This window comes from Equus quagga, chromosome 9, assembly GCF_021613505.1.
Source record: "Equus quagga isolate Etosha38 chromosome 9, UCLA_HA_Equagga_1.0, whole genome shotgun sequence".
Taxonomy (NCBI): domain Eukaryota; kingdom Metazoa; phylum Chordata; class Mammalia; order Perissodactyla; family Equidae; genus Equus; species Equus quagga.
Window position 1 is genome coordinate 38,410,286 of NC_060275.1, and position 122,267 is coordinate 38,532,552.

A 122,267-nucleotide genomic window follows, 5' to 3' on the forward strand; every position below is an offset into this window, starting at 1 on the left:
AATGGGAGTAGGCTTATAAACTGGGCTTGGCAGAATGACTAATTAGGCACCTAACATGCCCCAAAACGAACTTTTAATTTCTCCCTGAACATGTTCTTTCACAGTCTTTCTCATCTAATTTTGTCCTTCCGCATGCTCAGGCCAATAGTCCCCCTGTTTCATAGTCCCCCTGCTTCCCTGTTTGCCCTACTTCACTTCTCAATGTAGCAGGCAGATCGTGTAAGTCAGACTATGTCACTGCTCAAAATCCTCTTCCATCATTGCTCTGTTTAAACGTCAAAGGGGCACTGTGTCTACAACTTACTCTTAAACAAATCAGAAAAAACCTATATATCTATATTATCTGGGTAGATAAGCAGATAGAGTAGGTAGATGGAGAATTACAGGCAAATGTGACAAAATGTTAACCTTTGGGGAATCTGGGTGAAGGGAATACAGGAATTCTTTGTATTATTCTTGCAATCTTTCTATAAGTTTGAAATTATATCAAAATTCAAAGTTAAAGAAAACTTAACGGCCCAGAAAGGGAGAGAGTGAATTACTACAGGAAAATCGGGGTAGGTGTGGTTATTGCAAAAACTAGGGGCAGGGAGGGGGAGGAGGGAATATTGAGAAAGCAGTTATAAGCATCCACTACAGCCATAATTTGCAATGGTAATGTAGAGCTGTGTTTACGGACTTGGAAAGTGTTTATGACATAACAATGGGGAAAAATTTAGTTTCCCATTATCAATATTATTTTTAGAAAGAAAGTCCACAAATATATACGAAGAATGGCACACATCAAAATCCTAAGTTTGCTAAGGAGGCTTCTAAAGATAAGTGACTTTAATCTTTATTCTTTTACATATTACCAATTTTTGTTTTACAATAAGATAGCAGCATATTTATAATCAGCAAAAAACATCAATAAACGTTACAAAAGAGAGAGAGAGAGAGAGATAATTCTCATTTAGATCAGGGGTTGGCAAACATTTTCTGTCAAGGACCAGATAGTAAATATTTTCTCTGTGGGCCTACAGTTGCAACTAGTCTGCCACTGAAGCAGAAAGCAGCCTTAGATAACACACAAACAAATAGGCGTGGCTGTGTTTCCATTCAAACTCTGTTTACAAAAACAGGTGGCTGGCTGGCATTCCTTCAGTAATTTGCTGACCCCTGATTTAGATGGATACTTTCTCCAATAGAGTATGGCTTACAGGGAAGGAATGTTCTCATTCTCATGGAGCTTCCAATAGGGCCCACTGGACCAAGTGAGTCTGGGAATTCCACTGGCCCAGTGTAATTAACTATCATTGAGTAAGCAGACTAAATGAAATTCAGTGAAAACATTTAAAACCTATTTATAAACAAATAAACATCTTGTCTAGAGAAGTGTAATGTAAGCGATAAATATGTATTTTATGATGTTGTAGATAGTTAGATACAGTCTGCCAGAGACGTGGATCCCAACTGTTGGAAAGAGATCCCTTTTAATGTGCCCTGGAGGCTCAGCGGCAGCTCTCTGACAGCTGGAGTGACCAAAGGCTTGAAGGGCATCCTAGGGAGGTGTGGAGAGATGAGTGTTCTAAAATCTTTGGGAAAGCAAGGCTCTTCCTGGTCTTGTTCTAGGAAGGAAGTCTTCCTCTGTAAGAAGCAAAATCCACAGTTCCATAAAATTACTTGGGTAGTGCACCGTCTTTTCCTATTACCTTGAAAAGTTTGTGTAAGATTGGTTTATTTCTTCCTTTAATGTCTGGAAGTATTCCCTGAGATAGTTGGCCTGGAATATTCTTTATGGGAAAAATTTTAAATTACAGATAATTTCCTTAATAGACCCAGAACTATTGATATTATATTTCTTCTTGTGTTAATTTTGGTTGTTTTCAAACTTTTTAGATAAAGTTATTAATCATATCCTTTATATTATATCTGTAATGGCTGTAGGATCTGTGCTGAGGGCCACTTTTGCATTCCTTACACTGACAAATCATGCTTCTTTTATTTCTTGATCAGTTTTGCTGGAAGATTATCAATATTATTCTTTTCAAAAAATGAACTTTTCGCTTTCCTTTTTTTAATGTTTATTTTCGATTTCATTAATTCGTGTTCTTCTGTTTCCTACTTTTTTTTTTTAGAAACTTTATTTTCCATTTTCTATTTAAGAGTCCGTGGAAGAGCAGCTTAAGACCACTTGGTGGTAGTTCCTACCCCATTCAGTGGCCTGAGCAGTGGTAGCTGCAGACCAGTCTTCAGTGGCAGGCTGAGCACTTCAGTCTTCATTAGGGAACTGCTGAACAGGCACACAGGGCACCTGCGTGACTTCAGACCAGTCTGTGACCTCAGGTTGAGTAGCAGTAAATTCGGGAGCTGGAGCAGTCCATTCTCCCTGAAATTCCTCCTTCGTCATGGCCTTTTTAGCAACGGCCTGCTCTTCCTCTTCAATCTCTTCAGGATCTCTGTAGAAACAGAGGCCAAGCGTGACTTCCCATGGGTATTCACAGGAGATGGTGCCACATATGTGCAGAACTTCCTGGGCCAACATCCGCTACATCAGACCCCTGAGCAAGCTCTCTTGTTGTTGCACAGGATGGCAATGTCTATATAGTGCAGAGGAGAGTCTGTGTTACACAGAGCAATGGTAGGCAGGTTAACATAAGATGCCTCTGTAAGAGGCGGGTAGTCAGCCATAAGATGAGTAACCACCAGAACTCTTGGCTCCTGGATGACTGCCTGGATCTGGTTAGTGAAGGTTGCAGGAGTGAAGTGGGAAGCAATGAGAGTGGCTCTAGTGGTGGCAGCAAACTTCATCACAACTTGCTGGTCAGTATTTGTAGAGGATGTGACACTGACATCAGCCAGGTTTTCAACAGCAACAATGGCACGAGCTGCCAGCAGAAGATTCTCCCAGGTTCTCTTCAGATTTATGATATAGATGCCATCATTTTTCCTTTTGTAGATGTACTCTTCCATTTGGAAGTCAAGGTTGGTGCTGCCTAAGTGGGAATCCCTCCTCCTCCACTTGCAAGACATCAAGGGCTCTGGACATTGTGAAAGTTTCCCTTTAAGTTATAATGGGAACTCAGAACAATGCTGTATGGACCCCTCTATGGGTAGTACGAAAAGGCTCTACTTTCTTTCTTTAGATTTACTTCCTATTCTTTTCTAACTTCTTGTGAGGGATACTTAGATTGCTGAATTTTAGCCTTTTCTTTACAAATACATGCATTGAATACTATAAATTTCTCTTTAATTAGGGCTCTAGCTGTACCCCACAATTTTCGCTATTATCCAGATAAGAATATATTTTAAGTTCCATTGTGCTTGCTTCTTTTATCCATGGGTGAATTTAAATTGTCTTTCTTAATTTCCAAACATTTGGGAATTTTTTTTTTAGTGTGTGTGTCTTAGTGATTTCTAGCTAATTTCATCGTTGTCTAAAAACATACGCTAAGTCTGTGCTGTCCAATATGGCAGCCACTAAACAGATGTGGCTACTTAAATTAATTATAATTAAATAAAATGTATTCATTAGTCGCACTAGCCACATTTTAAGCACTCAGTAGACACATATGGCTAGTGACTCCTGTAATGGCTACGGTGACTACTGTATTGAACAATACAGATAAAACACAGAAAGTTCTACCGTGACAGCACTATTCTAAATGATTTCAATCTGATGAAATTTGTTGAGGCTTACTTTATAAACTAGCACATGGTCAATTTTGGTAAATGTTCTCTGTGCACTTAAAAAGAATGAGTTTTCTGCCATCGTTGATTGCACTGTTATCTCTATGTCAATTAGATCATTGTGTTAATCCTGTTGTCCACATATACCATATTCTTAGACATTTTTTCTTTTTTCACTCTCAGCTCTCCAAGGTTGGCGTTCTCTTTTACTTCTTCTACCCTGCTTCTCTTTTACTGAGAGAGTTGTGCAGAAGTTTCCCACTAAGATTGTATATTTATCTCCTTCTCATTTTAGTTTGGTCAATTTTAGTATATAATACTTTGAAGCAAAATTATTAGATGTATTCATTTGTATAATGTTTATATTTTCTTGGTAAATTGACTCTTTTATCAATAGAAATATCCCATTTTTATCTCTAGTAAGACTTTTGCTTTAAAGTCTACTTCTTGTCTGATATTGGTACAACTATTAACAGTTTTCTTTTGGTTAGTATTTGAATGGAGTATCTTTTTCCATATTTTTACTTTAAATTTCCTGGGTCCTTGTAGTTATAGTGTGTTTTGAGTAAGTACCATATGATTAATTTTTAAAAATTCTAGTCAAGAATCTTTGTCTCATATTACATGTAATATAATTATTGATATATTCTGGTTTACATTTACCATATTCCTATTTGTTATCTATTTATCTTGCCTGTTTTATGTTCTTTTTCTGTTTTAGATTAATCAATAATTCTTATTACTCCATTTTACCTTCTGTTTAAGTTAATTTTGGAACACAGTATGTGGTAGGGGTCCAACCTCACTCTTTTCCCGTACAGCTATTCAGTTGTCCCAGCACCATTTGTTGAAAAGACTTTTCTTCCCCCATTGATTTGTCTTGGCATCCTTGTTGAAAATCAATTGACCAAAAGTGTAATTTGAAATTGCGAAGTATGAGCTCTCCAACTTTACTCTTTTTTTCCAAAATTGTTTTGGCTCTTCTGATCCCTTACATTTCCATATGAATTTTAGGATTATCTTGTCAATTTCTGAAAAAAATGTCAGCTGGGATTTTATTGGAATTGCATTGAATCTGTAGATCAATTTTGGGAGTATTGCAATCTTAACAATATTACATCTTCCAATCCATATGTCTTTCTATTAATTTATGTCTAATTTCTTTCAACTATGTTGTAGAGTTTTCAGAATATAGGTTTTGAACTTTTTTTGTTAAATTTATTCCCAAGAATTTTCTTCTTTTTGATGCTACAGCAAAAGGAATTGTTTTCTTACTTCATTTTCAGATAGTTCATTGCTTTGAGTAGAAATATGATTGATATTTGTATATTTATCCACATATATTATTTGGCATTTCTCTATAAGGAAGATTTGTCTCTTCTCTCATATTTATTTATATCACTATGGACTCATGTATATTTATTTGCCTTAGGAGCTCTTTCAGGTTGGCTCCTATGTTCCTTTGATATGCCCCCATTGTTTTGTTTTTGGGCTCTTGCTTCCTTCCCGGTACTACAAGATGCTCCAGGCTCACCTTGTATTTTCCTTGCCCTAGTCCTAGAATTGGCCATTTCTCAAAGGAACCCTGGTTCCTTTATTTGTAGAATGGTATTTACAAACCATGATCTGGGTATGATCGTTTATGCTGGATTGTCATTGCTCCTGGGTCTTCTCAGAAAACAGAGGTGGGTAATATATGTATATATACTAACCCATGTACACACGTTCTATAATTGTTTCTGTGTCTATCCTTTTGTGTGTGTGTGTGTGTATGAGTTCATATTGATGTCTATGACTCTAAGGATTCTAGTAACTTTTGATTGAATGTTGGATACTGTCAATGAAAAGTTAGTCTCTGCATAGGTTGTCATCCTCCAGAGAGGATTCACTCTTTTTTCTCTTCTAACTGGCAGCTTGTTTAGAAGCAGATGATTTAATTCACTAAAAGGCTGATCTGACTTGAGATTGCATTCCAGACTTTTTTTAGACTTAGTCCACACAAGTTTCATTCTAACTTCTAGAGTATAGCCTTTTAATGTTTACACTGAGATTGTGGGGTGTTTATAAGAGCACCTCCTACTTGGCATGTTCTGTACTCCAATATTTTTAATGCTTTTTGTTGAGGAAGATTGGCCCTGAGCTAACATATCTTTCCAATCTTTTTTTTCTCCCCAAAGCCCCAGTACATAGTTGTATATCCTAGTCGTATGTCCTTCCAGTTCTTCTATGTGGAGTGCCACCTCAGCATGGCTGGACAAGTGGCGCTAGGTCCCCATCCAGGATCAGAACCAGCGAACTCTGGTCTGCCAAAGCAGCGAATGAACTTAACCATTAGAGCACCGGGCGGGCCCCTGTAGTCTGATTTTTATTCACTATCACAGTGAGTCTGCTGAGAGTTCCACTTAACCTTCCAGTGTCCTTTGTCTAGATTTCTTGGCCTTTTGCCTTGCCAGTTTAAGAATCAGCAATTGCCGGGGAGAATCAACTGGCATAAAACGTCAAGCCCAATTCTCTGCATTTCCCTTCCTTTTTTACTTTGTATACTTCATTATTGTTTGAATTTTTCAGTAAGTAGTGTTATTTTTGTAACTCACTTCTGAGACCTAGTGAGCAAATGCATTTAGAAGACTGGGGGAGAGTGAGGAATGAAGGATGGCAAGGTGTTTAGTAGTGCAGTTCACCAGGAGAGGGAATTCAGGAAGAAGATATCATGAGTGTGTGTGTTAAGTTCATGAATTTGAGTTTACTTGTAGGACACTAGTTAAAAACGTGTAGTAAGCAGTTGGTTCTTAAAATGTATTCTTAGGAGAGATGGCTAAACTTTGGGTATAAATGTGATCATTCCATTTTTCTTCCTCACTTTTTACATTCCCTGACGAATAGTCAGTAACTGATGGTATACTTTTCTCTCCACTAACCTCTCAACCTACCATCATGGTAATGTCTTTCAGCTCCTCTACTTCTGGACCTCATGATTTCATTTCCAGATTTCCAAAATAGTTTTCCTTTCTGCTGCCTCATTCTCCCTTTTAATCTTAGACTCTTCTTAAAGCAGGAAGATGATCATGCCATTCCCTGGCTCAAGGACCTTAGTGGTTTTCCATTACCTTGAGATCAAAATGCAGAAATGCGATATCTACTCCAATAATACCTAATACTTTTGTTTTACAGATAACTAAACCCCAGAAAGTTGAAGTGCCTGCTTGTTTAACATCACACTCCTTAACAGTCTTTTCTCCTACTTTATTTTTATTTCCACCTTATTCTTGTTAAGTACATGTTTCAGTCATTATTTTCATAACATTTGAGCTTGACGGCAGGAACCTTTTTAAATTTTTTCTTCAGCAGCACTCAGTACAGTGCCTGACACTGAATATTTATTGAATAAATTAATAACTAAGCACCATAATCCACATCATTTCTTATACTTCCTTGCTTCTGTGTCTTTGTTGACTATTCCCTCCCTGCCTTCATGCCTCTACTCCTGTCCTTCAAAACTCAAATCTCAGGAGCTCCACAAAGCTTTTTTTTTTTCCAATCAGAATTGAATCCTACCTCCTCTGATCTCTTATAAGCATCTGGTCTACCTTTATGATTACATTGAGCCATGTGTTTTCTGGACACATCAGTGTTCACCATGTTTTGTTGGAACTGTATATTCTGTGTGTATACTGGAAAACCTAAAGAAAAATGCCTTGTACGTTCTATTTAACAGTGTTGGCTAAATTGAAATATTAATTGGATAATTGTGAGGTATAGTCAAAGTAAATGATAGTAGCATAATTTTAGCAAATGGTTAATACCAGAAAGACAATTTGAATTTATTTTTTAAAAATGGTTTCCATTTTTCAGTTGAAAACTTTGCATGTATGTAGCCTATTATCAATATGTATGTCAGAAATCAACAAAACAAAATCTAATGAGTGTTGCCACTTGAAAAAAAGATAATAGGTCCTTTTATTTTAAGACAGATTATACTATACAAATTAGTCATGTAGGTATTACTTCAGCTACCATTTTTGTTCAATCTATAGATGACAAGATAAACAGAGCAGCAGAGAAATCTTCACATTTTGACATATGGATTTGTTTTAAAAATTGTTTCGCATATTTAGAAACTGATTAAATAGCAGAATTGAAGAAGTGATTTCAAACCAGTAAAGATTATGGGCTCTACTATTGACAGCTAAATAGATTCATATTTGCTGTGAACATCACAGGAACTTGCAAACTCATGCTCACTAGGAAAACTAAAACTAGGCCAAAAAAAAAATCCTGAGAAAATGGGGCACTGGAGTTATATAGTGAGTAAGTTTAATACCAGAATAGCATAGCATGTTCACACACAGGGAATTTAATGATAACTAGTATTAGCATAAGGTAGGACTCTCCAGCTGTCAGGAGACAAGTGTGATATCAGAGTGAATGCCAATTAAGATATGAAAGGGATTTCAGTTTTGCCTACATTCCCTAAAATAGTTTCTCTGATATGCAATAGGTAACTTGGGCTCACTAAAGGCTTGAGATTCTAACACTAATGAATCTCCTGCACACCCACCACACTGGTTTTTACAATATCTGGTAAGGCTCTGCATTAATGTTATACATTTCTTACAATGACAAAACTCTCCTCTTGTGGATTGTTTGAATAAAAGACTAGAACTTTTCTTAACATTATAGCAGATAGGAATTTCTTTCCATTGTTGCTGATATTCTGTAAAATTTTTATTCACATTGAAGGTTTTCTCACAACTCACAGGATTCCTCCTCAGAATTTTCCCGAAGTTTAGTAATGTTTGAGCTCTGAGTTAAACTTTCATTATAAAAAACGAATTAATGTGTTTTCTCTCCAGTGTGGGTTTTTGTTTTTAATGTAGCACAAGAGTTGAGCCTTGATTAAAACCTTTTTCATAATCATCAATAGCATTCATAAGATTTTTTTCTGGTATAGCATCTCTGGTACTGAGTAAAGTTGGTGGACACACTAAAGGTTTTCCCACATTCATCTCTTTTACACTGTCTTCCCCAGAACCGACTTTGTCATGACTAATAAGATCAGAGAGTTGGCTAAAACTTCTGCGGCCCTGAACACACCTGTGGGGCTCCTCCCCACTGTGGATTCTCCGGTGTTCAATAATATCAGGGCATGTGTTGAAGGCTTTCCCACATGCATCACATTTATATGGATTTTCACCAGTGTGGACTCTTTGATGGTTAACGAGATCAGAGCGCCGACTAAAGTTTTTGCCACATAGATCACATGGATATGGTTTCTCTCCAGTGTGGATCCTCTGATGTAAGATGAGAGCTGAGCACTGACTGAAAGCCTTCCCACACTCACTACACTTATATGGTTTTTCCCCAGTGTGGATTCTCTGGTGTTTGACAAGGTCTGAGTTCTGGCTGAAACTTTTGCCGCACTGTGTGCATGCATAGGGTTTTTCTCCAGTGTGAATTCTCTGATGAAGAATAAGGTCAGAACTCTGACTGAAGGCTTTCTCACAACTATCACAGTGATAGGGCTTTTCCCCAGAGTGTACTCTCTGATGTTTAGTGAGGTCCGAGCTTTGACTAAAACTTTTATTGCACTGATTACAGGCATATGGTTTCTCTCCAGTGTGTATTCTTTGGTGTTTAACAAGATCTGAACGCCGACTAAAGCTTTTAGTACAGTCACTACATGGATAGGGTTTCTCCCCAGTGTGGATTCTCTGATGTAGGATAAGGTTTGAGCTCTGACTAAAGGTTTTCCCACACTCATCACATTCATAGGGTTTCTCACCTGTATGAATTCTATGATGTTTAACAAGATCTGATCTTCGACTAAACATTTTACTACACTGGTTACATGGGTAAGGCTTCTCTCCAGTGTGGATTCGTTGATGATTAATGAGATCTGAAAGTCTACTGAAGGGTTTGCTACACTGATTACATGGATAGGGTTTCTCTCCAGTGTGAATTCTCTGATGCAGAATAAGGACCGAGCTCTGATTAAAGGCTTTCCCACATTCATTACATTTATAGGGTTTCTCTCCAGTGTGGATCCTTCGATGTTTAATAAGGTCTGAGTTCTGACTGAAACTTTTGCTGCACTGATTACATGGATATGGTTTCTCCCCAGTGTGGATTCTCTGATGCAGAATAAGATCTGAGCTCTGACTGAAGGCTTTTCCACACACGTCACATTTATATGGTTTCTCCCCAGTGTGGATCCTTTGATGTTTTATAACATCAGAACTCTGACTAAAATGTTTGTTACACTGGTTACATGTATAAGGCTTCTCTCCAGTATGGATTCTCTGATGTTTAACTAGGTCTGAGCGCTGGCTAAAACTTTTACTACAATGACTGCACTGATAGGGTTTTTCTCCTGTATGGATTCTCTGATGTATAATAAGATCTGAGCTCTGACTGAAGGCTTTCCCACATTCATGACATTTATAAGGTTTCTCACCAGTGTGGACCCGTTGATGTTTAATAAGGTCTGAACTACGACTGAAACTTTTAATACACCAATTACAAGGATAGGGTTTCTCCCCAGTATGAATTCTCTGATGCAAAACCAGGGCAGAGCTCACACTAAAGGCTTTTCCACACTTATCACATTCATAGGGTTTCTCCCAGTGGGTGCTTCGATGCCTAATAAGGCCTGTACTCCAAGAAAAACTTTGGCCACATTCATCACAGTTATGTTGTCTTCTTTTAAAGAGGTTCTGATCCTTTCCACTTAATTTATCTCCAAATTCACAGAATTCTCTGCATTCAGAATGCTGGAGAACATTATCTCTGAGGTTGCTAGAGTCTTCAGTCAATGGTTCAATTTTTGCTGTCATTTCCTCCTCTGAAGCCACCTCTCCAGTCTTGGTCTTAGTCTCACCATCTGGAACAATAAACAAAATCCAAATGGAATGTATTCTTCATACTGTAAGAAAGTTTCAGGTGAAACAGAACAGTATTTACCTATAAAATGTCATCACATTATGGGAGTGCCCAGAAACACTGAAAACTATCCTCTGAGAAGGAAACCAGGAAGAATTAACAAGTAATGGGTCACGATAACCATTTATTGAAGTGGCTTACCAGATATGTTCTGTGTTTGTCACAGGAGATCTGGGAATACTGAAACCTAATCACAGTGGTTAGGGAAGTTTGACTAAATTAGAGCTAATACATAAACAATTTATTAACATACATAAGGTAAGCAGTGTGAACAAGTACTTGGTCGGGAGGGGAGAAGGAGGGAGTGGAGGAGGAGGCAGTGGCAGCTAGACTGTCACGGGGAAGGTACACCAACCAGGCTGGTCTAGAGGCTCCCAAGAGGGAAAAGAAAGAAGCACCATGCCCATGAATGGTCAGGACAGAATCCCAAATTTTCCAAAATAGGTCTATATAATCCTCTACCTCTTTTGTCCTGATTATTACCAAGGAAGTAGCCAAGAAAACATGATCCCTTTTTGGGAACAGCCATGTTCAGTGACCAAAGTTCCTTACTGAGATGTGTGAACCAGTAAAAGCTTAGGGAGGTAGGATCAGAAATCTTTTTTGAGTTGATTTTTGAGAAGGCCATTCCTATGCTCAACAATACCAGATGCCTGTGATGGTAGAGAGTGTGGGAGCTCCACTGAAATTCTTGACTATCAGCCAATTGTTAAGCGGTGTTTCTATAAAAGACACACCACTGTCAGACTGAACGTGGTCTAGAGAGCTGAAAACATAACACAGATTAATTTCAAAGGCAAAGTCCAAAATCCCAAGCATGCAAGTAGAGGCTTCTTCCCTTTGCCAAAGGCAAAGGACACTGGAAGAAGTATCTGGGTAAACCTAAATGTGTACGGGCCGATTTAAGCAATATGAATGTCTTATTGAGTTTACAATATATACAGTATTAAAATACATAGCAAAAATAGCACAAGAGGAGGGAGGTAAATAGAACTAAAATAGTACAAGGTCTTTGGACTGCCCTAGAAATAGTAAATTAAGATAAACTGTAATAAATCAAATGTGTATGTTGTAATTCCTAAGGCAGCCTTTTTCAACCAAGCTTCCATAAGAGAATAAAACATGAAATTATTTGAACGACTATTTTCTTAATTCTCCTCAAAATGGTACATAGCTAGTACCACAATAGACTATAGGAGAGACATTCATACATTACTTACAATGGATGCCTTAGAGCACTGGGTGTAATTCTCCCAAAGAATCACATTTGAGAAATGCTGCTATGAGGTAACCATTAAATAACAATAAAAGGATGTATAAACAATAAACTAATAGAGAAAAAAGGAAAAACAAAAAACCTGAAAATGTAAAATTAGGCACAAAAAGAGAGAAAGAAAAATGAAAAAGAAACAAAAGATAGGATAAATAAAAACAAATAGGATGATACATTTAAATCCAACCTCAACTAGGTTATATGTAAATTAACTATTCCAATAAAAAGCAAAGAAAAACCAACAACCAACATCATACTTAATGGTTAAACATTGAATGTTTTTCTCCTAGGAAAAAGGGAACAAAACAAGGATGCCTCTCTTACACTTCTATTCAACACTGTACAACTTTTATTCAATATACCTAGCCAACGCAATAAGATGTGAAAAATAACTGTGACATACAAACAAGAAAGAAAAAAGTCAAACTGTCTTTACTTACAGACTATACAATCATGTATACAGAAAATCCTAAACTTTCTTGAAAAAGTTACTGGAACCTGTAAATGAGTTTATTAGAGCAACATACAAAAACTAATTGTGTACTAGCAATGAACAATTAGAACCTAAAATTAAAAACACTTTTTTCAATTGCACCAAAATATGAAATACTTAGAAACAAATTCAACAAAATATGTTTAATATCTGTATAACAAAAACTATACAACATTGCTGAGACAAATTAAAAGAAAACCTAATAAACAGAAATACATATCATCATTTATGAATATTATTAAAATGGTGGAATTCTCCTGAAATTGATCTATAGATCAATGCAACCCCAATCAAAATCTCAGTAGGCTTTTTTTTGGTAGAAATTGATTCTAAACTTTAAGTATAAAGGCACAAAAGAGTCTAAACAATTTTGAAAAAGAAGAACAAAATTGGAGAAGTTACGCTACCTGATTTCAACCTTTACTATAAAGCTACAGTAATCAAGGCAGTGTAGTGCTGGCATAAAGACAGACATATCCATTAATGGAACAGAACAGATGTGCATAAATAGATCCAAACATATATGTAAAACTTATTTTCAACAAAGTTGCTAAGATAATTTAGTGGTAAAAGGACAGTCTCTTGTCAACAAAAAGTGTTAGAATTGGATCTCATAAAGACAAAAATTAACCCTGACTCTTTCCTTATGCTGTAAGTAAAAATTAACTAGAAATTTAATATAAACCTAAATATAAAAGCTAAAACTATAAAACTTCCAGAAGAAAGCAAAGCATAGATGACCAAAATTAATGCACAGAACTGTGAGAAAATAAATTTATGTTGTTTAAGCTACTCAGTCTGTGAAATTTTGTTATGGCAGCCTGGCAGACAAATACAGCATGTTTTTGAACTTTACACCTTTATGAAATTATACCACATGTATTCTGTGACTTGTTTTTGCTCGACATTATGTTTGGAAGATTCACCCATATTCATGTGTGTAGCTGTAGACCATTTATGTTCACTACTATAGTGTGATATATACTACAATTTATTTATCTATTCTCCTTCAATGGACAATAACATTTTACTATTTCAAACAATGCTGATATGAATATGCTAGTACATCTATCTTGGTGCACATATCCAAGTGTTTCTCTAGGTTATATAAACTTAGGATCAGAACAGTTGGGTCTTCGACTAGATATTTCCAAAGTGGTTAAATCAATTCATACTTCCATCAGGGGTGTATAAGAGTTCATGGCTGTACATTCTAACCAACATTAAGTCTATTCTCTTTTTCAGCCATTGCAATCAGGTTTTTATCTCCATAACTCCATCAAAACTACACTTATTAAAGTCCCTAATAAACTCTATCTTGACAAATCTAATGGTCAATTCTTAATCTTATTCTTGATTTATTTGCTATAGTTGATTATTCTCTTCTTAAAACATTTGCTTTCTTCTTGCTATCTTACCTTTCTCCTATTCTCCATACAATCGTCAGAGTGATCATTACAGTTACTATCCTGTGTAAAGAGCACCAATGATTTCCCATTTCACTGGGAATAAATTCCAAGTACTCACTATGGCTTAGAAGGTTCCATGATCTGGTTCCCTTTTCTCTTTCTGCCCTCATTTCATTCCACCACCACTCCTATTACCTGCCTACCCCAGGGTCACTCTGTTCCTGCTACATCTTGGGAACTCTGGCATTTGCTATTCCCTCCGTCTGAACACTCTTTTCTCAGACAGTCACATGCTTGTTCTCTCACTTCACTTATATTTCTAACCAGCTGTTACCACCTCAGAGAGGCGTAATGCTTGGTGGGCCTGCATTTTTGAGGCAACAGATATCACAGTTGAATGTGCTGAAACGACTAATTTGAATAACCTGTAAGGTTGCTACTATTGAGTGAGACTCAGAGTAAAAAAAGGCTCTGCAGTAGGTCCAGGTTGCAATGCAAGCTGTCCTGTCACACGACCTTATTAACCAGGATGACCAATGGCAATGGAAGTGTCTGGAGTAGTCAGAGATGCTGTATGGAGCCTCTTGCACGCCTCTATATGAGAACCACAGTGGGGTAAGGCCATACTCTCTTCTGCCAACAACTATTTTCTATGTGAAAAGCAGATCCTGGCTTGTTTTTGGACACTGAGAGACTTAATGCTTGATCACAGTGTACCAAATGACTATTACAAACTGACCATTGGTAATAGTTGTTATTTAATCCATCAAATCATTAAATTGGACATACAAACCAGCATTCCATTATAAAAGCAAGTCTGGAAGGGAAGTAAATTCCACGTGCGAGCAACTCAGATTCCCATAGTACCTGTTCCTACTGCTACACTATCTTTCCCTCTCAACCTACTTTCAGGACCTCATGGGAATTCCCTATTACCAGTTAACGGAGGAGGAAAAATACAGAACTGGTTTACAGATGGGCCTGCCCAGTGTGTGTGCACTAGCCAAAGTGAAGAGCTTTCACTTACACCCCTATTCAGGGGTGGCCTCAAACACACTGGTAAAGGCAAATCCTCCCATGGGCAGAATTTCAGGTATGGTTATCTACTTTTCACAGAAGGCAATACAGAAGATGCATGTCTATGCTGACTCATGAGTAGTGACTAATGGGTTATCTGATTAGTTAGGTTCCTGGAAAGAACAAGACTGGGAGACTAGAAATAAGGATTCTGGAGGAAAAGTATAAGGATGGACCTCCTAGAATAGGCAAAGAATAAATATATTTGTGTCCCATGTGAATCCTCACCAAAGGGCATCCACTGTGGAGAAGCCTCTCACTCAGATGGACATGATGATCCATGTTATAAGTGTCAATCAGCCTTTTTACCCATGCTTGCCCAATGGACTCATGTACAAAGTGGTCAGGGCAGCAGAGATGGAGACTATGCAAGGGCTTAACAATATAGACCTCTGCTGGTATACCTGTAACAACTGCTATGTGCCTAAGCAGCCAACCACTAAGGCCAACACTGAGCCCCTAATAAGGTACCATTCCCTGGAAAGGAAGCAGCCAGCCACGGGGGCAGGAGGCAGATTCATTATACTTGATTCCTTCTATAATGGAGGGCAGCAATTTGTCTTCAAAGGACTAAATATACAGTCCAGATGCAAATCTGCACTGACTTAAGAGAATGCTGTATTTATTACCATGGTATTTTATATAATTTTGCCTCCAAAGGAGTCATTTTACAGGGAAGGAAGTATAGCAGTGAGTTCACACACATAATTCATGGGTCTACCCATGAATAGGATACCACATGTCCTATCATCCACAAGTAAATAGATTGAGATACTGGTTGAATAATTTGCTAGAGGCTCAGTACCAGCTAGGCAACAACACTCTGATAAGTTTGGGGTGCTATCATACAGGATGCAACATACGTCTTAAACCAGAGGACAGTAAACAGTGCTGTCTTCCCCATGGCCAGAATACATGGATATAGGAGCCAAGGGTGGAAGAATAGTAATAATATCTCCTTGTACTATATACCTAATAATCCACTTATACTATTTTTGCTTCCTACCCCATAATTTTGGGCATTGTGTTTTTGGGGTTCTGGTTCTCAAAGGAGAAATACTTCTACCATGAAACAAAGTCATGATTTTCTTTGAAGCTGAGACTGCCTCCTGGCCATCTTGGGTTCCTTATGCTGCTGAACCAACAGGCAGAGAAGGAGTCACTCTACTGGCCAGGGTGGCTGACACCAATTACCAATGAGGAATTGGTTGCTGCTACATAATAGGGGCAAGAAAGAATATGTCTGGAACTCAAAGGATTCAATGGGGGTGCCTCTGCATTCTCTCATGTCTAATTGGCCCAGTCAATGGTACACTGAAGTAACCTGAAAGAGAGAGGATCATAAAGGGCTCAGATCATCCAAGAAAGAAGGTTTATGTTACTTAACTGGTAAAGAACTCTGTGCCACTGAGATTCTGGCAAAGGGTAAAGGCAATATGGAATGGGTGATGGAAGAAGACAGTTATGATTATCAACGTAGGCTTTGTGAACAGCAAAAACTGTAGCAGTTATTTTATGTTAATTATGTCTTTTCCCCCTTCTCCTCACTACCTCATACGAAGAGCATTGATGGCAGTGAAGTTTTAGGTTTCAGGTGGGAGTATTATTTAATTATATGTCAACCTGCAGTGAAACGGGAGCTTAAGAGACTCTGTTTTTCTGCTGTGTTGGGACCACAACAATCCAAACAAATGACAAAAGTGGATATTGTAGGGGTTGGCCATGTGGCCAAGTGGTTAAGTTCATGCACTCCACTTCGGTGGCCCAGGGTTTTGTCAGTTTAGATCCTGGGCATGGACCTAGCACCGCTCATCAAGCCATGCTGAGGTGGTGTCCCACATGGCAGAACCAGAAGGACCTGTAACTAGAATATACAACTACGTACTAGGGGGTTTTGAGGAGAAGAAAAAGAAAAAGAAAAGTGGATATTATAGGTTAAAAGCGGTGGACTATAATAGATATTCTCCTTTCACCCCTCTAGATCTACTGTTCACCCTGCTCTGTGCCCCAGGAGGCCGAGATCAGGGTATGGACTACATCATTTGGGGTTCCATGCTCTCTGGCCTGCAACTAGATTTGGCCAAAAGTGGGAGGAGAGTTGTAGAGTGACCAACTGTCCTGATTTGCCCAAAACAGAGGAGCTTCTTGAAATGTGGGACCTTTGCCGGTGCTAAATCCCAGGCAAAGTGGGATGAGTTGATCACCCTACATCCTGGCTCCCTCCCTGCTGGGCCAGGAGTTGGACGTAATTGTGTTTCTTGTAACAAGGCCACAGCTCCTATTGGGCGGCTCTGTACTACAACTACACTCTCCAGGATCTGGTAATCAATCTCTTCCCTTGTAACTTAAGGCCTAAAAGTAGTAACTGCTTCTCATTGTTGTTTGCCCCTAGGCTGTTCTCTCTCCCTCGATTTTTGTAATCCTGCCCATCCTCTTCATCAAACTTTGAATTATCCCATTCAAATGAGGAATCATTTTCCTGCTAGAATCCTGACTGATACACCCTGGTTTATGTTCTCCATAACCATTATCACTATCGATATTATATTGTATATTTATTTCCTGTTTTCCCAACTGGAATGTAATCTCCTTGAGGGCAAACGCTTGTCTGTTCAGTTCACTGCTATATCCCTGGCATTTAGGACAGTGCCTGGCACAGAGTAAGCCCTCAATAACTAATAATAATATTATATGGTTAATAATAACTAATAAGTTATGATCTTATTGACTAATAAACATTTATCAACGATAGGTATTTGCTGAATAGTTAATTAAATGATTTGAAGGATACACAATGTTAGCAGTGACTATTGGTGGAGTTGTAGGTTTTAAATTTAAATTTTCTGTTTTGTGCCTTTCTGCATTTTACAAATGCACTTTAGTATAATTATATTACTCTATAATAAAAAATGTTACTTTATACACACTTTAAGAGACACAAACACATGTGATATGTATATCAATTTATGTAAAACTGCGTAGAGGAGGCCCCATTCTGCAGTGATTCTCAGGAAAGATGAGAACTAGATACCTCAGAATAGTTTCTTAAGGAAAAACAAATTCTAAATACAGGAGAGAGAAACTAAATAAAATAAACATGCTCCAAAACTAAAAAGAGGCAGAAGATCTAGAGTAAAAGGAAGGGAGAAATATAAGTTGAATTTCATAGGAAAAACAGCAGCAATGGGAAGATCAAAATCAAAAAGAAGCAAAATTTGATGTGGAATTGAGACCCTGCAGAACATCTGAACAAAGTCAGGATCAAAATTATCTTACTAACGTAACAGTGGCTACCATTTATAATTTACTACCAGCCAGGTCTGTGCTCAGAGCTTTATAGGATCTCATTTAGTGATTGTGATGTTTGTTATAGTAGTAATGGACCCCAATGAATCCTATCTCCCAGTATCTATATCCTTGTGTAGTTCTCTCCCACAGTGACTCTGGAACTGATCATGTGACTTGCTTTGGTCAGTGAGATATCAACAAAAAGGTTATAAAAGTACTTACGGGGCGAGCCCCGGTGGCCTAGTGGTTGAGTTTGGCACAGTCCACTTCCATGGCCCGGGTTCAGTTGCCGGGCCTACACCACTCATCTGCCAGTGGCCATGCTGTGGCAGTGGCTCACATACAGAAAGAGGAAGACTGGCAGTGAATGTTAGCTCAGGGCGAATATTCCTCAGCAAAAAAAAAATAATAATAAAAAGTTAAAAAAAATAAAAGTACTTATGCATCCCAGGGTTTGCCCTCTCTCTGATTTTGGAAACTAGAAGCCCTGTGAAAATGTCTGGGCTAGCCTGCTGGAGATACGTAACCCTAGCCATAGTCAGCACCAAAAGCCAGGCATATATGATTGATACCAACTTAGACCCTGGCCCTAACTAAGCCACTAGATGACTGCAAGAGTGATCTCAGACAAGACCAGGAGGAAAAAACTGCCCAGCTGAACCCTGATTAAGTCGATGGCCTGCAGAACCATAAGAAAATAACATGGCTTAAAAATGTCTGACATTTTAGGTCACTAAGTTTTGGGGTCCTTTATTAGGGAGTAATAGACACAATCCTCAAAATAACCTCCAAAGTATGAATTATTATATACTCATAAAGTGAGGACACAGAATCATAAAAAAAATGTAACTTACTTACTGAAGCTAGTAAATGATAAAGCTAGCATTTGAATCCAGGTTGTTAGACTCCAAAACTTTTAACTATTCCTCTACAGTATATGAAAAAGAGGATATGAAAAGATTTTAAGGGGGAAATACCAACACTGACAGATTGGTGATAAAGTGATTATAATGGGAAAAATGGATGACTTTGGGGACTTAAAAGAGAGGATGGATTCTACGAGAATTTGACTGCCAGAATTCACAATAAACTCAGGTGACTGTGTGGGGCCGGCCTGGTGGTGCAGTGGTTAAGTTCAGATGCTCCACTTTGGTGGCCTGGGGTTCATGGGTTCGGATCTTGGGCACGAACCTACACACCACTCATCAAGCTATGCTGTGCTGGCATCCCACATACAAAATAGAGGAAGACTGGCATAGATGTTAGCTCAGTGACAATCTTCCTCAGGAAAAAATAGGAAGATTGGCAATAGATGTCAGCTCAGGGCCAATCTTCCTCACACACACACAGAAAATAAATAAAATTATTTTTTTTTAAAAAGTCACCTGACTCTGCTTTGAGCGCGAAAGAGATGGAACTGCCTAAGAGAGTCAGGAGCAGGCAATGAAGAATACCGACAGCACCTGAAGACACTAACATAGCAAGGGTAACACTAAGAAAGATATAATACACTGCTTCTCACCCGACAGAAAGTGGTGTTCTTGAGATTCACAATTGAACTGGATCTCCATGGGCTGCAGCTGGACACTTGACACCTCAGGGAGCAACTGGAGAATTACCATTTCCTCAGTAAGCTTTTCTTGTCCAGGTAGGGGTCTGAGACCTGGCGGCAACTGGGCACCACTGGACTTGGAAGGGAATCATTGCAGAGACTGGAGATACAATTTCTGAGACTAGACCACCAGAAACATCCTCTAGATATAAAAGAAGTGAAGGAGAAAACAAAATCTCCTTTAGTTTCCAAGTGCTTTTCTATTCGAACTTATTAAGCCTCGTCCCTCATCATCCAGGAGGCAGGCATTAGCCCTCTTGAACATATATTCTCCACTCCAAGTCTAGAGATCTTCAAAGGTAATTGGGGGTTAATGCTACCAACATAAGGGTATAACTGGAAAGATAAGGCAGGAGAGGGAATGTTAAGAGTTTTGTCCCCGCAGTTAACAATATGTTATGTGCTGCCCTTCCTGTGCCAAAATGACACTACTGATTGATCCATCATCATGATCTTGCCTCCCTTCCTCCCTTCTTCCAACACTCACACATTCAGGTTGCTCTTTCCCGGCACGGTCGGCTGATTCCAACAGCCCCCAAAGTTCCTGGTTCATTCAGCTGTTCATTCAGCTGAACCGGGTACCAACTGCACACTAGGCCAATAACCGGCCAGCGCGGCGGCCCTGGCGGCCTTGACGCTGCATGCACTCAAGAAACCACACACGGCTCCCCGGCGGCGCTGCGAGGCCGCTCGGGAGGCGAGGTCACCTGAGTTCCTCGGCCCTCCTTGGGCCGACATCACCCATACCTGGAAGTGTTGTCCAGGTCGCTATCAAGCCCCACGCGCGGCGAACCAGCCATCACCCCGGCCGCTCTAGGAATCTGGGAGGATTGCTCAGCTCTATGGCGCGTGGCCTCGCACGTGCGCACGCGCGGGGCGGCGGCGCGAGGGGGGCGGAGGTGAGGGTAGGGCTGCCGAGATTTAACCCCCAAACATCCGCGGAGCTGTCCCCGCTCGGCATAGCGAGAAACCTGGTTGACCAGCCGCAGATCCCGTGCTATCCTGTCTGCCGGTTCTTGACGTGAATGTCGGAAAGCAAGCGTCTGGAAAGCTCTCTGGGGTAGGGTAGGTTTTTTGACTACATAATGTGTTCTTCCTTGGTTATCTCTTTTTTTCTACACTCCCTGCTGCATTTCTCAATCAGATTCGCTGGTCTGCTTCCATTCTAACTTTCTTCTTCTCGTCACCGGTTTTTCCCCCAGAAGAGTTTCGTGCCGCCGAATCACCTGGAGGTCTTGTTAAAATACTGCTTGCTGGGCCCCACCCCCAGGGTTTCCGACTCGGTAGATCTAGGGTGGGAGCCCAGGTTCTCAGGTGATCCGGATGCTGCTGGTCCTGGGACCACACTTTGCGAACACCTACCCCAAAAATAAGTAATGCTCGGCAGTTAATCCCTGAATTGCTGGGAAGTTGGATTTTCATCTACTTTGCCATCAAAGAAAGGGCACGGAGTCTCTTTCTGAAAAGTTTGCTTGCCAGTACCATCAATCCTCATTGTGGCTAAAGGATCAGGGTGAGAAGAAGGAACTGAAATGGGGGCGGAGGGTGGGGTGGGGCGCAACAGGGTCGGCAAGGATATTGCTGTGTCCTTGGAAATATCTTGGGAAATAAGGGGGAAGTTAGGAGAAGGATTGAGACAGGTGAGACATGTGACTTGGGTTACGATGTCGGGAAGAAAAGGTACGGGAATGAGAAACTGGTGGCAGGCTGCAGTGATGGTTGAGGTAGAGGAAGACAGCTTCCTGTCCCAGCCCAAGACCCCCTTCCGATATATGAAATCTTAGGGATGCATGAACGAGACCTGATATACCTGTAAGGAATTCGTTCGGGTCCAGCCCTCCCAAGTAGCAAGTGCAGATACTTTTTTTTTTTTTTTTTTTTACAGATGCTTTTTTAAAAACAACTTTACTGAGGTACAACAGACATACAGTAATCAATATTTAAAGTATACAATGCGGTAAGTTTTGTCATATGTATACAACTGTGAAACCATCCCCACAATCGAAATAGTGAACACATCCAGCAACCTCAGAAGTTTCCTCCTCCCCTTGGTAATTCATCCTTCTCCTCCCCCAGCTATCAATCACTGTTCTGCTTTCTGTTACTGTAGATTAGTAACAGTACTATACTAACATTAGTTACTATAGATTAGTAACATTAGTACTAAAGATTAGTTTGCATGTTCTAGAGATTTAGTTAAATGGGATCATATAGAATGCATTCTTTTTTGGTCAGACTTCTTTCACTGAGCATTATTATTTTGAGATTTATCTATATTGCTATATTGTATATACCTATATATATTATGTGTATCAATAGTCTATTTCTTTTTGTTGCTGAATAATATTCCATTGGTTGTATATATCACAGTTTATTCATTCACCCGTTGATGGGCGTTTGAGTTATTTCCATTTTTTACTGTTACAAATAAAGCTTCCATGAACATTTGTGGACAAATCTTTATATGGACATATGCTTTTTTTCTCTTTCACGGTAGGTGTCCGTTTAACATTTTAAGAAACTGTTACCATTTTCAGAGTGGCTAAACCATTTTGCTTTCCCACCAACAGCGTTATGAGCATGCCTTAGCTGAGATACTACTTTTAACAGGTTTCCAGGAAAAGAGAATGAGAAAGTTAGCCAAAGTTACTTCTCACGTACAAAGGTAAAGGGTTTTATTAATCTTTTACCCAGAAGTGATGATGTGAACATAGATTTTCTGGGTGTTTAACCAAGGAAACCAAACTGTTCTTTCAGATTATGCTAGACGTGTTGCTTTGTGGAGTCTTACCAGAGATGTTACATTCTGTGTGTGAGTCTGAGAAGCCAGTTTGGAGTTGAACAGTTTGCTGGATTGCCCAAAACAAACCTAGACCCACCTGTCGTCCACACCAGCCGATGCTGAAGAGGTTTCTCTCAATAAGGTAAAAGGAATTTGGAGGTTTCCAGAGAGATCAAGAGTGATAATACAGGCATGGGAAATGATAGGAGATCCTTAAAAATGAAACTGATAGGCCATCCACCAATATTCTACCTGATTTCTATTTCCTATTCCATTTCCTCTTGGGGGAAGCTAGGCAAAACTAACATCTGTCTGATTTAATCATAGATTCTAGAGCAGTAGTTCTTAATCTTTTTGAGAATATGAAAACTATGGACCTCTTCCTCAGAAAGTGAACATGAAGGCCCTCATGTGAATTTTTGCTTATCATGTGTTATACTGTATTGGAAATAAATTTCCTTTGATACTTAGACTATATAAGCAATCTTCACAAAGAATAAATTTCAATGTAAAAATCAATTTCAAGTTCCAAGTGAAAAGGGGAAATCCATCCAAATTTTGAACCTGCATAAAAAAAATTAACTCTCTGTTTGATCAAATAAATATTAACAAGTAGGTGTCTGCTGTTTGTTTTGAACAAGACATTAAATTACAGACAATATTACATCTTTGACATGTTAATGTGCATGTTCAATTGACTTTTTAAAAACAGAACCAGTGTTGAAACTTAGATTCAGAAAGAGAAATAATAGCCAATATAATGAGAGTTCCCAAGGTTCACTTTGGCAGAGATGGGTAGGCTTGTATCAAGAACTTTGGAGTTTAATTCAGATGAGATCATTTCCTTTACCTTCAGTCAATGAGGTCATTGGCATCAGTTTGAAAAATCTTCAATTCTAAGTAACTGAAAACCAAGTCACAGCAGTTTAAACAACTCTTGGTTTGTAGTTAGTGCATTGTTGTGGGTTAAATTGTGTCCCCCTAGAAGATATGTTCAAGTCCTAACCTCTGGTACCTGCAAATGTAACTGTTTGGAAACAGGGCCTTTGTGGATGTAATCAAGTTAAGATGAGGTCATACTGGATTAAGATGGGCCCTAATCCAGTTACTGATGTCCTTATAAGAAACAGTAAATTCAGACACAGAGGAGACTCACAGAGAGGAGAGGATGCCACGTGACTGTGGAGGCAGAGACTGAAGTGATGCATCTACAAGGCAAACAACATGAAGTGTTGCCAGCAGCCACGAGAAGTTAGGAGACAGGCATGGAACAGATTCTTCCCTAGAACCTTCAGAGGGAGCGTGACCCTGCCAGGACCTTGATTTTGGACTTCTAACCTGCAGAACTGTGAGAGCATAAATTTCTATTGTGTTAAGCCATTCTGTTTGTGGTACCAGAAGTGGGGTGCTGCTGTAATAAATACCTAAAAATGTAGATATGATTTGGAATTGGGTAATGGCTAGAGGCTAGAAGAGTTTAATGCCCATGACAGAAAAAGCCTAGGTTGCCTTGAAGAGATTGTTGGTAGAAATATAGACATTAAAAGTGATTCTGGCAAGGTCTCAGAGGAAGTGAAAAGGACAGTAGAGAAATTTCTGTCAACTTAGAGAATACATATATTGTCATGAACAGAATGTTGCTAGAAATAATGAGCATTATAGATATTTTTGGTGAAGGTCAGAGAGAAATGAGGCAAACGTTATTGGAAACTGGAGAAAATGTGATCCTTGTTATAAAGTAGCAGAAATTGGCTGAATCATGTTCTGCTTTGGGGTAGAAAATAGAACTTGTAAATGATGAACCTGGATATTTAGCTGAGATTTCCAAGCAAAGTGTAGAAGGTATGGCCTGGTTTTTTCTTGCTGATTATAATAAAATTTGAGAGGACAGATAAATTGAGGAAGAAACTCTTAAGCAAAAAGGAATCAGCAGTTCATGATTTGGAAAATTCTCAGCCTATCCAGATAGCATGCTCTGGAGACAAGGCTATGAGTGTAGCTGGACAACCTTTTGATGAACAGATTAGGTGTGTGATTCATGGATCCAATCAACCATCTCAACAGAAATCAGGAATAGACATGGGGTTATCGAGGAAGGATCTATGGAGAACCCCTGCATCTAATTGTGTGGATCCCCTTGATATCCATGGAAGATGAACATGGTTCTTGAGAATGTTATATTACCGGAAACACTGCCAGCTTGGAATGAATTGGAGAGAGACAGGACAAAATGAAACAAGGCTGTTAGACTTGTGGGATTCTACATGTAAAACATGGTGTGCCCAGAGGGCAGGGCCACTACTGAGGGCTGGGAGACCAGGGCCACCTCAGCTGAGAGTGGCTCAAGGTCCAATGGGACCTATGTGGCCCAGAGACTGGGGTTGATGGGGCTTCCACTGGCCCAGAGGGCAGATCAAGCCACAGAGTAATTTGGGAACTCTACAAATATTTGGAAATTAAACAGCATACATCCTAATAACTTATGGTTCAAAGAAGAAATCACAAGAGAAATTATAAAATGTTTTGAACTGAATGAAAATGAAATGCAACATAAAATTTTATAGGATGTAGGTATCACAGTGCTTAGAGGAAAATTTATAGCTTTAAAATGTCTATATTAGAAAAGAAAATCTCATATCAATAATCTAAGCTTCCACCTTAAGAAATTTGAAAAAGGAAAGCAAACTTAACAACTCCAACAAAAATGTAGAAGGAAGGAAGTAATAATGATTTGAGTAGTAATTAATGAAACAGAAAGCAGAAAAACAATAGAGAAATATCAAACCAAAAAAATTTGGTTCTTTGAAAATACCAACAAAAATTGACAAACATTTACTAGACTGACCAAGAGAAAAAAAAAGATTACCAAAAGCAGAGAAGAGGGGTCATCACTATCAACCCTACAGAAATTTAAGAGTATATATAAGGAAATACTATGAACAACTTTATGTCGACATATTACACAACATAAGTGAAATGGACAAATTATTAGAAATATACTAATTACCAAAACTGACTGAAAAAGAAATACAAACTGTGAATAAATGTATGAAAAATAACAAACTTGAGTTAGTAATACAAAATTTTCTAATAAGAAAAGCACAGGCCCAGATGGCTTCACTAGTGTGTTCTATCAAACAGTTTAAGACTAATACCAATCCTTCAGAATCTCTTCCAGAAAATAGAGGGGGCCAGTGATTACTCTGATACCAAAGCCAGATAAAGACATTACAGTAAAAGAAAACTACAGGGCCAGCCCCAGTGACCTAGTGGTTAAGAGTGAGCACTTTGGTGGCTTGGAGTTCATGGGTTTGGATCCTGGGTGTGGATCTAGACCACTCAACAGCCATGCTATGGCAGTGACCCACATACAAAATAGAGGAAGATTGGCACAGATCTTAGCTCCTGGCTAATCTTCTTCACCAAAAAAAAAGAAAAAAGAAAACTACAAACCAATATCTCTAACAATATAGACACAAAAACCCTCAATAAAATATTAGCAAATTAAATTCATTAATACATAAAAAAGGATTATACACCATGACTGAGTGGAATATATCCTAGTAATACAAGGTTGGTTTAACATCCAAAAATAATGTATTTAGGGGCCGGCCCGGTGGCGCAGCGGTTAAGTGTGCACGTTCCGTTTGGCAGCCTGGGGTCCACCAGTTTGGATCCTGGGTGCAGACATGGTACCGCTCATCAAGCCATGCTGTGGCAGGCGTCCCACATATAAAAGTGGAGGAAGATGGGCACAGATGTTAGCTCAGGGCTAGTTTTCCTCAGCAAAAAGAGGAGGATTGGCAGATGTTAGCTCAGGGCTGATCTTCCTCAAAACAACAAGAAAACATAAAAATAATGTATTTAGAGACTTAAATACCTCACTTTCAATAATGTTCACCAATAATAGAATGAATAAATATTTGCATAATCACACAATATAATTAGAAATGAGAATGTACAGTGTACATCTACACAAAATATGAACAGATTTTACAAACAATGTTGAATGAAGCCAGACTTAGAAGATATTGAATTCCGTTTATATAAAGTATGAAAACAGGCAAGACCAACCTATCATGATCAATGTTCAGTGTAGTGGCTACCTTTCAGGGCTAGAGGAGCGTGGCAAATGGAAGACAGCACAGGAGAGCAAAGTCCTCAGAAGTCCTGATAATGTTCTGTTTCTTCATCTGAGTACTAGTAACGTGAGTGTGTCCTGTTTGTGAAATTTCAACAAACTGTATGTGCACTTAGTTACTTGTAAAGTCAGCATTACTAACTGATACTATTTGGCTGTTCTGCATTCAAAGCATCACAACATGGGCCAAAATGCACCATTTTTTATTGTAATGCTTCATCTTATTTTTTGAGACAATTCCGCCTGCCTATCCCACCTCATTCTCTTCCCATCAGCTATTCCTCTTTTTTTCTATCTTCAATTTCTCGCCCAACTCACACTTTACCTTTTTTCTACAAATATAATTAGGTCTTCACTATCCTTAAAAAACAAACACCTTTCAATCCTGTTGTCTGGTCGTCTCTTTTTCCTTCTTGCACTATGACATTTCTCAAAAGGAATAATTACGTATTCTCAGTGCATTACCATATACTTCTTAACCCCTGGCAAGAACAGTCCAGCAGGTAACATTTCTCTCCAACCCTTCTGCCTCTCCCCCTAATGCCAGCGTCACCTTAGTTCTCACCGTCCTCTAGCTCTCTGCCGCATCTGCTAGTCACTTGTTCTTTCTCCTGCAACCCTCTCAGCTTTTATGATGTTGGAACCATCTAGGCTCTCCTTCTCTGAGCAGCATTTCTTCTCTTATCTGCTCTTCCTCTTCCCACCTCCAAACATCGGTATTTCACAATTCCGTTTATTTTCCACTGGATCTCCCTTGGCGATGTCCTCCCCTTCCCCATCTTCAATCTTATTTTTAGATATCAAATCTTGCTTAGTTCACACTTCTAACCGCCTGTCCTCGTTCATCTCTTTTGCCCTTTAATCCACTCTACGCAGTACTGTCAGATATTCCCCTGAAGTACAATTCTGGCTAAGTCACACGTGAATGGCCTGTACTGATTACTAAATGCATTCCTAACTCGGAGCCTGGCATGTGAAACTCTCCAAACCTGACCCCAACCCATCCCTTAGCCTAGGTTCCCACCAAACAAGATGCTGGGCTAATGCCCCAGCATGCCTTGAACTTCCCACTGCTGTGCTCTCGCTCCTGTCGCTCCCTACATGGGAAACACTGAGCCCCTCCAAATCAGCATTCTACTCCTGCTGGGCTCAACCCGAGGAGCGCGTTCTCCGAGAAGGTTATTCTTACCTTCTCCTGCTCCGCTCCGAACCCCACGCCCTTGCACCCTCGTCATTCCAGAGCAGGACCTGTAACCCCATGCTCCTCCCCATAGCTTCTAGGGCTGTCATTGCAGACAGTCAACGTGTTTGTGGTGTGTCGATGTGATCTCGTCCTCCTCTTCCCAAAATCTTGAGACCTATTTTAGGTCTATTTTCATCTCCTTGTTGTTATACCAAGTTCAAGCTCGCGCGCTCTCTCTCGCCCTCTCTCTCTCCATAGTTCTGTTTCCCCCTCTTTCAATCGCCCGTCAACGGTTTTGACTTGGAGTTATGCCCACCGGTCTCACCCGGAGACACGGTCCTTCTCCCCTACCCCTCGCTCCTGCCCCGGAGCCCCCCGGCGCCGCGCGCCCGCTACAGAGCTGCAGTCCTCCCGCCTTCCTAGAGGGGCGCACCCGCCCCACTTCCGGCGCGCGGCGAGAGGCCGTCCTGCTCCCTCTCTGGGGTCGTCCCCGCAGCCCGCGGAGCCAAGGGTGAGTGAGGCGGCCGGGCAGCGCGGCACTGGGTGCTTCCCAAACCGCCCCCGTGCGGCATCAGCCCTCCCCGCCGCCTTGCCTCGGCCTGCCTGTGCCGGGGCAGAGCCTGCGGCTGGACCAGGAGGCCGCCCCTCGTCGGCGCTACGGTCCTCCCGCCCGCCCGCGGTTCCATCCATCCGTTCATGCATTTGCCAGTCCGCGTGCTCATCCCGCCCTTGCGTCCATTGACTCCTCCAGCACTTACCGGGAGCCTCCGGTGTCCAGGCCGCAGGCTGAGCAGGAGGAGATGCATTGATGATGGAATCTTTCCACTTCGCACGGGGCCAAAGCTCGCCCTTGAGCCAGGTCTCAGCCGTCCATCCTGACTACCCCAGTCTGGGTTAGATGCTTGATCAGTCACGCTCAGAGCACTTTCTACTTTCCTTTTTGTAGTTTTCATCACGATTAAATTAGTATGTGTGCTTTCTCTTTAACGTCCACCTCTTACTACTGTTTTTAAGGTCTGGAATGGCAAGGACAAGGTCTTGTTTATAACACTTTGCTCAGCGCCTAGAACAGTGTCTGCACAAAGTAGGCACTCAATAAATATGGTTAGAGAAATGTGTGAAAAACACAGGCCGTCTTCGAAAGGGCCCTTGGTTTAGCGGGAAGGCAGATGTGAAAAGGCAGTTCAGGAGAGTACACATCTAAGACCATAGGACTCCATTTGGTTTCAAAACAGTCCAGACTACATCACTTACAAGCCATGTGACCTGGGACAAATTACATAACTTCCCTGTTTCTTTTTAGTAAAACAGTAGAACCTAGACCATAGAGTGCTGTGAAGACGAAATGAATGAAGCCACTTAAAGCAGGTAGTGCTGGACTCTGTAATAAAAGCTCAGTTAATGTTTTCTGATACAATTACTTAAGCGAACAGTGCAGGTACATTACAGTAACAGCGTGCTGCAGCAAGCAGGATTGTCCAAAAGTGCCTTGGACGTTCTTGGGTTTTTTGGACTAAGAGGTAGCTGGGATCAGGAACTCATCTTCTCTCAGAAGGGCTCTATCTATGCTCAGTGCTTCCAGCCCCGCAACTGGGTTCCCTAGACAACTCCATAAACGACTGACACTTAATCCAAACTTCCGGTCCAAAGCAGTTGGCTTATGCCTCCCACTGACAAGGCTGCTTTCTCACCTTTACAGTAGAAGGTAGAAGGCATTCTCCTCTAAAACACAGCAGCACCTCTCTCCAGAATTCCCTTCTGGGATGATGGAAGAATCAGGGGACCTGTGCTTCCTCTTATGGGCTGGTATGTTTCCCCAGTAGAGCCTATTCTATAACCCGTGCCTTGTGATGTGGAATTTGCCTTTCTCTTGCCCCATATCTACCATGTGTTGAGTACCTACTCTGGGCCAGTGTTTTAAAATGTAAGTTTTATTATTATTCAGGTTTGGTCAGGACAACAGATCAGGATATGATTGCCATTGAAAAGACAGTTTGTTACTCAGTTCCCAAGAGGAGGGGGTGTGCCATACCCCACAGGGCCACGGGGAAGCACCAGGGTTGGTCAGAAGGAAGAGAGAGTGAGGGGAAAGTGGGTAGGAGCCTGTATTGTGGTTTTTGTGGGAAGGAACTGGCTGGGCAGGGTAAACGGGTTTAGGATTGGCTGGTTTGAATACTTCCAGTGGGCTGTGAGGCATAGGGGTTGTCCCTAATTGTCTAGTACCTGGTCTTGGGTGCTTCGGGCAGGGGAATGGTGGCCCTGGATGTGAAAACCCATAGAGGAAGTGGGGAGGGTTTGGGCTCTGGATTGGTTGGTTTCCATGTGAAAGGCATGCTTGCATGTGAGTTTACTGTCTCTAGGAAACAGCTTTCCCTGGGAGGAGCAGTCTCTCCAGTGTCAGCAAGGTCCTAGATGTTAAAGCATCAGAATAAAAAGACATGCTTAATACGCCAAGCACTACTCTAGATGTTTTATTCTATTTCCAGTTCCTATAACAACACTGCAATGAAGACATTATTCATTCCGTTTTTAGGAGATGAAACGGAATCTCAGGAGGGTTCAGTCAGTGAGTAATGTCACACAACTAGTAAGAGGCTGTCCTATGATTCCAGATCAATGGCTCAACTGACCCCAAAGTTGGTGCTCTTCCTATGATCTAGGCCACCTCCCTGCAGTATAAGAAGTTCTGTGGAACATTCTTCAGTCCTTATTAGACAGTGTTGACCCCTGCCTCTCTGAAACTCTCCTTCCTGGACTACAGTGATACTCATTTATATACATATGGCATCTACTATGTACCATGCAAGGGATTGGGTGATGGAAATACCATAGTGAGCAAAAATGTTATGTAGCTTATGGTCTAATCGTGGACAAGACAGGTGTTAACCCAATAGTCCCACTAAAGTGTATATACTGATAAAGTGAGAGAAATGCCCTGAGGGAAAGGAATGCAATTCCCTTTAACTACGTCTCTCTCGTGACTCCCTGACTAGCCCAGGGTTCTCAACCCTGTCTGCACATCAGAATCACTTGCAGGATGTTTCACAAATACAGTTGTTGGGACGCCACTAAGGAGATTCTGACTCAGTGTGTGGTGTGGCCCAGGCATCTTTAAAATGAGATGAGTGCAATCAAAGAGAACCTCACCTTGCAGAAGAATTTTGTTTTGTGTTTGCTTTTCCTTTTTTAAAAACTGGTCAGAGGAACAGGATCAGATTTGCAGTTTGAAAAGATCACTCTGGTTATAACATAGATAACAGACTGTGGGTTATTGTGTCGTGTGGCAGAAAGGATAGTTGCTGGGATGAAGATGGTAGTGGCAGAGATGGGGAAGGGCAGACTCTGGAGATAGGAAATAAAATCAATTGGACTTAATTTCCATTAAATACAGGAAGGAGTACTGGAAAGGATGGTGTTAGGGATGCTTCCAGGTTTATGGCAGTGCAGCCAGATGGATGTTCCTGCTTCCTAAGAGAGGACCACTGGGAGGGGAGCAGGTTTGGGGTGGGAGGAATCTTTAACTGGTCATGGATGTACTGAGTTTGAGGTCCTTTTGAGAAATTCAAGAGGAGTTATGGTGGGAGGGAGGAACAGTGGATCAACAGGGCTGGAGCTCAGATGGGAAGTCTAGACTAGAGATGGATGGTAACCCAAGGTGAGGATGAGATTGCCTAGGAGAGAGTGAAAACACTGGCAGACTTCGGGTTAATTGATGGACCTCTGATATAGAGGAGTATGGACCAGTGAAGGAGATGGAGAAGGAACAGACAATGCTTGATGGTGAAAAACTTCCCTCCAGCCACACACCCATGGGGAGGACAAGTTGGTGAGGCATAGTATTTATAATAAAAATTGAATGCTTTCACAGACATATTGAAATTAAAAGGCAAGATACATAACATAGACTAGTGATTGCTAAGTAAAGGACACGCATCAATGTGATGCAGCCCTTGGTAAGTGCTACATACACATCGATGCACAGATCTGATGATGCCTTGACATGGGATTTCTTACATGTCAATTGTCACCTAATAAGGACTAAAGAAATGTATTTAGAATTTTTGTTCCACTAAAAAATTAATGTAAGAAGAAAATAGCCCCAAGTTTCTCTGTGTTTAGGGTAAGTGTGTATGGAGCATCTCTTAATATCTAACAAAGCACAGTTCAGGAAATGCTGTTTTGTAGGCACCTCAGACCTAACTTTCTTCTTAAATAGCTCAGTAAATGATACCACCATCCTTTCAGCCACCAGAGCCAGCCAGAAACCTGAGTCCTTGACTTCTCTCTCTTCCAAACCCTTATCCAGTGTGTCTCTAAGTCCTGTCAAATCTCCCATCTTTATATCCCTTGGCTACCATAGCCCAGGCCCTCAGCAACTCTTGCATGAATGGTTGCAACCGACTCCTTCCCATCTCCTCCACACCACTCTGTGTGGGCACGCACACCCTCCAACCATCCCTGTGGCCGTGGGGATCCAGTGCAAACTCTGTAATACAACCTCTCAGACCCTTGGTGGCCTGGCTCTTCCTCTATAGGTACCTCTCCTCTCACTATTCCTTACCTGTGCCCGAGGCTCTGGCCCAGAGATTTTTACCCTGGCTGCACATCAGAAGCATTTGTGGCACTTACTGAAGCTGCACCCATGGAGCTTCTGGCTTAATAAGTCTGTCGTGGGGTCCATGCTCCGTGGCTGATGCTGAGGTCAGAGTCAGAGGTGACAGCCACTAATCTGGCCTCCCTAAACCACCTGCAGTGTCTTCAATGGGCTGCATCCTCTCATACCCACTGTTCTCTTTGCCTGAATGACTTTCCTGTATATTTTCACCTGGCTCACTCATGTCAGACTTTGCTGAGATGTCTCTCCCAGGCAGCTCTCCCTGGCTCTTCTCCCCATCTCTCCCTGGTCTTAGTCAGTTGTCTTTCAAGGTAGTCAGAAGCTACCTTGTCTGCTTCCCTCCATCCTTGGATTTATCACACCATGTCTATTTACCTGTTGCCTTCCCATACTAAACCAGGATACCTTGAGGACACACCTTTTTTAAAAAAATTTTTTATTTTTGTTTGTATTTTTTCTTTTTGAGGAAGATTAGCCCCGAGCTAACATCTGCTGCCAATCCTCCTCTTTTTGCTGAGGAAGACTGGCTCTGAGCGAACATCTGTGCCCATCTTCCTCTACTTTATATGTGGGAGGCCTACCACAGCATGGCTTGCCAAGTGGTGCCATGTCTGCACCTGGGATCGGAACCCGTGAACCCCGGGCCGCCGAAGCGGATGTGTGAACTTAACTGCTGTGCCGCCGGGCAGCCCCAAGGACAGACCTTTTTTTGTTTTGTTTGTTTTTTTATTATTTCCCTCCTTGTACTGACTCTGGGCTTTGTTTGTTCTTCTTTTTCTAATTCTGTTAGGTGTCGTTTGAGGTTGCTTATGTGAGATTTTTCTTGTTTATTGAGGTGAGCGTGTATTGCAATGAATTTCCCTCTTAGGACTGCTTTTGCTGTGTCCCAAATGAGTCGGTATGGTGTGTTTTCATTTTTATTTGTCTCCAGATAATATTTGATTTCTTCTTTAATTTCTTCTCCAAGGACAGGCCTTTTAATCCTGACAGTTCTATTCAGTACACCGCCTAGCACATAGCTCAAGTACTTATTGAAATATTAAATGAAGGGATCCATTTCTCTTTCCTTTGTGCTGTCTCAGAACTTTGTGACTTAAGAGTAATTCTTCTTGGTACCTGCACCTTCGCCATTCTCCATGACCCTTCCTAACATGTTCACCATCATTCTTAATTTATAGTGTCAACCAAGATTGTCCTGGGCCTTAACTCATTCTGTAATAAAAAGGGCAAGTGCCTTAGAGTTGGGCAACCCTAGGTTCATGTCTTGACTTTGCTATTTACCAGTTTGGGGCCTTAAGCAAATTACTTAATGTTCAAGAACCTCAGTTTCCTCATCTGTAAGATGGGGATCATAATACTTTCCTCATGGTGTTATTGTCAAGGACCAGTAAATAGTATTTTTAAAGTGCCTTCCACAGTAGGTCTTTCTTAAGTGCAAATTCCCTTCTTTTGGGAGGCCCCATGGCATAATAGAAAGAGCTAAATACTTTGGTTGCACAGCCTAGTTTTGCTGCCTGCTGGCTGTGTATCTCTGGTCAGTTTATGATTCTCAGTAGCCTCGTTTGGAAAATGGCCTGATAGTCTTTATAGAAGTGTTAGGAAAATTATATAAAATTTATGTTAAATATCCAGCTAGTGCTTGGCATCTAGTAGGTGCTTAATAAAATAGTGATTATTATTCCAAGAAGTAATAATTTCTATAGTGTTTTTCTTGCTTTCTACATTCCACAAGCACTATTTATTATCCCTATTGTTGCTCCTAACATTATTACTAAAGGTTAAATTGATTTAGGTGATACTTACATTTTCTCTTTCACATGCTGAAAAAATCCTGAATCATACATCTATAAATGTACCTCACCTACAGAAGCTCTCTTTTAGTCTGTTTTCTTTACAGTGCTACACTCCCTGCCAACTTGTCTTCAAAAACTTGTATTTATATTCTAAGCACGTTTTCCCCGTGTAACATTAGCATTGTCTACCTCAGGAGCTCTCCGAAGAGCTGGAATTCAGAAGGAATCTCTTAGACACAGAACTCCATCCCCTCCCTGTCTCAACAGGGCAGCCTTTTCAGACTCTCTCTGCCCAGAATGTCAGGAAAGTCCACAGTCTTGGCCTCCCATGCCCCTAGAAAACAAGAAGGACTTATAACTGTGAAGGTTGAAGAGGAGAATTATGTTTGGGGACGAGACTTCGGCCTTCAGGGAAACGCCTGTAGCCAGGAGACCCTCCGTCGGCAGTTCCGGCAGTTCGGTTACTCTGACTCTGCTGGGCCCCGGGAGGCTCTGAGCCGGCTCCGGCAGCTTTGCCGTCAGTGGCTGAGGCCAGAGGTGCACACTAAGGAGCAGATCCTGGAGCTGCTGGTGCTGGAGCAGTTCCTGGCCATCCTGCCTGAGGAGCTGCAGGCCTGGCTGCGAGATCACCGACCAGAGGATGGAGAGGAAGCCGTGACTATGCTGGAGGACCTGGAGAAAGAGCTCGATGAACCAAGGCAACAGGTAAGAAGTAGGTGTTTTGTTTGCTTATTTTACCTAATTTAAGTAAACAGGGAAGCCATTATGAGTGGCATTGACTCGGCTATCAGAGAATTATAACATTGTTGTCTTTGGGCTTATTATTTATCCACTGGGATCAAGTCACTAAGGCTTTTAGTCCTGTTGTTTTTTCATCTAATCATTTTAAATATTTTATTTTTCCTTTTTCTCCCCAAAGCCCCCTGGTACATAGTTGTATATTTTTAGTTGTGGGTCCTTCTAGTTGTGGCATGTGGGATGCCGCCTCAGCATGGCTTGATGAGTGGTGCCATGTCCGCTCCCAGGATCTGAACTGGCGAAACCTTGGGCCACTGAAGCAGAGCGCGCAAACTTAACCACTTGGCCACGGGGCCGGCCCCTCATCTAATCGTTTTAAAGAGTTACTGACTCCTCCTGCCCTGCCCGCACTCTCGGGGTTTTCCTCTTATATTTCCTCAGAATCATAGTGCTGGTACTTGATTGCTCCTAGGACACAGCTCATGGCCAAGGAATGATCTGGAACGAAATGACATCCATGGGAGCACTGAAGTCTTTGAGTAGCCAGTTCCAGCCCTCGGAGAACCAGTGCAAGAGTGAGACTCAGGAGCCCCAAGCTTTCCATGAGAGAGGTGAGGAGCCACAGTCCCTTTGGGGATGAGGGTTATAATCTGTGGTGTGGTTCTTTTTTTCTGAGGAAGGTTAGCCCTGAGCTAACATCCACTGCCAATCCTCCTCTTTGTGCTGAGGAAGATTGGCTCTGAGCTAACATTTGTGCTAATCCACCTGTATCTTTTTGTATGTGGGACACCGCCACAGTGTGGCTGGTGAGTAGAGTAGGTCTGCACCCAGGATCTGAACCAGCAAACCCTGGGCTGCCAAAGCGGAGCACACAAACTTAACCGCTATGTCACTAGGCCAGCCCAGGGTTCATTTTTTTAATGACAGTCACTTGTGGCCTTACCTAGAAATATTCTTCCATTGGCTCTGTCTAGAATCTGATGTTCCAAAATAATTTCTAAGTTTGGGTTAAGAATTAAGGTCTCTAATAATATCCACAACATTCAAATACCAATATTCTGGTTTTTAATATTATAGTCCCACTGGCAAGGCAGTCCATAAGATGGAGGTGAATATTGTATCAGTAACAGAAACCAAATAGTAGCTTAAACAGGGAAAGTTTAATATTAAGAATTATCAACTATTGGGGGCGGCCCCACGGCCAAGTGGTTAAGTTAAGTTTGTGCACTCTGATTTGGTGGCCCAGGGTTTCGCCAGTTTGAATCCTGGGTGTGATGTGGCACCGCTCATCAAGCCATGCTGAGGCAGTGTCCCACATGCCACAACTAGAAGGACCTGCAACTAAAAATACACAACTACGTACCAGGGGGCTTTGGGGAGAAAAAGGAAAAGTAAAATCTTTGAAAAAAAAAAAAAAAATTATCAACTATTGGGCCCGGCCCCATGGCTGAGTAGTTAAAGTTTCACATGGTCTGCTTCAGCTGCCTGGGTTCGCATGTTCAAATCCTGGGCACAGACCTACTCCACTCACCAGCCACACTGTGGCGACGTCCCACATACAAAAAAATAGAGGTGGATTGGCAACAGATGTTAGCTCAGGGCACATCTTCCTCAGTGAAAAAAAAGATTTACTGTAACAGGAGATTAATTACTAAGTGGTGAAAAAAACAAACAAAAAAAACCCTAAGGAAACCCCAAAAAGCAAAAAACACCTCTAAAGAATGCAGGAATAACACATATAGGGAGTCTTTAAGCCTGAGGTGGAGCACCCAAGGAGGGAACAGACTGTGAGGGTGCCACATCTTCCCCCTTCTTGCCAGAGCTGAGATCCAGGTCTTGTTGGAGAGGGCGCAGCTGTGACCTGAGTGGAGCAAGGGAGAGGGTGTGTGTGCTGTGGTGCAGAACTCTGAGAAGCCAGCGCTGGGGTGTCAGAAGCCCTCCTGGGGAGGCGCCATGACACAGAACTTGCTGGGAGGCCACCCACAGGGAGGGTGCCTCTGAAGCTAACTGGAGGTGAGCACTGCTGGGTGCTCCACTTGCTACAGGAACAAACAGAGCACACCAGAGCCAGGAAGAAAAGCCCCTTCCTCCCCGAGTACTCCTCCAGCCCCCTCTAGTGTTAAAGCTCACATCATGCCAGCTGGCCAGGGAGAAATGTTCCAGTATCACAGGCAGGCACTGAAGGGTGGATCTGAAGCTGAGAGGCTATTAATTGTTAGCTGGTGCAGATGTCAAGGATTAGAACCAAAAGGACTTTGTTTATGTTATTGGCAAAATCATCCTTATTGGCAGCAGATACATCAGCCTTATTAACTTGTTCTTATTAAATTTTTGTTACATCCAACTACCCTTCTGATTTCATCTTCACCAAGCAATCTTATTAACTTCCCTTGAAGCTTATAATGAGAAAGTGCATCAGTTCAGTCTGGTCGTTGTGATGGATACATTACTAATTAATTCTCATTCTGGTTTTATTGCTCAGTTTCATGAGCTTGGCTAATGAGAATCCACCCTAAGAGGTAAATCTGTTCAGTGTGATGATAAAATTATGTTTATGAGGCCACAAGCCCAAGAGCCAGACCCTGGACCTTGGCAAGTTGCCAAAGGAATCCATACATCTACACTGAGGCCTCCTGGGAAACTCGCTCCCTAATGTGTCATTAGCCAAGTGAGCCCACTTAAATGCCTTCTGTGTCAGGGAGGAGCTACATTACAATGGGTTTGAAAAATCATTTGCTCAAGTCCTCTGCCTTAAAGCAGGTAAATATCTAAATCATTTAGGATAGATTATTTCTACTTCCTTCTTTTAAGGGCTTGAAGAACAGAGACTGCTGTAATTTCTTAAATCTTTCTTGGGCTTTTTGCTCTTGATATTTGTTATGGACTGAATTGTGTCCCCCCAGATTCATATGTTAAAGCCCTAGCCCCTAATACCTCAGAATGTGCTTGTATTTGGAGATAGGGCCTTAAGTAATTAACTTAAAATGAGGTTGTTAGAATTGGCCCTAATCCAATGTGACTGGTGTTCTTATAAGAAGAGGAGCTTAGGACATAACACAGACTGAGAGGAAATCCTACATGAGGACACAGTGAGAAGGTGGCCCTCTGCGAGCCAAGGAGAGATGCCTCAGAAGAAAGCAAACCTGCTGACACCTTGATCTTGGAATTCCAGCCTCCAGAACTGTGAGAAAATAAATTCCTGTTGTTTAAGCCCCCCAGTCTGTGGCATTTTGTTACGGCAGTGCTAGCAAACTAATAAAAGTATTAAAGTTCTTCCCTATGGCCATATGAAATATTTCCAGCTTTAATTTAATTCTGTTTCCTTTTATTTGTTTGGCAGAGTCCTTATAAAACACAACCTGTACTTGAAGGTAATACCTAAACTGCCCTTTGACCTTGTTTTAACTAAGCCTCTCACTGCCTCTGATTCTGTATTCCATCTCTCTGATCATCTTGGCACATTTCTCTGGACATGCTTTAGTTTCTCCAGGTTCATTTGAAATTCAGGGATCAAAACAAAATACTCTAATGAGGATCTGATTAATTTAAAATATAAGTAGATTTGTTTCCCAGCTCTTATCTGATGCACTTTATGTCTTTTTGTTTGTTACTTCACAGAAGCATTATGTTGTTGACTCAGTCACCTTATGGGCAACAGTGATCCAATCTTTCAGCCTTCCTTGGCCTTAGCGAAATTGCCTCATCCTCCATTTATGCCTGATCCCTAAGTGTATGGTGTTGAGTGGCTTGACTGGGTTCCTGATAAATCTCATCATGCTGGACCTTTTAAGTCCTGAGGGTCTTGGTCAGCCCCACTGCTGAAGAATTAATGTGGATCATTTCACATCTGTCACCTAAGTCACGAGGTTTAAATCACTGGAGGGACCCACTTTGATAGGATTGTAAGAGTCACCATGTCATTTTTACAATCTCACAACCTTGGGTTATAATTTTCCTGTAGGTTCTTCACCAGCCTAATAATATGTCTTGTCAGAAGAAGAGCCTGAGATGGAGATATGGACGCAGATGATTTGTTGAGGGCACGGTCTTTGGGAGAAATCTGTAGTAGAGTGAGAGAAACAGGATTAGGAAGGGAAAAGAGCAAACGATGTGGTCCCGGGGAAAACCTAGCTTTAGTCTAATCCATGGTGGTTTGGGGGAGCATTATTGCCCTACTGAGTTGTCCCTTCTTGAGGCAGGAGTTAGGGGGTTGAGGGTGGAAGTAACTTCCCGGGATAGGTGGCTCTCATCAGCCAGGGCAATTCTCCAGAGCAGGGGGCAGCTGTGGGTAGTCAGGAGCCAAGATTCATAGCACTGGGGGAAGGAGGCACCATATTGGTAAAGAGGAACTAGGTGGGCAGTGGAGCATTGTCATCTACACAGTAGTAAGGCTCAAAGCTTATTTGTCAATGTGCAATTAAAGCCCATATCCCTAGTTGAAAGGATTTTAGATACAGGTTACTGAACAGGTGGCAGAATAGCAAGTGGTGTGTTATAGAGAGGAACTCTTCTCCAGAGAAACTTATGGCTTATTTCTCCTCCAGAGTGCCTCCTGTCATCTGTACCCCCACCCTCCAGCCTCTGGACTTTGGGCTTGATTGTGAATTAGCATTCATTCTTGGAAGATAGTAATTGGGTTATTTAGGTTATTTCTGTACCAGTATTTCTAAATACTCAAGTGATCATTTCTTATTCTATTTTTAATCTTTATTTGTCATTCCTGGGAATTACTCCAGTTACTGTTTATTCTTACTTTTTTGGCATAATATAAATATGTATTAAAAAATAAAAATCTTTGTGTTTTCCTGATCTATACATCTAAGGTCAGAGTTTTTCTCTGGTCTCATAATTTGACTTCATGTAGTTACATAATTTGAAGAGGTATTTTAAATCCTATAAGTTACGTGGTTTTTCTAATTTTCACAGCTCCCTACACAATTATTGCCATTTTACACTCTTTATAATTTATACTCTATGCTCTTCATAATTTGACCTATTTACTACTTTCAGAAAATTTCTCATTAGGTCTTCATGTCTCTAACTTTCATCAATCTGGTGCTTATCATTCTTTTGCCTTTATTATTGCTATATGTTTTTTCATAAATCTTCCCTTTTTGAACAAGCACAGCCTTGAATAATTTAAATTTCTATCTAAGACCCAGGGATAGTGTGGATGTTAGTGTTCAGCCCTGATCTAAAAGGCAACACTGTCCACTTCTAATTTCTGCTGAGGAATGAGGAAAGGGGCAAGCAGATAGCCTTGGTCAGGTCACCACTGTGAGGCTTTATGGTTGTGTGTGAAGCACTGTGAACTCAAAGAATATCGGAAAGAACTATTTCATATAAAAATAATATTTTTCCAAAGCCAAATAAAAATGATTTTTAAATTATTTTTTGTTACAGTACACTACAGCCCTGCTTCTTTCCACCAGGGAAGGCTGATGACATAGGGGAAAACCACAAGCTTTGATGTTAAGCATCTTTGTTTGAATCCTGCCTTGGCCAATTATTAATTCTATGGCCTCACATAGGTAGTGTAGCCTCTCTGAGCCTCAGTTTCCTGATCTGTAAAATGCAAATAAGTTTAGAGGACTTTTGGGAGGATGAAAGTAACTTAACAGTTTTTCAGGTTTTCCCACCTCAAAATAATTCAGATCACATCGGCCATCACCTACTAGCCTCCTGTTCAGAGTTAGCAGAAATATATAACTGAGAGGGGCATGTTGTGTGAGAGCTGAAGATTTGGCTCTGGCAGTCACATCGGCCAGTTGTTTCCATCTACCTTCTTTGACCATTTACCTATAAAAAAGTGAACATATAAGACTCCCACCTGACCCCAGAATGAGTTAGGAACCCACAATATTCCTTTTCTCATGCTCTGCATGCCTTATTCTATTTGTTTATAATCATTTGATCAACTTGGAACCTGCCAGAATCTGCAATTACGTTAATGCATTCTAGTTCCTGCCCACCTACCTCTGCCCAAGACCAACCTTAAAAGCATTTCCTAATTGTATCTTCTGCTCTCCTACTTTTCTAGAAGCACCAATGATTCAAGACTGTTAGACAGCTTTCTTTATCCTGATCACTCCTTATCACCTCTTTTCCTTTCCCTCATTACCTAAAAACACACCTTCTCTAACCCAGGATCGTCTCCTAGCTTCCTGGTCTCTCACTGATATTCTGTTTATCCCCGTCTTCTCTAATGTTCACCATCCCTGCTTTCCGATGCTGCCTCTCATTCTTTGTCTACCTTACTTTCTCAGGGTGCCACCTCTCACTATCCCCAGGCCATGTCTCTAAATTCTAGTTGGGAAGCTAGTTTTAAGAGTTTTCCTTCTAATAGGTAACTACCTATTTCATTTGGTTTAGTTTCTTTTCTCTTCCTACTATAATAGATTCCTTTCTTCCAACATGGGAAGTAAATGACACTTGCATTTTCTATCACATTTTTAGATGGTAAACTGGTGGCTGACAAGGTATTGACAGCAAAGCAGGAAATAACTGAATATGTAGCATCAGCAGCCATGATATCCCCAGGAAGACTTGCTGGGAAAACTCCTTCAGGACAGACAGTTGAAGAAGCTCTGGGAGGTCTGGACAACTTTGAGAAGCCAAAAGGAAATGCTGCAAAGAACAAAATGAGTCAGCTTCCTTCCCAGGAAAGATATTTTAGTCTGGCAACCTTCAACAAGAAAATCTCCAAAGAACAGAGTGTCATTGAATATAATGAAAGTGAAGGAAATCTAAGTTTGAACTCAAATGTTATCATGAGACGGAGAATTCACACTGGGGACAAGCTCTATGAGTGTCTTGACTGTGGGAAAGCCTTTTGCCAGAGCTCAAAGCTGATTAGACATCAGAGAATTCATACTGGAGAGAGACCTTATGCATGTAAAGAATGTGGCAAAGCCTTCAGTTTGAGCTCAGACCTTGTTAGACATCAGAGAATTCATAGTGGTGAAAAACCCTATGAATGTTGTGACTGTGGAAAAGCTTTCAGAGGCAGCTCAGAGCTCATTAGGCATCGGAGAATTCACACAGGAGAGAAACCTTACGAATGCAGTGAATGTGGGAAAGCCTTCAGCCGGAGCTCAGCCCTTATTCAGCATAAGAAAATTCACACTGGAGACAAAGGCTATGAATGTCCTGAATGTGGTAAGGCTTTTGGTAGAAGCTCTATTCTTATTGAACATCAAAGAATTCACACTGGAGAGAAACCTTATGAATGCAATGAATGTGGAAAATCCTTCAATCAGAGCTCAGCCCTCACCCAGCACCAGAGAATCCACACTGGGGAGAAGCCTTATGAATGTAGAGAATGTAGGAAAACATTTAGGCATAGGTCAGGCCTTATGCAACATCAGAGAACTCACACCAGAGTTTAACTCTGTGCTAAGAATTGTACAGTTGTGAAATACTAGGAATTCACTTCAGGGGTGAGACTTCACAGAAGATAGAAATTTCCTGAGAGCAGAATTTCTGTCCTTCCAGTCCAGTTCAGTACTGTAAGAGTAGATCCATGCAAAGATTGTTGAAGTGTTGAATGGGCACTTCCACAGTGAGTCCAGGATTGAGGCAGAGATCCTGGAGGAGCTCCTTATAAGATGGACTAAGAGGTGATGCCTCCAATGGCAAAGATCCTGCTCAGAAAGTGCATTTGGCAGTTGGAGGCACATGCTGAGAGTTACTCAGTTGTCTAAAATGTTGAATTGGGAGGTTGTGAAATGTTGAATTATGCCCTGGATCAGTTTAGCAAGATCTGGGGAATGGTAGCTCATTCTGCCCCCTTGCCAGTTCTCTCCTCAGCCCTGACCTTCCTGCTAAGGTCAGCTGAGGTCTTTTTGAGCATCTACTATGTGCCACCCATTGGGAGCAGACATGGCCATTGCCCTCCCAGAGTTAAGGGGTAATGAGATATATGTATTTATTAAGCAGATATTTACAGTAAAGCCTGATAAGTGCTTTGGTAGGATAAATCCAGGATTCTGTCTAAATACAGGGCAGGGGTACCAAACCTGGTCTATGAGTCACTAAAGTCTTCCTGGATGTGATGACATCTCAGTTGTGATGCAAAAGGTAGGTAGAAGTTAGCCAGCTCAAGGGCAAGAGGGAAGAGAACATTATAGGCAGAGGTTACAGCCTGTACAATGACATGAAGATGGAAGGATCTAGAAATGTCCCTTCATCAGGACTCTTCTCTCGGGCAGGAAATGGTTCTCATAGACCCTGGTTCAGAATCCAGGACATGTGTTTATTCCTTTCTTCCTGTTTATAACCACTGAGTTGAACAGCCTATCCCAGACCCAGAAGACTGGTACGTCCTATGGAAAAAGACATGAATGTACACCAAGGAAAGAATACATATTGGAGGCTAAAGGGATGGTGGTGACTGGAGTGTTTGTGTCCCATCACCCTGGGGCCCAGGAAATAGGAAGCCGACAGGAACACTAGCAGGAATGGGAGGTCTGCCTTCCCAGGCCCCACTATTCCTCATTCCCTGTCCCCTCCCCTTATCACCAGGCTTGCAGATGCTATGCTACTTGAGGACAATGAATATTTGTTGAATTACCCCCTCAGAACTCAACTTCTCTGCTAATTTTTATTTTCACAGTTTTAATTAATCCACAATTAATTGACAATTAATACCTAAGAGAAAGTTTGATTCCTCTTCTGAGATGTCTTGATTTCCCTTGTAGGTAGTGTGACTTCTGAAGAAGACTTGATGATCACAGCTGTTGTGGGTAACGGGAGGTGAAATTGGGGGGACAGTCTTTGTGTCCAAAGATTGTGGGATTATCATTGAGTGAGGTTAATTAGAAGTCTAAAGAGAGCCTGCAAATGGATAGAGTTGCCTTTTCCTATAGGTGACAATCAGATGATTTCATATTTTTAATATCATTTAATAGTTTTTTTCCGGACTGTGAATTAATTGTAAATGTTGATAATACAGAAAATGAGGAAGTATAAATCACCCACAATTCTACCACCCTTAGACACATTGTTAACATTTTGGAGTACCTTCTATTAGTGTTTTTCCCCCAATCCTAATATTTTTGGTAAAAACCTTGTTTTGTAAATCATGTTTAGTAACTGATTTTAACATTTATACTTTGAGTATATACTTCAACTGTTTAGTATTAGAATGTAATGTAAGATGTACTGTAATAAAACTTGAGTTTTAAAGTTTTGCTTTGATATTCATTCAGGAATAGGGAGCATGATGACGAGTGGACATGTGCTGGGAGAATCGGGGAAGGAGCTGTGGGAGGAAGTCAGGGAACTGACGTTCTGAGCTTTTATCCCCTGGGGAAAAATGTATCTGGAAACTGATGGCTGGTCCCTGGAGGTGCAGTTCACCAGGTGAAGTCACAAAATTGAGGGGATATCTGGGGCTGCATTGTGGTTCAAAGACCATGGGAATGAGAGCAAACAGCCTCTTTAAAAACATATCCATTCTGTCTACCAGAATGAGGACTCTTGCTCACCTTTGGGAGCAGGAGCCTGAGACTGCCATGGGCTTCTCCTCCTCTCAGTAGAAACACATGCACAGAAAAAGCCATGACCCTTATCTGTGATCATTTGTGCCAGCCAACAAGACAGCTGCAAATGATAGTTACTGAGTAGCAGTGTCTTGTTGCAGCCCATCAGAATGCAGCGGGTGGGTGAGTCTAAGTGGGGTCTGTCCAGGGAGCTCACCCCTCCTCTTGACTTTGCACAAATGCTCTGCAGGTTGGTTTCTCCTGCATGCGAAATTATTCTAATTGGCACTCTCCCTTGCTCTAAGGATTCACTTTATGGAGCAAGCGGAGCAAAGGAGTTTACAGGGAAGCTTGGAGAGACCAAGGTCAGATTTGCTTTAAATTTCCAATCCCAGATGGATGGTGGTAACTCCAGCCTATGGAAATAAGGAAAGAGAAGAGGAGGGGTAGGAAACTGGTATTTATTAAGCACCTTGCCTAAATTACCCATTATTTTAAAATACGTGAATCTGTGCAAAATCCAGTTAAGGCAGACATTGTTTTCCCCTGGACTGCCTCTATACCAAGAGAAAGAGAGCCCTGAGCAGAAGGGCATGAATTACTTTTCCTCCAGCAAGGCTGTGAAGGAGAAAACAATTACCTTTAACATCTACCTTCTATCTGTGCCCCTCCATTTCATAAACACACAGAATGTTGAAGCTTTAACTGTAAGAGATCATCTACTTCGGCTCCTTTAAACTGAGGGTCCAGAGTCATGAGGTGACTTGCTTACGGTTGCGGGATTCATGGAAAAGCACTAACAAGAACAAGTGTCTCCACTTGAAAGCTACTGCTTCTCTTAATTATAAATCTCCTTCGTACTTGCACAGAGATTTATAATTTGCAGAAGACTTTTTTGTATACGAGTGTAAGATGAGTACATCTGCCACTGTCATTCACCAATGGGGAAACTGAGGATCAGAGTTAGCAAGTTAGCTAATCTCTTAGGACTTGGAAGGGGCAGAGATGTTATAGAAAGCATATGTTTTTCTTAATATTTCTTGACTATCCTGGGCTTCCATCCCCCTTTTAACCTTTTCCCTCTAATTTTAGAAGTTTTAGATATTTATTGTAGGAAAATTTGGAAAACAGAGAAAAAAATTAAATCACCTATAATCTTATCAACCCAAGATAACCAGTATAGCACTTTGAAATTATATACTTCCAGTATTTTTTATGCATAAATATATTTTTACATGGAATCATACTGTACGTATCATCTTAAACTTTTACTTAAGATATGAATGCTTTGTCATCTTTTAAATTAATCAATATCGCTTTTAACAGCTTTTAAGACTTTGTATACATTCATGATGGTTTCTGAAGCATACAGTTCCAGGTAGAATTTTAAAGTCAAAAGGCAATGCTTAAGGCTTCTGGTACCGATTGCCAGATAGTATCTATTCACATCTCACCAGCAGCATTAGAGTCCCAATTTCCCTGAATCTTTATTAATTTTATGAGGGAAAAAAAGTGCCATCTCGACTCTTGCTTTAATATACACCTTTAATTCTAGCAAGGCTGAACATTTATTGTCCATTGGCATTTCTTCTTTTGTGATTTGCCTATTTAACTACCATTTTTTCTAGTGGGACTTTTTCATGGGGAGACAGTATAGAGAAGTGGCTCCATAGAGGGCTCTGGATTCCTACTGGGTTCAAAGTCTGACCTCACCACTTCTTAGCTATATGACTTTGAGTAAGCCACGACTCCAAGCCTTCATTTCCTCATCTGAAAAATAATGGGCTGTAGTGAGAAATTACTAACACATATATACAAAGCCCTTAGCAAGTACCTATTACATTGCTCATCCATACATGCAAGAACTCTCTATAAAGAAAGAATCCCTTTTGTAATATATGTTGTACCAATTCCTACTTCATGTCTGTCCTACCCTTTTCAGTTTGTTTGGGTCATGGTGGAAGAGGAAAAGAACAGTTGAACAGCTCTTAACACGTTGTTACACTTTACTATCTTTTCCAAATGACCCTATCCCTTCCTTTTTTCATTCTCTCTAAGCATGGGCATTTAGCCCTTCTGCCATCTTGCTGGTTAGTACATGCCCAACAGGAGCATCACTTTCTTTCTTTCTATCAAGAAAACTCTTCTTTTCCTATGCACAAGATTCTAGATTTTTATATTTTTTGGTAAGGTGTGTCATAACTCCCACCCATTAGGTATTCTGAATAACATGTTTTTCTGTTGCTGACTGACCTATACACATTTCTGCCTTGCACTGAGAAGCGCCAGTCTAAGGACACTTTTCCCAGTGGGTCCTTCGGAAGGTAGTCTCTGGATGGACCATGACTGTTACTTTCTGTTGTCACTTCCGTTTAGCATTATCTTTAGCAAAATTCACAACTGAAATACTGATAGAAAACTGAACATGTGCAAGGTGCCTGGAGAATAACAGTCACAGACCCAGCAACAAGAATTTTTGACCAGCTGAGCCCAAGGGAGTGTACTAGGAACTGTGGGGGGATATACAGCCCCAGAAACAATATGGCAGCCATGGCAACTGCTGACCCAGAACCTTGGGAGTTAGAAGGAATCTGACAGCAGCTCTGATACGCTTCTAAGAACCAAAGGAGTCCTTATATCTGCAACAAGGAGACTTAGAACTCAGACTCTTCATCTCTAGGCTGGGCTCTTTCTCACCAGCTACCCCCGCCCCGATGAAGTTCTAGCCTACCTTGTAGGCTGGGCAAGGAAACATTAGCCCTTTCCCTGGAGTCACACCAGACCAAGACAAAGCTCCTTATATCACACCGTCATCTACAAACTTCAGGTTTTGTCTACTAACAGAAACTTCTCCACTGACTCATATTTTGTTATAGGTACAACTTCAGAGATTCTGGCTTATCCACGCTTCTCTTACAGACATTACTCCACTTCAAAGGAACCCAACCAGAGTGTTCCACACAAAGCAGCCATTTAATTTCCAGATGTGCTAGACTTTCTTGCTAGCCTTTGTCTGTTGTTCCCTCTACTGAGAACATTGTTCCCTGGCCTGCCTACCTCCTTGGTTAACCCCTACTTATCTTTCAGATCATTTTTCTCAGCAGCCTTCCCTGATCCAAGGCTGTGTCTGGTACTCCTCAATGTCACACAGCACTGATCATTCCAGTGTCACTGCCTGTCTGCCTTGCCCATTAAACTGTAGAGATTATGTTCTATTTTCCATTGTATCCCTAGTGCATGGCACAAAGCAGGCACTAGGTACTCAAAAAATAACTTGGATAAATTAATTTGTATTCTTTTTTCTACCTCATTTCTGGCCTGCCCTGGGCTCAACAAATCACTGATAACACCGTTTCCTCATCTGTCTTGCTGCCCTGTCACTGTTCTTAATTGGTCAGTAAAATTTTTGAGTCCCCGGGACAAAATGTCCCTTATACCGTCCATACCATCCCCCAAACCTGGAACACTGACAATGGGACGCAGTGACAGAGCCTAGGTTGCTGTACCTTCTTCATGACATTCTTATGGAAAATGAGGTTTCAATGTTACATTCTCATTTTTCTTATTTCCTGAGTATTCCTAATGGTAAGAGAAAAGCTGGAAGCAATGATTCTCCCATCTGCTGTTCTGAATAGCCACAGGAAAAGCTTTCAAGGGACAATTTGCATTAGCATTAGGAAGTGCTGCACAAAGCAAGTTAGATTGACTCAAGACCTAGTAGTATTATGGAGTCTTGCTCCAAAGTAAACCCTTCTGACTAACAAAGATATAAATCTGACTGAAGTATTTACAATATTCACAAGTCACTTTACACTGTGGACTCTCTGATGGCGCATAAGGACTGATCTGTGCCTGAAAGCCTTTCCACATTCATTACATATATAAGCTTCATCTCCAGAATGGATTCTCTGATGCTGCACAAGGGCTGAGCTCCTTTTGAAGGTTTTACCACATTCATTACACTGATAAGGTTCCTCTCCACTATGAATTCTCTGATGTCTGATGAGGTTTGAGCTCAAACTGAAGGCTTTTCCACACTCATTACATTCATAGGGTTTCTCTCCGCTATGGATTCTCTGATGGGTAATCAGCTCTGAGCTCTGCCTGAAAGCTTTTCCACATTCGTTACATTCATAAGGTCTCTCTCCTGTATGAATTCGCTGGTGTCTAATAAGCTTTGAGCTCTGGCTAAAGGTTTTCCCACACTCATTACACTCATAGGGTTTTTCGCCAGTGTGAATTCTTTGATGTATGATGAGATATGAACTTTGACTGAATGCTTTGCCACATTCATTACATTTACAAGCTTTCTCACCAGTATGAATTTTCCGATGTCTAATGAGGGCTGAGCTCTGATTGAAGGCTTTCCCACATTCACTACATTCATATGCTTTCTCACCACTATGAATTCTCTGATGAATAATAAGATATGACCTCAAACTAAAGGCCTTTCCACACTGGTTACATTTATAGGGCTTTTCTCCGGTATGGATTCTCTGATGTTGCGTTAGAGAGGAATGCTGTTTGAAGCTGTGCCCACATACGTCACATCTATAGGGTCTCTCTTCTGTAGGAACTTTCTGATACGTTATCGAGTTTGTGCTTAAAATCAAGCTTCTCTCAGACTCATCATGGTGGTCTCTCTTTCCCAGAGATTTGTGTGTGAAGGTTACTTGACTAAAACTGCCCCCTTGGAAAGGGGATTTTCTTAATCGCTCCACTGTAGGACTTCCTTGCTGCCACTTTAAATTGCTTTCATGTTCACTAACTGCTCCAAATGAAGGTCCCTGGCGAAGTCCTTGTGATTTTTCTCCCAAATTGTCCTTTGTCACTGATTCATCGTTCTCACAATCTGAAATGATAATAGCAAAAAACAGATTTTCTATTTCTCCAGTCACTCTCAATATTCAGTTTCTAGGTGAGAGAAAATACAAGCTTCTACCCACAAAAGATGTCACTGTCCACATGTATCTTTTCTTTAACTGGTCATAATAGGGTCCCTCCTCCTTTCTAATACTAAGACCTACATCTGCACTTTGAATTTCACCCTTTCCCGCCTCCTCTGAGACTCAGTTATCAATTACCTACGACTCCTTTCCTAGTATTTTCAACCTTTCTCTACTGACTCCTGTTCATCAGCATTTAGATAGGCTCAAGTTTCTCTCATCTGTTTAAATCAAGCTCCTTGCCTACAGGCCTCCCTCATGCAGCCTCACTCACTCTCATTCAGAGCAAACCTTGAAAGGGTTGTCTGTACTCAACCCCATTCTGCAATCTGGTTTCTGCCTTACCCTTGGCACCCACCACGTCCCGTCCCATCCCATCCCCCACATACTAGTCTGATCAAGGTCACCAACTTCATAGCTGCTTAATCCAATGGATACTTTCTAGATCTCACTTAGTTGGCCTCTCTGTAGCACTGATACTGGGGACCACACTTTCCTTATAGAGACATTCTCTTCCAGCTATGTTAGCCTGATTTCTGTGGCTGTTCCTTCTTAGATTCAAGGCTAATCGTGCAAACATGAGTTCCTCCAGATTCTGTTCTGGGCTTTCATGTATCCTCACTTTACAAACTCTCTTCTATCTCCTAGGCTTCAATCACTATAAATGTCACAAGCAGATTTCTCCTCAGATCCCCAGTTCTATCCCAAGTCTATTAAGCTCTAGACGCTCAAATCCAACTGCTAATTGGGCATATTCCTTGTGGATATTTCACAAGCACAAAAATGTCCCAAACTAAACACATCATCAGATATATTTTTTCCCTTATGTTTTCCCTTTTATATGAATAGTCCCACCATTAACCAGGTTGTTCAAGACTGAAACCCCAGTATTATCCTCAACTCCTCTCCCTCATGCTCCATTTTAAAAAATTACCAGCTACCACAATGCAATTTAAGTGCTGATGAGCAGGGGTCAGCTTTGCTCTTCCCTACCGACTATAATACATCTTGATTTATTCACTGCAGCCACTTGGTTTACAACAATCTCTAACAGGACTCTCTGCTTGCCTTCCTCAAATCCATTCTCCACTCTGCACCTAAGTTCTACAGCACAAATCCCATCATGTCACTCCTTTGTCTAAAACCCTTCAACTGGACCCCACTGCACTGTACAAACTAATTAGGAGGACATACAAGCTTTCACAATCTGGGTCCCATTTTCCTCTCTAGTTCATCTCTAACCACCTCTCCCCTATGAATTCTCTATTCAAGTCAAATTGAACTACTTGCAATTCCCAGAATGGGTTGTATTCTCTCACCTTCAGGACTTTGTGGCCTTTGCTTGTGTAATATTGTAATACAGGAAATATATATTTGGTCTTCATCCCTAGTTCCTGGCACATAGCTTATTTTGGGGGGTGGGGGTGCGGTGAGGAAGATTGTCCCTGAGCTAACATCTGTTGCCAATCCTCCTCTCTTTTGTATGTGGGATGCTGCCACAGCATAGCTTGATGTGTGGTGTGTAGGTCCACACTGGAGATCCGAACCTCTGAACCTGGGGCGTTGAAGCAGGGCTCAAGAACTTAACTACCACTTAACCACCAACAGGCTGGCCCCTGGCACACAGCTTTAAAAACCCTTGGAATTTCCTAAGTGGTAGGGGTGAGAGGAGTGTCTTTTCTTATTCATATAGCCCTTAGCAACCGTATCTGAGTTTATGCTAATAAGATGACTCTTGGAGGATGGGGGGTGGTTGCCAAAGGAACTGACCACTGTGATGAGAGAGCTGGAACTTACAGCCCCACTCTCTGACCTCCAGGGACAGGGGCTGGAGACTGAGCTAGTCAATCATGCCTACATAATGAAACCTCCAAAAAACCCTAAACAAAGGGGTTCAGAGAGCGTCTGGGATAGTGAATGCATCCCAGTGCCAAGAGGGTGACACACCCTAAATTCCAGAGGGACAGAAACTCCTGTGTTCGGGACCCTTCTGACTTAGTCCTATGTACCTCTTCATCTAGCTGTTCATTTGCATCCTTTATAATAAAATGGTAATAGTAAGTAAGGTGTTTCCCTGAACTCTGTGAGCTGCTATAGCAAATTATGAAACCTGAGGAGGGGGCTGTGGAACCTCTGATTTACAGCCAAATTGGACAGATGTGTGGATAACCTGGGGACTTACTACTTGCGACTGGTGTCTGAAGTGGGGAGGAGTCTTGTGAATTGAACCCTTAAGCTGTGGGGTCTGTGTTAAATCTGGGTAGTTAGTGAGGAAAAACCCCACACAGCTGGTGTCAGAAGTGTTGTAAGCAGAGAAACAGTTTTTCCCTTTAGCTTAAGACACTCCTCCTTCCACCTATTTACCTGGTTTTCTCCCACTCACAGTTCAAGTCTTAGTTTAGATATCTCTTTCTCTAGGAAGTATTTCTTGAACCTCTAAGCTTGGGTTAGGTACCTTTATATGTGCTCCCAGAATACCCAGTGCCTACTTTTATTCTATAATTTACTCTATACTGCAGTTGCCTTGTTGCTTCTCTACCACGCCATCTAGACCTGAAAGTTCCTTGAAGATAGAGACCCAGTGCCTACTCCAGTACCTGACATGTATTAGTACCTATTATGTAATAAAGGAGTAAGTGAATAAATGACATGGAAACTGACACAAGGAAGACCGGCTGTAATTCATTCAGGGTTGCTAAATACAAAGCTGCTAAAGTGAGCACCTCTGGTCTGGAATAATAAAGGTGAGGCTCACATGTGGCATGTTTGTAAAATGCAATTAATTCTTTATACTCAAAACTAGAGGCCTAAGTGATAACAGTTCCCAGATGAGTTTCTCTCTCTTACCACTTTTCGGGGAAAGGCAAGGTTCCCAGGGTTTCAGCTGCATCTTTAAAGGCTGGAGTTGGATGTCTGTTAAATCTTGGGATGCTGCAAGACATGTCAAATCTTTCCATGGTACTGCTGGTCCCTGTGGACTAGTGGGGACCTGAAATCAGTAAAATATGGTTAGTTTTGCGAGGAAGTCCCTAGGGAAAGAGCTTAGTAAAAATCTCAGAGGTCAACGAAGACATCTCCAGGGATGAGGGACAGGAAAAAAACAACTAAAGGAAAGAGACAGGTATGACCCTAATAGCCACTTCGGGATTATGGCTCAGTAGAGACAAATTTTCTTCCTACTGTTATGATGATGCCACATGCTCTAGTCTCTAAGTTCCTTTTCCCACAACATAAAACAGCTCCCTGTTCCCACCTGCTGCCCTGGATCATCAAATTCCCTCTCCAAATCCTCCAAGAGAGTCACAGCTTCCTCGCCGCTTTTTGGACTATGTTGCTGAACCCAGATCCGCAGCTCCTCAGGCAGGATGCTCAGGAACTGCTCCAGGACCAGCAGCTCCAGGATCTGCTCCTTAGTGTGTACCTCTGGCATGAGCCATTGATAACAAAGCTCCTGGAGTCGGCCCAAAGCCTCCCGGGGCCCAGGTGTCTCCTGGTAGCAAAACTTCCTGAATTGCTGGCGAAACAATTCTTGGCAGGATTGGGTGCTCCCATTCTGTTTAAATTTCTGACCCCAGGAAAGGCTTTCTTCTACTTTCACCAGTATTAGTTCTTGTTCCTGAGGATTCTGAGGTACCAGGGTTGAAATTGCTCTGGATTCCACAGCCATTCTGGGCTGAAACAGCTTAGCAAAAAGCTCACTACAACTGGGTACTGTAGTTCAGAGTTCCTTTAAGTATCTTCTTCTTTCCTGAAGGATATAAAAGCACTGTTAACTTATAACAGTGAAAAAAATCTCTAATAACTTAAAAGATCAGTCATAGCAGTAATATATTTAATGGGAGAGCAGGTTTGAGGCTGTAACTAAATAATCATCAAGTGACAAACTAAACATTACTCACCTTATTCACTGTTTCCCATTCTGAAGAATTCCTACCACTAACACTGTAAGAAGTTATTTTAGAAGCAAAAGAATTCAATATTAACATGAATCACATACTGAGAAATTTCCTTTTCAATTATTTCAATCTTGGGTGCATCAAGGAGAAAAGTCTGTCTTTAATATGTCTGTAAAACTTGTAATAACACTGATTTTAAAAAATTTATTTTTAGTTACTTTCTATGGCAACTGTTTTCATTTAAGGTAGTAATAAAATATTTAAAAAATTCTTATTAATTATGAGTTGATTTAAATAAAAATATTATTGGAGGGGCCGGCCCCAGGTCCAAGTGGTTAAAGTTCCCTGCCCTCCACTCCAGTGGTCTGGAGTTCACAGGTTCAGACGCCTAGTGCAGACATGCTCTGCTCATCAGCCAGGCTATGGAAGCATCCCACAAAGTAGAGGAAGACTGGCACAGATGTTAGCTCAGGGCCAATCTTCCTCAAGCAAAAGAGGAGGACTGGCAACGAATGCCAGCTCGGGGCAAATCTTCCTCACACACACAATACACAATGGATATTTGCCATTTGATCAAATTTGGTATTCACTGAATTTCTTCAACAAACACCGAGGCACTTACTATGGGCTCTGTCATGAGCTGGGTATTAAGAGACAAAGCTTTCTGCTTGTGGATAAATGAGTCTACCGAGGAATTAACCAAGAAGTATTTAGTAAATGCTTACAACGTGCTCAAAAACATGTCAGATATCACGGAGACACAAAAGAAGCAAAGAAGGTCAATCTCAAGTCTCAAAAAGCTTAGGACATGCTGGATCACACATTTTTAAAGGTGAAATATGGTAACAAACAATTACGTATTAGATTTTGTGATATAGATCAAATACGATCTGATTTTAGGATGGGGGAATATCGATAGGAGGGTATGCCCTTGAATTAGCTGAACACATCAGTAAAATTTAACCCTAACACTACAGTTAACTTTAGAGATTAGAACATTTAGGCTACAATTCCGTGGTTTATGAACCAGCCCGGCTGCACTAGCCTTTCTATTTTTACACCCTGGTTAAAGCTAAGCATTTGTCAAGTCACGGAGGCGGGGCAGTAACTACCCTTTCGGCTGGAAAGCAGGGGCTCGAGCACTGGGCTCCTCTGCGTCAGCAGGACGCTCGGAGACGCCACCGGGACAAGAAGCCGCGACTCGGGGATGGGCAGGCCAGGGAGCGGGGCTCCTCCAGCCCGCGCCCGCCGTCCTGGCCGCGCGCCCACCCCGCCCCACCTCCGCCTCGGGGCCCGCGTCGCTCACCCCGAAGCCCAGGAGTGGCCAGGCAGCGAGCCGCCGACCCGGAGCGGCGAGCCACAAAGACCGGAAGAGCGCGCCCGCGGCCTTCCGCTTGCGCGCCCTCCCGAGCCTCCGCCGGCACCCCCCCGTGCTCACAGGCAGCCAATCAGCATGCACCCTGCTCTTCCCACCGCCTTCCGTCTGTAGCCGCCCGCCCCGCGGAGCCTCGAAGCCCGGGACAGGGCGATCGGCGAGGCGGGCGTCGTTCTCAGAGTCGCGTCTCCCGGGAGGGCAGAGCTTCCCGCCTTGGCCGCCTCCTACCCGGACCGTCTCCCTCCGCCACCCAACAAAATTGGTGCCACATCACTCCCCATTCACCTCACTTCCAATTTTCCAGACGAGTATTGAGATTTTCCTGTAATTCCCATGCGTTTCCAGGATCTCTGGCAGTAAACGCGTGGATGAATGGGCTGAACAAAAAGTGTGCTTATATTGCCCTTCCGTATGCATATTATGGAGCTTTTCCACAGCTCTATGCGTAGCTATGTTATGCCCATTTTACAGCCATTGACGCTGTCCGAAGTCTAGAGATGCTAAAGTCCCCGTAGTTCAAGGAGACTCTGGTGTCCCAGACTCTGCCCATCTAATGCGGGGTTTTCCCATTTTTCGCTGGAACCTAGCTGGCCTTAAGTCTTACTATTTACATTTTTCTCTGGCCGCTTAGTAGGTGAAAAATGATGCCTCATTTTGTTTTAACTTGCATTGCTTTTAAATTAGTGAGCTTGATGTTAAGATATTTCCCTCTCGTGTTTGTTGACCATTTTTGGTTCTTCAAAAAAATGGCTTTTCCTGTTTTAAACTGAGGTGTTACTATTTTTCTTTTATATTTGCGAGAGGTTTTTACTTGCTAAGGATATCAACTCTCCTTTGTTGCAAGTATTTCCCCTTTTATTTGTAATTATTTTTAAATGTTAGTACAAGGTGATACATACATAGATACAAGTTCTCCTTTGTGAACTAAGACAAAACATACATATTTGGGAAAAAATATTTCTTGGCACTCAGTTACTTGCTACGTAATTCGTAATCATTGTAAACTGACTCTAGCAATTTTACAAAGCAAGAGAACAAATAATTTTACCTTGTGTTTTAGTTATCTGTTGCTGTATAACAAACCACTCTGAGACTTAGTGACTAAAAACAGCAGGTGTTTTATTGCTTAATTCTGTGGTCAGGAATTCAGTCACAGCTTAGCAGAGATGGCTAGTCCGTGCTTTATGAGGTGTCAGCTAGCATGGCTTGACTGGGACTGGGAACGTGCAAGATGACTTCACTCACTTTGCTGTGGTCTTGGTGCCTTTTGGCTGGTGCTACTTGATTCTCCTCCATAAAGCCTCTCTCGTCGTCGTCCCTCATCATTCAGGAGTTCAGATTAAGTTTACTTACATGATGCCTGGCTTCCAACAGAGTGAAGGAGGAAAGGAAGATGCTAGTTCTCCTAATTAGGAAGGAAAATGCTTAGGTCTGGAACTCGCATTACATTACTTGGCTGTATTCTATTGGCAGAAGGACTAGACTCATGGCAACGGGAAATAGACTCCACCTTTTAATAGGAGGAGCAGCTTGAGCATAGGAGGAAATTTAGGCAATCTTTGCATCCAATCTACCGCACCTTGTTATATTGAGAAGCCTTCTGTTTACGAATGGAACTGTTGAAAGAGAGAGGGAATGCTTGCAACTGCAGGAATAGAAAACCTTACTAAATGTCCTTATGGTTTAAGCCTTTTTGTTATCCCACATAGCTAGATGTGTGGAGGTAAGGCCATTTCCAGCATTGGATAATTCAATGGCTTGGCAATGTTGTCAAGGACCCAAGTCCCTTCCCTCTTTTTGCTCTGCCAACTTTAAGGGTGTTGGCTTGTCCTCCAGTCTGGCTTCCCTTAAGGTCCTAAAATGGCTGTCTCAGTTCCACATTACAGATGATATCCAGAAGCAGAAAAAGGAAACACATTTATCTTCTGCTCCTTTTTAAGACTAAGGAGAACCTCTTCCCCCAGAAGATTTTCCCTCATATCTCATTAGTTAAAATTGCTTCTTCTGTCTATGCCTATCACTGACGAGGATGTCATGATAGGTTTAGGCCCACTGAGAGTCATATCCCAGGACTGGGAGGGGCCAGCCTCTCCTGAAGGACACAATCTGGGGAAGGTGAACAAAATTAGGATTATGTTTAAAAGGCAGAAATGTTAAGGGCAGAGAAGGGGTAGATAGATGAATGTTGAGTGTGCAATAGCAGCATCTACTTCAATAGGTAATCTGATTCCACTAGGTAAGAAAGTGAGACACTAGGAAAAAATCCAAATTCCTATCATTCCTTATAAGATGGTACATATATTTAAAATATAAACCAATTACTTAGTTGCAAGAGATGTAGATTGGAGATTTATAGCTAATTTCTAGGACTTGATTTATTACTTAAAAAAATTTTCTTTTGAGGAAGATTAGCCCTGAGCTAACACCTGTGCCCATCTTCCTCTACTTTATATATGGGACGCCTGCCACAGCATGGCCTGACAAGTGGTGCGTGCCTCTCTTCCTCTACTTTATATTTGGGACGCCTACCACAGCATGGCTTGCCAAGTGGTGCCATGTCCACACCTGGGATCCGAGCTGGTGAACCCTGGGCCACTGAAGCAGAACGTGTGAACTTAACTGCTGCACCACTGGGCTGGCCCTTGACTTATTTTTATTTTTATTTTTATTTTTTATAAATATTGGGCCTGAGCCAATCTGTTGCCAATCTTTTTTTTTTTCTTTTCGCCAAAGCTCCCCAGTACATAGCTGTATATTCTAGTTGTAAGACCTTCTAGTTGTGCTTATGTGGGACACCACCTCAGCATGGCTTGATGAGCAGTGCTAGGTCTGTGCCCGGGATCCAAACCAGCGAAACCCTAGGCTGCCAAAGTGGAGCACATGAACTCAACCTAACCACTCGGCTCCTGGGCTGGTCCCCAGGACTTGATTTAAATTCCCAGTGAGACAGCAACTGATTACCTTCTAAGAGCTTTAGCCAACAGTTTCCACTTACACGGTATCTTATTCTGTTTGGGCTGCTATAACAAAAATACCATAGACTCAGAGGCTTATAAACAACAGAAATTTATTTCTTACAGTTTTGGAGGCTGGGAAGTCCATGATCAAGGTGCCAGCAGCTTCAATGTCTGGTGGGGACCCACTTCCTGATTCGTAAGGTTGGTGAGTAAGGCTGTTCATTCAGTCAAGTCCAACTGCTTGAATTACTGTATCATTTAATAGTGCTCTGCTTCATGGTCTTCATTGGTGAGATAAGCTCGTTGAAATTCTAACTGTAAACCACTGTTCAATGTTTAAGGATAGAGAAAATGTCTTCTGCTGCTTCCTTCATCCAGCAAATATTATTGAAATTCGTATATGTGAAATGCTGGTAAGAAAAGTAAGGGATTCAAATGAAATAAAAGATATGCTTCCTCACTTCACTTACCACTGTCACTCCTAGAGTATAATCCCCATGAGGGCAGAGGTTTTGTGTTTCTGCTGTTGTCTCTCCCGTATGGCCTAGCAGAGATATTTACAAGAGAAAGTATTGTTGCTGTTAAAGTAATTAAATAAGGAGGCCATTAGTCTGAAGTGGGTCTAAAGCCTTGGCAGCCTACCTAAGCCAGAGTTGATTTTTGTAAATGCCTCAAGGTTAAGAAATTGAAACTTAAGGACAACTAATCACAAACAGCCAACTAGGCTTTCTCTAACAAGGCAACCACTTACACTGTAGCCCAGCAGATAATCTCCCTGCTTTGCTTCTGAGTCTGCTCTGTAAGTCTTTCCCTTAGCTCCTGCCAGGGGAGTGCCCCTAGCCATTTCTGTTTAGTGCTGCCTGATTCCAGTGGATGTTCACTCAAATAAAATCTTCAAAATTTTCATGTGCCTCAGTTTATCTTTTAACGGTGCTAAACCTAGTGATAGTAAGTATTTGAAGGATTCAAAGAAGTGGGGTATTCAGAAAGGAAAATTTTGAATAATATGTGTCGACTATATTTAAATAAGAACCCAGGATTTATTTTAATCACGCATAGTAGGATGACAGACACAGAGACAACTGCCTTTGAAAGAGTAGTTTATTGTCCCTAGTTCCTAGAGGATGGGAGGTCCTGCATGCCACACAAGGCCACATGGGGTCACTCACAGGGAGAAGCAGAGAGAGAGAGAACTGGGACTAAAACGTTGTTATTATAGTGGCAGGAAGAAACTAGCTGGGGACGTCCTCTATTGAGCAGGAAGCAAAACACACTTGGAGGCTTATGGTTGGAGGGTTTGTAATAGATTTCTGACTGTCTGATGGTGGGGGTGTTTGTAAAAATCCTTGGGCCATTAGCATAGCCCCATGATTTCAAGATGCCAAATCATCAATTACAGAATATCAAGAATAGTTATTACAATATTATATTCTATTACTGTTACCATGATGTCAGCAATTTAGCTTTGTACTTTTCAGAGGCAGATAATAGAGGTATTAACAGATGAGACAAGGCTTATTTGTGGTATCCAAGACAGTAAACAAAGGCCTTATTTACTAAGTTGTTTCTCTTTGCTTCAATATCAAAGAAAGCCCTTGAGATTGCTCATGAGATGCATTCTTGCCTTAATCATGCCTAGAACAGAGTTAAAGCTAGAGGTAGGCTCTTATTATTGTTTTACTTTTTTCCTACCTTTTCAGATTAACCACAATGACAAATCTCATCCTGACTCTTAATCCTCTCAGCCACTTCAGAAAGATTTTCCACTTGGACTCTGTTCTGCCTTAGGGGTGATTCAACAAGGATACATTCTAAAATTAGGGGGGAAAAGCAATGCCTTTCTAAATGCATGGAGTATGAGTAATTAAAAAAAAACTCAGCTAAAGAAGCTGAGCGAAACATATTCTAATGGTTTTGTGGGTAGGAAATACGAGAGTCTAGAGAGAAAGTTGTTTTTAAAAAAGCTGTAGGACTTGAGCTCTAAAAGACACTCACCTCATTTCATTATAGCTATTATTTGTGGTAAGCTGGATGTGTTTAAAAATCTAATTTGGTTGCCTTGAGTTTGTATTATTTGCCTAAATTCTTTTGTTGTAGCAATCATCACTAGAAGGAGATTTAGGTTTTAACTGAATTTTTTCACAGAACAGTGAACTTAATGAATACTCATTGGGCTTCTGTTTGACAGTGTCTAATGAGAAATTAATTTCTTTCAATCTTGTTAGGTAGCATGGAGGTAAATAACTAATTTATATGCTATCCAATATTACCTTTAGGCCTCCTGAATGCCAAATACAGTTTTATTTTAAAATATTTTTCAGGGTGCAACCTAATTTCCTTACCTTTTCTGGATTTGTGTTACTTTTAAAAATTCATTATTTTATGTTATGTTTTTATGATTGAGATTATACTGCTGCAGGTAATAACACTTTTCTTAAAAATGGCTACTTCTTTTGGTTATATTAAAAAGATCCAATTGAATTCTGTTTTGTGGAACTTCCTTTATTCATATAATCTACCAGTGTGAAATTTGCAATCATGTATACAGAGATTACAGTAATAAGACAAACAATAATAAGAGCCTACAAGTTGACTTTCATTACCAGGAATGGAAATGGGGTACCAAAGGGAACATTTGGGGCCAGCACTTTGGGGAAGATGGAACAAGCGGGTACGGGCAGAATAATGTAATGGTTACAAATTCAGGTTCTGGAGCAAGATTGGGTTCAAATCCTTGTTCTCTCAATTTTTAACTCTGTGCAAGCTTCTTAAATTTTCTATGCCTCAGTTTCCTTTTCTGAAAAATGGTGATAGTTATAGTACCTACCTCAAGGTGGTTGTGAGCATCAAGTGAATGAATACATTTAGAATAGTGCTCAGTGAAGGTGTGTTATTGGTATTTGGGGGAGGAGGGGTTGAATTGGGGAGGAGAGTGTGGAGGCCGGAAGAAGGAACGTTTCTGCAGGTCTGGATTTGCCTGATGGTAAGAATTATGTAGGGTCTTTGTTAAAAACACACATTTCTAGGCCTTCAGTTAGAATACCTACGAAGTATTCTGGGAATTTGGATTTTCTACAAATGCCTCAAATGATTCTTATTATCAAATTAGCTTGGGAAATTGTGATGTGGTAGAGTGTAGACTGAGAGTCCGACAGATGTGGATTCTGACCCATTCTTTAAACAGTTACGTCCAGGTGTCCACATGCACCAGGGACTGTTTTCAGTGCTGGCTATACAGCAGAGATAAAAACTGACAAAAATCTCTCTTGTTTTGTTCTTGTAGACATTATAGTCTCCTGGGATTCCTGCTCCAGGAGGCCAACCAGGGGCTCCCTGAGGACTGGAATGATCTATTTAAACAGTAAAAGCTTTTATTTTCTTGTCACAAAAGCATTATGAGTTCATTAAAGAAAAAAAAATAAATCAGAAACCGGGGAGCTCATGTTGGAGAGGGAAATGCTCAGCTGCCACAGTCCTGATGTTCATATGAACTGAAAGAATTTAGAAGAGAAAGAAAAATAGTGGTGGGGCAAGTGGTTTGGTGATGGTGGAGATGTCCAAGTGGTTTTACCTTTAAATGAGAAATTGAGCCACTTGACCACAGAAAAGCAAATATGACCAGATTTAGTTTCCTTGGCTTTTGGGTTTCTGTATTTACTATCTGATTGGCTAGTGGCCAAGCCTAATAGATTATTTTGACAAATGCCTTCAAAATTGCCCTTTGAAAGGGAAATTATGGCAGCTGAATTTTAGTTTTCTCTTCCCCCGGGAGGATAGGCTCAAACACAGAAATATTTTCACTTTGTTGATGGCTTCTTGTAAGAGGATATATTTGCCTTTGAAAACGATTTTGTTGCTCTCTTGTCAGTGGATACCAAAAAGCATTTGACAGTGGTTGGAATTGTAGTTCAATTTGACATAACTGGTGGCCTGTCTCCTTCTAGGGCCAAAGCAGGAGTGGTAGCTATTTATTTTGTGTTGTTTGTTTTTAGTAAATGAATTAAAGAACACTAGGGTTAAGATTAATATTGGAATGCTATAAATTTAATTCTGTAAAAAAATACATATGAAAGACAAAATACGTTTTCTTTGAAACTCTCGAGTATCTCTGTTTTTATCCTTGATTTTCAGCTTCTGGATTTATTTCACACTGGGCATGGTGGTTTATTTATTGTCACTTTTTGTGTACTTTATGCTTTAAGTACAGTATAAAAAAACAAACATTACAAGCAAAATTCTATTTCGGACGTTGCTGTTGGGGAAATGAGCTGTCCTTTTCAGTGATATTTTAGACAGCTGATGCTCACCTCTTTAAGAGCCAAAGTTATTACATTTTTGCACATTCTAAATGTGCTGCACATTATCATCCCCTTTGAAAGGGAGCATATTGAAAAATTTTAAAGCTATAATTTACTTTTATACTAAAGTATAATTTTTGGAATTTATGGAAGTATAGAGATAAGGATACTTCTTATTTACTAGTCTACCCGATGCAATCCAGTGTCCTCTTACCATTCCACTGAAGTTGAACCATTGAAGATAGTGACCTTGTAACTGCCAAATCCAATGGCCTCTTCTCAATCCTTGTCCATCCTGAAATCTAGCATTTGTCGCTGTTGATAGCCTATCCATTTTTTTTTTTTTAGTGTCTAGGGCACTATTTTTTCTCTACCATTCCATCCACACTTTGCCTAGCTAGCTCCGCTTTACTACCTGCTTCCTTATATAGGCTTCTGTCGAGCCCATCGTCAACATTCTTTTCTTCTCCATATATACTCCTTCTCTCAGGGAGTAATTTCACCCTTCTGCTCATACATAAATGATCCCTAAATTCGTATTTCCCTTCCTGACGTCTCTACTAAAGGAAAAACTGTTTCTCTACTCTGAACACTTTTGACACCAAATGTATGGGTTTTCCACACCAAGCAATTCTCCAGTTCTCTGTGGACACCAACTGAGTATCCTATAGTTTAAATCAGTTCTGACACTAACTCCCCGGAGTTAGCGTAGACCCCACAGGTTAAGGGCTGGGTCTATGCCAGGAACTGGGGATAAATACCAAATATATATTTCTTATTGTATCACAATATGACATCTACCAAGCCCCAAATCTTAATTTCCAATTTGTGTGAACATCTAACCCAGATAGTCCACCAATGCTTCAACATTTACACAGCCAAATACAATTCAATTACCTTCTTCCATTTTTAATCTTATTATTAATAATAAATTATTATTATGGACTTATTATAATAGAATAATTGTTCTACTTTATTACCTTTCCTTTTTTCCCCTCACATTGTTATGACTAAGAAATTTTAGGGGCCAGTGTAAAGGACCAGGAAAAACTGGTCGTTTTAAAACTCTGGTCCTTTTGAATCATCATCTGAAATAGTTCAAATTTGTCTTCTTTTCTTTTCTAGTATTTCAATTCAGGCCTTTTCGTCTTTCTTATAATAGCTTCTTAATTGATCTCCTTGGTTCCTATCTGCTCTCTTATTCTTATGCATCTTCCAGATTCCCGCCAGAGTCTTAACATGAATCTGATGATGTAATCATCCTATTTATAAATCTTTGCTGCCTTGCCGCACCCTCAGAATATCCCCTTACCATGTGTGTACCCTTACCATGCCCTTCAGCATCTGCCTCCTCCTGACCCGTAGCTATTATGCCCCTGTGTACTCAGGCACCAGAGCTGATGGACTATTTCTCTCGTCCTACTCGGTTCAATTTCCTTGTCTTTGCTCTGACCATCATCTTCAATAACCTTTTTGCTTCTGGTTGAAATCTTCAGCATGTTGTTTTCCCTGTGAGAGCTTCCTCAGCCTCCTAGGAAGGGCTCTTTTATGATTTGCTCCTCTTGACTTATTCATGTTAGTACTCCTTGGACCTAGGGAAGTTCTTTGAGCATCTATTAATTTCTTTTTAAAGTTAAAGATACTTAGTTTTAGAAATTATCCTAAAAACACAGTTTTTGTTACCATTTAGTTTTTTAATCTGGTACATTTCCTTTGTTCAGTTTCTTATCAAGCCACACTAATATCATCATCATTGTCATCATCACTTTGACAAACATTTAACACATTTCTGGACTGGCTGTATACAACGGGGGTACAGAAAGATCTAACAATGGGTCCTGCACTCGCCAACTCAGTGAACCGCAGAGCAGACCTGGAGTGATGCTAAGGGATGGTGCTTCTTCCAGTGCTGCGCTGCCAGAGCTGAGACTGTGCAGGAGAAGAGGATGTGCTACCGAAGTCTCCAGGTTCCATTTGAAATTCAAAGTCGTAACCTGATTCATACTTGACACGTTTCTGAGCTCACTGGCTTCTCTCCGATATAATTTTAAACAAGTCTCAAGTCAATTTTGCAGTTAAACGGGTCTAGTCAGTTTAGTTTTGTGTTTAAATAGCAACTGATTTCTCAGTCTCCTAGGAGACTGCATGGAAACTAGGGACTCAAATAATAACCCTTTAAATAGAGAGCATGTCAGGATCTCTTAGAGCTTTAGAATCGAGGAGTCTATTAATTAACAGTGGGTGTAGGTAAGCATGACGATGTGGCAGAATAAAATGAGATTAGGAAAACACACAAGCGAATGCATTCTGCTGTTGACTGAATCTAAACAAACTAAACAAAATAAATTCAAACTCATACTCAAAGTAATTGTTTATCTTTTTTATCTAACTTACGCAACATTTTACCATAATTTTTTTTCCTGCTTTCTTTTTCTCCCCAAATCCCCCCAGTACATAGTTGTATATTTTAGTTGTGGGTCCTTCTAGTTGCAGCATGCGGGACGCCGCCTCAACATGGCCTGATGAGTGGTGCCATGTCCGCGCCCAGGATCTGAACCCTGGGCTGCCAAAGCGGAGCATGTGAACTTAACCATTCGGCCATGGCGCCGGGCCCTACCATAATTTTATTAGTCTATAAGAGGATCACATGCCAGTAAGATCCTACAGGTCTAATAAAATTTATGAAGATGTTGGCTGTCGGTCTAAACAGAAGTAACTATACCATCGAATCAATTCTTCTATTTTTACTGAAGTGTTTACTTGTACAAGGAATGAGTAAATTAATTGAGCTAAAAATCCTCACCAGTTTTTGTAGCTACTTGATTGTATTATTATTGTTAGTATCTATGTTAATAATATGGTTATATATAAAGGGTTAGTATTATAAACAGTAAAAATATATCACGTTAATCATGCTTATTAGGCTCAAAGTCTATCAAATGTGCATATGAGAGGTGTTGCAGACGATACAAGCATTTTTCAGCTTCTTATTCTCCCAAGCTTCCCTTGTTCCTTTACCTCTCTCCTCTCTGGCTTGGCAGGAACCTTTCTAGTTTGCGTTGTGTTATACCTGTTGCGAATTAACAAGCAGGTGATAATAGCAGCAGTGGCAACACTGGATCTACTTGTAAAATGGTTGAAACCATACAACGACCTCTACTGCTTTGGAAATATGGCTTGGCTGGCAGCAGCAGAGGAAATAGATTTTTGTTTACCCTGTATTCCACAGTCCAGCCATTCTGTGGCAGTTCTGAATACTCATGAGGAAAAAGTCACAGGATTTTTGAGTTTCCCTGGGACATGCTGCCACCTGTTGGCCAGATAAAGCAGGGCAGCTTCAGTAGGATCCCAGCCGAGCCCCAGTGTGATTTCTCATTCCCGCTAACGTTTACCACTTTCTGAACACAGAAAATTTGGATTTTCAATATCTAAAGGATTCATCAAATATTTGAATTATAAAGATAAATCATATAACAGCTTAAGGAACCAAATAATCTGGAATACTTTCCACAGAGTTACGTGAAGACATAGATCCTGTAAAAGAGTAAACTCTTATTATAGCTACTTTTGAGTTGTATAAACAGAAAATTAGCCTTGGAGAGTTTTATAGTGAAACTCTTAAAAGTGATGGCATACATGGAAACTAAATAACTTTGGCCTAAATGAAAAGTTGGATATTTTAAATGTCATTAATATATAAAATGTGTGCTATAAAGCCTACATTTTGGGGATATTTAATTAACTCAACAATGTTTATTAATCATCACTGAGCCAAGCACTCTACTAGGTCTGTGACTACTATAGTGACTAAAAGACAGAGGGTCCTCCCTCGGAAACCTGTCTAGAGGGTGACAAGAAGCCATCAACAGAATTCTGGAACAGGATAAAGCACAGTATATGTAGAGTGCTCTGGGAGCACGGAGGAGGGACTTCAAACCCCAGCTTGGATTGTGGAAAATACAAGACAAAGCAGATTAACATAAATATTCTTTAACAGGCATGCTAGTTTACAGAAGACAAACGCAGACTTAAACCTCCACCTCCCATAAGGAAAACTTAGACGCCAGTTTCATAGTCACATTTCTGTCTAAAGTGTCTTATTCATTGTAAATTTTCCTTCTTTTTCTTCTCTCAGGGAAAAATACTTAAATTTAGAAAAATTGTGTTCTCTTTCCATAGTTAAGTTGTAAATCATTTAGTGACTAAAACTTAGACTGAAATGACCGGAGGCTGTGAAAGCGTATGTATTTATAATCTTTTGCTTTTCATGATCACTTAGCAATACTGTAATCATGCTGTCCCTCATTTTATAATTTAGGTACATATTCTGTAAAGAACCACCTCTTGAACTTTAAATAGATTTTTAGCTCTGTAGGTCTGTAAGTTTTGAGAATATAATTCCTTTCAGCTTTTAAATTTATTTTGTTTAAAATGAAAGGGCAAGTTGCCAGCCTGTAATGAGTGAATGAATAAAATAAATAGATGAGAAAACAAGTGAATAAATAGATAAGTAAATAAACACATACACACGCAAAATTAGCTATTGAAATATTTCAATCTTTAGGTTACTTTTGTAATAAACTGTATATGTCTTTTTTTTTTAAATTTATATCCGTTTAAAATAGTGTGGCATTTCTATATCTTAGAATTTCACAAGGTTCAGTTATTAGTGCCTTTAAAATTTCTGAAAATATTTTTATCATTGTTCCTGACAAATAAAAATGGCAAGCAATAGGATATATTGGAATATATGAGGAAGCCATTTGGTATAAACCTAATTCTGCCGGACTTTGTTTTTTCCAAAAGGGCCTGACTGTGGCCATTGAGCATGCATTGTATATCTGCTTAGACATTTTGAGATAAAGGTGCAACTTCCCTCCCCCTCCCAATGTTGGCATCTCCTTAAAGATTAAGCATCTTTCTTTAGGCTGGGAACTGATTGCAGCGCTCATCTGTGACTGCCCAGCTCGAGGCAACAGACCTGCCACCCTGCGGGGTTCACTGAGACAGCAGGCCTATCTGCTATTTCCATCAGTCGCTGTGCTGACAGAGCAGCCTCATGACTATTGTAAAAGGGACATTTCAATCATATGTGAGACATACTCTTTGAGGGTATATAACCAGCCTGTGTACCCCCACTTCTTTGGAGTGCTCTGTTCCTTTGTGGAAAGACTCTCTCGGGTTATAATCCTCAGATTTCAGCTCAGAATAAACTCACCCAAATTTTCATTTATAGATTGGTTATGGATTATTTTCGGTGACATTCCTATCTTAAAGTAAATTTTAACTAATTTCTTAGACTGTTAAATGGGAAGTCATCTTTCAGCCTTTGACCCAGGGGCCCTTTGCTACATCTTAAGACTCCCAGTTTCTGATTAGAAAGTCTTGACCAGAATATTTTCAGTAAAAAAAAAAAAATTCCTTGAGATCCCTTTTAATAGAGGATAAAAATGAATAAAATAATCTTTCCTAATCTGCTTTAAAGTTGTTTTTAATCCAGTTTTTGAACAGATAAATTTTTGGGTGGTTTGAAAAATAGCCAAAGGTATAAAATGAAAAAATTTCCTTATCCACTCAGTCCCCACCTGCCTGCCTACCCTCTGGATAGTCAGTATAAGTGGTTTGTTATATATCATTCCAGAGTTTCTTTATGCATATTTAAACTAATCAAATATATTTTCTTATTTCACCTGTTTTATTCAAAAGGTAGCATACTATATACTGTGTTTTCACTTTGCTTTTAAAAAAACTAACAATAGTTTCAATAAGTGAGATCTTTCCATATTATTTACCTAAAGAGCTTTCTCGTCTTTTTACAACTGTGTGATATTCTATCATGTAAAATTAAACCATATCTTCTTCAGTGTCTGCCTCCTATTGATGGACATTTAAGTTGTCCCTAATTTTTTGCTGTTGTATACAAGGAATAACTATATATACATTTTTTTTTAAGATTGTCACCTGAGCTAACAACTGTTGCCAATCTTTTTTTTTTCTTCTTTCTGCTTTTCCTCCCCAAATCCACCCAGTACATAGTTGTATATTTTAGTTGTGGGTCCTTCTAGTTGTGGCACGTGGGACGCTGCCTCAGCATGGCCTGACGAGTGATGCCATGTCTGTGCCCAGGATCCGAACTGGTGAAACCCTGGGCCTCGGCAGCAGAGCACTTGAACTTAACCACTCGGCCATGGGGCCAGCCCCTATATACATTTCTAAATAGGATTATTGATCTTTTCTTATTGTTTTCTGTGAATGTTTTTTCCTAATTCATTCTTTTTTTTTTTTTGAGTTCTTTTGTTTTTTCTCTGCAAAGCCCCAGTACATAGTTGTATATCCTAGTTGTTTGTCCCTCTAGTTCTTCCATGTGGGATGCTGCCACAGCATGGCTTGAGGAACGGTGAGTATCTGTGCCCAGGATCTGAACCCATGAACCCTGGGGCGCTGAAGTGGAGCATATGAACTTAACCACTACACCACTGGGCCAGCCCCTGTTTTGTTTTTGCCATGCAGAAATTTTTTATTTCTATATAGTCAACTTTGTCAATTGTTTCTTCTATGGCTTCTTTTTTGTATCATGGTTAGAAAAGCCTTCCTTACTTCAAGGTTGTAAAAGAAGTTTCTATTTTCTTCTGGTACTTTTATTGCTTTATTTTCACATCTAAGTCTTTAATCCATTTAGAGTTATCCTGATGTAGAGTGTGGGTCTAACTTTTTCTTTTTTCCAGGTGCTTATCCAATTGTTACAACACAATTTATTAAATAGTCCAACTTTCTTGATTAATTTCAGATACTACCCTTTTCATATACTAAATCCCCATATGTAATTGATTTATTTCTTGGTTTCCTATTCTGTTCCTCTGGATTTGTCTGGCTATACATGCGTCGGTTTTCCTAATTGGCTTTTGATTTATTGAACATTAATATGATTTTTGCTTGTTTTTGTTCAGTGAATGACATGGAGTTATAAACGTCTTGTGCTTTGAGAGGCATATTTTGATTCTCAGGGTATGGTGTTTTATTCACAGATGATAGAGTTGCCCATGCCTGCATCTTGATATGTTCAGTGTCTAGTTCTTTTGTTTTTTCTTCCTTCAGACCAGTGTTTTCTTAGATGTGTTGGAGAGATGCTTAAGACATTTTATTAGCCAAGTTGGCTCCCAGATAATATCTGTACAATTTGGACATGAGCTAGATCATGTAAATGATCAAAGATAAAAATAGGACTTGATCTTGCCCAGCTCTACAACACAGGAAAGTGAGAAATATGAGACTAATCATTTAGTATTCACAGAACAGTTTTTCTTTTAATGTATTATTTTAGTTCTTTCTTACCATAACTTGGTAGATACTGTTATTGCATTTTATGGATGACAAAACCTAGGCACAGATTGGTTAAGTGAGCCCAAGTTCACACAGGGAGTGGTGGAGCCTGGATTTTGAACTTTGGCAGTGTGTTTTGCTTATTTCATTTTGTTTTTGAGATAACTACCAATTCACAGGGAGCTGCAAAAATCATACAGAGATGCCCTGTGTATCCTTTACGCAGTTTCCCCTGATGGTTACATAAGATATAATATAACCATTGGGGAAACCAAGTAAAGGATTATGTCTTACAATATTAAAACTAGAAAATCGGTACAATGTGTGTGTATAGTTCCATGCCATTCTATAACGTGTAGATTTGTTTAACCACCGCTGCAATTAAGATACAGAACCAGTCCTTCACCACGAATCTCTCCCTCAAGCTATCCCTTTATAGTCACACCCACTCCTAACCCTAACCCTAACCCTGGTAACCACTAATCTGTTCTCCATGTTTATAATTTTGTCATTTTGAGAATATTATATAAATGGAATAATATAGTATGTGACCTTCTGAGAAGGACTTTTTTCACCCAGCATCATGTCCTTGAGTGCCGTCCGAGTTGTTGTATGCAGTTTGCTGTAGACAGCCTATAGTTGGGTCATGGTTTTCATCCACTCTGCCAATCTCTGTTTAATTGGTGAATTTAGACTATTTTCATTTTAATGTAATTATTGGTATGTTAGTGTTTAAATATTCCATTTTATTTTTTGTTTTGTTCGTTCTCTCTGTTTCTCCATTTTGCCTTCCTGTGGATTACTAAAACATTTTTTAGATTTCATTTTAACTTATCTATGCTGTTTTGAGTGTATGTCTTTGTACAGCTTAGTGGTTGCTCTAGGCATTATAGTACATATGCATAACTCATCACAGTCTACTAGTATTGACATTTACCAGTTCGAATACGGTGTAGAAACCTTACTTCCTTTTAAGTCCCTTTACCTCCCCCATTTTTAATATAATTGTCCTAAATATTTCTTCTATATACATTAAGAACCACATCAAATAATGTTATATATTTTTTGCTTTGACCATCAAACCATTTAGAAAACTCAAGAAGTGAAGGAACATCTATTGTATTTACCTAAATTTTTACTCTTTTCGTTCTTTCTTCCTTCCTGATGTTCCAGGGCTCCTTCTTTTATCATTTCCTTTCTGATTCAAGAACTTCTTTTAGCTATTCTTTTAGGGTAGGTCCGCTGGCAACAAATTCTCCTCCTTTCCTTTCATCTTAGAATGTCTGATTTCTCTTTCATTCTTGAAGGATATTTTCACTTGATACAGAGTTCTTTTCTTTGAGTACTTGAATAATATTCAGAGTCTTCTTATGTGTGTCTTATGTATAATGTCCAGGGATTTTAGCTGTACTTGGCAGGAGGAATAGGGAGAAGTACACTTATGCCATCTTTTCCTGGAATCAGAAACCCCTAGAACAATTTTTAGTACTTAATATTATTTGTATTCAGATTTGGAAACTGGAGACTCCAGGAGTTCTCTAATGTATAGTTGATTTTTTTTTCAAGTATGCTAGAATTCTCACCAGTGGTATTAAAATCACATGTCCTGAAGTCACCAGGAAATGATGTCAAGAACAAAGCTGGAGGCATCACACTCCCTGATTTCAAAATATACTACAAAGCTATAGTCATTAAAACAGCATAGTACTGGCACAAAAACACACACACAGATCGATGGAACAGAATCGAGAGCCCAGAAATAAACCCCACACATCTACGGACAGCTAATTTTTTGCAGAGGGGCCAAGAACATACAATGGAGAAAAGAAAGTCTCTTCAATAAATGGTGTAGGGAAATCTGGATGGCCACATGTGAAAGAATGAAATTAGACCATTATCTTATACCATACACAAAAATTAACTCAAAATGGATTAAAGACTTGAATGTAAGACTTGAAACCATAAAATTCCTAGAAGAAAACGTAGGCAGTATGCTCTTTGACATTGGTGTTAGCAGTATCTTTTTGAATATCATGTCTCACCAGGCAAGGGAAGCAGAAGAAAAAATAAACAAATGGGACTACATCAAACTAAAAACCTTCCTTCCACACAGCAAAGGAAACCACCAACAAGATGAAAAGACAACCCAACAATTGGGAGAAGATATCTGCAAATCATATATCAGATAAGGAGTTAATATCCAAAATATATAAAAAACTCATACATCTCAACAAGAAACCCCAAACAACCCAATTATAAAATGGGCAAAAGATCTCAACAGACATTTTTCCAAGGAAGATAAACAGATGGCACATGAAAAGATGTTCAATGTCACTAATCATTAGGGAATTGCAATCAAAACCACAATGAGATATCACCTCACACCTGCCAGGATGGCTATTATTAAAAAGACAAGAAATAACAAGTGTTGGAGAGGATTTGGAGAAAGCAGAACCCTCATACACTGCTGGTGGGAATGTAAACTGGTGCAGCCACTGTGGAAAGCAGTATGGAGATATCTCAAATAATTAAAAATAGAACTCCCATATGACTCAGCTATTCCACTTCTGAGTATTTATCCAAAGAACATGAAAATGTTAATTTGAAAAGACATTTGCACTTCTATGTTCATTGCAGCATTACTCACAATAGCTGAGACTTGGAAACAACCTCTGTGCCCATCAACAGATGAGTGGATAAAGATGATGTGGTATATGTACACAATGGAATACTACTCAGCCATAAAAAAGATGAAATCTTGCCATTTTTGACAACATGGATGGACCTTGACGGTTATTAAGCAAAATAAGTCAGAGAAAGTCAAATACCATATTTCACTCATATGTGGAAGATAAAAAACAACAACAAACAAACGCACACACAGATATAGAGATTAGATTGGTGGTTACCAGAGGGGAAGGAGGGAGGGAAGAGGACGAAAGAGGTGACAGGGCACATGTGTTTGGTGATGGATGGTAATTAGTCTTTGGGTGGTGAACATGATGTAGTCTACACAGAAATTGAAATATAATGATGTACACCTGAAATTGATGTGATATTATAAACCAGTATTACCTCAATAAAAAAAGAGAAAAGATTGAAGCTTAAGATATTGGATGCAAAATGTAGATGTATTTCTAGGGAATGTAAAATGATTTATTTACCAAAAGGAAAAGACATCAGAGTACAAATAAAAATACCAGCTGAATGTGCCCAGTGTTTGTCACCTATTCTCTTTTGGACTGATTACTTTCTGGGCATTTAATGAAATAGCCCTTTGTGAAAGGAAAGGACTCCTTTCCAAAATTACACGTGCAGCATTTTAGAGAGACGCACACTCATTAGTGTTGATTGGAGTTGTATAGCTCATACTACCCAGGGTATTACAGCTCGCTTTGTTAGTGTCTCATCTACTGCCAGACTCCCAAAAGGCCCTGAATCTGGCAAGCCCACAGTAAGATGAAATGCATAGCTATTTCTTTAAAAGAAAATGCACTCCAAGCTGTTCTCTGTAAGTTTTAAGCTTAGATTTAATCAAGTCCAGCCAAAATTATTCCACCCAGGAGCTATTATCACATTCCTTCTTTTGAAAGCAGCTAAAACCACGGAATTGTTGGCAGTCACATCCAATCCTTTAGAAACGAAAAATTCTTATAGCCTCCCAATTCCTAACTCCAACTTCCTCTTCCTGTTTAACATGTTTGTGAAGTTATTTGGGAAAAAAAAGAGAAAGACTTGGAGTTTTAATTTGTAAATCTTCAATTTAATGCAAAATAACTTTCTGCTGATGAAAAGGATATGGAATCTGGGAGAAATAGTAAACGGAAAACTCTAGTTTATAAGGGGATTAATACAGAGAAATATATATATAATGTACATGTATATATATATATTTTTTAGCTAGAAAAATAAAACATGAAACAAAAACAAAACCCAGGAGATAATGGCAGTAACCTCAGACCAATGTTAAAACCCACTAGTTTTTCTTTATTTAAATGTTTTTTGAGCTGCAACTCCTTGAAAAACTCGAAGCTGGACTGAGCCATAATCCCCTCTGTCCACATCTGTTTCTTCACCTTGTTTTTATAGATGTTCACATGAAAAAGAAAATGCTTACAGTTATATTCTACTTACACCTTGTCAGAACTGTCTGTGGTTTTGTTTGGGATCTATTTCTGTTATACACGATAGCCACTTGCAATTTCATAAACGGCACTTTTTGATTTGGAAGGACAGTTCACACTAGGGAAGGCCCTTGAAAGCTGATCGTGAGTGGTGCACGATGTGCTCATTCTAAGCAAAATTGACAAGCGTGCTTTTGGCGCCTTCGTAAATCAGTCCCATGTTTCTCTTTCCTGAGTCCACCCATCCCACCCTTGGGCCCTGTCCTGAGGCCTGATTCTACTTTCGCATGGCTGTCAACAAATTTTTGCTAACATTAGCTTAAGGTATATATAAAAAATGACTTAAGTAAGGTATGGTTCCTTCCAATCTTTTTTCCTTTTATGTAGGATCTTTGGAAGATAAAAAAGTGCTTTTCTCTGCCACTCTGCCTGCCTGAGGCTAGCAGAAAAGACACAGCATGCCATCTAGAAGGAGTGTGGACCCCTGGTCTGTGCTTGCTTGATATGAACATTAGGCTTTTTATGAATTATGGAAGCCACTTCTGGGAGGAGAAGGGCTCTAACCTGAACAAATCACTGGAGTCCAGCCATCCAGGGCGCTCAAGGGGAGAGCTGAGGCTAAAGACCTTCCCTGGTTGGGCCATGGATCCAAATCAGAAAGTGTCTGTTCATTAAATTGCAGTGGCCATCTGCTTGCTTAATCATGTGCTTCTTTTTTCCTTGGGGCTGACTATCATTGTCTGGTCTGACCCCTTTTACTAATTAGCCTAAGCTTGATCTTTAGGTGAACCACAGGTTCATTTTATTCTGAATGGAGTATGGCTTTATTTACTCTTCCATTTGGATAAACAATTTGAAGGAAAATTAAAACAAAAGTATTTTTGTTCTAAAGTTTACAAGGGCTGCGTTGAAATTTGGCTTTTGCTGAGTACATTTGAATACTCTCAAGTGAATTTTTATTTTCTTCCTTTTCTCAGTTTGGCAGTGAAGATGGTAATATTTACATTTATTGTTTCTTTAGAACTACACAGTATTCTTTACTAAGTAATACATATATATATTGTAAGGGATCCAGTTATATAGTAAAGAGACAAAATTTAGATTACTAGTGCTAACAGTTTGGTATGCATCCTTTTGCTAAGATTTGTTTGTATAAATACATGTGTGTGGGATGGATTTAAGATCTAAGTGTAGCAAATAAAGCTATTGGAGAATATTTGTATAATGTGGTGGGATGGAATGTAGGAATGAGGGAGGGGAGCTTCTTAAGCAAGATGGAAAACCCAGAAGCTTAGAATCAGATTTGAACTACATTAAAAGTTTAAACTTTCTGAAGATGATAACCAGTTTGGGAAATTGTTTATAATTCCCAAACAGTTAAATGCTCATTATAATTCCCAAACAGTTGAATGCTTATTTCAGTAAGCATAATGTTTCAAGGTCCATCCACGTTGTAGCATATATCATACCATTTAGGCGAGGAATTCCAGGGTCATGGGGACATGGAGCATGTTCTAGAATGGGGATGCCTTTATGCGAAGAGGAAAGCAATGAGAGGAAGACTAGAACAGAGGCCCAGGACATGATACAATGCATGAGTATGGATGTTGCATTATTTATAGAAGCAAGTAATTAGAAATGTTAAACTGCCTAACAGTAGAGGAAAGGTTGAGTATATCCCCTTAATAAGAAACAATAAACCACTAAAAACTTCCATCTGGGAGGCTATAGAGCAACATGGAAAAGGTTTGCTGTGTGTAATATCCAATGTGAAATATCCCGGCCACAAAACTGAATGGATACTATGACTTTAACTACATAAAACATCAACCAAAGAAGATTCACTTCTAGGAATTTATCCTACCAATATACTTGCATACCTGCATAAAGAGCTGAGTACCAGAATGCTTGTTGTGGCATTATTTGTAATAACAAAAAATTGCAAACGAGTGATTTGGTATTCTATAGGGTCTGGGTAAATAAGTTATACTACATCCATACATTGAAATATCATGCAGCCATTAAAAAGAGTGAGACAGGTCTAAATACCAATATGAAAGTATCTCCAGGAAATATTCCAGGTTAAAAAAAGCAAGATGCATGTAATATATTTCTACTCGTGTAAAATAAAGGATTTTGTATGCATGAAAAGTCAAGACTAGATGGAAATATTACAAATGATAGTAGTTTTAAGGTGGCAGAGATATGGGTGATGACTTCTCTTTATTTTCCAAACAAGGGAAAATGAATGCCTAAGCAGCCATGAGAGGAGGTTTCTTGAGCTCTAATCACCTCTTCCTATGGTGTTGGGTTCTGGCGCTCCTTCAGTGTGAGCGCCCTTGTCCGTATCACAAGTCTTCATTGCCCCTGTCGTGTTCAGGGGCAGAGTGCTATGATTCGGTTTCTTTTAATGCAGTCATCTTAACCCTGAGTATGTCTGTGCATTATAAAATGATGGAAAATATGGATTCTGAACTTCATATTGGGTTGCATGATATAGCTACTCAAGAGAGAAGACTGAATTGTAGAGAAATCTTTGGCTTTGGCTGAGATTTCCTAACTGGTTTATGTTAACATTTTTTGTTAATGATTTCTGGCACAGTCTCGTGAATAAAACAAGGCACCTGGATGTTTTTTGGCTTTTCTAACAGAGCCTTAACTTGCATTACTTTACCTCAGATGTTGGACATTGTGCTTCCTCTCATACTTACACTTCTGACTCTTGATAACAGTTTGGTCCTAGTAGAAAAATCAAGGCAGGTAACTTCTACAGCCAAAGGATCTGGTGCTATTTTGAGAAGCCTGGACTATGGAGGTGAGAAAATCAATGAAATCCTCTGAGTTTCTACATTCTCAGCATTCTGTGAGACTTAGCAAACTCATAAATCTTTATCTTTCATTGGCCTTCTTGGCTATACAGGTGACATTTCAAGGGCTAAGCTGGTATCTATTTCTTACGAGCAGCACCTGTGGAAGTGCCTGAATTATTAGTCCAGGTTGGATTGCCAGTTGATGCTGAATTTCTGCTCTAGTCATTGAATTCCAATGCTTTTTATTCTTTTCAAAATTCTTGGTAATAATTACATAAATAAGTTACTACTATTTTTTTTTTGGCACAGATAAAAAGGAAATGATCCTAGATTGATTAAATCTTATTCTGGGCACAGGCAAATTGTTTATGATTATAGCTTTCTTAATTGGAACATAAACTAACTTTTAACTGTGGCTTATCTCCTAAAAGATATGATTCATTAAAATTGGAGAAGTTCTCTTGATTTATGCATTCAGTTTTCATAGCCCTTTGGAATGCTTCATTCAGATTAGTAAATAACCACATTGCCAAGTTATGCTTGCAACCTGTGTTCTAATTAGTTTGGGATGGCAGCTTATTCATAGGAATCCACATAATTAACCGGAAAAAAGGGTGTTTTATTTTTCAGTCGAATTGTTGTTTTAGATCAGAGTTCTATTGCATTTTTTACCTTCTATTTTTTGAATTTGAAATCTTTCTATTTATTCAAGAGACAGCACATTCTGTATATTTATTCTTTGAATGTTGCCTGTTTCCCCCCAGGAGGTTATCAGATTGATAATGGGGAGAGTAAGACATTTTCTAAGCAGAGTTCCTGACTGATTTGAAAATTATTTTTCATTGTAAAATTTGGCAGGCAGCAGAGTATGGTAAAAACAACATGAGTTCTGAAGTTAGGCCAAAGTTGGAAGGCTGATGTACTAATTACTAGTTACTTTATACAACTTACTAGATGTGTTCATTGGCAGATTAAGACTTTCTAACACACTGTTGCTTCAAACATAAAGGAGACACATAGTCTTTGTCCTACTAGGGACTTGTGAGACATAATAGAGAATAAAGGTCTGGTTTTCAATTTGGCCTTTAATAAGCATTCATTGAGTACACACCACATTCTCAATATCTTTTAAAAATAAATCTTCCATATGACTTTTTAATAAAAGGCTACATCACAGAATGTTGTACTATAGTAAAAGTATAGTTGATATTTTATCATCTGGAAACCTGGCTTATTCTGTATTTCTGCATATCTATTATACAATAATGATGATTAATATTTATTAGTGTAACCCTGAGCCCAGAGGATCATTCCAAATGATTAAAGATAGGGTAAGTCATATGCCTTCATCTTTAAGCATTTTTATTATGTTCTAATTCCTTAAAAATCAGTAATCCAGTTGATGGGGTTTCCTTTTGGGTACAGGCAAAAAGTTCATAGTTTAATCTTACATGTTACTTTTAACAATGATAAATAAATATGGAAACTGTCTATTGACCAGAATATCGTTTTTTGTAATTATGCCAGATAACCAGTCCATTGAAAGTTATTACAAATAATTAATAATAACACCCATTATTTAGTGCTTATTCACCGTTATTATGTGCCAAACTCTGTGTGTTTCTCATCTAGTTTCATTTAACATTAACTCAAACCATGCAGGGTGTATAGTTATTATCCCCATTTCACAGATTAAGAAACTCAGAGAGGTTAAGTAAGTTGCTCAAGGTCACACAGGAAGTGGTAGAACCCAGACTCGAACCTATGGCTGTCTTACTTAGCTGCCTTACTCCCAAGCTTGGGCTCTTAGCCACCATGCACTACTAGACTGCCTTTTACACATAGCTGCTCCTAAATACTTTTTTTATGCCCTGTGGTCATACCCTTTCCTTATCAATGGTTCTATGCTAGGCAAATGAATTGTGCCTTATTATTACATGTGCTCTGATATACCAGTCAAGACTGTTTCAACAGGAGGGAAAATGTACTGGCGGTAGCACACCACCCCCACTTCTCTGAGGTTGACGGGGTAGAAAGGTCAGACCATCTTTAACATCATTGTTGGAGACATGGGGATTTAGCAGTGTGAAAAGTCCATTGTGAGTCATTTCCCTACATCAGGGCCAGAATGTAGTAATGGAAATGGGACATTTCACTTTTAGTAGAAAATAAAAGCAAAGACTAGGAGGGCTTGCTAGTAATATCTGCAGAGAGAATGACCTGGCAACATTAGCATGTGGCTGAGGGGGATTCTAATCTGTCAGTGGAGACACCTTAAAGTTGGCAGCCTTCTACACTGTTGTGTGTGTGGTGTGGGCTTTTTTTCTGGGCAGAGAGTCTACAGCATTGTCAACTCTCTGTGGCATCCACAAGCAAAATAATGGAAGAACCAGCTCATCTAAATTCAGCTTTACAAAAATGATTTTAAAAAAGATATAGTTTGAAAGATATAGTTGAAGATAATTTTTGAGGATGTAATTGTGTATGGTTTTATGTTAACCACTTCAGATAAAGAGACCTGTATGGGCAGTATTGCCTAATGGTTAAGAGCAGTAGATTTTGGAAGTCAGTAATTAGGTTTGAATCGTTATCACTGTCCTATCCATTTCTAACAACTTCTGAGGCTCAACTTCCTCTTCTGTAAAATGTGGACAGGAATATATTCCTTACTACGTTGTTATGGAGATTATATGAGGAAATTTGAATTATCTGTGCAAAGAAAATATAAATTATCTAAATAGAGCAGACAGTCTGACACTTGGGTTCATAGGTACTCAGTAAATGATTATAGTCAGAGCCCCATAGCCTTGATTTTAAAATTTAAAACAGCTAAGCGAATTCAGCCGATATCCAGGGCACATAGAAAACATAACAAAAAGACTAAATTCGTCTAAGTTAAGGAAAGTGAGTTTTCAGCAAAATTGAGGCAGGAAGTATGAGAGAAGGCAGCCGGTTGTTGTGTTGGAAGCGGCTCTCCAGGTTACTGTGGGAGGCTCAGTGGAGGGTGAGGATTCAGGACTGATCGATGGAGCAGTTGCAGGAAGTATGTGATGCTGCTCTGAAGTTAGCTCAGATGCAAGAATGGGTCACACACCCTTCCAGATTCAGAGGCTCCAGTGTTTAATTATGTAAATGACTTCTCAAGGGGATATTCCGGCTGCTTGCACAGCCATGCTTCATTTATTATAGTTGGGAACATACATGAGTCCTCATATCGAAAAATATGTTAGTTTATAATATTAGTTTAGGATAAAGGAGATGGAAAGGAAGGGCTGGATGGGTAAAAATGTTCCAGAGGTTCCATTGCTCTCACGACATTGTGAGATGGGCAGGCACCATCCTTCACCTCAAGCAGGAGAGAGACCTCTTCAGGGTCAGGCTTCCTCAGCCTGCTTTAAAAGAAGGTGTTAGTGCAAAAGAAGGAAGTGCCTTCACAATATAATTAAAAATTTCCAAACAGCAATTGAAACGGGAAAATACTTTTAATGATAATTAGCAATCTTCAAAACTTGAAGATAGAAGGTAACATTTTAAATTAGCTATTTCCTTTCTGTAACAATTTATATTAAATTTCCTAGCATGGAGCTTGGCACATAGTAGGCTTCACGTGTTTTTTCCTCCCCTGCCCTTTGATTTCTTTCTTGTTCAGTGAAAACTTCTGAGTTCTGTAGGGACCCCAGTCACAATACCACAGTGGTGTTTTCTAATGAGTGACAAGACACATTTACATGATAAAATATCTTTTTTTAAATTTACAAATATATCGTGCATAAGATTTATGTGCCTCTTCAGAGTCAAACATTCTCTGTTCTCCCAGGACATGAAAGCTGAAGCCTTTTAACAACCAGAAACAGTGCATTTTCTTTTCTCTGCAGTAAAAGTCATAGAAAAGTTTATGGCCTTGTCCTCGGCTTTTATGAATGGGAGGCGAAAACACCCACTTCCCTTTCCCAGAGGCTGTTTCAGAGAATAATCTCTTTCCTCGTTCTACTTATATTCTAAATCCTTGCACAAAGCTATGAATTTATAATTGCTGATTTGACTGAATGTATAATCTCAATCTTAAAGAATTTCAAGTTCTTTTGGCAACCATAGGAAGTTTCCATGTTCCAAAAAGGAATGTTCAGTTTACTTTCTTCTTTGATTAGATGGGATGGTGGTTTTAACCCTATCAAAAGAGGTAAGTTTTGATCGAAAGAAAAATCTAGATAGTATGATGGGATGGTGAGGGAAAACCAAATCCTGATGAATGTTCGGCAAGCAGCAACTTAAAATCAAACTCCTGTCCTTAGTACTATCAGGACGCCCATACTCAGGATTTGTTTACCTTATTCAGACTTAAAGTGATAAACCCCAAATCTCCTATCGTATTGTATTACTTACAGTGGCCAACATCATCTCTTTTCATCCAGATAACCCGTAATTTTGTGTTAGAGCAGAACTTTGGGCTAAATTTTTATTTCTGTAGTCATTAATTTTACATGAACTATGGTAATTTTCTAGTGTCATGTCTTGTTTTTTAAATAGCATATTTTGGTAGCACAATATTGTCCCCAATGTTTCCTTAGGGGACAACTTCTAGGCTTATAGCAAATTGGAAAAAGATACTGGATAAAGCTCTAGAAGTCTTAATAAGGCATTTGAGAACCCCCAAATGCCAGGGTGGGTTTGGGGCCCTCAGGATCTCCCTGTGTTTCTCCCTCTAGAAGTCTAACATGGAGCTAGAATTAACCTGGATTTTGGAGAGCTTCAGGAGTCCATGGAAGGGTAGATGAATTTTTGAGAGCTCTTAGCACAGTTTAAAACTTCACAGGGTGGCAAGCTGTGGTCTCTATGATCAGATTGCCTGGGTTCCAGTTCTAGATTTGCCACTTGCTGGTTGTACAACCCTGGGAAAGTTATTTGACCTCTCTGTGCCTTAGTTTTCTCATTTATAAAATGAGAAGGTAATAATAGTAGAGTTGTTTGGAGGCTTATATAAATAATTTTTTTAAAAGCCAAATAGGGCCTAGCACGTAGTAAATGTGTATATTTAAAAAAGAAAATATCAAAGAAGAGGAAGATCAATATGGCCCAGAGCAGGGGTTGTTAAATTATGGCCCATAGGATAAATCTGGCCTGCCACCTGTTTTTTTGTAAGTAAAGTTTTATTGGAACACTGCTTTGTCTATTCATTTATGTATTGTCTATGGCTGTTTTCATGATACAACAGCAGAGTTTAGTAGTTGCAGCAGAGACCTAATGGCTTGCAAAACCTAAAATATTTACTATTTGGCCCTTTACAGAGAAAGTTTGCGGGCTCTGAACTATCGTCTTCATTCTTTTACATTGGTATCTTTCCTTTATTCAATAGTAAATGCTTTTGCCACAGATCCAGCAAAAGTGCTTCCAGCTACTCTTTCCCTCTCCAAAGGCGTGAGAGTGTGTAGGTCATGAAACTCCCACGAAGCAGCACATTGTACCAAGCCGACAGGCCGCCCATGTCACAGAATGAATTGTGACTGGATCTTTTGTGGTGGTACTGTGGACCATTGAGACTAATATGAAAATTACCTTCTGAGTATTTATGTGAGATAATTTAATTTTAGAGCTCATAAACAAGATCAGAGTTATGTGGTTTAACAAAAGGTCTCCTTATGTGTACGTACTCTTGCCAAAAACATGATGAAATCCTGAAACTTCAGTGCAAACTTAATGTGCACTTTTAGATTTACATGTGGCAAACAGAATTGACTAGTGTATCTGTTCATAAATATTCGTGCTGCTATTAGAAGGCACTTGGGAAGCCTGGATAGTTCTATTAAATATGAAAATGATTTCCTCCCTCACTGTGGGGTCCCCTCGCAATAAATACACTCATACCAGAGTCCCGCAGGCAATTTTCCTTTTAAAATTCGATGTTCCACAGCAAGCACACTCATCTTTTCCCAGCATCTTCCCTATTCATTTGAACCTGCCCTTGTTTACACTGCCGGCTCATCGTGGTGGGAATTCCTATTTGAGGCTGCCTTGGTGCCATGTCTTCTAGATGTTCCAGAAGCCCAGCAGTGTACAGGAAAAGTTGTCTGCACTGCTTCTGGCTTCAAAATTACAGTAGATTTGATTTATTTACCACCCTTTTTAAGGTAAAATTAAAAACAACATTTAAAATTAAAAACAACCTTTTTTCTTTCAACCCAACTTGAAAACACCAGGCTAAGTCATGCCTACACGTCAACTAGAAAACAATTGATAGAGGAAAATGTCTTGAAATTAATTCAAAGTTATTCAGAGATACACAACCACTCAGTGATGCACTGATGGTTAGAGGCTGATTTTATTACTATCACTGATGGATAGCAAATGCCATCAGTGATCAATTTCATTCAGCAAGTACCTATTTAGAAGAGACTCTGTCCAAAGCATGTGTGGCTATCCTTCTGTATATTGGACTGGATGTATGCGAACTGATGTTTTAATAAACTGACTAAAGTTTCAAAGAAAGACATTTTAGCAATTTTGATTCCCTAAAATAATATATATAATGTAAGCATTTAATCACTATAAATATAATGGCATGTATGAAAAAAGAATGGCAGTCATTTCATTATAAAAAATGCATACTGTATAAAACCTCACTGATAATTAAAAGAAGACCAAAATAAGAAACCATTTTTTTATTTACGCATTGGCAAAGATGAACAAAGTTTGATAATGTGCCATGTGTTGGGTGTGAGGGGAAATGGCTCTTTTTGTACACTATTGGTGTAAGTTTAAACTTGACAAACGTTTTTCGAGGGCAGTTTGGCAATACATATGAAAATGTATTCCTTTGACTCAGGAATTCTACTGCCAAGAGTTTATTCTACAGCTGTACTCACTCATGTACAAAGACATGAGTACACTGATGTTCACTGCAGCATTGTTATAATAGCAAAAAGCTGGAAACAATAAAATCTATAATGCATCTCTTGTGGACTGAACTGTGTCCCCCCAAAGTTCACATGTTGAAGCCCTAAGCCCGAGTACCTTAGAATGTGACTATATTTGGAGATATAAGAGGTGATTAAGTTTAAATGAGGTCATAAGGGTGACCTTAATCCAATATGACTGGTGTCCTTATAAGAAGAGAAAGAGACCCCAGGGGGCGTGGACACAGAGGAAAGGCCATGTGAGGACACAGTGAGAAGGTGGCCTCCTGCAAGCCAAGGACAGAGGCCTCGGCAGAATCTCACCCTGCTCACACCTTGATCCTGGGCTTCTAGCCTTTACGACTGTGAGAAAATAAATTTCTGTTGTTTCAGCCACCCAGTCTGTAGTACTTTGTCATGGCAGCCCTAGCAAACCAATACAGCATCTATCTAATGAAGTACTATGCAGCCTCAGCATAAGGTATGGTATCCTCCCATTTATTGGATTAAAACATTTTTTTTAAGATATACTTTGGTTGCTGGCGTACCCATAAACATTCTGTGGTCGCGTTTGGGGAGAGATCTGGTAGTGGGACCCGGGAGCAGGTGAGGAGACTTTCATTTTTCATTATATACCATTTTGTATTGTTTGACTGCTTTTATAAGAATTGATAGGTTTTATAATAATAAAGCATCTAGTTAAAATAAATAAAAGCAAAATGACATTCTGCCTAGACTATAAATATTTCTGGACAGGCATAGGATGGAATACGGCCCCCACCAGTGTATCTACTTATAGAATAGTATTTGTTTTATTGGTGCTTTTTCCCTTTTAAGTTCAGCATTGAGGGATTTATCCTAAGGAAATGACCAGAGATGGGTAAAATGATAGATTTTCAAAGGTGTTCATTGCAGCTTTGTTTATGAGAATGAAATATTGGGGATTTAAACAACAGGGTGTGCGATAAGACTCAGAATTAAGGTTCAATATTATGTGGCACCTTGACATCTGAAACTGGGTGCAGGGAGCCTGAATGGTCTACCTGCAAGTTCCCCTCCATATTCTGCTCTGTCAGATAAGAGACCATAGCCCAAACTGCCTCCTTATCAAGGGTCCAGGCACAGTGCTGCTTGTCCCTGAGAAAACATCTTCATATTTTTTCTCCAAGGTCTTTTGTAGCTGTAATACTGTGAGTCTGTAAGATTATTTTCTAGGAGGATTGCATTCCAGGCTGCCGTGTTGGAATCACATTACAGTCCCTTGAGCATAGTGACACAGAGACACAGGGACCAGGGCCACTTTCAGGACTGCTTGTGAATGTAAACACACACGTACATGTGTATGCACACACACATATGCACAGACACACAGAGACGCATGTGCAGGCTCCTCTCTACTCTCTCTTTGTCCAGCAGAATATAATAACCTGCACCCTAATGTGTCTAGTCAAACCTTGGCTCTTGGGTCTCATGAAATCCCAGGACCATCATTATGATGTTATCAGAGCATTCCAAAGTATTGGTGGGGACATGGTACTCTACATACAGGGACTTCAGAAATAAAGGTAGTCTTTTTTTTCTCCACTAGTTTTGCCTTTCAGTATTTTAAAGAACTTGAACGGAAATATTCGTAGCAGTCTTTATCTTACCACCTAGATTCTCATAAAAGAAAGACTTAAGTCCTAGACACCTGAGACCTAGAAAAACAAGCATGTGGTTTTTTGAGAGATCAAATTTCAGTGGAAATAATTAATTTCACAAGTTTTTATTAATATTTAAACTGATAATTCCATACCATAATTTAAAATGTAATACGATAGAGAAGGGAATAAATTAGTAAAGGGAAGGCATAAGAAAACTAACAGAGACGGATTCCAGGAAGCCTTACAGAGTTCAGAACTATTCAAAGGTAACACTGGCGTCCAGTTGAACACAGTGGTTGAAAGAGTGATTTTTGGAGTCAGACTGGAATAGTTTAAGGTTCCAGTAGGAATCAAATGATACATTCAAATTAGGTTAATTTATGGGGGATTTAATACAGGGACTATTTACAAGGATAGAGAGAAATTACATCAGATAGTGAGTACCTTGGAACTAGTAACAATGTAGCTGTTACTGCTCCTGGCGTGAAGGGATAAAGTGGTGGGGGCTTCATCCAGGGTTCCGGGAACCCTGAGGCAGAGAGTCATGTACCGTCATGAGAAGAGCAGTGATCTTCAGTTGAGGGACACAGAAGCTTGAAGTGACTCCACAGGGAGGGAGCCCAGGGAATAAGCACCCCAGCCTTAGTCTCCTTCCTCCCTCTGACCTCCCCTCGGTTCCCATCAGCTGAGACGACTGCAATCCAGAAGGCAAGGAAGCCCGTTGATGCAGTTGACACCTGGTTATACAACTGGCACAATTTATAACATTGGTGCAGAGATTAGGGTGGAAAGTGGATCTGGAGGGTCAGATGAAGAGGTCCAGCATGCAGACCCATGTGAATGTGAGTCACAGCCTTGCTATTTCTCAGCCATGTAACTTTGGGCAAGTTATTCAGTCTTCATAAGCTTATTTCCCCATATTTAAAATGGGGTTAATAATACTATCCCAGAGGTGTTGCAAGAATTAAATGAACTAATTTATAGAAAGCCCTTGGTATGATGCTTCACTTGTAGAAATGAGCGATAAATGCTAGCTATTTCATTGTCATCATCATCATCTCCTACTCCGATTATGTTTTTAATTCATGCCTGTCCTGGGCTTGATCTTACAAGGATCTACTGACTAAGACAAGGATCCCTTAGGGGCTGTTTTGATCCCCTGCAAAGGGGAAGCAACATTGTCCTGTCACTTGGCCCAACATTGTCCCAGGGAGTGAGATCTTGGAACCCCCAATTTGATTCCTGTCAGAGGTCTGACAATCATAACGATCCTATCACAAAATGATCTCTCTTATCTTTTAAAATTTTTTTTTTATTTTACACGGCTACATTATGTTGTCAGAGAATAAAAATGTTAATGTCTACTGTCTGGTCACAGCTCTGGAAAGTTCATGAGACGCGCAACGCCACCACAGTTGGGAAAAGGGCAATAGCTTTCATATATTAACTGCCAGGATCCTTGGAATAGTTTCTGAAAAACTGTGTGTGAGCTTTTTCTGGAGCCTAACCACGGGCAATTCATTTTATTTTTGTTTAGAAGTGTGTTGTCTTAAAAATGTCTTTGGAAAAAGTATGTGCACATCTCATAATGAAACATGAAGTGAGTAGAACGTAAACTTTCGTCCAATGGGAAAGCATTACCTTTTGACAGTGTATACAGCTTCATTCATCATAGAAGGATGATGTGTGAGAGAACTTCATAGAGTACTATGTCTTCATAATTATGATTTCTGGTATTGTGGTTATTTTTATAACAACTATATATCCAAACCTCAATCTTGGAACATGGGAGATAAGCCAGGGAACACACGATGTGGGGTTTTAAAGTCAGGTCTCTGGGTCTGTTGGCTCTGCCTCCATCTGAGCTGTCCCCTATTCAGAGGTTTGCAAGTAAAGTTCTTGTTATATGACCCCAAACTTCTACGGCAACGATGTCCCATGATCTCTCCGTACTCCCTCATATCATCCAAAGGTCACCATAACATGCTGCACTGAGGACACTGGGGTCAATATGTGTCCACTACTTCCCTGCTTTGGGGAGGGCAACTGAGGGGAAGACTTTTCATTTTGTTTTTTAATTTCAGAGAATCCTAGTTATCCCATTGCCTTTATTAGAACTGCTTAAGGGATACACCGCCCACTTTCCACAGTTAATGTCAGAATGATGTAAGGAAGAAAATAAAGGTTAAAAATGAACAAGTGTGTCGATATTGCAGATTTCTTTTTCTAAGATTCAAAAACGTTTTTGTAATGTATAGTAATTTTGTATAATATCAGATCTTTTAAAAGTTAAAATTTTTTTTTATTGTGGTAACAGTGGTTTATAACATTATATACATTTCTGGTGTACATCATTATATTTCGATTTCTGTGTAGATTACATCATTTTCACCACCCAAAGACTAATTACAGTCCATCACCATACTCATGTGCCTAATCACCCCTTTTGCCCTCCTCCTGCCCCCCTTCCCCTCTGGTAACCACCAGTCCAATCTGTTTCTATGTGATTGTTTCTCGTTTTTATCTTCTATTTATGAGTAAGATCATACAGTATTTGACTTTCTCCCTCTGACTTATTTCACTCAGCATAATACCCTCAAGGTCCATCCATGTTCTCACAAATGGCCAGATTTCATCATTTCTTATGGCTGAGTAGTATTCCATTGTGTATATATACCACCTCTTCTTTATCCGTTTGTCCCTTGATGGGCACCTAGGTTGCTTCCAAGTTTTGGCTATTGTGAATATGCTGCAACGAGCTTAGGGTTGCATGTATTATAATATCAGGTTTTAAGTAAAATCCATGTCAGTCCCCTTACCTCACTCCTCAAACACACTCACACATACACTCATACACACTCACACACACATTATGTGCCAAAGAAGAAATCAGCCATTGTGCTTAGAAATGGTGATGGTTTGGGTAACTACACCCAAGTACACTCCAGATCTCAGCCAGTGTCAAAGCACAAATGTTGTGGAAAACCAACTCCAGAAGAACATGGGAGATATTTCCTAACTTCACCAAAGATATTTTTTATAATGGAAATCTATCATGATGACTCAAACAGTCTCCAAATTGTGAATTGATTTTGTTCCAAAGTTCACTTGTAAGCAGTTGTCATCGCTCAGAACTCATTTTTCCATATAAGCAATGTTGTGATGTTAGTTCCATTTCCAGGCTGGTTCCCAAAAGCTTATTTAACACCTGTGCGATTGAACAATGCTGCTCTAGACTCACAGATTATTCGTACCTGAAGGATCTTCAGAGATCAAGTTCAGTAAGAACGTTAAATCATACAAAGGATCGGAGAAGTTAAGTAACTTGTTTAGGGCTATCCAGCAAAGCCAGAATTGGATCCACATCTCCTGACTTTGAGGCGATGCCTTTTCTATTCTACTATAATTTATAAAACTGGACCACTGTTTACCATCTAAAAAGCTTACTTCTGAATAAGTGCGTATCACCATAGCACTTAGAAAATGCTTTCCTATATATTAGGCTCACAAACTCTTCCCAACAATCTTATGGAGATGGTAGAGCAGATCCCGTCCCCATTGTAAGGGTACAGATGTGGAAGCCACAAGGAGTTAAATAAACTGTCCACAGCTACACAATTAGTAAGTGGAGGACTTGGGATTCAAACCCAGCTCTTCCGAGTCTGAGGCCAGTGTTGGCTCCTCCGCTGACGTTGTAGCAGGAATGCAGCCCTTAGGGCTTAGGGTAAGCTAGGGTGTCTCATGCACGGACTGGGGGGCTGAGGCGGTCAGGACGGAGGCTGGGTCAGCCCTGGAGATGGGTGGGGCCTGCGGAGGGAGACTGCAGTGCCGACGGGGCTGCAGAGATGAGGCAGGGGGATGGGGAGGGGAGACCAAGGACTCTGCTAGTAGATACTACAGTTTAGGGTAGTTCCCAGCGCCATGGCGGGAGCTGGGCATTTGGTGTCCTCAATGTGGGAGGTTGAAATGATGGCAGAGTGGGTGAGTTGTGCTTGCTGTTGATGGGTTCAGGTCATTTTTCCTGAGGAACTGCCTACATGTAAAGGTGCTCTTTCCTTTAAAGATCTTCTGGCATCTGGCTGCTGTTTTAATTGTAATGTGTGGATTAGGCCATAGCGCCTTGATATGAGTAGGCACTGGTTAAAGATTTAACCTTTAAATCCTTATTGAATTAACCTAACTGAAATTAACCTAAAACTTCACTGTAAACAGATGAAATGGCTACAAAATACCTTTTTTTTTTTAAAAAAAAAACGAATCTCCATTTGAAGAACCAGTGCTTAACTGGGCAATATAAGCTAGTGCTTTTAATCTCCCTCTACAGCTTTATGGATTTTAACTTCTGCCTTTTTAGAGAGAAATGTTTACCTACAAAAAGGAACCTACTTTATCTGGAGGACAAATTGATTACAGCTGTGGCTTTAAAAGGCTCTCACGTTGTTTGCAAATTGTGATTGTGATTTTTTTAAAGTCCCTGAGAGAAAAAAAAAGCATTCAGAAGAGTGCACCCTTCTTTGACGTGTGTCACTGCTCCTTGACTGCCCACCGTCGCGCTGGTTAAAGGTGCCGGCAGGCGTGGGTGTGGGTGTGGGGGTATGTTCGTGAAGATTCCTCCTGCTTGTTTGGTGGTAAAGATGGAGTCGAATTCCAGTCTATGGCTTGGTGGACTAAGACGGGAAGAAATAAAAACTGCAACAGCAGCCTGCGGTCTGGAGGCTCGCTGCAGAACTGAAAATGGTTCCAGAACATCATGTTTCAGTGCCACGTGCCACGTTTCTAAGTATTATGTCATGTTGGAATTTAATTTGCATTCCTCAGTGCTTAATTTTCATCGTGAGGGGTCTGTTTGCTCCTGATGCTTTCAATTTATTACCCTGCTATTGCAAAATATATCACTCAAAGTTTCTGAGCCTGTTAATGTCAGGAAAGGGAGGGAAAAACCCTCATGGCAAGACATGGAACTAATTTATGAAATCACTGGAAGGCTGCATCTGCCTTCTCCTTATGTCATTCATTTTACCCCACTATTTCTTCATGCCTCTCTTTTCTCTAATTTTTAATTTTTTCTTGTCCTATACTCCTTTTACTGTTTATGACTCTTATCTTTCTCCATCTCCAGGTTTCACTTCATCTTCTGCCTCTTTTCATGCCTCCTCCTTTCTTTGTGTAATCGTTTCTCTCCCACTCCTCTTCTGATTCTTTGAGTCTCAGGATTTTCTCCCATTGCTCTTCCAGAACTCTCTCGCAGTTACCTCATGCCCACCTACTCTGTTTAGTTTACTCATTTTTCTTTCTTCATCCATAATATTTCCTGGGTTTAATGCTCCTTATTTATTTATTTATTTTTTGGTGAGGAAGATTGTTGCTGAGATAACACCTGTCCCAGTCTTCCTCTATTTTGTATGTGGGATGCTGTGAGCTAACATCTGTGCCAATCTTCCTCTGTTTTGTATGTGAGACACCACCGTAGCATGGCTTGATGAGCAGTGTGTAGGTCCACGCCTGGGATCTGAACCTGTGAACCCCAGGCCACTGAAGAGGAGCGCAGGAACTTAACTACTATGACACTGGGCTGGCTCCAATCCTCCTTATTTCTAATTATGTCTTGGACTGTAAGAAAGAGAGTCTGGTTCTATCCTAAGATGCTTTTTGGCAAGAGGGGATAATTTTCACAATTTCCTGGTCTAGGGTTATTGAACCATGTCAAAGACATTTGAAAAAAAGGTAGTATATCAATCCAAAATATTTGCCACATTTGTATTATTATTCCTGCTAATAATAACTCTATTTAATGATGAGTTACACCTACCTTGCAGGTCTTTCCACTTGGTTATACTAGTTCAAGCAAATGTAATAGCTTCCATTTTGGAGAGGCAGTGCAAAAACTGTGGGAAAAAACATGGACTTGTGAGCCAAACAGATGTGAATTTGAATCTGGGCTCTGCCCTTAATTAGCACTGTAATATGGGCAAATTATTGCCACCAGTTATTGATTTATTTTTTTATTATGAAATATCTCAAGTTCACAAAGAAGTATATACAATAACATCTGTTTATCCACCATTTAACTTTGTCAGATCTTATCATTTTTCCATATCAATTTCAGATCTCTTTTTTTGGGTTAAGAAATACAGTGTTACAGCAATTACTTAATTGCTCTGATTTGGAGTTTCTTCTACTCTGAAATGGGTCTAATCCTATTTGTATCCCAGAGTCATGAGAATTAAACAGCATGACATATCTAAAGTGTCTGCCAAATGGTAAGTGCTAGAAAACATTAGCATTCTTATGTAGACAGTCATGAATAAATCACGTTAGTGGCCTTTTAAAAACCCCATATGAATTTGTAAAAAAGATAACAATGTAATTTTGCTGACTATAGATAGTCGCTAACCTTGATTTTATGATTATAAAAATAAAGGTGATGGGCTGGCCCTGTTGCATAGTGGTTAAGTTTGGTGTGCTCCGCTTCAGAGGCCCAGGTTCACAGGTTCAGATGCTGGGTGCGGACCTACACCACTCATCAGACATGCTGTGGCAGCAACCCACATATAAAGTGGAGGAAGATTGGCACAGATATTAGCTCAGGGCTAATCTTCCTCAGCAAAAAAAAAAAAAAAAAAAAGTGATTTTTCTCTACTGTTGACTTAGAAAAATAACCCCAAATTTAGTATTTCCTGGAACTAAGTTTTTTAAATGTTAAATTTTCACAAGCATTTGAATTTTGAAGCACCATGACATGGTCCAGGATCTTCATTAAATAGTTCTTCATTAAATACATTTTGAAAAGAATATTTTATAGTCACTTGGCTACTTTGTAAAAAGTGAACAAGTTCCTTTTCTTGGCACATGAGGGTTGAAATGCTTGCTAAGTGAGTTTTCCAGATGTTGGGATGGGAAGTGTTTCCTGCGGTAGCTGCTTCTGCCACAGCAGCAGCTGCCCTGACATAAGCTGTTGTCCAGGCAAATGAGGAAAGTGTGTCCCTGGTTGGGAAAGGGTGGCACATCCAGGAGGTGTGATTGCCAGGGAAGCAAGGAGGATCACTGCCTAGAAAATGCCAAGGCCATCTGGACGGAGTAAGCAGCAAAGCTTGTCATTTGTTAGTATTTATTGAGTGTCTACTGAATGCCAGTGCTATTCCATGCACGCGGGATGCAGGAGTAAACCAACAGTCAAAAATCCTTCTGTCATGGGGCTTACATTTGGTGGGGGGGGGAGTGTTGAAGATGAAGAGATAATCAATAAAAGAAGTAAATTTATAGCATGTTAGAGGCAGTAAGTGCTATGGAGGGGGAAAAAAAAGAGGGGAAGGGGTTCCGACGTGCTGCATGGGCTCATGGTTTACAATGGCTGTGGGTATTTTGTCTGCTCATTTATTTATTCAACAACATTTGTTTGTTTGTTTGCTGGGAAAGATTCTCCCTGAGCTAACATCTGTTGCCATTGCCAATCTTCCTCTCTCTCTTTTTTTCCCTCCCCAAAGCCCCAGTACCTAGTTGTATATTCTAGTTGTAAGTCCGTCTGGTTCTTCTATGTGAGCTGCCACCGCAGCATGGCTGCTGACAGATGAGTGGTGTGGTTCTGCACCCGGGAACTGAACCCGGGCTGCCGAAGTGCAGCGTGCCAAACTTTAACCACTAGCCATCAGGGCTGGCTCCAGCAAACATTTGTTGAACAACCATGTTATCTGGGCAGTGTAGTAAGACATGGTCCAGGATCTGAAGTTACTTAGGGTCTAGTACGGCAGCATGACTCTGGCAGGGTCTGATCGAGGTGTCCATGGGAAGATGGGAGAGGGGCATTTCAACTCTCTAGGGTCAGGGAAGGGTTTCTTAGAAGAGGACACAGTGTTGAGTGAGAATAAAGAGTTGGAATTGACAGGACCTGACTGAAAGTTAGGGATGACTGAGGTGAGGCGTCTAGGACGAGGCCTGGTTCCTGCATGGCCAGTTGGGCGGTGGCAGTTCCGCTGCGCAGAGTACGGAATGGAGGAGGAGCACAGTGGTTTGGGCATGGTGATGAGCTCTGTTTGATGCCTGTGGGAATCTGGGGCAGTGGGATAGATGAGCTCACAGCAGAGAGGTCTGGCCTAGAGAAGCTGCATGGTGCAATGGCATTCCTGGGCGTGTGGTCCGGAATGCATCATGCTCACAGGCGGCTCCCTTCTGTGAGCAGAATGACTGAGAAGCAGAAGGCAGAAAGGGCTCTCACAGACTGCCTGGTGCTCTGTTTTACGTGGGACAGCCACAGATCTGTCTGTTCCTGCCACTTATTCCCTTCCTGTGGGCCTACTACACCCCAGGCTTTAGGGTTAATCTTTGGGTGGGATTAAGGAGCCCTTGTTTAAGAGCTCAGGCAGATCAGCCTTGCTGACCATCATACTCAGAACTCCAGCACTGATCATCTGCCTAGGTCCCAGACCACCACACAATTTAATAACCGGGCCTTCATTTTCCTGGGTTCTAAATCCTGTCCTGATACCCTGCTCTAAACTGTTACTCCCTTAGGACTGGTTCCCTGCTCTGCCCTTGATAGCTCAGTACTACGTATTCATGTGCACTTGCTGAGGACCAGGCACCCAGGCACCATGCCAGGTGCTAGATTCAAAAATGAATTAAACATGTTCCCTGCCCTTATGGAGCATATTAGTTTAGTAGGAGAGCTGGTCATATAAGCATGCAATGATGGTTCTCTGTGATTTGATGCAATAATAGCAGAATGTTTACCATCCAGAGGAAGTACAGTTCTGCCCAGGAACAGGGGTACCAAAACCCAATCCTGGCCGCAAAGCCACCTGCTACCTGCTGTAAGATTTCCCTGTTGGTGGCTGCTGGCCTGCCCCCCATTATTCTCCACTCTGCTTTCATGGGACTGACCCATCAGTGGCTTTAAGGTTTCTTTTTGGAGTCTAGATACTGTGTTTTGCCTGATGCCTCCACTGCCTTTCTTTGCTAAATACTCCAGCTGTGAAGCCTGCCTCCCTCTCCTCTCTGTCCTCTGCTATCCCACTTTGACCTTATCTACTATAGATTCCTAGTTCCTGTTTTTAACGTGGAAAATTAGCACCCATATAAGAATCTCAAATCTGTATCAGAATTTGAATCCAGTCTCCTGGAGTCCCAATGCAGTGCTCCTTCCATTAAAGCTCCTGGCTCCTGTATATGAAAGGAATGGTGTGGAATCAGCATTTTCGATAAGCACAGTATGGTGGTTTTAAAACATAGTCTGCAAATTCTTTGATATTCTTCTCATCAAAAGGTGGAATCTAATTCCCCCTGTTTGAGTATGGGCTGCCCTTCGACATTTGATTTTAGAGAATAGAATGTGACCGAATGACACTGTGTGACTTAAAGGCTGGGTTAGAAGAGGTGATTCAGCTTCTGGCTGGCTCGCTCTCGGGATGTTAGCATGTGGGACCCAGCCACCATGTTGTGAGGAAGCCCAAGCCACAAGGAGAGGCTCGGTTTTGTGGCTCTAGCCCAGCTAAGGTCCCAGCCGACAGGCAACTTCATCCACTGGGCTTGTGAGTCATGAGCCTTCAGCTGCTGGCAGCTCAGCCTTTGCACCATGCAGAATGGCTCTGAGCGAGGCGAGATGAGCTGTTCCTGTTGAGTTCTGCCCAAACCGAATTTAAGACACTAACTTTTGGAGTATTTGGAGTAGTTTTCCACATAGCAATAGATCATCAGAACACATAAACGAAATTACTGATTGTGTTAAAAGCTGTTTGTAAGATATTTGAAACCTTGATTTTGCCTAAGGAAGGCACCGCTGTTCCTTCTTGCACTGGAATTGGTTGACTATCTCTGAATCAGGCCCAGTGACAACATTCTTTTGAGGAACTAAATCCTTCTCAGCTTTTGTACAGGACTACTTGCTTATTTGCAACTAGTTATGCCTCTCTGTAAAGGTGATATAATGTCAGTAAATTTGAGCAGAAGGAGGTCAATCTCTAGTTTCTTATGTATTATTATTATTTTTTGAAAAAACTGTTTTATTGAGGTATAATTGACATACAATAAAATGCATGTGTTTAGAGTATGTGCCGATAGTATTGATACAGTTTGACCTATGTACACACTGGTGAAACCATCACCACAATCAAGATAACGCACATATCCATCACGCACAAAAGTTTCCTTGTGCCCCTTTGTAATCTCTCCCTCCTGACCCCCCACCACGTCCCCCCATCCCACCCAAAGGAACCACATTGATCTGCTTTCTGTCACTATAGATTAGTTTCCATTTTCTAGGGTTTCATATAAATGCAATCATACAGTAGGTATTCTTTTTTTCATTCAGCATAGTTATTTTAAGATTCATCCTTGTTGAAGTAATCCATCATTACTTCATTCCTTTTTATTGCTCAAGAATATTCCAGTGAATGGATGTATCATAGTTTATCAATTTGTTCTTTATGGATCATGCTTTTGGTGTCGTATCTAAAAAATCTTTGCCTAACCCAAGGTCATAAAGATTTTCATCTATGCTTTGTTCTAAAAGTTTTATAATTTTAGATTTTATATTTAGGTCTATAATACATTTTAAATTAATCTTTGTATATGGTATGAAGTATCGATCTAATTTCCCTTTTTTTTTGCATATTCTTGCACCATTTGTTGAAAAGATTATCTTTTCTCCACTGAATTCTCTTTGCTTCCTCGTTGAAAATGAATTGTCCAGATATGTGTGGGTCTATTTACAACTCTTTAGTCAGTTCCATTGATGCATTTGTCTAGCTTCACGACAATGCGACACCTCTTGATTACTGTAGCTTTATAACACATCTTGAAGCCAGGTAGTGTTAGTCCTTTAACTTTGTTCTTCTTTTAAAATTTTTTTTTTCTTTTCTTATTGTAGGTCCTTTGCAGTGCCATCTGAATTTTAGAACCAGCTTGTCCTCCCCTATGAAAAACCAGCTGGGATTTTGATAGGAATTACACTGAATCTATAGATCAATTTGGGGGTGAACTGCTATCTTAACAATATTCGTCTTTGACCCGTAAACAATGTGTAGATCTCCATTTATTTAAGTGTTCTTTAAATTCTTTTAGCAATATCTTAGAGTTTCAGTGTATGTCTTGTACATCTTTTGTCAGGTTTATCATATTTTTTGATGCTATTGAAAATATTTTATTTCAATTTCCAATTATTCATCACTAGTATATAGGTATATAGAAATACAATTGATTTTGTATGTTGGTTGTATCCTGCAGTCTTATTAAATTCCTTTATTAGTTCTAGTAGCTTTTAAAAATATTCCTTAGGATTTTCTACATGGACAATTATGTCAAATGCAAATGAGGACAGTTTTACTTTTTGCTTTCTAAGTCAGCTGCTTTTTGTTCCTTTTCTTGCCTTATTGAACTGGCCAGAATCTTCTGTAGGATATCGAATAGAAATGGTGAGAGCAGAAATCCTTGTCTTGTTCTTGATTTTAGGAGGAAGGCATTCAGTCTTTTTCCATTAAGTATGAGGTTAGCCATAGACTTTTTGTAGATTGCCTTTATTAGGATGAGAACGTTCTTTTACTTTTAGTTTGCTGAAAGTTTTTTTTAATCAGAAATTAATGCTAGATTTTGTTAAATGGTTTTTCTTTGTCTATTGAGATGATCGTACGGTTTATCTTTTTTAGTTTACTAATATGGTGAATTAAATTGATTTTTAAATTTTTTTTCGGATGTACATCATATTCTGAATTCTGTGTACATTACATCATGTTCACCACCCGAAAACTAATTATAGTGCATCTCCTCACATGTGAGCCTAATCACCCCTTTTGCCCTCCCCCCGCTTCCCCTATGGTAAGCACCAATCCAATCCCTAATGCTATGTGTTTTTTTTTGTCGTTGTTTTTATCTTCTACTTATGATTGAGATCATATTGTATCTGACTTTCTCCCTCTGACTTATTTCACTCAGCATAATACCCTCAAGCTCCATCCATGTTGTCACAAATGGCCGGATTTTGTCATTTTTTATGGCTGAGTAGCAGTCTATTGTGTATAAATATCACATCTTCTTTATCCACTCATCACTTGATGGGTACCTAGGTTGCTTCCAAGTCTTGGCTATTGTGTATAATGCTGCAATGAACATAGGGGTGCAAGTGTCTTTATGCCTTTGTGTTTTCAAGTTCTTTGGATAAATACCCAGCAGTGGGATAGCTGGATCATATGGTAGATCTATTCTTAATTTTCTGAGGATACTCCGTACTGCTTTCCATAGTGGCTGCACCAGTTTGCACTCCCACCAGCAGTGAACAAGGGTTCCCTTCTCTCCACATCCTCTCCAACATTTGTTGTTTCCTGTCTTGTTAATTATAGCCATTCTGACTGGAGTGAGGTGATCCTTCATTCTAGTTTTGATTTGCATTTCCCTGATAGCTTATTATGTCGAGTACCTTTTCATATGCCTGTTGGCCATCTGTATATCTTCTTTGGAGAAATCTCTGTTCATATCTTTTGCCCATTTTCTAATTGGATTGTTTGATTTTTAAAATATTAAACCAACCTAGCATTCTGGGATAGTCCCCACTTGATCGTTATGTCTTACCCTTTTACTATATTGTTGGATTTGATTTGCTGAAATTTTTAAAAAGAAATTTTGGCATCTCCATTCATGAGGGATATTCATTCTGTATTTTTCTCTTCTTCTATTGTCTTCATCTGGCTTTTGTATCAGGATAATGGTGGCCTTATATATTGAGTTAGAAAGTATTCCTTCTCCTCAGTTTTATGAAAGAGTTTGCATAGAATTGCATATTATTTCTCCCTTAAATGTTTGATAGAATTCATCAGTGAAGCCACCTGGGCTTGGAAGGGTCCCTCCCCCCCCACCCCGGAATGGTTTTGAAACTACCAATCCAATTTCTTTAGTAGTTATAGGGCTATTCAGGTTATCTTTTTTTGAGTGAGATTTCATAGTTTGTGTTTTTCAAGCAGTGTATCTATTTCATCTAAGTTGTTGAATTTATTGGCACAAAGTTGTTCATAGGATTCTCTTATTATCCTGTAAATATATGTAGACTCGGTAGTGATGTCCCCTCTCTCATTCCTGATATTGGTAATTTGATTCTTCTGTCTTTTTTCCCCTGGTCAGCCTGACCAGAGATTTATCAGTTTTGTTGATCTTCTCAAAGAACCAGGTTTTGGTTTCACTGATTTTTCTTTATTATTGTTCCACTTTCTATTTCATTAATTTCAGCTCTGATCTTTATTATTTCCTTTTTTGAGTTTACTTTGGGGTTAATTTGCTCTTTCTGTTTTAGTTTCTTTCTCCTTTCCTTTCCTTTTTTCTTTTTTGGGTAAGGAAGATTCACCCTGAGCTAACATCTGTGCCAATCTTCCTCTATTTTTCAGTATGTGGGCCACCAGCACAGCATGGCTGCTAACAGAGTGGTGTAGACCCATGCCCGGGAGCTGAACCTGGGCCACCAAAGTGGAGCACACTGAGCTTAACCACTAGGCCACCAGGGATGGCTCATCTGTTTTAGTTTCTTAAGGTAGAAGCTGACGTCATTGGTTTTAGAACTTTCTCCCTTTCTGTTATAGGTAGTTAGAGCTATCCATTTCCCTCTTAGTATTGATTTAGGGGCATCCCACGACTGAGTTCTCCTTCAGTCACCCCTCCCTGCACCATGGCCTGGAATTTCTCTCAAGTCATAGGGCTCACCTCACTCGTTTCCTGTTTCTCGGGGGTTACTCTTCTCCATTGTCTGATACGCAGTATCTTGAAAACCATTGTTTCATACATTTGGTCTGCTTTTTGTTTTTGTTTTTGGCCTTTTCAGGCAGAAGGGTAAATCCAATCCTTGTTACTCCATGATGCTTGGAAGTGAAAGTTCTTATGTATTCTTAAATATATATGTATTGATTTACAGGCATCATTGTGAATTTGGAGTTCACTATTCAGTTTATTTATCCTGAAATTTCTCTTTTCTTTCCCCCTTCAGCCATGAGAGCTGGTGCTCCTTTCACTGAGAGGTAGTATAGTGTAGTAGTTAAGGGCTCAGATTTTATTTCTCTTCATAGGGCTTATCAACCTTCCAATGCACTACATAATTTGGTTATTTATTTTATCTACCTTCTGTTCCTCCCCCTCCCCACAAGCACTGTAATGAAAAGGATTTTTCTCTGGTTTCTGCTGAGATTCAGATCCTGTCTCTGCCACTTTTACTAGCTAGACAGTATATTTAACCTCTCTCTGTCTCAGATTCATCATTTGTAAGTGGGAATAATAATGCCCATCTCGACATGTTGTTGTGAGGGTTAAATGTGCCATGTTAAGCACTTAGAACAGTGACTGGTACATAGTAAATCATTATTCATAGAGATTTTGCTGCATTTTCCTCACTAGGACTGGGCATGGTAACAAGAGATGATAAAGCCAAGCTCAGCTCACTCAGATCTGCCACAAGCCAGTAGCACTTAAAACAGTTTGGATGGGGGTGTACATTGAAATGATCCACTTAAATACAACTCTTAGATTATATGCAGCCATAATAGCTATACTTTTCTGACTTAAAAAAAAAAGTTGAGCATTGACTGTTAAATTGATAAAGGGCTCTAATGACCTAGAGGAAATATGTAATATAATTATATTCTTTATGAGTCTCAGTTTCTCATCAGAAAAGTGGGATATCTGAAATCCTTGTAGCCAGGTGGTTTTAGAATTCAGATATTTTTGGATTGTAGAAAGAAAAAGGTGCATATATTCTATTTTACATAGTATGTTAAACATTCCAGTAGAGCCTGAGACAGTGCCCCTGAACCAGACACATTAACCCATCTTGCAGCAAAATGTATGAATGTTAACACTAAGTGGATAAATAAAGACTATAAAAAACCCAGTGTGGTTCAGATTAGGTTTTGCCACCAAAAGAATTTGCTGTGTACTTAAAAAACATTTGGGTTTTCAGAGCTTTTTGTATTTGCAGATTGTGGGTAAGGATTGTGGACCCTTATCATTAGGTTTTGGAGAGGATTAAATATATAAAGCCCTTGACATATAATAGGAACGCAAGAGATTATTATTACGATTGTTATTAATTGCATCAGTATTATTATTAGTGTCATGTTGCAGTAGTATAGTAGTAGTAATTATTGTGAAGCTATAAAAGTTATTAAAGGCCTGTTAGAAATGTTGCTTAGTTTCCCTGATCACTCAGGCCTGGTGGGAACTATGGGGGCTGTTTTAGGGAGGGTTTAGATAGAAATAAAGGGACTGCAAGGCCCACCTTTGAGGTCTTTCATGTGTTCACTGAGGGATGAGATGGAGAGGTTAGTGTACATGGTGGCGGTGGAGGGAGCCCTAGGTAGCACTGGTTCCCTGAATATTGGGAACTGCGTTTGCCCTCCTCCTGCTCATTGTCCTCCTCCTACCCCTTCCCTTTGCTCTTCTTCTCCTTCTGTGGTAGAAGCCAACAAAAGTCATTTAATTCTATGAGACGTTAAGAGTACATTATTACCTGCACTGTGGGAAGTGAGACTCAAACTGTTTCTTCATATTAATGCTAACGTAGCCTTTGAGCTACTTCTGGTCCTCCATGGGTTCAGCAGCACCTCTTTATGCTCTTCTTTCCTGCGTTTAGGTAGTGAACAACTAACTGACTTGGGGTTTTTAAAGGTTGGGGTAGGTTCTTAAGGAAGCCAGTAGACCTGGGATTGTTCCAGGAGTGATCCTGCCTTAATTGGAGAGTGAGACGGTTTACGAAGTCTTTCCTCTGACGCCCAGTGCCTCTGAAATATCATAGACTGGAGTATTTTGAATCCCGGCTCCCCATTTGTAAGTGTGGACAAATCATTTAGCCTCTCTGAGCCTCAGTCTCATGAGATATAAAAATAAAAGTAACAATACATTTCTTAGAGATATGTGAGTTAAATGTCAAAAAACATGCAAACGCCTAGTACATTCCCCAATACATAGCATGCGCCCCATAAAGAATAGTTACATTATCTGTATATCTTCTTAGCTTTTATCTCATAAGAACATTCTAACAGAATGAACATTTGGAGATTCTCTATTCTTTAAAAATGACAATGAATTGTAACAAATGTATTACTCTGATGGGGGTGTTGATAATGGGGGAGGCTGTGCATGCGTCAGGGGAAGGAGTCTATGGGAAATCTCTGTACTTTCTGCTCAATTTTTCTGTGAACCCTAACCCTAACCCCAGTTTTAGAACTACTTAAAAAAATAGTCAATCAAAAAGAAATGATGATAATGTAGTATCTGCAATGGCAGCTGTAAAGATATGCAGCATCGTACAGTAAGATAGATATTTCTCAAGTAATTCAGAACATGATGCTATTGTGGGAAGAACCTGCGATTTAGTAACAGAATACCTGGCTTCCAGCCTGGGTTTTACGGGCTGTATGATCTTGAAGTCACTTGATTGGATTTTAGTTTTATTGTCGGTAAAATGAGGATTCTGATGTAGACTTTGTCTGCCTCCTAGGGCCGATGTGAAGATCAAATACGAGAATGGACATGGGAGCATTCTGCAACACTGTAATGTGTCATAGAAATGATATTATGTTGTAAACATTCTTTTCTTGCCCTTTTGGCAAAGGGACCTCAGGTTCTGATCCAAGGGAGAAGAGTTAATCACGGGGTAATAGCCTGAATTCAAAAGGAACCTCCTCCTCCTCTCCTGCCATGCCGATGTTTCAGTTAGAGGCAGGGGAACACTGTCACTGACAGCAGTGGGGCGAATACGGCAGGGATGAGCCTCTGGAAATGAAATAAAATGAATGAAACCCAGAAATTCCTTGTTTTGGCCTTTCTCATTTGATACTTCGCTCATTCCTGGCAATATACACTTCTCTCCTCCTGCTGGGGTGTCCACTTCTGTAAATTTCTTCATTTCCATTTACGTAAATCAAATGCAGAGTGTAATTATTCAGAAAACACAGAATGCTTGCTGCTCTGTGCACTGACGATGTGAACGTGGCTTTTGCAGCCCCGGATCATCTTTCTTCTTCCTGTTACAGTGTCGTCAAGTTGTTTTACTTTATTCCTTCATGCTATCTCAAGTGCTCTCCTTTGCTGTAATAGGCCCTTGAAAGTTAGCTTAGAGTTTCAGTGACACTGGCTTAATTACTAAAGGGACCTGGAAAAGGCAGCCTGGTGTAGTGGCAGGAGCCCATGGCTCCTCAGGCCTGGCTTTGAGTCCCAGCTCTGTCACTTGATAGCTTTGTGACATGAAAAGTGAAATCACCTTTTTGAACCTCACCTTCCTCATATGGAAAATGAGGATAATATGCCTCTGCCTTTTAGGATGGTTTATGGTGGTTATACATAGCTTAGGGCAGTGCTCACTACAGGGAAGTTATGTTTTATTATTGGGAGGAAAGGCTGTGGAATTTGAATGCAGTTCCACAGCCCACTAGCTATGGGCTAGGGGGCAAGTCCCTTAACCATATTGAGCGCTGTCCTCTCAGGTGTGACATGGGGACTACAGCAATACCTGTCTACAAGGGTTATTCTGAAAATTAAAGATAATACAAGTAAAGTTCTGGAAGGTAGTGGGAACCAGCTCTCTGTAATGCTGCTTGTTCAGTGGCTGAATTTGCAGCCAGGGGTGGATCTGGGCTTCAGCTCTAATTTGGCCCTTTGAACTTCATTTCTCCTTAGTCAAGTGGAGGATAATATCTTCCTTGCACAGTTTTGGTGACAATTAGGGATAACGTATAGAAAACATCTGGCACTTTAGTAAAACTGCTCAATAGGATTATTATTATGGTAATCTGCAGTATTAGTAAATCATTTGTGTGTGTGATTTGCTAATCGTGATTCTTCATTTCCTGGAAAATATCCAATAACTAACAGGAATGTTTAAACTTTAATTATTCTCTTTCTAGGACCGTGAACATTTGCAGCAATGGAAAAAATGAGTTTTTGACATTTAGCTCAAGGAAGAAATGAGGCTGGGCAGTTAGCCCATCCGAAGTCACGGTAGGGGCAAACAATTGAGAGTCCTCCAGGCTCACAGGTGAGAGTGGGCTGAGTTCTCGCCGTGGCACCTAGGAAAGCTGTACTAACCTGAGTCTCTCAGCCTGCAGGGGAACTGAGCTGAGTTTATCCCTGAAGTATAAACTTTAACACAATGACTCTTGCTTTTTCTCTTTTAGAATATGGTTTGGAGCCTGTTGCCAAAGCTAAAAAGGTTAATAGTATGTTGAGCCAGAAAGCAAGGCACTGTAGACGGTTAGTCCAGGTAATTCACATCATTTTTCTAAAATCTGAGCCATTGAGATTGAATTTAGCCATGTAATTGGAATGATTTTCCAAATTGTTTCTCCTCCTGTGTAGATCCATTTCAAACATATAATTGTCAGTCAATAGTGCGGGATGTTTTCTGCCTTTCAGCTTTGTGGGCCAGCTTGCCTGTAGAAATGAAAAGGGCACTGGGTGATCCTCGCCTCTGCTCACGAGAGAGAATCTTTTTGATACTAGAGTAAAAAGAATTTGCTAATTTCCAATTAAATATTTTATCAGTGAAATGATTGCAAAGTAAAAATTACAAAGTCACTTTGGAATCAAGATAATCACTTAAAAAAACCTCAGTTTCAGGTCATAGGTTTCATCCTGAATAATCTGAAAATGTGATTATCTCACCAGGTCTCAGCTCAATCTACTGCATGCAAGTAATGGTGTATTAATTCCCTAGGGTTGCCATAACAATGGAGCACAGAGTGGGTGGGTTAAAACAACAGACATTTATTGTCTCAGAGTTCTGGAGGCCAGAAGCCTGCAGTCAAAGTGTCAGCAGGCTCGTGCTCCCTCTGAAGGTACTGGGGAAGGATTTGTTCCAGGCCTCTTCTAGCTTCCGGCAGCCTCAGGCATTCCTTGGCTCATAGATCCATCATTCCAATCCTCTGTCCTCACATGGTGTTTTCCTTGTGTGTCTTCGCAACATCTTCTGTCTCTCTGTGTCTGTTTCTGCATCAAAATTTCCCTTTATAAGGACATCATTCACGTTGGATCAGGGCTACCATAATGACCTTGTTTTAGCTTGATTACTCCTAGAAAGACACTGTTTCCAAAAATGGTTACGTTCTGAGGTACTAGGGGTTGGGACTTCAACATATCATTCTTGGGGGACACAACTAAACTCATAACAATGGGTTTGGGTTTCTCATCAAAGAAAGCTCATAAACTTTTCAGAATTTACTCTATGACCAAGGAACTCTCTGATAATCTTTCTCTTTATCAGATGCTTCTCTTAAAGGCATGAAACGTTCACAAATTCCAGTACCTATAGTTCTTCCAAGACTGAGAACGTCCTTGACGTTTATACTTATTTTGTTTGTTTATAATCTATATAGAGAAGTAACTGAACGTTTATGCTGTGTCCATTGTTTAAATGATAATGTAATATTTTTAAGGCATCAAAATCATTAATTAAAAACCAAAATTTATTGTAAGATAAAGAACTGAGAGTTTAATTTTATGCATGCAAGACTTAAGATTTATAGAGTCAGCAAAACAAAGACACTAATGCAAATGTTTTTGTTGACTAAGTACATAAAAATCCATGGTCAACAGAGCAGAACTAATGTAGAAAAGATTTCAAAGGAGGAGGTTTTCTATTGCTAGGGAGGTTGGAGACAGTCAGTCTAAAAAGAGAAACGACATTAAAACTTCAGAGTAGAACGGGCAAGTTGGTGGAGGGGCGGACTGTAGTCAATAAATATTTACTATTGACTGTGTGCCTACACTCTAGGCCCTTGGAATATTTCAATGAACAAAACAGAACTCACTGTCCTCATGAAGTTTAAATTCTTGGTGTCTCTGTGTGTCTATGTATGTGGTGGGAGGAGACAGAAAATAAACAAATAAGTAAATGACATAGTATAGTTGAAGGTGATAAGTACTTTAGAGAGAAAAGAATGTATGGGAGGGGAAAAGAAGATGGGAATACCGGAGGGAGGGTGGTTGCAATTTTAAACAGGCGTCCAGAACAGGCCTCACTGAGAAGCCAACAGTTGAGCAAAGATTTGAGGAAGGTGAGGGAACCACGTGGCTATCTGAGGGAAGGGCATTCTAGAAAGAGAGAAGCACCAGTGCAAAGGACCTCAGGGAGTAATGTGCCTGAGATGTTTCAGGAACAACCAGGTGGCCATTATGATTGGAGCAGGTTGAGCAATGGGGAGAAGTAGGAACTGAGGCCATTGTGAGGACTTTTGTTTTTATCTGAGTGAAACAACTAGTCATTGTAAAGCTGAAGCAGAGGAATGACATGATATGACTGATATTTAAAGCAGATCTCCTTGGTTCTCTAGAAGGCAAGGATAGAAGCAGAGAGACCATTTAAGAGGTCACTGGGGTAACCCAGATAAGAAATAATGGAGCCTGAATCAGGGTAGTAGCTATGAGATGAGAGAATGGACTGGAATTCTGGATATACTGTTTTCTTGTAGCAAATAGAATTTTCTGACGGATTGAATGTGGTTGAGCAACTGGAAAGATGGATTTGTCATTGGCTGAGAACAGGAAGCCTTGAAGGGGTAGCATGTTTCTGGGAGGGGGTAAGGAGAAATCAGGAGTTCAATTTGGGACATGTAAGTTTGAGATGTCCGTTAGACATCCAAATGGAGATATTAAGTAGGCAGTCGTGTTTATAAATCTGGAGTTCAGCAGAGAGGTTTGAGCTGAAAATATAAATTTGGGAGTCACTGGCATATATAGATTAGATGAGATCCCCAAGGGTGTGAATGATGATAGAAAAGAGAACCAAGGCCTGAGCCCTGGGACCTTCTAACATTAAGGGGAGAAATCAGAAAAAGAGACTGAGAAGGAGTAATCAGTGAGGTAGAAGGAATAGCAATAGGATTTGTTTGGCTGTAGCGGAGGGTTAATAATCTATTGATATAGGATAAGGGATAAGTTAGTAAAAGATCTTGAAGACCAAGCCTAGAATCTAGATTTCGTAAATGTTGAAACTGAGGTATAAATTGATGTAAGACTTGTCTAAAATGACTTCATGGTAAATCTCTCCTTCTAATCCCAGTTCCTTAATTCAGTCAGAATCTTTGTGGTTGAAAAAAAAATGTGCAAAGTTGTAGAGATAGGCACCTCACTCTATCATAGAATTTGATGTGAGAGGCTGTTTCATTCTGAGTTGTTCAGAATAACAAACTCTTCATCTGTGTGTCTGTGTCTGTATGTATTTCTGATCACTAGCCTTTTAGAGAAGCTTCCACAGAGCCACCAAAGCTAGCAGGTCAGCATTACTTTCTTAAAACTTAGTTTTACTCACAAGCTTGATAAAGGAGAGGTTGCAGGCTCAAAATTCAGATGTGAGGATAGAGTTTCCTAAATTCTGGTTCTGGCCTTACACTCTTTAGTTTTGCTGAGATAATGTCTTGCTTGTTGACCTTTGACTTGGCATCTTGGGTTTTGTTTCTGCTGTATGTGTTGTGAAATTAAAGACCAGGAGATTCCAAAGGAGACTGAAATAATATCTTTGGAAATTCATGTGCGACGTAAGAATATACTAGAAAGGAAGATGTGGAAATTCAACAACATCCCACAAGGGAGATGAAGAGTCAGAGGTGGTGGTTTGGCACCTCCTATGACACACAGATCCCAGGTATGTCATCCCTAACTTCAAAAAAAAGTCTTGAGCATTGTGCAGAATTTTCACTGATTTTTGTTTGTGGCTGTTGGGTATTTGCTGACTAAATTGATGCTTCAAAGAAATAAGTAACTGTTGGCATTTAATAGCCTTTGAAAGTTGCTTTAAGATATTCTTTGGTCCCATTTTCTTTGTTGCTTTTTTTGATCTAAACTCTCAAACTCTTTCAGAACTGCAGCAGGAAATTCAGATTTAACCTCAAGAGTCAATGTTTTGTCTTGTGTCTCCTCTAATATAATACAGATGTTAGGATGGCTATATTTTACTCGAACACTTATTGAATTTCTGCCTTACTCCTTTCTCTTTTTAATGGGAAACAGTCTAACTCTAGTCCTCATTAAATTCAGAGAATCCAAGTTGTAATCTTGAGAATGTATGTGGAGGGAAGATATATTTAGGCAATTTACTTAGATTACAAACCCTTAAACTGTTTCACTATTTGAGGAAAAAGCCTCCCACCCAAGAAAAAGACACCGAAAAACAAACAAAAAATATTAAAGATTTAAAAAGTATTAGTTTAAGAACTGAAAAAGTGGTCCTCCGAAATGCTCTTTTTAAAACTAGAATGACCTGGGCAGTCTGTAATATGGGTGAGATGTCACTTTTTAACACTCTACATTCTAAGTTTACAATGCCTATATTTTCTATCTAGAAAGCTGGTTCTCCTAAATCGCACTATTTCAGAGAATTGCACAAACCATCTGAATATTTCCGGGACTGCCCAGTTTCCGCTCCATGCTGCATATACCCTGTCTAGGTCAGTTGGTCAGAGAAGCACACAGTGTGTCCAATGACTCTGTGATACCAACTATGAAACCTGGCTCTTTTGGCCAAAGTTGTGCATTTACCTATCAATACTGAACCAACAAACTGAATTTTTTTTTTTAGGTCGGTGGCAAATTTATTTAAGAGAAAAAAATTACTGCATGATGTGGATGTGTAATGTGAGCTTATTCGTATGGTTTAGGTACTGTTTCTTCGCTGGCCCAGTGACCTGCTCTGCTTCAAGTAGTCTAAACATATGTGTCACAGTTATGTTTTTATCCTCTTTTCATTTTCTCAATTACAGACTTTCTTGTTGACTTGTGTTGCAGAGGAAAATAAACATGCATCCATGTCTTCAGACCAATAGCTGATTTGTTTACTCTGACAGTTACAGCTAATCATGAAACAGTCAGAACTGTCCAAAGATGGAACGGTGGCCCCTCCTGGGATGTAGTGAACTCTCAGTCAGTGTAGCCAGGTGACAGGCATGACACTAGCATGCAGCCAGGAGACTGCATGGTGGGGATCTTATAAAGAGCCTGATGCACTGAATGAGCAGTTGGTCTAGAGGACTTCCACGGCCCCTTCTTACTCCTAGATGCTTTGATCAGTGCATTTGACTCAGTGCTTTCAGGACTGACAGTGTCTGGAGAGCTTGGTGATTAAATGAGCATTTTGGTGTCATCTTCACATCTGGTCCATTGTGTGCCAGTGAACCTGCTAATAATTACACGTGAACACTTGGCCATGGTATGTAGAATCAGCATTCTGTGGGAGGAACATTTAAAATCATTTATTGTTTTGGTATTGACATTTTCTTTGAAATTTAAATTTTCTCTCATGTGCTTATTAGGAATGCTGGGCATCTGGTTTAAAAATGGCCAAACAACTTGTGAGAGCTGATTCTTCTAAAATAACCTATATATAAGACTATAATAACACCACCAGATATTATGTTAGTGATACTACTACTGCTGCAGGCAGCAATTTAGTGTATCTGGGCAAGAACTATGTTATTTTCTAATAAGACAGTAAAATATTCCTATTGTTATCACTATGGTACATTTTATCATTGTGGAATTAAAACAAATCTTCATTTATAAATGCCTGTTACTGCCTCTCCATCCTGCCATGTGTTTTTTGCTTTTGCGCAGACTTTGCATAGCATTTACATGTAAGTGTAAACCTAAAAAGGTAAACCAGAAGGCACTAGAAGAAAGAGTAAGGAGCTGTTGGTTCAGATCAGCCTGGGTTCAAAACTCAGCTGTGAAACTCACTAGCCGTGTCACATAGTTTCCAAATTCTTAGATTCCTTGGGAGAAAACCCTGGACTTCGTGAAATTCTGCTCGACACAGGTCCTGTGTGCAGAGAGAGACATCTTTCATAAAAAGGACCACTGTTTCCAGCTGGGCTTGGGGCATTAGTGGGAACAAGGGGCAAGACAGTGTCAGAACTTCTCATGTCCTTTTCTCATCTATATTATTGGCTTGTACCTTGTTCAGTGGTTGGGAGGAGATGAAAGGTGGAAGGGAAAGAGCAGCGAGTCACTGAAACCAGGGTTTGTCCAACAACAAGGATCTTGATGTTCTTAAAAGACAGTATTTAGCTCCAATATTTCTGCGTGGCAAAGATGAAAGCATATTAGATTTCTGAGAGTTAGTGTGATGACTATTCTAATAGGTATTTTTATGTTTTTCTTTATAGGGCATATCTGAAGAAAACCCTGCAGAAAGATAGTTTTTATGAAGCTTGGCTCCCCTTGGTGTCCCCTGCCTTCTTGTTTTTACTCCATACTCTGTGGGTGGCCTTACTCCATGTGACATATTGGCCGGGCAGCCCAGATTGTCTATCGTCACATCTGGTGTTGCCTTCTCCAGTGTGACTGTCAGGATCTCAAGGCCTCACTCGTGTTGTTTCCCTGGCAAAGGATGTTCCAAAGTGGAGGTGTGAGTCCTTGAACCAAGCTTGCCTTGACAAGTCCAGCCAGTATATACATCGCACATTTAATAACCTTCTATCTTTTGAACAGAGAGCTTCAGGTGGTTAGGTGCTGGGGATGGCAGAAGTGATTTCAGGATGCCCTTCCCAGCTTTGATGATCCTCTGTAAAGACCTGGAGTTTATATGGGTTGGTATATAGAAGATTTTCAAAACTAAAGTTCCTGGATGCAAAGAACTTGAATTTAAATCAGGATGCTGGAGAAGAGGTAGGAAATTTTGGTCCTTTACAACTGGTTTGAAGCTTTACAATCTGGCAGCTGAAGACGTACTGATTCCACATTCCCCGTTTTCTGCTTTTACTATTTGGCCTGCAATATAATGCATTTAATGCATATCTACTCTTGAATTGTGGTGTGGTCCTTTAAATGTTAGAAGTTAACAGTGAAGGGGACAGGGATGTCTTAGTGGGAATAAGTCATTAAATGGTCTTGGTTTCCAGTTTCATCTCATTAAATGGTGGTCTGCTCATTTTAATTGGTCATACAAAGGAGCTATGGAAGTGGAGGAATATTTTCATGTCCTCATATCAGAGCCAAATGAGCAAAACATTAAAGAATAGTAGTTGAAATGGTTTCTAAATCAGAAAAAGTCACATTTCTCTTTAATTTTCTCATTCTGGTTCCTATTTATATTTTCTGTGGAGGCCGAGTTGTGGTTGTCATAGCAATTCCTTTTTCTACATGAAACTCTAATACTTGGATTGTTATTATTTGTACTTCATAGCAAGTCAAGATCTTTTTAAATCTAAATATTTCCTTTTAAATAATGTCTGACCAGAATAGATCTTTTAACCTTTACCTCATTACCTTAATGTTTTCTGATCTCTGTATTATTGCATTTCTTAGGATTCTATGTTGATGGACCAGGAAATAGTCTCATGAACAGGGTGCTTTGAAAAAGGTGAGTCTGTCAGTCCTGGTACCCATCACTCTTCCCTTTGCCTTTAGCATCTTCAGTGGCTCTGAGGCCATTGGGTATTTCCATCATGGCTGTACACAGGTGGTCCTGGCTTAAACAGCAAAAGTCTTTGCTAGATTTTGTTCCTTTTTCCTTCTTCTATCCTTTTTATTTCCTTCCTTCTGCTTTTAGATTTTTTCCATGCAGTTTTTTTTTAAAGATTTTATTTTTTTCCCTTTTTCTCCCCAAAGCCCCCCAGTACACAGTTGTATATTCTTCGTTGTGGGTCCTTCTAGTTGTGGCATGTGGGACGCCGCCTCAGCGTGGCTTGACGAGCAGTGCTATGTCCGCGCCCAGGATTTGAACCAACGAAACACTGGGCCGCCTGCAGCGGAGTGTGCGAACTTAACCACTCGGCCATGGGGCCAGCCCCTCCATGCAGTTTTCATGTATTGTTTTGATCCTACATAAACTGAAGCTGACAATGACTCGATTCTTGTCAAATTCATTAGCTTCTTAGAATGTATCACTTGTATATTTTCTGGGCTTTGATTTTGTTGACCAGCCAATCCTCCTTGAAGGTGTCCCCTCTGGTTTTCTTCTTTCTCTTTTTTGTCTTTCCTTCCATCTTCTCACTCATCCATTGGCTATGTCATGCCAGGATACCATTCAGGGACCTGCATTGTTCTGGTGTCTAAGTGGGCCTTTCCCAACATCTCCTAGGCTCTTTCTTAACTCCTACTCCAAAATATAGCCCCTCACCCCAGGTTCTGCCTTGAACAGCTCCATGTTCCACATTCACTTCCTTGGTGGGCTTCTTCACTCTCGATATGCTACCTGTCATTAGAAAGGGCTACCCTTGAATCTGTATCACTCGTGCTGACCGCTCACCTCCACTGCAGTTCTCTGTCTCCAAATAAAGATGGAGACAATGCACGACATCTCCACTTTCAGGGCTTGCCATCTAACATCGGGTTCGTACCTTCTCCCCCAGTTCCAACCTGGCTATTCTCAACTACCAGAGGTACTACTCTTCTGCCAGTTGCCTAGCCTAAAATCCTTTGAATCTTTGACACTTACTTCTTTTTCATTTCCCATATCCAGTTTCACAGGAATGCTCGCTGCTAATTATTTCACAATATTTTTTTTTTTTAAAGATTGGCAACTGAGCTAACATTTGTTGCTATTCCTTTTTTTTTTTCCCCCAATCTTCTTCTCTCCAAAGCCCCCTAGTACATAGTTGTATGTTCTAGTTGTAGGTCCTTCTGGTTGTGCTATGTGGGACGCCACCTCAGCATGGCCTGATGAGTGGTGCCGGGTCCACACCCAGGATCCGAACCGGCAAAACCCTGGGTCACTGAAGCGGAGCATGAACTTAACCACTCAGCCACGGGGCTGGCCCCTCACAATACTTTTGTGACCCCAGCCCTCTATGTTTACTGTGACCCTCTAATTTTACAGGTGAGGCAATGGGGCTTCGAGTGCTTCTTTGCCCTCTTTATCAGTTACAACATGGAAAAGCTAGCACCTGATTTGATTGCAAATTCCTGGTTAAGAATCACAGGCCTAGAGCAGTGGTTCTCACATTTGATGGTCTCAGACTCCATTTAGAGTCAAAAAATATTGAAAACTACAAAGCACTTTTGTTTATATGGGTTATAGTTATTGATATTTACCATATTAGAAATGAAAACTGAGAAATTAAAAATATTCTTTTAAAAAAGCAACAATAAACCCATTACAGATGAACATAGAAACTAACTTTTTTCAAAACAAAAATTTAGTGAGAGAAGTGATATTATTTTACATTTGTGTAAATTTTGTTTTTTTTTTTTGTTTTTTTTCTTTTAAAATCAATGGCCTCTTCTTTTTTTTTTTCTTTTTTTTTTTTTAAAGATTTTATTTTTTTTCCTTTTTCTCCCCAAAGCCCCCCGGTACATAGTTGTGTATTCTTCGTTGTGGGTTCTTCTAGTTGTGGCATGTGGGACGCTGCCTCAGCGTGGTCTGATGAGCAGTGCCATGTCCGTGCCCAGGATTCGAACTAACGAAACACTGGGCCGCCTGCAGCGGAGCGCGCGAACTTAACCACTTGGCCACGGGGCCAGCCCCAAATTTTGTGTTTTTTTTAAAGATTTTTATTTTTTTAAATTTTTTTCCTTTTCCTCCCCAAAGCCCCCTGGTACATAGTTGTATATTCTTCGTTGTGGGTCCTTCTAGTTGTGGCATGTGGGACGCCGCCTCAGCGTGGCTTGATGAGCAGTGCTATGTCCGCGCCCAGGATTCGAACCAACGAAACACTGGGCCGCCTGCAGCGAAGTGCGCGAACTTAACCACTTGGCCACGGGGCCAGCCCTTGTGTAAATTTTTTTAAGGTCTGGCTTAATAGAAGATAGTTGGACTGTTGAATCTGTTTCTGTCTCCTGCAATATCATACATCATGTAATCTTGGGTAAGATTCACTGTACATTGATGCAAGAATGAGAGTGAAAAAGGCACATAATATCCTAGTATCATTCTGAAAATGATTTTGATTTCAAGGACTCCCTGATAGGTCTTGGGGCTCTCCAAGGGCCCCAGCATCACATTTAGAGAATTACTGGTCTAGAGAGTTGCTAAGTCTTTTTCTAACTCACTATTTTATTGTTCTTCTTCATCACCTCTCAATTTTGGTTTTGAAGTTTATATAAGAAGAGTTCAAAATCAAGCACAATCACGTAGTCAGATCTAATATTTATCGCTGGAACTCAATCTCCAACACTTGAATATACATCATATGATAAAGTAGTATCTTTTAAAATCATGACATTAAACTTCCGTGCTCATGAGAATCAAGCCACACTCCATTGTTTTATCCAATCCTGTGTTCTCATCTCTCTTGTTCTTCTGACCACCTGGATTGTAATTTTCTTTAATATAAAATTAAATTTTTGTTATTTGTTTTAATGGTGAGCAAAATGGATATATAGGAGATAACTCTAAGCTCCGTCACTGCACCTTTCCCCTTCTTTTTTGGTAAACATACACTGAGTTTTGCTCAAAATGGCTAGATGCTGGCGATATTAAATTTGTAGACAAAATGGTCCCATCCCTGAAATCATACCCTAGAATGAACACAAGCTTTAAATAGCACTAATCACAATATAATGTGTTAAGAGAGAAAGAAGATCTACCTCCTTCAAGAGAAACCTGTGGTAACACAGGGCAAGCTACTTCTCTCTTCTAAGACACCACCAGGTGACCAATGATCTCCAGTCCGCTTTCTGTCAAGAGCCCATTTAGAAGATGCAGATCTAAAGATTTCCAGTGCTTAGTGTTGAGTAGAAAGCTTATCATCTACCAGTTAACTGTGGAAGTTTTTATTCTTCTGGGGACTGAACAGAAGCCAGAAGAGTGAATGTAGAGTGGTGGGTGAATTGTTGGGAGAGCAGGCAGGAATTCAGAGCTAGAAATGAAAATGGTGGTGGTGGCATCCACAAAGGAGCAGTAGTGTGGGTACTGTCTCTGGATGGCTGCCTCTCTCTCTGGAGAGCAGAGAGAGTATTTCCTTTTCATACTAAACTTGAGTTCAGGCACGGATTGAGAGAAATAATATCACCACCACCAGCACTACTACTACTAATGGAAGCAGCCAACAACATACTAGGTGCTAACAACATAACAACGTACCTAGTGCCAGGCATTTGTGCATGCATACATACATGTGTACAGCTCTTTGCATGTATTATTAAATCTTCCTAATAACCCTATGTAGGGGCAGTTTCATTCATCAATAAGTGTACTGTGCACCTTCTATGTGTCAGTCAGCATGCTAGATGATAGGGCTAGCATGTTGCACCAGACAGACATAGTCTAAATGGTTATGGTGCATGGAGTTTAGTAGTGAAAATGTTAGAAATTAGTCAAATAATTACACTAATAAATATACATAGTTAGTTATACACTGTGCTGAAGTTCATGGATATAACTATTATTTATTGAGCACCTACGATGTGCTAGGCTGTGGGCATACAAGAGGGCTATTGTTATTATCTCTATGCTTCAGATAAGCAAACTGAGCAAGTTGCAGGAAATAGCCTAATAACTTGCCAGAATTCAAAGATGGGTCCTTATCCACTGTGACTGTGGATGAGTCACTGAGTACATGTGAAGTGTCAGAGAATGCACCGTCTGCTGGGTCACTGTCTTTGCTGTCTTCCTTAAAGGTGGCCAAAGCAGAATGTGCCGTTGAGTCTCACCCAGCAATTGGTGCTATTATCCTGATGAATGTGGCAATGGCTAGTTTCCCCCCTGGATATTCAGAAGTTGGCAATACAAAGAAAGGTAGATAGTGTGATTTCTATGTTAGAAGTGAAGGGCATGTCCAGTAAAATATGTTTTAAATGATCCCTGAGCCATTTTTTAAAATCACAACCAATGAAGAAATCTACCCAAAGGAAGCATTGCCCATAAACTTCTCTTTGCAAATAGCCCAGTTTTTCTAGTCCTCAGTATAAGAAAGGCAGTTTCAGGAGAAGGAAGTTTGGGGGAGAGAGCAGAGCAGGAAGAAAAGAGGAAATTTTTGTAGATAATGGCGACTTTTAATGTGCTTTCTTTAGCCAACATTGCCTCCCTGGTTACTTCCACATGTGCTGGCTTGTTATTTCAACAGTGCAGGGTGATCAATTGCTAATGAGTGACACCACCTCAGCGCCCGTTTGCTGGCTATGCTTCTCCTGTCTCCCTGGTCCTCTTCGCAGTTACAGGGCTTCTGGAAAGGCTAGAGGAATGGACACGTCCTGTTCACTGTGTTGAAAATTGTGTCATGTCCACTGCAGTAGGTATGTAAATATATAATCTTTTCAGGAGTGAAAAAAAGTGCCAGAAATGAGGTGGAGGTAGGTGAGGCCATGTCCTTATTGTTGAGAGGGGGTTAGATGAAAGTTGAATGTTACATGTAATGAGTGACTTGCTTGTGGCTTCCACCTGCCCAACTGCCCTGGGAGGGATAACCTGAGTGGCAGCAGGTTGAGGAGACGTGCCCATTGGCTGGAAAACTTTGGGAACTTTGGTACAAGTCTGTAGAAGAGAGTGAAGGAACAAAATGGAGATCTTATTTAACTAATTCATGTTGAAAATTCACTTTGAACCTGTCTGTGTTTACTCTTCCTTATTTCATTTGCTTAGCAAGTGACTTCTGATCAAATAACTGAGAAAAAACAAATTAAATGAAATCAAACTACCCATGAAAGTGACATTTCAATTCAAACAACGTATTTTGAGCATCAACTATGTGTTGGGAAGCAGCCTCTAAAAGCCTAGTTTTACTTAACATTTGACTTTCCTTCGCACTCCTCACGGCTTCTTAGGTAGCTCAGGGACCTAGCCCTCTGGGACGATGTGTTTTGATTGTTATTTGTTGGGAATCAGAATTTTTAAGAACAGAAGGGATCTCAAAGATCATGTAGTCTAATTCTCTCATTTTACATTTTCATTTTATGAAGCTCAACAAAGTGAAGGGATGTGTCAAATTATTTTACAGCTGTTACAGGAGAAATGTGACTGAAATCATATTCTCTTTGCATGATGATGTCTGCACAAAGTAACAATAAGATTGTCCTTCACTATCATCTGCATTGCTCTAGTTGTCTGTTGCCATGTAACAAGCCATCCTACACGTAGAGACTTAGACTAGTTTAGTATTATTTCCATGGTTCCGTGGGTTAGCTAGACACTTCTTGCTTGGGGTCTCTCCTGTGGTTGCTGTCAGATGCACGGATGCTGGGAGGCATCTGAAGGCTCAAGGGGACTGGACGTCCAGGTTGCCTTCTTCATGCACATAGCTGCCAGGTGATGCTGGTTGTGGGCTGGGAGCTAAGATGGGCCTGGGATTGGATTGTTTTGAAGGTCCCTTCTGTTCTTTAAACTTGGGCAAGTCCTCACCTCATGAAAATGTCTTAGGTTGCAAGGAAGAATTCATTCAAGTTATCTCTGTCTTATTTTAAGATTACTCATATATGTGACCTCAATAAAACTGATCACCTAGATTTCCGAAAAAAACTGCTGGGTGTTTCTGGATTCAAGGAAGCAGTAGATATTTGTGGATCTTAGCTAAGGTGTTCCTTAGTTCTTTCCTGAGTGTCTGCTCTCTTCTCCTTTTACTCCTTCCATCTTCCTTCTATTTCAGAGCAACTGCTTATGTATAACAACAGCTTGGCATGATCTTTCCTCATGGCTCCTTTTACTCTGCATCCTTTTAAAATCCAGCTCCCACTGCTAAGGTCCTCAATCCTTAGCATAAATGAGAGGGGAGTATCTGACTGGCCTAGCTCAGAGAGTCAGGCCATGTGGTCACTGGCAACCCTAGACCATCAACTCTGGACCATCAGCTGTGGCTGGGAGTGGGTAGGATTATGTGGTATAACATTCCTGCCAAGGGCTTCCTTCTGCAGGGGCAGTGGGAGCAGTGGGCATTACTGCAATGTCTAGTACCAGGGTACTATTATTGTTATAGTATCTATATTATCTCCTTCACAGGACTATCAAAACCAAAATTAGTAATAATAGCTACCATTTATTAACTATCTACTATGTGCAAGGTATTTTATACACATTATATCATTTATTCTTCGAAACAACTTTGTGAGGTAGGTTGAATCTGCATATTCAGATGAGGAAATGGAGGCTAAGAAATGATGTGCAATTTGTTGACAATCACACAGCTAGAAGTGGGGTGGTTGGGATTTGACTCCAAGTCAGAGTATTTTCAAAGCCTGTTCTCTTTGTCCTCTACGTGGTTATTTGTGAAACCATTTTGCAACCTGTAAAGGGTTTTATATAGTGAGATTGCTATTAAAACATGATGCCTTTTTTCCCTACAGACTTATTTTTGGACTTAGGAAACATACCATGTGTCTGTGGACTATCTCCAGGATAATTTTGACGGTTATAGGAGTATGTAACAGCCCATAGTTTCATATTTGTACACTGAAAATTGCCCTCTCAGTAAATTGCCAAGGATAATTGAATAAACAAAAACTCACAAGTCAGACCCATATAATGCTTCTGGGGAAAACTGTGACCCTGCCCATGGGTCTCCTCCCATCTCCACGAGGGGTGGGGTGGCCTCCTCTTCTGGCATGTGTCCTGGCCAGGCTCCTCAGCCTTCACTGTAAAGAGCAGCCCCACATCCAAAAATTACCTCTGAAATCACATTTGCTGACCGTTAGGAAGGGAACTGGGTCTTAATCAGCAGCATCCAGTGTCTGGCCTCTAGTACTGTCAGGGAGTAGAAAGTCACGCTCTCTGCCCTTCAGTGTTTACCTAAACTGTGCCACAAGGAGTGGTACCTATGGTGGCCCTCCCACCGCTCCTCTGGGTACTCGACATTTTCTCCCGGGATGAAGCCCGAAACTCCGGAAGCTCTTTCCACACACAGTTTTGGTCCCTGGTAGATCGGTTTTTACTGAACTGTGTCTTGGCATTACGTCATCAGAGACAGTGCTGAAGACTAACGGGGACAGGCCTGTTAGACTGTTGCTGTATTTGCTGTGAGATGCTGTTAAGGTCAGGCTCCCCTCATCAGTTAATTTCTTCCCAAGAGGAGCCATGGAGAAATTTCTTTCCGGCCTAAGTATCTGTCCTCCTAAGCGACTGATTTGTTTTCAGCTAATGGACACTTTAAATTGAGTAATGATTACTTCCCTCTCTGTGTTAGCAACTAGGAAGCTCAGAGGTCACTTTTTCCCCTTGGCCCTAGTAAAGTCTAGAAGACCTCAGGGCACCTGTGAGCCTACTGACCCTACTTCTGGATTCATCTTTTCCCTCCTTCCTTCCTTTCCCTTTGCTCTGATTTCCTTACTCAAAGGTACTATTCTGCTTTAAAAAACATGTAAACTGCTTCAGTTTACTTTTTTTGGACTAAGGCAGGTATGGATTCAGAAGGCCTCTTTCTCTAGAGTTCCATTAGAGTAACTGAGGGACAGTGACGTGATATTTTAGGAGTAAAAAGTCACGATTGACCGTTGTGTTTTGCCCATGGTTGGTGCTCAGCTTTTGAAAACAATTAAATTGGAGGAGAAAAACAAAAACGCTCTCCCCTCTCCCCTGCCCTTTTTAGCTTAACAATTTCTTTCGGCTCTTTCTGAGGCAGTATTAGCAGGTTTCTTGGATATATGTTTTAAATTTAAAGAGAGGCTCCGTTTGGTCATTTTTCCCTCTATTTCTTCTTGGAGAGACAGTTGAGTCAACACTTGAAGATACACATCTTTTCACTAAAGAAACGTTTCCAGGAATAAACACCCTTTCTGTGAAGCAGCAGCCAGTTCCTTCTCTGGTTTACCGAGCAGTTTCTCCAGAGGAGCAACATTAATGGGCCAAATGACCAAAGACCTTCCATGGTCAAGATACTTGGAGCCGTGGGCTTGTCTCGTGCTAAAGCGGCAGCCCTGGTGGAATCCTCTTGCTGGCCCTCTGCCTCATGCTTGCCTCCATCGGCCTTCGGTTTCCCTGAGGGCCTGGGTTCTCACTGGATTCTCCTATGAAGCAAGCACACAGCCCCTGCCTCAAGCTAATCTGTCCTTGTTGGGCCACATCTGGGTTGATGACAAGGTCAAGTCCCCGTGCTATTTTCGAAATAGGAACAAGTGACTTGATGGATACAGGATTATTTTAAAAATATCTTAGAAGGCAAGAGGGCTCACCTCTCACACCATTGTCTCCTTTTCCAGTCTTCCCCACTCCTTCCTGTAGAAGGAAAATTACAACACAGGACTCCCAGTGAAGTGGAAGAAGTAAGGGAGTTAGGAGGGAGCTGGAAGTCCTTGTAGACACAGCTTTGACAGGTACAGTTGTTCAGGAGCCCTCCATCTAGGCTTTCAAAAGCCTACAATAAGTTTAGCCCCAAAGCACAGCCCTGTTGGGTTTGGGGCGCTTCTACACATAAATTCACCCCCCTTTTTTTTCCTTTGTGGAATGCAGCATAGTCACTTAAGAAAATGGGAGAGGCATTTCACAGCAACCTGGAAACCAGTTTGGGTAACAACATCACAGTGAAGTATACTAGATCATGACGAGCATTCTCATCAGTTAGGATGTTAAGGAGTTAAATGAGGTCATTTCACAGTATGTTGAGTGTGTAACTGTAAAAAAACCCCATTTTTAAGCTGTACGTAAACTGTCTGAGAGTTTTCAAATCAAATGTTTGAGGCCTCTTTTAAATACTCAGTGGCTCACAAAATCATGTGTTCTAACTAGGGATTACCTACACGGTAAAATCTTTGCTTAGTAAAAACGGTGGTGATACAACCACATGTCTGTCAATTTCCAACATTATGTTTTTAGAAGAGAAAAATTATTACATTTGAGGCCTTTTACATCTACTGTAGGTATGACAGATATAACCATTCACTCTGTGCCTATTAAATCTTTAGTTTAAAAGGAATATCTTTTTCATCTCTAAGTAAATGGTGTCAGAATTTACAAAAAGAAGGAAAACTAGATAACCTTGGATGCTGTGGTGATGAGGTCTTAGCTATGGACTGGTCAGCATCTTGTGCTATTAATTTCAAAACCATTCTCTCCAGAAAAAGTGAAAATGTTCTGGGGTAAAATTCACTTTTCCCTTCTCTGCCCCTTTTTCTAGTTCAGGTGACTGGACAGTGTCTGTGTCTACAGGACAGAAAGGCCCCTGAACCTATCTGTCAGACAGCTTCGCCTGTAAGAGACTAACATTTAACTGATTTTCTGTGGTCTTTCTTTGAGAAAAGTTTCAAACTGGTAAAAAATTGTTCCACTGGTAGGAGGTCACATTTCATCCATATAATAAATATGTCAGATTGGAAGAGAGTGTTCTAGTAGTAAGCTGTGAATTTGGATCAGAATAAAATTCTGAATACATTTATGGGAACTTTTCATTACTTCTCTAATTTCTAAAGGTTCATTTCAGCTGTCAGATTTGACCACTTTAGTGAATAAGATAAACATATCTCTTTTTCTTTTTTTGAGGAAGATTAGCCCTGAGCTAACTCCTGCCAATCCTCCTTTTTTTGCTGAGGAAGACTGGCCCTGAGCTAACATCCATGCCCATCCTCCTCTACTTTACATGTGGGACTCCTACCACAGCATGGCTTGCCAAGCAGTGCCATGTCTGCACCTGGGAGAACCAGTGAACCCCGGGCCACCGAAGCAGAACATGTGAACTTAACCGCTGCACCACTGGGCTGGCCCCATAAAAAATTTTTTTAAGTTGTATTATACAAATAACCTTAAGACCTGAAGAAATACCACAGTGTAAAAATATGAGGGATGTTTGCTACAAAGCAGGAAGTGTGTACTTAACTTTTTTATTATCTGAAAAAGAATACATTTCAGTACTAGGCTCATTTCTACTGAATATCATAACATTATACATTAACATGTTATTACCCTTTAACAACATTTAATTTACACCAACTCTTGGTAAAATAGTTACAAAATACCACAAGAAACCTGTTTAAGAAATTAAAATTTGGCAAGCTAAAAGGTTCAACTTTTTTTTTTCCAATGGAAAGAGAGAAAAAGACATTTGACCAATTAACTTCAGCTGGGCCTTTCATTTTTGTTACAATCCTAAACCCAACAGAGAAAGCAGCCAGACCTTAGCAAATGCACCTTCTGTGTAAGCCCTGCCTACACAAGATGTGGGGTCCGGGTCAGACTTTGGGCGGTGGGTGGGGGGCCTGCCCTTGGGCAGTTTTATGATCTGAAGTCCTGGTGCTCTCTGAGGGTCCTGCAGGGCTCAGTGTATTTTAAGCTTTGCCTTCCTTTAGGCCATAAAGCCAGAACTCTTCCAATGAATGGAGAATGTGTCTTCTGAGTTCCCAGTTCAGCAAGACACGAGTTGTTAGACATCCAGGGAGATGCTCTGCTCTCACACTTGTGCTGTTTGGCAACCGTGTTAGTGCTGAGAAGTTGGGTCAGTGAATGCTCACTAATGATAGCAGCCAATACGATCATAGTAGCTGTGTTCTGGCAGTTGGGAGGAAGAAGAAAGGTCAGAAATGAAGTTGTGTGTGTGTTTCATTTTAGAGAACTGGCATTTTATAAATTAAATTTAGTGGAATTACATTAACTGACCCCCTGGACTCATAAGACTACACAATATCAGTAGGAACACATTAAATTTTTAGAGATAATCTCAGATTTAATAAAATGGAGCAAACGTTATTTCATCACTTTCGAACCATGAGTGATGTGATTAGTAGAGTCCACCCGTGTGCTTTTAAGAAAGATGAATCACGTCTTCTTGACTATTTGTGCACAAAGAGCTAAGTGTAAGATCTGGTGGTTGACAACCCAGGGTTGGTGAATTAAATGGAAACACACGTGTGCTCTGAGCATGAGATTTCACGACCCAGGGAATGGCTCAAGGACTTCTATCCAAACATACCCTGTGGAGAAAGTAGTGTAGATGGAGAAAGGTGTCAGTATCTTTGTCTTCTGTATTTTCCCACTTCTCTGCTCTTAAAAGTGCCTAAAGGCAAGTGAATGGAAACTAGCTGCCACAGGATAGTATAGAAACAAACTGGCCTCTAGGTGGTGCCTGAAAGCAGTTTAGGAAAGACTGGCATCCTTCAGGGTGAAGCTCAGTAACCTGCGGGCGCCTGGGCGAAGCCTGCCAACCACTGTCGTCACCTGTTCTACGGTGTCCACAGGAGACTCCCTGGACTGGTTTTAAGACATTTCTTTTTTTCACCTTTTCTTGTGCCTCTAAGTTTTGTATTCCATTTATATCTTATGTCTATAAATCCTCATTGCTTAAGGTCAACAAACCGGAGTGGGGAAATACTCTTAATCACAGAGCTTCTGCCAATCATAGGTCGTTCTGCCACAAAGCTTCACTTCGAAACATCTGCCCCCTTCCTCCCCAGTTTCCTGCTGGCCCAGCCCTGTCTCATCCAGATGGAGCAGGCTGGACCTGCAGGAGCTGGGTTTTTTTTTTTCCTGCAAGTGAAATGTTGCCCAAAGCAATGTTTTATCTTTATTTTTGGTGAAGTTTTTTCAAAAGGTATCACAGCTGCTACATTTGATATCAAATACCATTCTGTAATTCCTGTTAAAACGTGTCATCAATAAAAACAAAGACCCTCCCCCCCATGCAAATCATCCTAAAATGTGGGTAGATGTGTGAATCCACACAAATAGCCTATTCGTATACACATGCTCACTCCAAAGGAAACCTTTAGCATAAAAA

At 40.4% G+C, this 122,267-nt stretch overlaps 2 protein-coding genes and 1 pseudogene across 8 annotated transcripts; 1 reads left to right on the forward strand and 2 right to left on the reverse strand.

The window, feature by feature from the left end:
* Positions 1 to 2,163: 2,163 nt before the first annotated feature.
* LOC124244664 (40S ribosomal protein SA-like) lies at positions 2,164 to 3,028 on the reverse strand (annotated as a pseudogene).
* Positions 3,029 to 7,602: 4,574 nt separating this feature from the next.
* ZNF397 (zinc finger protein 397) lies at positions 7,603 to 54,626 on the reverse strand. The gene is made up of 5 exons (XM_046671327.1): positions 53,340 to 54,626; positions 52,694 to 53,188; positions 52,288 to 52,429; positions 48,347 to 49,346; positions 7,603 to 10,164 (listed from the first exon to the last, which is right to left on the reverse strand). The coding sequence occupies exons 2-5, from the start codon at positions 53,105 to 53,107 to the stop codon at positions 8,538 to 8,540; spliced, it is 3,183 nt and encodes a 1,060-aa protein (XP_046527283.1). The 5' UTR covers positions 53,108 to 53,188; positions 53,340 to 54,626; the 3' UTR covers positions 7,603 to 8,537.
* Positions 20,676 to 48,295, forward strand: ZSCAN30 (zinc finger and SCAN domain containing 30). 7 transcript variants are annotated; one of them, XM_046671315.1, is made up of 7 exons: positions 20,676 to 20,825; positions 21,646 to 21,717; positions 22,331 to 22,425; positions 22,518 to 22,684; positions 34,469 to 34,979; positions 35,485 to 35,623; positions 41,469 to 48,295. In XM_046671315.1, the coding sequence occupies exons 5-7, from the start codon at positions 34,572 to 34,574 to the stop codon at positions 42,398 to 42,400; spliced, it is 1,479 nt and encodes a 492-aa protein (XP_046527271.1). In that variant the 5' UTR covers positions 20,676 to 20,825; positions 21,646 to 21,717; positions 22,331 to 22,425; positions 22,518 to 22,684; positions 34,469 to 34,571; the 3' UTR covers positions 42,401 to 48,295. The 7 variants fall into 7 exon arrangements, with proteins under 7 accessions (XP_046527271.1, XP_046527270.1, XP_046527273.1 ...); XM_046671314.1 differs by having other exon boundaries at positions 20,676 to 20,820; XM_046671317.1 differs by having other exon boundaries at positions 20,676 to 20,820; positions 34,542 to 34,979.
* Positions 54,627 to 122,267: the final 67,641 nt, after the last annotated feature.

Coding starts and splice junctions, on each gene's coding strand:
- ZSCAN30 (XM_046671315.1), top strand. CDS start 34,572: ATGTCAGGAAAGTCCACAGTCTTGGCCTCCCATGCCCCTAGAAAACAA. Junction 34,980..35,484: donor TCGATGAACCAAGGCAACAG/GTAAGAAGTAGG, acceptor GATTGCTCCTAG/GACACAGCTCATGGCCAAGG. Junction 35,624..41,468: donor CCAAGCTTTCCATGAGAGAG/GTGAGGAGCCAC, acceptor TCACATTTTTAG/ATGGTAAACTGGTGGCTGAC.
- ZNF397 (XM_046671327.1), bottom strand. CDS start 53,107: ATGGCTGTGGAATCCAGAGCAATTTCAACCCTGGTACCTCAGAATCCT. Junction 49,347..52,287: donor TTGCCTTTCCCCGAAAAGTG/GTAAGAGAGAGA, acceptor TTATCATTTCAG/ATTGTGAGAACGATGAATCA. Junction 10,165..48,346: donor GAATGTGGAAAGGCTTTCAG/GCACAGATCAGT, acceptor TAAAAGTTTCAG/TCGTAGTTCAGACCTTATTA.